Source organism: Pseudonaja textilis, chromosome 7 (genome assembly GCF_049901715.1).
Source record: "Pseudonaja textilis isolate UNSWEBS1 chromosome 7, rPseTex1.2, whole genome shotgun sequence".
Lineage (NCBI taxonomy): Eukaryota > Metazoa > Chordata > Lepidosauria > Squamata > Elapidae > Pseudonaja > Pseudonaja textilis.
In genome coordinates, this window is record NC_141996.1 from 50065963 (window position 1) to 50210141 (window position 144179).

The window sequence follows — 144179 nt, forward strand, 5'->3', positions numbered from 1 at the left end:
TTCAGGGATGCCAAGGGGTGGAGCAGCTAGTTTTCCTTCTTGAACATCATCTCTGGAGCACTGGACCTCACATTTGAGAAGGAGAACCAGCGAGTGCACCAAACAGCCTCCCTCTACAGTGAAGGCCACATGGTGCCATCGCAGAAGTGGGCACCATTTTGAAGCTGCTGCAATTATTTATTTATTTATTTATTTTATTTTTATGTATTATTTAGTTGTTATTTTTATTTTTTTATTTGTCAATTGCTTACAAGATAATAGGTATAAGTAAAAACATAGTTATGAATACATGGATACATATAAGAAAAATAAAAAAATATATAAAAGAAACAATAGGACAGGGACGGTAGGCACGTTGGTGGGCTTATGCACACCGGTGGGCTTATGCACACCCCCTTTAACTGTGTCTGCTCCAAAGTGGTGCCCTCTTTTGGAACAGCACCATGTGGCCTCGATTGTATAAGGAGGCTGAAGGATGAAGTGGCTGGCTCTCCTTCTAGAACACAATCTTCAAAGTCCCTTGACCACCTTATACAACTTTGGATTCTCATCTTGTACACAACAGATCAGAATACTTTTAGTTAAATGCTTTACTGTTGAAATAAGTTATTTTCTTCATTAAGATAAAAATATTACCTGAAATATGCAAGATATTATATTCAATAAACACCCATACAGATATCCTCAACTAAATTCCAACTTAAAGTCATAACTTCAATTAAAACTTATTAATCATACTTTGGTTGATTGTATTTTCTTTAAAAAAAAATTCCATGTAACTCATAACCTTGAGACAAGAAAGCAATTGGAAGGGTTTTCTTTTCTTTAGCTTCTAAAGGAAGTGCCAAGTTTCTTAATTTGCTATAAACTTCCTCATTCCAACACCCCTCCCTCCCAAATCTACTGCAGTACACACTGTACTTATCGGTGTACAAAGAAGAATGAGCAAGTCATGTCTTTGAAAAAAACAGGGACACGTTCTGTGTCTCTATCTGTGTGCATGACATGTGCTTTCATGATTTAATTTTTAATACTGTACACATAAAAACTACTGAAATTTTTTGATCAGCTAGCCATTGACTTCAAGAGGGTCTGACTCTCAGTGGTGTGACAGCAAATGACTTTTTCTTCTTACAGGACTAAACATAACAGAATAGTGATGGTGAGAAAAATAACCTGATTTTGTTACCTAGGGAGTCATTATTAATATTTCTGGTTCAAATTGCCTGATAAACAGACTGATTTACAACAATTCAGTACATAATACTGTATTTGGGTTAGCCAAATGCATGGCTTATTATGGGATGAAGCAGAATACAGCATTTCCAGGATTTCTTTGATTTCTGCACTGTCTTCTATCATTTTACACTTGCTTCTGCTGATGGATTTCAGATTCTAATAAACAAGAGATAAGGTTGAACTCTGCACATTCTTTAAGTCAGCAGTTGTTAAAAGTCACCTTAGTGAATCATGAGAGATTAAATTAAATTAATTTGCAAGGAGAAAGGCAAGGGAAGGCTCAGTCTGGTGTTTTGCAGTGGGTTGATTGAGGGCTTAAAATGAAGAGGAAAATGACAAAACGTTTCTTGAGTTTGCTGCTGTTGTTTTTCTGCTTCCCTTTCAACGGGGAGCAGAAAAACCACCAAACACTCCCATTTGGGGAATGTGAGATGAGAACCCTTCATAAGTGAAATGGAAATACTTATCACAAAATGAAACCATACACAGTATCAACTACACTGTAGCTGAGCAGTTATAAATAATCTCCTATTTCTCACATTGCTGATATTGTGAGAACACAGACTATCAGAGCTAATTTTGTTACCACAAAATCCTCAAATGGATCTTTTCTTGGCAACAGAAAGCACTCAGAAGTCTGGATCAATAACACATTCTCACTATAGTTACTGGGCTATTTCTTATCCTTATGCAACAGTAATTCAACATACACTCAGTATGCAAAAGATAAAGAGAACATCAAGGGGATTTGGAATCCTTTATGGGGGATTTTTAAAAATATGCAAATAACTGTATTTTTCCTAAGATTGAGGAGCTAAAGGTGCTCTGTTGCATGCAATAATTAGAATTTTAGTTTGATCGTATGCTTATATGCATAACACATGATGTGTCATGCAAAGTAATCTTACAATATTACTTTGCATATATTTTTGAAATTCAGTGAATTACCTTAGTGATGGCTAACCTTTTCAGCACTGAGTGCCCAAAGCGTGTGTGTGCATCCCCAAAATGCAATATGCGTGCATCCCCACGCATGTGTGTACACTGTGCATGCATGTGCACCGTGCATGGGCCATGCCCCATGCAAGCGTACGCCCTGCCCCTGCGCATGAGTGCACATTCCCGCATGCATGAGTGTGCCCCCCATGCATGCACCCTACCCCGTATAGGCACCCCACCCCTGCACATGTGAGGCAAAGACCCAAAGGCCAGCTGGCTGATTGGAGGTGGCGCGAAAGCACGGCAAAGCTGAGCTGAGGCAACGGCTCGTGTTCCCACAGAGAAGGCTCTGCGTGCCACCTCTGGCACGTGTGCCATAGGTTCGTTATTATGGACCTAAGGCAATAAAATAGATTATGATGCATGTCACTCAGTTTCTTATCAGGCTGATATCAGCACTTTTTTGCTTTTCAAAATATTTTTGTCTTCATTCTCTACTTATCCTTCTTCTTTCATCTCCGTAGTCTTTTGTCCCCTATTTACATGTTTTTTTCCAGTCCTCAAAATGCCGGAGGCTTGATTCTCTGAAATGCTGAAATCCTCTTCATCATAACTCAGTATTTATAGAACTATGAACTGCAATACTGTGGCTCACAAGACAAACAAGAGATTAATAGAGAGCACTTTAAAAGTGGATAGCTAACAAGTGATTGCAACGCATCCAAATATATTTGGCTGTTTTGTTTATGCCTTTTTAATTAAGAAAAATATAAACATCCACTTGAACAAGTGTAGAGCAGACACACTGGTCTATGTATATAGCAGTTGTGAGATTCAATTTTTTTTACTACCGGTTCTGTGGGCGTGGCTTGGTGGGCATGGCAGGGGAAGGTTACTGCAAAATCCCCATTCCCTCCCCCCACTAACCTGCTTTCCAGCTCTGTTCTCCTGTGCAGGGCAACAAAAGAAGAACCAGCCGATCAACTGGGACTTGGGAGGCAGAGAATAGATGGGGGCGGGGCCAGTCAGAGGTGGTATTTGCCGGTTCTCCGAACTACCCAAAATTTCTGCTACCGGTTCTCCAGAACTGGTCAGAACCTGCTGAATACCTCTGATGTACAGGTAGTCCTTGACTTGCTAGAGTTTGTTTAGTGACCATTCAAAGTTACAATGGCACTGAAAAAAAGGATTGATGACTGTTTTTCATAGTTACCTTTTCCAGGATCCCCATGTTCATGTGATCAAAATTCAGGCGCTTGGCAACTGGTTCATATTTATGACCATTGCTATGTCCCAAGATCATGTGATCACTTTTTGCAACCTTCTGACAAGCAAAGCCAATGGGGAAGCCAGATTCACTTAACAACCAGGTTACTAACATTTACTGCAGTGGACCACTTAACAACCGAGGCAAGCAAGGTTGTAAAATGGGGCAAAATTCACTTAACAGATATCTCAACAGAAATTTTGGGCTCAATCGTGGTCATGCATTGAGGACTGCATTTTCTCATACATATAGGACAATATAAGGAATGTGCTTCATCCATATCCAGTGGAGCTGACCAGTGCCACTATTATTCACTTAATTCAAGAAAAATAATGCAGGAGAAATATGACATTGGTTAGGACAAGCAAAATATTCCCCTCCTTAAAATACCTTTTAAGTTGATTGAATCATTAGTGAGGAAATAGTTACGTACAATGAAAGGATTTGACAATGGAAGAATGAGATGGCAAAATTAACAGCTTTTATTAGAGAAAAGACATTAAATTAATGCTGACTTGGAAACCCCCTTTGGACTTTTTGTGTGAAACAGAAATGAAAGTTATGATGTAAACTTAAGAGTATGAAGTTCATATAAATTTATACTTATATCTGAAAGAAAACAGGAAGTCATTTTTTTTCTTTTTTTTCTGTAATTTTGGCATTGTTCTTTTACTCTTTACTTTTTTCTATCTTCAGAAGTTTTTCTTAGTTTTTATATCTACTAAAGTTTTAATAAATATATCTTTAAAATTAATCTTTAAGGATTTAAAACACTATGAAAATTATGAAGAGCTATTGAAGGAAAGTTAATAATCAAATTATTTTCCTTCAGTGACTTCATAAATTTTACAATTTAAAGAAATCGGTTGTGTCCTAGATGTTATACTTTCAGGGAGAATAAAAACCAGTTTTCATAAACAGAGGACAAAATACAACGTATTTAAAAGTTTTCAAACAGGATGGTGTAATGGATTGCTGCACTGAGCAGAAAGTTGAACTGGCTGGTTACCTCCAACACAGACACAGTATTCAATTATTAGCTTCATTTGATTCAAAAATATTGTATTTATAAATAGACAATAAAATGTTTTTCAACAGGACTGCTATTAAAAGTGAACATTGGAAATGAAAAAAAAAATCTCCTTCCAATTCTACTATTGCCTCTAAAAGATAAATTCTCTGTGATTTTTTTAAATATTTCAGTGCTGTTTTTACAGCTACTTAATCTGCAAAGTAATTTATACTTACAACAGATTGCAGGCTGAACATGAGCAGAAACTGTACCATTCAAACAAGGCACAGTGCAGTCAGGTTCTTCTACTTACACTATTAAAGGATTTTATCATCCCAACTGGATTGTCTGATATTCCTTATAGTTTACACTAACGTGATGTTCTAAACCAGTATTGGTTAAGATTTTCTGGAACCTAATATTTTTTCCTGCATACAGTTTGAGTTTATCTCAGTTCCTTCTAAGCTAAGCCATGCTAACTGGAATATTTTTATTTAGAATGCAAAAATGTAAGGAGAGGGACAACTTTATTGTTTGCAATAATAGTTTTTAATACGTTAGCCATGTCAGTAATATTTTTAAAAATATGAACTTTTGAACAACAATCTTAACAATGTAGATTTACTGAATGCAAGGCAACCAACATTATAAATAAATACAAATCTAATATTTTATTTAGTTTTAAGGAGTTAATGTGCATTGATATTACTAATGTAACTTGCTGTGTCTGTGTATCTTAAAATTATTTTTGCTTGCAAAAATAGCTTTATCTTGGTCTCCACTTAATATCCTTGACACCATGAAAATGTCTTTTCAGGGCATGACTATCAGCCCATTCAGAATCTAAAAATGAATCATCATCATTTTCTTCCAATTTCTGAAAAACATGAAAAGAAAATGAGTTATATATTGCAAATAAAATGTAACTATCTTGTTTCCAATAGAGTAACACAGCAACTCCTGATACCTTGAGTTCTTCTTGCCTTCTGTGATAAAAAAGAATCATCTGTTTATGTTCTTCACTACTTATGACAGGCTCACGCGCTGGAGCTCCTTGCCCTTTCTGGGAACAATAACAGAAGTTAATCTATTTCAACCTGCCTTAATCAGACAATGGAATACCTATTGTTATGATGAATAAAATGTCATGAGACAGAGACATTAGTCCCTCTACAAGCAGGAATAGGCAACATACAATTCCAGATTGCAATGTCACTAGGGTGGATGATGAAGAATTGTAGAGGCTGTAATTCAGCCACACACGGAGTGAATCGGGGTTCTTTTACTTTACAAAGGATAGTTTCTCTGTACTGGAACAGAGGGACGGGTTGCCCTAATGTTTTTAGTGCAGAGGTATGATGATCCTACAATCATTTTTATAGCAATAAATGAGGTCTGCCTTGCTTTTGAACATCATACTTACCTGTGTGAAGTTAAAAAATGTAAAATACAATAACATCTCAAACATAATAAATGCGGCAAAATGTTGCTTTGGCTGAGTGTAAACCTATATAAAAACTCTCACTTTACTCTTATGTCACAAATACTTACTTTTTGTATTTTGATAATAATTTTTGTTTTCTCATTTTTCCCAACATAGTCAGAAAGCTGGTTTGTTCTTTTCAGTTCCTTTGCTGCCCACCACAGCTGGGCCTCTGGTTCTTCAACAATCTCAAGGGCAGCCTGTAACAAACTGAGCTTTACAATAGGCAGGATCTAAGGGAACACGAGCAGATGGCTGCTCACAATATACTTCCTTCCTTGTACTGCTCTTCATAGCCTTTAAATCTGCTCTGAATGGTTAAAGGATTCCTTAGAACATTGTTGAGATCTATATAAGGGACCTCAAAAAGAGAAATGCTCATCTACTATTCAATTACTAAAAATCGCCAGTAACTAAAATGGAGTTTATTAACACAGATCAGAACTTACAAAGTTTCTGTTTGCAGAGTGCTGGGAATAACAGTGAAGTTATTTAAACTTATCAGTTAATTAACTCTTAGTGAAAGAAATATGAGGACTTAAAAATGCACAGTGATGAGAGGGTCGCATCATCAGTTTTTTCAATAAAATCTCCAGCTTTAATCTTTGATTTCCAAGTCTAATACCTAACTCTTTTTAAGATATATTTTTTTCAACAGTTACAGTTAACAAGCGGAAGTAACAGAATTTACTTTCTTGCAATGATGAAATATCAAGGGAAAATGTCTTTTTTAAGTGTAAATATATATCACTATGTAAAATTTTTATATATTGTACAGCAGTATAATAATGAACAAATTACATTTTCCAAACATCTCTCTAGGAAGAACAATATTTTTAAAAAATAAAAACCAGAAAATCAAAACTAACACTTACTTGAGTTCCTGACAGATCTTCTTTATTTTCAAACTCCATTCTAATTGGGTCATATGGAGGGAGGCCCATTGGATACACAATCATTACAGCTCCTCGGAGCTGGTCGAGTGCATCTTTTACCATACTGGTAGTAACGCATACATTGGCTTCCACTTGTTTCTGCAATACAGAGATAAATAATAAATAATAAAGATAATAAAGAGTAGCTTTTTCTCTGGTAATATCACACTACTAACGAGAGCATACAAAACATTTGCTAGACCAATATTTGAATACAGCCCATCAGTCTGGAACCCACATTATGTATCTGATATTAACACAGTTGAGAAAGTCCAGAAATATTTCACAAGAAGAGTTCTCAACTCCTCTACTCGTTGTAGAATACCTTATGCCACCAGACTTGAAATTCTAGACCTAGAAAACCTTGAATTACGCCGTCTTCGGTCTGATCTAAGTATGGTATATAAAATCATACATTGCAATGTCCTACCTGCAAATGAATACTTCAGCTTCAATCGTAACAATACAAGAGCACACAATGGATACAAACTCAAGGTTAATCGCACCAAACTTTGATTGCGGGAAATACGACTTCAGCAACAGAGTGGTCAATGTCTGGAATACTCTACCTGACTCTGTGGTTTCTTCCCCAAACCCCAAAAACTTTAACCTTAGACTGTCTACTATTGACCTCACCCCTTTCCTAAGAGGTCTGTAGGGGGCGTGCATAAGTGCACCAACGTGCCTACCGTCCCTGTCCTATTATTTCTTTTATTTTTCTTATATGTACCCATTTCATGTATTCATAACTATGTATATACTTATACCTATTACCTTGTAAGCAATTGACAAATCAAAATAAATAAATAAAAATAAAATAGAAACAACTTAAACAAAAAAGAAGGTTCTTGGGGTCTTAGTGGACAACCACTTAAATATGAGCCAGCCGTGTGCCATAGCTGCCAAAAAAAAGTACACACAGTTCTAGGCTGCATTAGCAGAAGGACAGAAGTGTCACATGAAGTGTTAATACCACTTTATAATGCCTTGGTAAGGCCACACTTGGAATACTGCATCCAGTTTTGGTCGCTACAATGTAAGAAAGATGTTGAGACTCTGGAAAGAGCGCAGAAAAGTGCGACAAAGATGATTAGGGGATTGGAGGCTAAAACATATAAAGAACGGGAATTGGGCAGGGATGACAGGATAGCAGTGTTCCAATATTTAAGGGGCTGCCACAAAGAAGAGGGAGTCAAGCTATTCTCCAAAGCACCTGAGGGCAGGACAAGAAGCAATGGATGGAAACTAATCAAGGAGAGAACCTAGAACTAAGGAGAAATTTCCTAACAGTTAGAACAGCTTGTCAGTGGAACAGCTTGTCTCTAGAAGTTGTGAATGCTCCAACACCGGAAGTTTTAAAGAAGAGACTGGACAGCATTTGTCTGAAATGGTACAGGATTCCTGCCTTAGCAGGGGGTTGGACTAGAACACTTCTGAGGTCCCTTCCAACTGTTATTGTGTTATTCTGTAAAATGAATAAACTAATACACTATCGAAGAAAGAATTCTTCCTCTGAAATCTACAATGAGACAGCACAGTGTGAGATAAAGCCAAATAACAAAAAATATTGTTCCCATTTTTAGAATAACATTTCTCTGTCTATTGCTATTATCTACTACCAATTTATCATCTATTCAGAATTATTTATATTAAACATTTTTGTTAAAGCGTGGATCACCTATTGTGTACCTGTGCATCTGATTTTTCCTATCTAAGTGTTGAACATTACATTTATCACTGTGTAATATTCACTGAATAGCACTCAGTTTTCAAGAATTTCAAGTTTCTTTTGAACTATGAACCTGTCTTTCAAATGTTAGCTTCATGAAGCAGCTTATTCCTGAATTGTTGGAACTCGGAAAAGCTGAAAAAACATGTCCATTGTGATAGGTATTCAGGAGTAAAGAGTAGAACTGGATTGTCTTTTTGTTTTAGGTGGCTTTTAATTCTGGTTAATTTTTAAGTTTGAAGTGACAAATTTTAATGGGCGTTGAAGCATGTTCGGCTTTTTATTATTATGGGTTTTATTGTACTAAACTACTTAAGAGTTTACGTGATTATACAGTATCTACATTGTGCAATAGTCAAATAAATAAATAACAAGTCTGGTTCTTTAAAAAATATTTTATATCACATTAGGTATGAATCCAAAGATGTGGTTGTTTAATCAAGAAAATGCAATTAAATAAATACAAGTTTACTTCAATTAGTGGTTTGTTTTAGAATCAGACTTCCTGCTATTCTTTGAACAGCCTAAGAACAATTGTCTCTGATAGCCTAGAGATGCTGGCTCATAAATTATATTTCACCAATAATATTGTACGTTACCTTAGAAATCAGTGCCTTTGCTTCTTCTACAGTTGCCTTTAACACTTGTTTCATTTTCTCATTTGGAGCTTAAAAAATAAATATGCAGATGATAGTAAACAATATTATATAACTATGGAAGTAATATAATTACTATTTTGTATTGAAATGGCCTCTAAATTAAAAATCAGCTATTGTGATTAAAAATCAGATATTATCTTAAACTCTATCCAATATGAAAAAATCACAAAATCCAGTGATTTACAGATATTCACATTAGAAAACTTAAGCGTGTGGAATTGGCCCAAGTGAGCCAACAATAAAGCGTTTGATCAAGGATGTTAAACAGAAAAATTCATGTCTATTCAGGAATAAATCTCAGCAGGGATTAGATCTAATTTACCAAAAAAAAAAAAAAAAAAGAGCCACAGCATGATATTGGAGCCAGAGGTAACAAAGAATAAGGGTTAAACAAAGGAAAGAGAGCTTACACAGCAATAAAAAAATGCAAACAGTAGCAGGCTCTGTTGAGTAATTTAGCCCCATATAAACACTTCATTTGTCAATATACACTGCTCAAAAAAATAAAGGGAACACAAAAATAAGACATCCTAGATCTGAATGAAATAAATATTCTTATTAAATACTTTGTTCGTTACATAGTTGAATGTGCTGACAACAAAATCACACAAAAATTATCAATGGAAATCAAATTTAGCAACCCATGGAGGTCTGGATTTGGAGTTACACTCAAAATTAAAGTGGAAAAAAACACCACAGGCTGATCCAACTTTGATGTAATGTCCTTAAAGCAAGTCAAAATGAGTAGTGTGTGTGGCCTCCACATGCCTGTATGACCTCCCTACAACGCCTGGGCATGCTCCTGATGAGGTGGCGAATGGTCTCCTGAGGGATCTCCTCCCACACCTGGACTAAAGCATCCCCCAACTCCTGGACTGTCTGTGGTGCAACGTGGCGTTGGTGGATGGAGCGAGACATGATGCCCCAGAAGTGCTCAATTGGATTCAGGTCTGGGGAACAGGCGGGCCAGTCCATAGCATCAATGCCTTCATCTTGCAGGAACTGCTGATACACTCCAGCCACATGAGGTCTAGAATTGTCTTGCATTAGGAGGAACCCAGGGCCAACTGCACCAGCAAGGGGTCTGAGGATCTCATCTCAGTACCTAATGGCAGTCAGGCTACCTCTGGTGAGAACATGGAGGGCTGTGCGGCCCCTCTAAAGAAATGCCACCCCACACCATTACTGACCCACTGCCAAACCGGTCATGCTGGAGGATGTTGCAGGAAGCAGAATGTTCTCCACGCGTCTCCAGACCCTGTCACGTCTGTCACATGTGCTCAGTGTGAACCTGCTTTCATCTGTGAAGAGCACAGGGTGCCAATGGCGAATTTGCCAATCTTGGTGTTCTCTGGCAAATGCCAAAACATCCTGCACAGTGTTGGGCTGTAAGCACAACCCCCACCTGTGGACGTCGGGCCCTCATACCACCCTCATAGAGTCTGTTTCTGACCGTTTGAGCAGCCACATGCACATTTGTGGCCGCTGGAGGTCATTTTGCAGGGCTCTGGCAGTGCTCCTCCTGTCCCTCCTTGCACAAAGGTGGAGGTAGTGGTCCTGATGCTGGGTTGTTGCCCTCCTACGGCCTCCTCCACATCTCCTGATGTACTGGCCTGTCTCCTGGTAGCGCCTCCATGCTCTGGACACTACGCTGACAGACACAGCAAACCTTCTTGCCCCAGCTCCCATTGATGTGCCATCCTGGATGAGCTGCACTACCTGATCCACTTGTGTGGGTTGTAGACTCCTTCTCATGCTACCACTAGAGTGAAAGCACCGCCAGCATTCAAAAGTGACCAAACCATCAGCCAGAAAGCATAGGAACTGAGAAGTGGTCTGTGGTCACCACCTGAAGAACCACTCCTTTATTGGGGATGTCTTGCTAACTGCCTATGCTTTCCACCTGTTGTCCATTCCATTTGCACAACAGCATGTGAAATTGATTGTCAATCAGTGTTGCTACCTAAGTGGACAGTTTGATTTCACAGAAGTGTGACTGACTTGGAGTTACATTGTGTTTTTTTAAGTGTTCCCTTTATTTATTTTTTTGAGCAGTGTATATAGCTTATTAAAGAAATACATGTGCAGTGGGATATATTTAATAGAAAAAGCAATGTAATGCCACCTTACCTAGCACAGCACAGATCTTAGAAGCTTTGTAGAAGGATGGTACCAAAATAAGACACATATATAAGCCTCAGATGGCAAGAGGGATGGAAAAGGGGAACAGACCAGTAGTAAGTATGCCAAGTAGTTTAATATTGTTATTAACAAGAATGTGAGCAAAGTCCCACATTCCTCTCTTTTCCACAGAGAAGCACCGACACAAAAGCACTGAGCCACTGACTGAATCTTTGCAAAGGAGAGCAGGGCTCTCCTTCAACAAAGGGAATCAGTTCGTTATTACCACTTTTTCTGAATTGCTAGGATGGGAGAAATAGGAGGAAGATGGCAAATGACAGGTGAGGGATGAGAGGGATACATACAACAACTGTACCTTGGAATCTTATGGTTTGCCTACCTGATTAAAATATCGGCCCCAGGATTAATGGAAATGGGAAAAGCAGAATGAAATACTAAAAATGGTGCAATATATTAAGTCAATAAAATCATGAAAATGCTCTCTGGAATAATTGGGTTTTAATTATTTAATATCTTCCCAAAAAGCCAGTAGGGAGGGGGCAAGTTGATCTCTAAAAGGAAGCCATTCCAAAGCAACCACTTTGCTAGAGAGAAGCAGTGCCACCAAGCTCCAGCTCCTCTCACCTTCGAAGTATGGAATCATTAGCAGCGGTTTCCTGTAAGATCTAAAACAGGGATCACCAACCTTTCGGACCTCAGGGACCACTAAATTCATAATTTTCAATCCCGCAGACAACTAATACGATCTGCCTAATGATCGGTTGGGCGGGCGTTGCTAGGTGATCATGTGACTGTGTGGGCGTGGCCAACTCGCTGTCACTCACACTGAGGGGCACCTCTCCAGCCTCTGCTCAGCTCTCCCCTCCCAGTCACTTTTCACCTACCCACCCGGGCTCCTTAGGGCCCCAACAGGAAGCAGTTGTTGGAGCTAAGCAGTCTCCGCGAGAAAAGAGTTGCCAAAACAGCTGGCTCAGTTTAAATTGGATCTGACAGAGAAGGAGGCTCAGCAGAAGCACCACACTGAGGACTATGAGCATAGACTTTCCAAGCAGAGGGAAGACCTGTGGGAGTGCAAGGCCAGGCACCGGTGCCTGGAGCTCAGTGGGCTAAGATGGGCAGCCAGTTCCAGGCCATGATGCAGTCCCACTGGAAGAAGGCCCTCCGGCTCTTTGCCAATCTTTGCCTTTCCCTCTAGCCTTCGCCCAAAGCCCTGCACCAGGAGGCTGAAGCAGATCCTAAGTTGGAATTTCTGCCCCCCTCTGCCCCGCACAAAAAGATCCCGAAGAGGGAGACTCTCTGCAGCAACACAAACGTTCATTGTATGTATCCGGACCAGGAGGCCTAGTTTGAGGACGCCTGATTTAGTGCAATATAAAAAATGCAAGTAATTTTTCTGTGGACCACCAACACTTTCTCATGGATCTACAATGGTGCATGGACCACCAGTTGGTGGCCACTGATCTAAAAGGTACTGGGAGAAGATTGCCCTGAAGATACTCAGATGAAAGGATTTAATGTTTAAATCCTTTCAGAACCTTGAATTGCATTCTGAAATATAGCACCAAAAGTCTAAAGAGCATTTTTCCTTTCTTTGCAATACTGAATTTTAGAAACATGTTTTAAGTTGTGCTGCTGGCTGAACTTGCTTGCACACAGGGCATATAATGTTATCTAGCATTGATATTTATTAATCAAAATTTGAAAGTATACAATATGCCAATATTTTTTTATAAAATTTGGCAAGCTATTTTTATATGCAAAAAGTTATCTACTCATATATATATTTATTTACCATGACCATTTCTTCGTCCAATGTCATCTTTTTTAAATGTGCTTCCACCACTGGGAATACATTTTTTTGCCCATTCATCTGTCAGTTTCAGCTCTTCAATTTGTTCATCTGTCAGACCTTGCATGTTAGGAGGTAAGAAAATACCGTGTTCTGCCAGCGATTCCATTTCTTTCAAAAGAACAAAGAGTGGGACATGGAGATGTTATATAAAATGTCCTTTAACCATTGTTATTGTTAAAATAAAGTACAGCAGTATAACAAATTCTGCAATCTATTTAATATTATTAGAATATATTACAAATTTCTCAGAGGTCATACTTAAAAAAGATTATAATCCGTTCCTATTTGAATATATTGTAAATATTGCTGAAATATATATTTAGAAAAAGATAGCAGTTAATAACAGACTGAAAGAAAGCACAAAATGTACCACAACAGTAATCCATGAAGAGAAATTTTAGAAAAATGTACAACCAGCAGAATTGGTTGAGTTGTTTCCAATATTCAGAAAGTTCATCGGTGACATGAACTTAGTGTGTTGGCTATAAAGAGTAAGCAAAAAGAAGATTCAGAATAGCCCAGAGTTGCGAATTAATACAATAAATTATTTGTATTAAATTATAATAAATATGATAATAATTATATTACTTATTATTTATTACATTTATTATTTATTATGTTCACATTATAACTATCGTATATAATATATATTATTTAATAAATTATTATTAAATTATTTGTTATATGTTTACCTAAGAAATTTAAGTAATAGGACAAAATAATAAATTGACATATTTAATACCTGCACAAAGACGATGAACTTTGAGTCTTCCATTATAGATTTTGGCTACTTCCTTTGTTAAGTCTTCAATGGAAACCCTACCTGTTGTTTCTAGAAGAAACTGGCTCTCATCTCCATGCTTCACGTGGAGCAGAACCATTTCTGTTAAAGCAGAAACACAAGTGCATGGTAGATATTATGAATTTATTCTAGCCTTGGCAGCCTGAAATTTAGACCCATGGCAGAGAATCATCTTAGTGGCGCAGTGGTTAGAGTGCAGTACTACAAGCTACTCCTACTGCAATTTGGCAGATCAAATCCCACCAGGCTCAAGGTTGACTCAGCTTCCATCCTTCTGAGGTGGGTAAAATGAGGACCCAGATTGTTGGGGGCAATATGCTGACTCTGTAAACTACTTTGAGAGGGCTGTAAAGCACTACAAAGCGGTATATAAGTCTAAGTGTTATTGCTATGTTTCCCCTTAGGCGTGGTGTGATTCTATTTGGTTAAATACAGCAACAATATGTAAATTTTGTTGAAAACAAATCTTCTATTATTTATAACCCAGTACTCATTTATATAAGAATAAATATAAAAAAGTCAAAATTTAAAAAAAACAAAGCAAAAAGCAACATATAAACAATACAGAATCAAGGCTGGTGACAATATACATTAATATTACAAAACAGGCTCATTTTCCATTCTGGCCCAATATGTGGGGGAAGGGGGCTTAATCCAAAAGGTATATGCAGCAACAGTGAGGGCACATCTCTTAGATCCCATTAGATGGCATTGCTTTAGAAATGGGACCTTAAGCATACCCACCTCGGGTGATGGGAACAAACAACTGAGAAAAAGGCAGACCTGCAAATAACCCCATCCTATGTCACAGCACTCAGAAGCCAAAAGACTTTACACAGGCAAAATCTGATCCAAAGTTACCATCCTCCACCCATGTCAGGCAACACCTAAGACCTCAGTGCAACTTTGCAGAACTTCAGACATAAGTCCACATTCCCATCAGGTCCTTATGACACAACAGGTTCTGATCCAACAAATTCTTTATCCATGCAAGAGAATAGCAGGATCATGTTATCGTTGCACCTAGACAAAAATCATATCTGGTGTATGACTCCTCATATGTCTTCAATAACCTAGGTCAGGTCTGTTTCTGCCACGGTAGCCGTGAAGTCCCAAGCTGTTTCTGACTCTCTGCCTAGAGAAGGAAGATTGAAGCCCAACAAAATGGGAAGCCTTGGAAACTACACTGCCAACCTGGAAACATCATCCAGCGGCTTGGCTAGAAAAGCAATCACGTGGCAATTGCATTTAATCCCAGAACACAATTCACCAATAGGATTTCACATCCAATTATCTGTGGAACAACACTCATGAATGTCAAAAGGTCTCCTAAATGACAAAATCTACCTCCTGCCTCTGTGCTGGGGTTGTAGCTAATGCCAGATACAAAACCCAGTTGGGCACTAAAGTAGAATTTGGGGCTAATTGTTAGAGAAACCCCAATTTTATTTATTAAACAACCTTTACAGTAGAATTAACAACATAATAGATCTTTTTAATTGCTGGAAAAAGTGAAGTGGAGCCTGGAATTCTTAGCTGTGCTTAAAGTAACAAGGTGCTAACAAGATAAGTGAAAGTATTAACTGCAAGAATGTGAGTTAGTTTTTGGATGTATATACGTATATTTAAGATATATATGAAGCATAAAAAATATACTTAACCAAAGGCTTCTGTTTTTCAGGTAGAAAAAAGTTATCTCACTGATCTTCCCACACTAAATATTAAAATACACATTAACCGACCCAATCAACAGCAGTAATTTTGTCAAAGTATAATAATAATAACCAATAATGTGGGTAACATATTATAAGTAGAAAACAGCCAATCCAAGAGACAATCTACAGGGTGGAGGTTCTGTAACCTCCACCCTATTTATGCTTTGTTCAATAAAATCATCCTGCTTTAATATAATGGTATCCTAGCCTCACCTTTAAAGAGAGACTTCTTTTGGAGGGATTTTCTACTAGAACATTTCTGAGAGGGTTACCCCTCACCCCAATTCTGTTCCAAACCAGATCTTGGTAATACATACAAGGCAGGCCTTTTCATCCCTGATTAAATCATGGACGAGTGAAGTTTTATTACAGAGAATGTGGCACTGAGAAGCAACAGTTGAGTACCAGGGCCTCCTTGGCTTTGATCACTGGGCAATGGGCAACTGTAATACGACAGTGGCACTAAATACTGATGTATTCTCTGAAAATGGCAGCCCCAAGTTCCTACCATATCTCCCTTTCCCATCACCACCAAGATGTCATTGCCTGTCCACAGCAGGATCCCTGCCTCCCAGAATACAACTTTGATAGCCCTGAACCTTGCAGCAGGTTTTGATAGCAACAATTGGTGCAATGTAAGTTAGAAGGTGTAGCATAACAGTTCTTCTTGGCACTGTCTTATAAGGTTAACTGTTTTTCATTCCATGGTGAGTTCTCTGTGTGGTACTGTAAAATTCTGCATTATTATCCAGAGTTTCCAAGATCTACATAAAAGTACAGAAGTTGTATCAAGACATATACCTTTACAGATTATAATCAATAAAGAATATTTTTAGCGCAGGATTAAAATGTGGGGTCCTTGGTGCTCTCTGTGTTGGATTGTTTTCTTACAAAGATTTCATTAGCCAAACTAGGTAATATTATCAGTACTGATGATGTTACCTAGTTTGGGTAATGAAATCTCTATAGGAAAACAACCCAGTTCAAAGAGCACCAAGGACCCCCACCCCCATTATAATCAACTCTCTCTCAAACAACCATTGCCTGATCTCAAACAGGTGATTGAGCATTTTCTCATTGAGAAAATAGTTTTGATTGAGTTCAGCATCAACAGACTTAGGGGCAGTTACAGTTAAAGTGATCCTCAGGGTAGACCAAGTGATAATAGTCAGCAAGAGTTCTTTCTAAATTGGTGCCCTTGCTGAAATACTTAGGTAAAAAGTGAACTTGTTTTCAGTTTTCAGTATTGATACTGAGGATTGAGGACAGTATCTGACACTACTTTTAAAGGCAGTTTAGAAATTCAAGAGGTGTAGAATGTGGGCATTATTTGTGATCTGCAAATCATCACGAGATATCTACAGACTAAAACTATATTAAACAATACAAAAATTAATGATATAACTAGAAACTGGACAAAGGTTTTTTTTTTTAAAAAAAACTAAAATAGAACTGTTGTCATTGAAGTCTAGCTCACAAATGTATGAATCCTTTGCTCCCCAGCACCTAGTGCTTTCCACACAATAGCACTGAAAATTTAGCATATGAATATTGTTACAGAATTATTTGATAGTACAAAGTTGTAAAATCTATTTCCGATTCTGCAATGTAGGACATTCAGTGGCTTGTTCATTACCCTGGAATTTCAAGCTCCTCTATTAACCATGGCCTCAAACCCACTACCAGCTTCTGGTTCATAAATGATTTATCTGGATTTATCAAACGCATCTGCCACAACAGTTGAGGAAATAAGTAAAAGCGAAAGATAAAGAGCCCGAGAAAGGGCGAAGAATGTACTGTAGTCGGTATCCATGGCAACCAACAGACGCAGTGGCTTCCCGAACAACGGAACCTTCTCGATCACCCCAACAGCCTCTAAGATGGAAACATTTCTCACCTGGATCGGTCAACCTATAACTAGGCCTGCAGACCGAACTTCCCCTCTAGCCCACCAGAAACGCGGCGATAGCGGGACTCGCAGATCCCTGCCCGCTGCGCCAAAGGCTACCCTTGACCCAGGAAGCTTTCGTCCTGAAAGCCAACCATAGAGAGGAGCTCGGCGAAGAACCGCAACTTCCCCGTCACTCCAAGACACGGCCTCTAAAAGGGACGGAGCGCTTTTCATTGGCTGTTTAGGGTTGCTGTAGAAACACGCTTTGCAGAAGAATCGGGAAACGCGCGAGCTTCCGGAAGCTTTTTGACCCGCGGATTGGAGTCGCTGGCGGCGGCAACGGCAACGGCAACGGCAACCTATCCAGGGGCCTCTGCGTTTGTATTACGATCTTCTGAGCAGGCTTTTGCCTGAGGCTGAAAGCAGGTTAACTGCATTGTATAGCCTCAAAAAGGATCGCAGCTACTCTGTTTTCTTCCCTACTGTCCTTGTGGGAGTCCTACATTATTATTATTACACTGTGGTAAGATGGGCGGCCAATAATTTAATAAAGAAATATTAAATTTATTGGCTGCGTATCTCGCCCCAGGGTAATCTAGGAGAGTCGCCAACCATAAAAAAAATGGAATAAAACATTTAAACAAAGCGAAAGTAAAATAGAATAAAAAAAATACAAGGAAAACATCTTTCAATCAGGGGTCCCTCGTTACCTCAACCCCGAGCTACACATATTCTCCTTTATTGGTACATCTCAGTGAATCAGAATAAAGCTGGAAGGGACCTTGGAGGTCTTCTAGTCCAACCCCCTGCTCAAGCAGATCTATATCATTTCAGAGAAGTGACTGTCCAGTCTCTTCTTAAAAACCTCCAGTGATGAAGCACCTGTAACTTTTGAAGGCAAGCTGTTGCATTTGTCCTCACTGTTGGGAAGTTTCTCCTTAATTTCAGGTTGCTTCTCACCTTAATTTGTTGCCATTGTTTCTTGTCTTGCCTTTGTAAAAAACACCACCAGATGGGCTTGTGGGGAGCAGAGAAAGGAGGGAGAGTCTGCTGTCAGTCTAGCAAACCACCTCCAGAGCAGAACATCCACATTGGGAAGGCCAATTTGCAGGGCCAGGTTTTTAGGCTCTTACTGAAGGATAGGATGTTGGGGGCAGAACTTACCCTGTAGGCCAGTGAAATGCAGTGTAATACCTCACAGTTTTATATTACTTGCCATTTTGCATGATTTGGAAGTCTAGGTTGTACTACTTTGTAGCTTTGTTTGCCTACAGATATTTTTAAAGGTATTTTTCTTGCTATCAGTGTTTTTTATAGCCAACATGGCTACCTTGGCATTTTTGCCCTACTGCATTAAATTGTGGTAGTAAGAGCTTTCCTCCTCCCTAGGTCCTGCTGTGTTGCTTCATGGCAGGGGAAGAAATTTCTGGGAGGGATGAGGGAAGATTGTTGGGGGATGTACTGTCATGTAAGGCATAGAAGTAATCCCAACTCCAAAGCAAAAGCAAGCGACAATTATATTTTCACCACAATAAAGATGGTATAAATGGATGATCACTTTAGTGGCGGCAATAAAGGCATCGTTTCATACGATGCAGGGAAAGGTGATGGTATACTATTCCTGTATTTTACCACATGGAAAGGTGCTGTAAAGATTGGCAATGTAGTGATGGGCTCCTCAGGTCACATGGACATAACACCTTATTGAGGAACAGCTGAGGATCTCATGTTGTTTACAATATGGGTGTATTAAAACCTTTGAAGTGACTAGTTGACAATATTGCCATGCAGGACAAGAAAACTGGAAGCTGCAAACACAGATCTGGACCCATTATGCAAAGGCCCAGCTCTCTTGAGAAGTCCATAATGCTAGGAAAGATATTAGGATGGAGAAAAATATATTAGGATGGACAATTGGTAGCAGGCTGTATGGACTAAATTACAGTAGTAATGTATACACTACTCTTGGGAGACTTGAACGATCATGAAGGGAACAGATTGTCTTGGAGAAAATCCATGTGGTTAGTTAAGAGTTGACACTACTTTGATGGCAATTTCCAGTTGTAATTAAGCAAAACTATATAGCCCCATTTCAATCTAAGGCCCTAGATGGCTCAAGAACCAACAGTAGAATGAGGATTATCACAAAAAGATTATTGCAGACATTCCATGTCTTTTCCTTTTTTCCAGGTCTATTTTTCCAGGTTACAACTGTTAGGGCATAGAAACTGAGGCAGAATTAAGATGGAAGTAAGAACCAAGTAGAATGGTCAGACCAGATAAATATTCTGCAAAAGTTTTCATCAATCTTATTGCTTCACGAAGTTTGTTGGCTCCTGATGTCCCAGGCCTTTATATAAAGATTACCTCTGATGATCTTAGATCAGAAAGACAACTGAAAATTTTAAGTCCACAAGGGTAAAGCCAAATTTTGACAGCATCAATAATGGAGATATATTCCTAACATTGGGAAAATTTATTTCATAAAGTAACATGTTTCACAGTATATGTATATGCAGTATTGTAAACCATCAATATTAATATTGTAATGGAGATAAGCAATTATTGTGTACTATAAGCAATAACTTATACATTAACAAAGCAATTTGCACAGGAAAACACTTAAAAGAAAATAGATAGGATTTTAGACTGTTGTAATTTTGACTCTCTAATATTGATTTCCTTTAACAGTACACATTATAATAAACTACTCATCCTATGCTCATACGTGCTTTGTTGCAATTTTTGTGGTACTTTGCTGCCAGATTTTATAATCCATTGAAGATGCTGAGGCCTATATTTGAAATTTAATAGAACTATATTATATAAACTATAAATTAATTAAATATTCAAACAAGGACCACATATAAAAGAACTGTAATTGCACTACCGAGAATACAGTTGTGTTGCTAACATTATAATACCAATGCAGAACACATGTTAATACATTATGGAACCAGAAAATTATAGTTGTTCTGCTGTTTCAAAATGTACAATTTTAAAAGCACAATATAGAAGTCACTGTATTTAATAACTGTACTTTAATGAGTAGAAGTGTTATATGAGATGATTTATATAAATACATTGGAACAGTATTAGAGAAATTGAAATGATGGTTTATTTTTACTGCTCCATGGAATGAGGTGCTGCACTCAGATACCACAGAAGGAAAATATTTTGTAAACAGAGCATACTATAACAGTCTGCAAATACAGCAAAAGGAACAGACATATTTAGCATGGCCCTTCTCAAGAAAGATTTTCATAAATTTTAAAAAAAACAAGCAATATAAATAGATGTAATAATATGATTAAGAAAGACTATCTTGCTTAACAGTAGTATAGAACAGACATATATTTCCTTCATGACATGAAAATACGACTTTTAAGTGCCATCTGTTGCAAAAATTTTGGAGGCAGACAATTGCGAGTTTACAAAGCATTATGTAAGGGAGTATGGCATCACCTATAATATTGATGTTTGTCTGTGGAAAGTGATATATTTAACTTGTCAGAATAGTACACAAACCATTGTTTTGTTCATTCATACCATATTTGAGACACATTACTTCTATATATTGTAAAGGAGAAAGCTGGGAAAGTTGAAATATATGGACCATCTATCCAATTACTTCTTTACACAGATCTTCCTATCAAAATGAATATAAATTTTCCTTCAACTTAGAAAGCAACATTCATATTAGAATAGGAAGCTATATAATGAGAATAAGGTCAGGAGGAGAATAACAATAAACTGCAAAAAATTTTCTCATGTCTGCAAAACAAAGCATGTGCAATAATAGGAAAAATATATTACTATATATTGTTTAAAATTATTTCAATTGTTGAGGGAATTAACTTCTACAAATCTTCATAAACCTCTATTATTTATTTCCTGACATTAATATTACACAATTGGCATCTTAAATTTTGACAGTTCTTTGGTGAATACTTACGTATAAATATACCAGTTATCAGATTCTGGAAGTGGTTCTAGTTCTAACAGAAGGGCATTTAAAATTGTATTTAAATTCTTATATAAGAATGTTCAAGAAACAATTGTTTAAAACTCTTATGTGTGATATTCAGAGAAACCAATGCATGCTTGTTGCTCTTGAAAGACAAACTTAATGTTATACTTTCCTATGAACTAAAGTGGGATTGAAACAAGTGTAACTTTTCCTTGCATTGTGTCCATTAAAGGAACAGAATAAGATCACTACTTGGATTAATTCTGTGCGTGATTCCCCACCCTGCCACCTTTGTGTAGTGACCTAAGAATTAATGTTCAGTGCACCTGATTAAAGTATTGCACATACAAAATTAAATCAATGCCCAGTTCTATTAGATAATTTTTAACTAATACTTTCTACCCAGTTTAAATAATTATATCTTAAATAATTTATCTTTCCATAAAATCTTGTGTCGGTAATGTTTTAGGTGCTAAACAAATTAAAGGATCTGTGGTCAAGTTGCTGTTGGTAGATCTGGATGGTATTGGGGGTGCAGGAGGGGGTCTTGCTGGCAATAGATGAAAAGGTCCAGAACTTTTGCTATGACCACTGTAAACAGTAAAGTCTGAGTCAGTGATATTTTGTTCAGTGCCCAGTGAAAAAGAAGTTGCTTGCAGGGAAGAAGCTCTTTTTAAATCAGTGGGATTGGCTAATGGTTTCAGGGTTAATACTAAATCGTCCTCTTCAAATGTTACCCAACCTTTTTGTTTTCCATTGTTAGATATAGAAGATGTATTCTGCAAACTGAAATCATCTTCAAATGTGTCAACATAAAATGCAGCTTTGCCTTTCTGACGAATAAGAGGCTTTAGAGATGGAAAAGGATTAGAAGTGGGTCCTTCTGCTGAACAATGTGAAGTTGCTCCAAATTCTTGAGATGCAGTTCTAAATGGATTTCCAGTTGTAATATTTTTTTCATTAAAAAGATTTGTGCTGGTAGCAAATGGATTCAGAGAATTGGACATGTATACCTCAGATTTACTGTGTGCTAGTGTATGTGGAGTACCTATGTTCCTGAAATTAAAATTGTCTGTTGCAGAAGGCAGGTTTGTCAGCTTCTTTTGACTTAAAGATACAATTGGTGACATTTGAACTGACTGAATTTTAGATTCAGAAAATAACTGAAAGGACAGATCGTCAAAAGGATCATTGTTTAGTTGTGTTTCAAGCTGAACAGCGTGAATTCCATTTGTTCTAATCTGAAAAATAAATATAACGTTCAATATATGACTTGTCTGATAAAAGATCCATTGATCATGAAAGAAGCAGTGGATTTGAACATCTGCCTTTTGTCATTTGCTTTATACTTGAAAAATATTCCTAAGTTTCTTTCTATACAATTTTTTTTCCATTATTTTCACTGCATTATCCCTGTCAGACTATATACACAAGTGGATTTACTATATACACAGCCATACTATATACTTACATATATGAAAGAAAAATTACAGTAAGTTTTAAGATTGCAACATAATGTTTGGATTAAAAGCACTGCATGGTATAAAGAATTGAAACATTAAACTAATAAAAATTCCTGTGTGGAAAAAAGTTAATATAAAATATTTTTCATAATGAAATCTTAGTAATTAAGTCTCAAACCTTCTCATTTTTAAGTATAGGTTATGTTAATTTGAAAAGAGTAATGGGATTCCATTCATACTTGATAAACAGGCCAAAAGAGAAAATATTTTCTCTATCATTTATCTGTTAGAAGTACGTCCCATGAATTTCAACAGAATTAAAGCTCAGTGAGAAAGGAAATCATATACAAGCTCCCAGTCCTATCCAACATTTCACTCATACAATGTCTGTCTTTAGTGAGCTCAGACAATTGCCTTAAGGTGACTCAAGCCAATGGCCAAGCTCACCATCCTAGCACAGGGAACGTAAGGTGCCCTGCTCAAGTACAGGAAATGAATTTAAGCTTAAAGATAAGTTGTTTTAATCTTTTAGACACATTCTACATGTTCCTTTTAATATTAAAAATCTATTATGTAAAACTAAACAGTAAGTATAATAATTGGACACAATGTAAAACCATCAAAGGTTATGACTTGAAATATTACATTCTAATATTGAGATTACATTTAGCAAATCTTGACTTGAAAATTCACTATACTTAAAAATCAATGATCAATATATAACACTGAAACTCAACTGCAGAATAAATAGAAATAAAACAGTTTAGCAGCAATTAACATGTTCTGTTTATGGACTAGGTTATTACCAAAACCAAAAATAGTAGATTATTACATTTTAAATTATGCTTATTGCATTTATCTCAGATGCAAAGAAACATTTGTTTTTTAAAAAATATATAAGATTAACTTCATTTTAAAATTAAACTAGATAGATTATATGTTAAAAGTAACTTTTTTTAAGTATAGGATAAGAGAAGTTTGACTTAACCAAAAAGAAAATTTGAAAAAAAATAAAACCAATATTTCTCATTCTGTAATGTTGTCTCAGGCTACTTGTGTTGATCAGTGTTAAATAGTTTCAGACAGCGAGAGAATCAAGCACCCTCAGTTGCAAGAGTTCTCAAAATGTGAGTAAGGTCCACCTGAAGAATTGCAAATAAGACTTCAAGACTTATCATTTTATTAAATAAGCTGCTAAACTGTTCTGCTCCTTTTTACCATGGCAATAGCAAGAAGCTGTACATCCCCCTCTCTCTTGTCAATTAATGTGTCAGGGACAAAAATAAGGCAATTTTTGATAAATGTTAAGGCTCTCTAGTATGCTGACATACTACTTCCATTCTCTCCACTTTCAAAGAATAATTAGTACAAATGGGTATATTGAAACACGCATAACACAATTTGAAAACTCTTGCCCTATAGGGCATAGCATGTCAAGTTAAGTAAGTTGCCTTATATGTCAATAGCATGATGGATATTTGTGTATTCATACAGGCAGATGATTTCAGTGCAAGCACAGATGTATGAACACAGCCGTTCATACATCTTTTATGCTAGAACTTATGGAGAAAATAGAATGGATGAAAAAAATGTAAGACCAGTAAAGAATCAGGTACCTTTTACCCTGAAGGTTGATCCTGCTTGTGAAAAGGAGACAGATATCAAAAGAAAACATTAGAAAGAAATCCAAGGTAACATGCTTCTAAGAGACTCTATTACATTGGCCACATTAAGGGGAACTATAAATCAGGTACAACTTGGTACATGCAGACATCTTTTTCCTGCACTAACCTGAGTACCTCAGAACAAACCACATTTCTCTGTGGCCCTGGTTTACAAAGAAGACTGCTAGTTGCAAGAAGTGGTGTGGATATGGGGATTTTTATGGCTTTTTCTGGACAAAAATGGGTATATTCCTGCCCTTGGTCAAACTTTTTTATATTCCAATGAAAAGTTGGGCAGGATTTGGATGATGGATGAATTCTCTTGAAATATAATTGGATAAAGGACAAAAGTCACTTAGATCAAATACCGATTATATTGTACATTATGGAATTGCCAAATTATGGAAATTCTAAAGCTTCACAATTTTTCTACTGTTCTATTTAATAAAGGTATTAATTTCCTCATTTGCTTCATAGATCACAATAGTATACTGCATGTACAATTGCTAACATACATCAACATTAGGACAGGTTAAAATCTATCAAATTAAGAGTTTCTTAAAAATAGATTTTAAGTTATAAGCTACATTTCTGAAAGTTATTTTACTTTTAAAACAGCAAAGGTAAATGGGACGTACAATTTTCAGATTTGTGATTATTTCTTATAGCAGACGAAAAACTATTTTTCCATCTGGCTGATCTTTCACTGTAATATATTGAAATTGAATTTATTTGTCTACGTTTTTAAGTCTTAATTAGTTTTTTCCTCTTTATTTTGGTATTCTGTTGTTGCAAATTTTATTCTGTATTAATTTTAATATTCGCATTTTCTGCCTTTTGGAAGTTACAATATTTTTCTGCAAACTGTTCAGGGAACAAAACAAAACCTCTTCAGGAAATAAAACTCTGGCACAGATTTTGATTATGATGAAGATAAACCTAAATAATGTCCAATGTATTGAATCCAAGATAATTCTAAACATAATTTGTTAATCCCCTCACTTGAATTATGCCTATGCTTCCTAGTGACAGAGATTAGGAAGTGATAGAACAGTTCAGCCTTAATTTGGACTTGAATAATTTAAGCGTATATCGGCAATTTACGAGTTGTTCAGCTTTCTACACTAAATATTTTTGAGTGGAACAGTACAGAAGTAGCAGTAGATAAAATGCACCCGAAACAAAATGTTTAAAAAATATTCTGTACATACTTGCTTCTGTGATGGAATGTTGTCAGAAGGCAAACTTTGGGATGATTTGCTGCGGGGGGGAGGCTGTGGTGGTGCCTCCAGGTTTGATGGAGAAGCTGTTTGAGACGTTGCTGTCATAGGTATAAGTGGCTCCTGCATCTTCACAACAGAAGTGGGTTGAATAGGAACTGTTCCTTGTGGTTTAAGTGGTTCAGGAAGTAAAGGTGACCCTATAAATACATTCAATTATTTTCCTAGTTTCAATACCAAAAATGATTTTAATAATGATAGTGATAATAGTAGTAATGCCAAATCCAGTCTGAACAACGGGTTGACTTACAAAAAGACCATAATGTTTTTTTAATCTACTGGTTAGTGAGACAGATACACTTGATCAACCTAAGAACAAGAAATTGCTATTCCCTGAGCACTATTTTAGAAGAAAATAGAACCTTAAAAATAAATAATTAAATAAATGCACACTTTTCTTAGCCTTCTTAACTCTATAATTCAATTGCACACTCATTACAGTGTGCAACTGATATCTAGGTTGCACTTTAACAGGCAATTTCTTTGCAATACAGGAGAAAGATACTTTCTAGCAGTTGTATGCCATTCTGTCTCAAAACTTGATTTAAATAGTGTGAAGCTCTACAAGAAGTTGAAATCTTATTTAACACTGTACATATGCATTATAAATAACTCCAATTGTTTTATAATTTGCATTACTACTGCAATCAGTTTGAATCAGCCACAGTGCATTTTCCTTGAAACCTCCAAATACAAAGAAGCTGAACATTAATAATAGGTACTGGTTTTACCTACAGTTATCTCAATGTTTTGTTACATTCATATTAAAATGGACTTTTATTTGTTTGCACTGAAAAAGTAAATGTTAAATTGCTTTTTATAAATATTTTGAAATTTTGAAAAAATAGTGATATTTAAAGGAGACTGAGTTGGAAATACAATGACCTATGAATTTCCCATATTTCTTAAATGTTATATAAATATACCACTATTCAAAAAAAGCTACACCACAAATCCTGGATTCTAGAATTGTTTCGCATAATGCAGTAGTTATTTTAGATTTGAATGCATTAAAAATAATTGGGAATTTCTTTTTCCAAATCATTAAGACTGTTCATTTATTAAAAGCACTGTTCATTTATTAAAAGCACTTAAAAGCAAATTTTTTATAGACAAGAAAAGCAGAACATGCTTTGCAATCTTTATATTATTTATTAATAAAATGTACATGGTGGCCCAACTCACTGAGAATCTTGCCTTATAGTTGACCTAAGTACTCACTTACTTTAAAAATAAAAAGTGGGTATTTAGGAATTATGTTTCATCCAAGGGATAGCATCTATATTCTCTTGAATGCACTTATAACACTCCTTTATGTAGAAGAATTACATTAAAAAAGAAAAATGCATAATATACTCACCCATTTTACCTGTTGTTAATTCTGGTGGCTTAGGGTGGAGTTCAGGCATATGCTTTCCTATAGAAGGACGCACATGACTTTGTGGCGCACTAATAACTCCAGCTCGGGGAGGAACAATCTGAAATGGAAGTATAGACTTTTAAGCACTACTATAATTGGAATTGGTTTGTTTCAAAGTAGGCTGGCAACTTAAGCCAGTTGTCCCTAGGCTAGGGTCCTGCAGAATCATTGGGCTTCAGTTCTGTTGTCTTTCAGATGGTTTTTAGATGTCCCATTCATGTGGAGGCTGTCAAGTTAGAGAAGGCTGCTTCACCTATTTCTTGATATCCTAGCAATTAATAAAAGTTTTACATTCTTCAATGTAAAAATAAGCGCATATATTGATCTTGGACATCTACAAAGGAGTATCTATTGATCTGTACAACCCTTAAAAGTAATAAAGCCAAGGAGAAAGAGCTAGCCTATGGTAACCTGTAAGGTGTGTGCGATGTTTGTATTCCTGTCCGAGGAGGACTCCAATGTATACCTGTATCAAATGCAAACTGATCAGATTACTGGAGAAGAAAATTGAGTCTACAAACATCTAACCACTCTGAGATTTATCTGTGGAAATGAGAAATTCTGGAAAATTTGTCTACAAACTGAACATACCAAGGAAGAAACAACTACTAAGAAAAATGGAGCCTTAGAAGAGAAAGGAGGCAGCATGTCACTCAGAAGACAAAACGCCTGAGGGGACTATGCTTGCCACTGGAGTTTAACATTCACTTTCTTACCCTCCCTCTGGAAGAAGCATGCAGATATCTGGAGAAGAATCTTCATCGACAGTTACAGTAACAGGAAGAAAAGTAGCTCAGCCTGTCACAGAGAAGAGTCTGCTAGGTATCCAGAAGAGGAAAAGGCATGTGTTGGTGACTTCGCAGAGAAACAGAATCAGCAATCTGCAGACCAGATAACCTATCAAACTGCTTCCCAGGTACAAAGATCAAAGACGTGACAGAGGCTTACCCAACTAATTGAATTCATTGATTATTATTCCTTTCTCCTCGTTCACGTTGGGACGAATGATACAACAAAAAAGAGCCTGGAAAAAAAAAATCAAGGGAGGTAGGAAGGCAAAAGAGGAGCACAGGTGATGTCAATATCCAATGAGAGAATGGAGGATTTCAGAGGTAAACCACTGGCTCAAAGAATAGTGCTGCCTGGACTATGGTTTACCTACTTATAGGTAGGGGTCCAGGCAAGAGACAGGGTGCACCTCACAAAGACTGGGAAGCGTGGGCTTAAATACATCTTGCTTGAGTCATCTGAAAGGCTTTAAACTGAATCTGGAGGCCAAGTTCTAGGACCAAACCCGAAGTATAAATACCAAGACAACAAATCTGACAATAAGGAAGGAAGTGGTGATGAGAAAATTACACTCGGGTACAAAATAGGAGATGCAGCTAGCAAATGCAAGGTCAGACATAAAGGGCTGTACACTAATAATAAAAATATAGGGTACAAACAGGGAGAACCTGATTACAGCATACTGCTAGAAAAAATTAATTTGTTCAAAACAGATGCAACAAAAAAGGAGTTGCACTGTGTGTAAAGAATACTACACTTCTACAGAAATATACAACACTAAGGATGAAGGTCTTCTTGAAAGTATTTGGGTGAATACTACAGGGAAAAAAAGTAACAGCAGTATAGGTGTATATCCAACCAAGGCCACCCAATCAACCAGAGGAAATAGGGGCACCTTTTGGAAGTAAGTAAGCTGAAGTGTGCAGGAAACACACTGCTGCAGCAATGGGGGATTTTACCCTGATATCAACCGGGAAACAACTTTGCAGCAAGTGGCAGATGGAATAGGTACCTAACATACATAGTTGAGAACTTTATCATCCAAAAGATGGGGGAGAGAACTACAGGATCAGCTACGCTGGACTTACTAATAGGGATGAAATGACTGAGGGAATGGAGATGACCACGTCATGCTAGGATTCACCATAATGCAGGCAAGGATAATTGAACAAAGTCAGACTCATGTTCTAGATTTTAAGAGAGCTAACTTCAACAAACTAGGAGGATGAACAGGGAGAATTCCATGGATAGAAATTCTGGAGGGAAAAACAGTTCAGGATGCTTGGGAAATTCTGAGAAATGAAGTAAAAAAGACCCAATCAGAAACAATACTACAGAGAAGAAAAACAAGACATCTAAGGAGCTTGGCATGGTTGTACAAAGAGCTCTCTGACAAACTGAGGAACAAAAAGGACAAATATAAAAATGTAAAGAGGGGCTTAATAACTGCAACAGAATACCAGCAATTTAGCAAATTCTTGCTGGAGGAGTTCTTATGATATTTTGACTGTTTGTTGTTTTAATTTCCCCATTTTAAGAACCTCTGTCCCAGGCCATACAACCCAATTATATTTCCCTCCCTAATATTTCCAACTTTGGTATTCCAAAGCAGCACATCTTGCTTACACGTTTTGTCAATTTTAAATTGAACTCCTCAACCCTCTTCTTCAGTATCAGAGATTAAAACGAAGTTGGATAATCAAAGGATTATCAATAAAGTCTAATTGATACCATTCAGTCATGGACTGCATGGTAGTCCAGTAATGTTCTTGCTCTATCCTGCCTAATCATGAAAGCAACACCATTCCTTCTTTGTTTTCCATGTAGTAAACGATTTGGGAAGTAAACAATATGATTTTCGGACTGAAGGTGTCCAGTTCCAGTCCATCTTAATTTGCTGAGAGCTTAAATGTATCCAGTTAATTCACTAATTAGGAACTAACTCATGTCAGAAATACAACCATGTTTGTTGTTGACATATCCTATGTGAGGGTACATATGTTTATATTTATAAAATGGTGAAATGATCGATGACAGGGAGCTAGGTCTTCACCGTTCTATAGACTTTCACTGCATGCATTTTTCAACCCCAGCCCATATCTGAGGATGGACATGAGCCATGCAACAAGAAAAATGATTGAGATAATAGACTCGGGATTTCTTTTGGTAATATGCAGCTTTTAATATTAAAATTAGTCACACCTTTATCCATGGTAATGATTATCGTGATATCCTGAGATTTAGCTATATGGAATCAAACTGAAAACTTAGAATATTTAAGTTCTTCATTAAAATACACACCAGGGATCTTCTGGCTAGTATCACTAGAAAATATTTTTAAAAAATGTTACACAACTAAATGTTATTCTATTCTTAGTTTTACCAGAAAATATATATCCTTACCGGTCTACATGTACTGGGTCCAGATGTTCCTGTGTTTATTTGTCCAGTGGGAGGCAGAGACTGATTATAAGCTAAAGAAAGGGGAGGTGTCATTAGATTATATTTCTAAATTCAGATTCTCTATAGTTAGTAAATATCTAATATTGATTTATAGCATCTATTATCTTTGTGAAGTAGGGGTTTTCTGAGCTTTCAGATATGAAAGGATACCCCCCCTCCAAATTTGTCGTGCATATTAGTTACTGAAACTACACACTGAATACTAATGATTCTTGCAGTACTAGAAAATTACAATTGTATACTGTAATCTTTATAACTTCGTTCTAATAATCAGATATTGACATAGCATCTATATCCTTTATTAGTATTTGAAACTGGATCAGCATACCCACAAATATATGGTCCTATTTAGGGATCTGGGATACTTTATAAAAAGCATTAAATTTCACCTTTGTAATTCATATCTTTTTCAGAATGATTTATCTAGCAAGAATTTTTGTCTACTGTCAAACCACTTCCTCATTAACTAGCTTGTTAAGGGCACAGATAAGAATATTAACAATGAATTATTATTGAAATGGATAAGCTGCTCAGTTACAAAAATCTCTAAATAGCTAGCAACAAGTTTCCATTTGGTAAGAATATTTCAAAAATTAACATTAAATTTATGAAATATAAAGAGAAGTTTAAATGTTCACTTCATATATGAAATTTAGAGATTAAATATTTACATATTCAGTTTAAACATTCAGTGTGACATTAAGAATAAGAGTTACCTTCTTCTCTCCTAGCTACAACAGGGCTGGGAGGAGCACCAAAACCTTATCAGAGGAAAGCAGAAAAGTACTATATAACATGTAAGCAGCATACTTTATTAAGAAAAGGGCAAAAATAAAGAGAACTGCAATTCTTTTTTAGTACAATGATTAATAAATGTTTTAATACAATATTTGCATTATATATTATTGCAATGTTTAGTAAGAAAAATAAAAGCTGACATATCACTTAGATAACACAAATAGCTGCAAACATCTGCAATTTACTGCTGCCATAGCCTTTGGGAGGGAATGGTCATCCCCACTACTAGGGGTAACAAATGTGTGTTCTTTGCCCTAGAAGGGCTCAACTGTCTGAGGCCACTAAGTACTTAGGCAAGTGTGGACCAGAGTAGTTGGGACCCTGGAGAGGTGGGATAGGTTGTAGTGTTATGCATGTGTGTATGTGTAGGCAGGAACATCAGGATGGTGATAGGAATACAGGATCCAGAGTTTGCAAGTGGTCTTGCTGTCTGATAGCAACACATTCAAACTTTAGTCCCTGGGTATCAGAACCCTGAGCTCTGCTGTTGTTTTGAATGTCAGACCGGTTAGTGATAAGTCTACCTTCATCAGTAATCTTATAATACATGAAAGCGCCAACCTCACGTCTAACCAAATTCTGGATGGGCCTGAAATAGGGTATCCCTCTACCAGAATTATGCCAGCTGGGTTTCGGTTTATGGTAATACATCAGCTGAGATTCTAATGGAGGTGGGTGGAGAGGCAGGTTATCTCTGTTTTGCAGATTTGAGGTTCTCTGATTAAAATTGGGCACTAGGGAACAGTTGGGATTGTTTCTTGTACTGTCCTTCATGGTGCTCAGAATCATCCTTGTCTGAGTTGTTGGATTCCATTGCCTGACTGGCAGTAGAATCTCTGAGGTTGTTGGTACTTCGATATTTCAATTAGCCAGATCAGATAAAGCAGGCATACTCCAGGCCCTTCCCTTTAATGTTGCTATCTGGTGAGACCTAGAAAGCATGCCCCTTTATGATGGGCCGTCCTCTAGAACACCCTTCCTCTTTAAGTCTCTGTTTTAACCTTCTGGAAAGCTGTAAATAGCTGTAAAAAGTTGGCTCTTTTGCAACTATTTTGTGAAACTTTTTTGCATTTGTTTTATTGTATCCTTATTTATTGATTGATTTTATGTTATTCTTTACTTTGTGAGCTATCCAGCCAACTAAAATCAGCACTAAATTCACTAAATAAGTAAAGAAAACATCTGCATCTGCTAAACCATATTTAAATAATCATTACCTCCAGGTTCTTTTCTAGCAAGTGCAGGACTCTTACTCCCTTTGGAGTAAGAGATAAAGGCAGCAGTAAAAAAAAGATTAATTGAAAAAAAGGATTAGAAAGAAATTAAGAATCATAGTAAACAAATGTATTATCATACATTATATGAGAGCTTCAGGTTCATATTATGAAGTGACAATAATTATAATAGAGCACTCCTGTATATACATAATCCAAAGCAGCTAGCTTACAGCTAAGAAGTCTTGCTAAAACTTCTATTATGTTAAAATAATAATGTGATTACAAAGAGAATTTAGGATGGAACAAAATGTGGCGATCCAATCTGAGTCAGTCACTGGGAAATGTGGAGAATATTAATTATAATTGGATTTGAATCAATAGAAACCATGGCTGTAACTGTTTCAAATAAAGCATGGTTAACACTATATCATCTGAATTGATAGGATATGGGTAAAACATTAAGTAATAACAGAAGCAATCCCAAAGTCTTTCTGAAACTGCATCAGAAGGGTAGAAGGGTATATAAGCTGGAAAATGTTTTTCCCATGTCAAACCAAAGTCAAAAGACCTGTAGCCTTCTAGCTGTTAATGAATATCATAACCACAAGCCAGCATATCCAATAATCGGTTATGAATGGAACACCAATAGCTGGAAGACTACATATTTCAAGCACTATGCTGAATTATGATTCAACATATCTAAATGTGATGGATAATAAACTTATTAAACATATGTTATCTAAAAGTAACAGAAAAATCTTATGATCACTGTTTTCATGTTTTATTCAGTTACCTGATGGAGGAGGCGGCCTTTGTGGTGGAGCAGGGCGAGCAGGAGGCACTCCTGGTCGAGGTGGAGGTGGGCGTTTTGGTTCCAAGCCTTGAGTAGACTCTTTTAGTTGAGTTATAGGTTGAAAATCTGCTGGTAAACGTAAAAATAATATAAAGGGATAGTTCAAACAGCAAATAATGCTATCACTATGTTGGTGTGTGGATTACTGAAAGCAGTTCAAGGATTATACTTAATACAATCTCACATTTTTGAGATGTTTGGAGAGCAGAAACTAGAAGAGGCTAATATATGTATATGTGTGCACGCACACGCACACGCACACACACACCCTAATCACAGAACTAAACTGGCACTAACAAAAGTAAATATGTTAAGGTGCTTTGGAAGAGTCCCTCAATAAAGATCAGGCTGGCTCCCTCCTTGCTGGTTTTCTGGAAAACTGAATTCCTTTTGAAGCGAGAGTCTTTTTTATGTTTACACCTGAGGCCATCTTGTTTCCTAGTTGCTTTGTGTATTTTTCTTTTCCTTTCATATTTTGTTTTTTATGTTTTTGTATCGGGCTTTATGTACATTGAATATGAAAAGTCTACGCACCCATGTTAAAATACCAGGTTTTGAGATGTAAAAAAATTAGATAACTTCTGAATTTTTTCACCTTTATTTTAACATATAAGCTATACAATTCAATTGAAAAACAAACTGAAATCTTGTAGAGGGCAAAAAAAAAAAGTACAATAACATGGTTGTATAAATGTGCACACTCAAACTAATATTTGTTGAAACACCTTTTTGATTTTATGACAGCATTCAGTCTTCGAGGTAGGAGCCTAACAGCATGGTACATCTTGCCATCTTGCCCTAAGCAAGGGCAATCAGAATGCAAGGGAATTTCCTGTGCACAGCCCTCTTCAGGTAATCCCACAGATTTTCAATTGGATTCAGGCCTGGGCTCCAAAACTTTGAGCCGTAGTGGAGCAGGGTTAGAATGCAGTACTGCAGGCTACTTCTGCTGATTGCTGGCTGCCTGCAGTTTGGCAGTTCAATTCTGACCGGCTCAATGTTGACTCAGCCTTTCATCCTTCCGGGGTCAGTAAAATGAGGACCCAGATTGTTTGGGGCAATATACTGGACTCTGTAAACTGCTTAGAGAAGGTTGTGAAGCACTGTGAAGTGGTATATAAATCTAAGTACTATTGTTATCTTCTTCTGGTGAAGTCATTCTTTTGTTCATTTGAAAGTTTGCTTTAGATCACTGTCGTGTTGAAAGGTGAAATTCCTCTTCATCTTCAGAATTTTAGTAAAGACCTGAAGATTTTGTGCCAAAATCGACTGATATTTGGAACTGTTCTTAATTCTCTTACTGTTGACTATAGCCCTAATTCTTGCTGAAGAAAAGCAGCTCCAAAGGATAATGCTATATCACTTTTCACTGTGGTTATGATGAACTTTTGCGGATGCACGGTATTGTTTTTGTGCCAAAGATATTTTTGGCATTATGGCCCAAAGGTTCAAACTTGGTCTCATCAGACCATAACACGTTTTCCTACATGGTTTTGTCAGACTTGATGTAGGTTTTGCAAAATGTAACTGGGTTTATATGTTTTCTTTGTAAGAAAAGGCTTCCGTCTTGCCATTCGAGTCCACAGCTCAGACAAATGAAGAATATGGGAGATTATTGTCACTTGTAGTACACAACCAGGACTACCCAGAAATTCCTGCAGCTCCTTTAATGTTGTAGGTTTCTTGCAGCCTCTTGGACCAATTTTCATCTTGTTTTTTTTTTTTAGCAATTTTGGAGGAACATTCAGCTCTTTGGTAATGTCATTGTCGTGCCATATTCTCTTTACTTGTTGATGACTTTCTTCACTGTGTTCCATGCTATATCCAATGCCTTGAATTGGAGGGGGGGGGTACCTTTCTCCTGACTGATGCCTTCCAATAATGAGATCCCTTTGATGTTTTACAAGCTATTTGGAGACCATGACTTTGCTGTGAGATGCAACTGTGTAAATGTCAGGAAAATCCTACTAGAACACCTGAAGTTTATATGGGCTTGATCAGAGTCATTTTAATTGATGGCAGGTACATATTGACTACTATTTAACAACAGTTTGTATGTGATATATTAATTCTGAACACAGTTACATCCTTCTTATAAGAGGGTGTCCACCTTATGCAACTGTGTTATTATACATTTTTTATTTTATTTTCCCCCTAAAAGAATTCAGTTTGAATTGTACAACTTCTATATTATATTAAAGCAGGACATTTTTTGATGTTATTTATCTTGATCAGATTTTTTTTTACATCTCAAAAAACTGGCATTTTAACAGTGGTGTGTAGACTTTTTATATCCACTATAGTTATGGATAGTGTCTTTGATTGTGACAGAGTAGAAGTTTAATATCTACCTTGAGAAGACACTGGAGGTCCAGGAGTCTTATTAGGTGTCCTGCTTGGCCTTGATGGAAGAGTTGGAGGCAGACCCTCTGATGGAGTAGGGGACTGGCAGGGGCTTGAACGAGGGGAAGAGGCAGGTGAGGCTCCAAGACTAGAGCCTGAAGCTAGCTGTAGATGTTGTGGGAGAATTTCTTCTACTTCAGTACTATAATCGTCAACATCACCTTGAAATGAAAAAAAAATATTCCTATAAATTGTACCACAATTTTTCTATTATGCAGAAATATTACACTTTAATATACAGTCTCAAAGTTTAAAATGTGAATGCACTCAGATTTCATTTATTTTAATGTCATATAGTGCAATATAATTAATTTTAATTTGCTCATTTAGGTACCTCTCAACTCCAAACTGATAAAATAAATATTAACAGTTATATAAAGATAAAAATAAACAAACAAGAACTTGTGATGGATCTAACTAAGCTAACACTCATACAATTTGACAGGGACCCCAATCACCCTAATCCAAGGCCCTGGACAACAGCCAGATCTCTTAAGTTTTTGGGAGCACTAGCACAGTGGAAATCATATAGATATTAGCACACTTATTGCTAATTAGATTACTGGAACCCTGGCATCTTGACGATAAACAGGAGCTTAACTATTTTATATTCTTCAGTATTCTATTTGAAATTTAGGTACACTCTAACATCTCATTCTGGTAAATATGTGCCAAATAAAGGTAATAATTTCATATAAATTGTTATTGCTAACTTGGTCCCATACAGAATCAATAAGGTAAATTTAGAAAAGATTTTGTTAATAGACATTCATAAACTAAATATAGTTATGTGGTATGAACAGATGAGAAAAGTTTTTATTCTTATCCTAAAATTCAATAGATTCAACTGTGATGTGTTGTATATTTGTAACACTGCTGTAAGATAGCATCCACTGAACAAAATCAATCTTGAATCTGGCAAACCTTCCATATCATAGTCTGCAGTAACTTCGGCATCTTCACAAAGCAAAGTAGAACTTGTTGATGAAGGCAGACCAACATTAACTCTCTCCAAACTAATTTCGTCTTCTAAGTTCTTAATCCAATAAGGGTTTTTTAGAGAAATGTTAGCAGTTTTCCCAAGAACCTGAATTTCAATCAGAAAGAATAATTCACATAATTTCTTTAAAAATCAAATCAAAACAACTCCCCCAAACAAAAAGTTATTTATACGGTAATTAAAGAGAAAAGAACAAACATGATCATTTGAAAAATTAACCTAGAAATAGGAACATCTGCAAAAGTGTACCAAACAATATTGTGACCCAGATGATATTCTGCCCCTTTTTGTTTATGTCATGACATCCCTCACAAGGAGTAGAGTTTTATATGACACAATACACATAGTCCTTGACTTACAACCACAATTGAGCCTAAAATTTTTGTTGCTAAGTAAGACAGTTGTTAAGTGAGTTTTGCCCCATTTTACAACCTTTCCTACCATAGTTGTTAAGTGAATCATTTAAGTTGTTAGCAACTGTCGGAATTGTTTGAAGTAAGTATAATAATCTTGGCAATATGTTCTTTTTTATTGTAGCTATCTGTGATGGCCCAGAGTATAACACAGACATAACAAAATCCAAAACGTAAATAAATGTCCTTTAATGCCTCCAATTTGTCCCCACTGTGCAATAATACTCAGTTGGAGATAAAACATACTCAAAAATACTCTTCAAAAGAAAGCAATGCAGTCCAAATTTAATGAGCAGATAGGAGGTGAAATAAAAAATCAAACTACAATGACGAAATCTCCACAATGGAACAAGAGAAGTATTTACCAAATTCAAGGAGGCACAGTCTGTTGGAAGGACACCAACCAAGATAACTTCAGACCAAAATAAAACACGTTTTATTTCCAGTGTTTGCCAGTACGCAGGTCCAAACTCTTATTCAGTTCTCACACCTGCAGCCCATGAAGAGGATCAAGGCCCTCTCCACCCGAGAAGACCACGTCTCTCCCTTATCCTCTCCTCCCTGCGTGCCCTAGGATGGATAGGGGATGGGCCTGGGTCCTCCTCTGACTGCTCAGCCAGCCTCTGCCCTTCCCCAGCCTCCTCCACCACCTCTGGAGCCACATTTCCACTCCCTGTCAGCTGTTCCTCCTCTCCCTCAGAGTCAGTCTCCACCAGGGGCATGACACTCCTATCAACCAGTGATAGTTGCAGATTTTCCCATTTCTCCAGATCTATTTTAATTTGTTGCATCAATTTATAAAAATTATCTTCCTTTATAGTTATACATCTTGCTGTTAAATTAATCCCTAAGTATTGTACTTTCTTTGTAATCTGAATATCTATTCTCTTCATTGATTCTTTTTTCTGCATTTCTGTAAGATTTTTAACTAATATCTTAATTTTCTCTTTATTTTCAATCCTGCCATTTTGCCATATTCCTCAATTTTTTTATTAGCTTAGGCAAATGCCTATAACTTATAATTTTCTTTTTTTTATTTCCAAACCTTTTATCTCTATATCTTGTCTAATATTTCTATTTAGCATCTCCAGTGTCAGTATAAATAATAGGGAAGACAAGGGAACATCCTTGTCTTGTACCTTCTTAAATAGCAACCTTCTCTGTCATGTCTCCATTTACCATCTCTTTTGCTGTTTGCTTATATCGCCTTAAACATATTAATAAATCTCTCCCCGTATCTTTCAACTGTGCTAACATAAATTGCCAGTTCAAATTGTCAAATGCATTCTGCGCATCTAGGAAGATCAATGCCATTTGCTTCCCTGGATGTGCTTTGTTGTACTCCAACGTGTTTAAAATTATTCTCATATTGTCTTTAATTTTGTTTCTTAGGCAAAAATCCATTTTCGTCTGGATGTACAAATTGATTTTAAAATATTTTAAGTCTTTCTGCAATTATTGAAGCATATATTTTATAATCCGCATTCAATAAGGATATTGGCCTGTAGTTTTTTAGCTGTTATAAGTCTGAATCCTACTTTGTTATGAGCATAATATATGCTTCTGTACATGAGTTTGGTACTTTTGCTTCTAACAATACTTCATTAAACACTTCCAACATTGGTTTACTTAAAATATTTCCCAAACCTTTGTAAAGTTCTGCTGGTAGTCCATTTGGACCTGGTGTTTTCCCATTTTTTTGTCTCTTAATTGCTTCTATTAATTCCATCATTGTTATATGTTCATCTAACATGGCTTTTACTGTTTCAGATATTTCAGTTCTGCTTTTTAAAAATAGTTTTGTCTTCTGAGACTATCTCTTGGTCATATAATTTTGAATCACTTTCTTTTTGTCCTCATTTTGATGATAAAGATTTCCTTCTTCATCCATTAATTGATGTACCAGGCTTTTTTTCTTTCTCCTTTTTCAATTTGTATGTCAGCCATCTTCCTGGTTTATTTGCATTTTCAAATACATTTGTCAACTCATAAAATATTTCTATGGTCTTTGAGAATTGTCAACAGAAAGTGAGGGGGGAAAGGGTTTTGAAAGAGTAATGTGGTAGCTTGGAAATTGAAAGTGCATTCCATAAATAGTTTTCAAAGATAGTAACTAGGTGACTGAAGTTTCTGCTGTGCACAATTCTAACTGGAGAACATGTTTGATGACTCCTGGCTATGAATGTGTCTCATTAGAGAATATGAATTATAATACACCCAGGGGGTGGGGGAAAACCAGGGTCAAGGGTGACAATGAATTATGTGTCTCAGAGTCGGCTACACCCAGGCAGTGCCGGGCATGTTAACTCCCAATAACTTCTTTTGAAGTTTTGGAAGTTTGGCTCGAGACTCATGATTTAATTGGGGTAACTACCAGAATCCTGACAGCTAACCATCTCTGCATAATTCATCATCATTACTGGGACACCTGATGCCCGGCCTTTAGCATTTCTAATTTTTTGTGCTAATTCTTCTTTATCTATTATATTTAACTTGTTTTTTATTAATTCCATTTGACTTTTTAAGCTCTTTTTTGGTGGTTGTTTTTGTAGTTCTGTCTCTAAACTCTTATATTCTTCTTCTAATGTCTTTTGCTTTTGTTTCTTCCTCTTGTTTTTCTTTCCCATATAAGTTATGACTAAACCTTTAATATATGCCTGGGCTGTATCCCTACATTTTGTAGTGAGGCCTCTTCTTTTCTATTCTCTTTGAAGAAAAAGTCTAATTCTTTTTCCATGAATTGAATAAAATCCTTATCGTTTAATATTAATTGATTCAACATCCATCTTAGTTTTCTTTTTTGTCCTTTCCATATAACTTTTATTGGATTGTGGTCTGCCCAATTACCTGTTTCTATATTCATTGGCTTTCAATTTGGCTGACATCCATATCATATCTATCCTTGACTAAGACATATGCCTATTTGAATAGAATGAGTATTGATTTTCCTTAGGATGTATCTCTTGCCATGCATCTTGGATGCCTAGTTCTTCAGCCATTAAAAAAAATAACTTTGATAATGTTTTCCTTTTTTATTCACTTTCCTGGTTTTAAAATCTAGTTGCGCATCTACAGCTGCACTGAGGTTTCCCACTACACAAATATTTTCGTACTCCAATTCTACTATTTTCTTATGTAGTTTATTATAAAAGTCCTCTTGTTTACTGTTTGGTGAATAAATTGCTACCAGGAGTATCTGTTTATGATTCATTGTTATCTCCACTATCAAAATCCTCCATTCTTCATCTATAAATATTTGCTTAGCATTTATTGTTAGTGTCCAAATTTTGATCATGTGATGGTCTGCTGGAATGGTCCTAAGTGTGAAAAATGATCCTAAGTTACTTTTTTACTTTTTGCTGTTGTAACTTCATTCAGTAAGCAAAAGGTTGTAAGTTGAGGACTACCGTTATACTGTTCATTTTGCTGAGGTTGATATAATTTGCTAGCTGCAAAACACAATGGTTATATATGCAAACATACGTGGAAACAATTAGAGAAAATTTTAGAAATAACCACTTCATGTTGCTTCATCATTCCCATGTGTCCTAATATATCACTGACTCAGGAAGAAATTGTACATTAAAGTACAGTCCACTCAAAATCAAGTCTCAAATTTCACAAATTATGCAAGAATGATTTATCAAATATCTATACCTAATGATTAGAGAATACTAAAATAAATCACAATACCATACAGTCTGCTTACACCAGTATTATTTATAGGTGTATAAATAGAAATAGAAATGATTGTTACCTCAATGCCATTCAGATCCAGAACATTTAAAGCAGAGCTGCCTTCCAAAAATGTCACCCACATTTTATCTTCTACAAATCTGTAAAGTGTAACAAAATTTAAACATGAATGACACAACATACTGAAGAAGACTACTCATCTATATGTTGTCTCTGTAGTTTGTTTTTCAAGTATATCTACTTTAGCCAAACTGACTAGCATAATACATGATACCTGAAACAAAATGTAGATGCAGAAATACCTACAAAACCTCCTGAAAAATAATAAAAATGTTTATTAAAAAATATTAAAGAGAATCCTCTTGCCATTCCAATTTGGAACTGAACCCTGAATACATAGCCATAATTCTTACGACAATATTATATATTTAACATTTAGCCCAGCTGACATACAACACTAAGCCATAAAATTGCTTCAAAATGTTTTGGCATAGGAAATGTTGTCCAAATATGTTAAAAAATATTTACGAACTTTGATAAGTTACAGTAAAACACTGCCAAGCAAAAGTGCCAACATTGTTCAGTCTATTACTCCCATACCATTTGGATTGTTTCAGTGCTTATCATACAATATTATATCACTTCTCATAAATATCCAATCCCAGGTATCCTTATATTTAAAAGCAATGCACAGAAACAAAGGTATTTTCTGTTGTAAGCATGGGCAGTATAAAAAGGCCTGAAACAAATGAATATATATAAGAAACTCTAAAATGCATACCTTCCATTTGTATTTTATATGTCTATTACTGAAAATTTATAAGTAGTCCTTGACTTTCAACCACAATTCAGCCCAAAGTATATGTTGCTAAGTGAGACACTTGTGAAATGAATTATGTCCCATTTTACAATCTTTCTTGCTACAGTTGTTAAGTGAATCACTGTAAATGTTAAGTTAGTCACATGGTTGTTAAGTGAATCTGGCTTCCCCATTGACTTTGCTTGTCAGAAGGTTGTAAAATGGACATGTCACTTTTTTTGTAACTTCGAATGGTCACTAAATGAACTGTTGTAAGTCGAAGACTACCTGTAACTGTATTATCAATAGTGTTATAGAAAAGTCTATGCTGGGAAGCTTCTCTGAAAATTGGAATAATTTTGCCTTTTGTCCTACCATAATCTTCCCAAAATATTGTAGACAACATAAAGATTTATCATTTTAGCTTACTCTAAACAAAAGATTTTGAACATTTCAAGAAAGAATTGCAGTATATACATCTGAATTTGTTCTAACCTTATAAGTATAACTTCACCATAAGTTGCAAATTTTTGAAGAAGTTCATCAATCAAATTATCATCAAAATAGTTATCTTCTAATGATGATCCTTTAATGGAAATCATTATAGTGCCATCAGGAGGTCCCTGAACTCCAATTACTTCCTTGAAAACTTTGTGTCGCTCTTCTGCATCAACTTCAAAAATATCTATATCAATCAATGCAACAACAGGCCTGAAAATATATAAATAAAAGTCATAAATTAATCCAAAGCTATGGATCATATTGGAAAAGTTTTTCAAAGGATAAGAAGCTATTATGAAAGGGTAAGTTCAAACCTATGGTCAGATGTTTTTAATTCTGCCCGTCCGTAATATAGAAGACTTCCTGGATTCCATGTGTAAAGAAGTTTATTTTCATCGTCAAAATTGGAGTTCAAAAGATCCATGTCTTCCGCTAAAAAGAAAAAGTGATATTTTCTAGAGATCTCAGATATAGGACTATAGACGGAAAAGGAAATCAGTCTGAAATTCTCACTTCATACATTCTAAATATAATCTACAAGCATATACATTAAAATACTTCAAGCAGTGAATTGGAATTTCACTTCAGAGCTTTTTCCACAATACTGTATTATTAGAAAGAAACTTTTAGAATATATTTAATGCATTTCTAGTATTAAAATGTTTGTGTTTTCCACAAAACACACCAAACCAAAAACCAAAAGTATCCATGAATCAGATATAATTATTTTTTATAATTCTAATGCTTCTCATTTTTTTACAGAATGTTTACAGAACTAAATCTTATCAGACTACTTTGTATTGGCAATATTAAATTTCATTATCTGACCTGATCGGTCAAAAGGCCATTTTCGTCTTCTCCACAGTATCCGATCTGTCCAAGCTGGTGTACGACATTTTTCACTGGTATCATAGTCATCCGAAAATAAATCGTATTTATATGTTGGAGCAAAAGCTACTTTTCCCTCAACAAAGCCTCTAAATATCTGTAGGAAGGAAACTAGAGCATTAGGAAAACTTTAATATTATACAAGTATCATACAAAGCTACAAAGCATAACTTATCCTTGCAATATAAAATTTATTTATGAAATTCTGAATATAAGTGGTATTAACTCCTTGGCCGATACTGCTAGATTAGGTAGAATTTAGAAAAAAATTCTGTTTACAAAAGAAAAGAAAAAATCAAAACATAAATGCTACAGACTGCACAAATGACATACATATTTGAAAAAGTGACAAAAAATAATTATTAAAAAGTCAAGATACGTTTATGAATGTTGATGTTGGGAATTTTTTTATTCTTATGATCTCTGTGTCTTCAAAGATGAAAAATGGTTGCATTTTACAATACTCAATACAATAATGTAGATTCCACATTATCGGACGCCTGAATACTGAAACACATTTAACTAGTCTTACTAATTTAAAATACTAGTCTCTGTCAGTGTTAAGGTTGGCAGAAGTTTAAAATAGGCTATCCTTACCAAAGAATATATATTCAGGATCAGCTGAAGTTTCCAACAAAATACTCTGAAGAAGAAATACATATAATTCATGTGCATGGCCTAGTATTGAGGTTGTATGTATGATGAATGATCCCATAGCAACTTTTTCTTTACATCATAATGGCTAATCTGACTGAATTTATACAATGTTACCTCTACTACACCACTTCAAAGAAAGCCAGTATATCAAAAAGAGGTGTGCCTGCTTTTTGCCCAAAGAATTTGCAGACTGAAAACTAAAGAGAAATTAGAATATTTAATTTATTTATCTGGTTGTTACCTATAAAGGGCTACACAGCATAGGACCTGGTTATTTGAGGGTCCACCCGTCTCCTATAGTAATATCTACCTACCTGATTCAATCTTCCAGAGTTGGTGCATTTGGGGTCCCTTCAATTAAAACAACAATTTATTAGGACCGTTGGAAGAATACATTCTCTGTATTCCCATTGTCTACCCACTGGAAATGAGGTTCCTCCTGAGATCTGGATGGCCCCATTCTACTGTTGTGTAGAATAGCCAAGAAGACCCTTGGCTTGACCCTTTACCAAGGCCTTTGAGAAGGAGGAGTGAGATGCCTTGCTAAATTTCATCTAGTTTCTTGTGCTTATTATCTTTATCTTTATTGATTTTACAGCATTTTATTGTTGATTGTTGTGAACTATTCAGAGTTACTGGAAATTGTATTAGCTAGCATACAATTTTAATAAATTATTATTACCCAAAATATGCTATTTGTGTATCAAGCAGAATAATGACAGTGGAGATTGATGATTTTTTAAAAAAATACACACAATAGAAATGATATTTTTTATTTTTTTCATTATTTATTATTATTTGTAGACATTTATTAATTTTATTACTCCTATTATCTCTTAATTGATCACTAAAAATGAAATGGAACTAAAACTAAAGAGAAAATTATTTCATGGTATATATTAGGGAGCATCGCTTGAATTTTTACTTCCATGCTTTTATTCTCGTCAGCCAAAAGAGAAATCCACAAATGTTCCAAGTCAATGTGCTATTCTCTTTTTCTCAGTGGCTTCCATAACACTTTTTATGCTTTATTATGTACAGTATATCTCTATCTGTACTGCATATTTGGGCTGCATAATCATAATCAAACTATAACTGGCCATTTTTGACCATCTTATTTGGATTCGGCTTCCATTGGCTGAAGTAAAGCAATCACTAAGCATCAAAAAAGCAAGATCTGAGTGGAACAAATGCATTCAAATGATACTTAATTTGCCAACATCACATGTACAAGGTATGCAAATTGGTTATGACTGGAGCTTATAAGATCTCTGGCAGATAAAAAAAGAAATGTAAAATTAATTAATATCAAAAACAAGAGACTCCTGGTGACCCAATAGCAATGAAAAATAAAAACCTGTAATCTTTTCAAGTTGTGCAAAATCAAAGGAAGCAGTGCTAATGTTTTCTTTGCTTAAGTGCAATAAAAAGGTTCTAGAGCAGTGGTTCCCAAACTTTTTCAGTCTACCACCCCCTTGGTGCTACAAACTCATCCTCGGTGCCCCCCACCCAAGGGTGGGATGCAAATTTCTATGGGTGTGGCCTAATTTGAAGGTGTGGCTTGCTGGTCATGTGACTGGATGGGTGTGGCTTGCTGGCTAGGCATGGCTTGCTGGTCACATGACAGGGTAGGTGTGATTTGGTGGTCATGTGACTGGGTGGGCATGGCCAGGTGATTTGGCAAACCAAAAACAAGTGGTCCTCACCTAATGGCCGGTTGTTTAGCAAGTGTTCTAATTTATGACTGGCCTCCCCAGAGATACTTGACCCGTTTTTGGAGTTTTGACAGCCATGCACACACATACATACACACACACTCCCTGCTAACCCTGCTGGAGCAGGTCATTGCACTAGAATCGGCAAAGCATCTCTGATTAGATTCTAGCAGTGAATAAAATCTAAGCAGAGATGCTTTGCCGATTCTTGTTGATTTGTTTTATATGTGTCTCATTTTATGTTGCTGAATTGCATTGACACGTATGTCCCTTCTTGTGCACAACCCAGAAGCTTTTGTGATTCTTTGCAGCAAAAATTACCGACCTCTGGCTTTGCTCTGCTTTTCAAACATGCCAACACTGCTGCGTTCTAGGTGCCGGCCCCATAGGTCCACCCCATTGAGCCCACTGCATTGGAGGGACCTGCCCAAGCAAGTCAAGTCAATGGGGTGAGCCTGAGAGAGGGAAAGAGAGAGAAAGGAAAGAGAGAGAGAGAGAGAAGGAAGAAAAAGAGAAAAGGGAAAGAAAGAAAAAGGGACAAATAAAGAGGGGTGGTGGTGGAAGGAAGGGACAGAAAGAAAAAGAAATAAAGGAGGGAGGGAGGGAAGGAGGAGAAAGATAATGAAATATCTATTCTAGTCCAATCACCTGCTCCAGCAGGGTTAGAAGGGTTTGTGTGTGTGTGTGTGTGTGTGTGTGTGTGTGTGTGTTCTCGTAATTTACCAGTACATTTTGGTTTTGCCTTCTTCAGAATTGGCACTGTAATACATTGGGAAAAAGTAAGTTTTAGGGTGGAGATCTGGTCCAATGGATCCTATTTAAAGCCTCAACAAAATGTGGGAGTTTCCTGATAGTCTTGACCATGTTTTGTCCACAAAACCCTTAATAGAAACCAAAGATGTTTCAATGTGCTGGCAAAGATGTTTCAATATGGAAAAGGGCCTCAGTCTAAACTAGGCCTCATTTCAATCAGATGCATCAGGACTCTCCCTCTCTCTCTCCCTCTCTCTCTCTCTCTCCTAGGTAGGTAGATTGGTAGATAGGCAGGCAGGCAGGCAGACCTTTTGGATGAATGTATGGATAGGTAGGTAGATAGGTAAGTAGATTGGTAGATAAGTAGATAGGTAGGTAGGTAGATCTATACTGGTAGATAGGTAGGTAGGTAGACAGAAAGACAGGTAGGCAGGCAGGGAGGGAGGGAGGGAGGGAGGCAGGCAGGCAGACATTTTGGATGGATGGATGGATAGATAGATAGATAAATAGATCTATATTGGTAGATAGATAAGTAGGTAGGTAGGCAGGTAGGTAGACAAAAAGGCAGGCAGGCAGACAGGCAGACCTTTTGTATGTATGTATGTATGTATGTATGTATGTATGTATGTATGTATGTATAGACAAACAGACAGACAGACAGAAAGAATGGGACAGCGGTGGTACTTTGAGAAAGTAGAGCAAATCCAGAGTGGGAATTGAAGTCCACACAAGTTGCTAAGATTGAGAAACACGGGCTGAATATATCAACCCAGCCATTCTAGTTTATAGAGTTTAGCATGCTGTTTGATTCCGGCTTAGTCAATGAATAAACCATGGCTAAGATCTTCCTGCTCCTTAATGCAGCTGCCCCTCTGCCCCTTCTGCAGCCCCCTCCAGCTGCCCCTCTGCTCCTTCTCCAGCCCACTTTGGCATCCAATTTTGCAATGCCAACCTCCCCGGGGCAGCGATGCAGCCGACCTCACACTCTTTGCTTCAACCCAAGGTCCACTTCCATCGGGCCAAGCAAGGGGAGGTACCCTGCACACGCTCAGAGATCCCAACTTCAGTGAAGCATTCTGCCCATCTTCATGCTCCACCCGGGAGGAAGGCATGCAGAAGCAGACCAGACCAGAGGAAGCGGAGGGAACGAGGCTTGGAAACTAAGCAAGCAAGCGCAGGGCTCGGTTGGAAGAACCTGGCTGCAGAGGGAGGCTAGGTTCTAGGTCCGGGATGGCCATATAGAGCCGAACTGAACCGAGCCATGCGCCTTGGAGAGCCACAGCTGCACCCAACTGCATCCTGCGTGCAAGCCTGGCTGGCTGGAGAAGTGGAGGCCGGGCAGGCACTGCGCGCTCCCTTGTTCTTCTCCAGGGAAGGGGGCCCTAACACCGGACCACCCACCCCTTCCACTGTGCGCCTTGGGAGGGTTTTGCTTTCGGGCCTTCTGGCGCACCTCCACCACTTCCACTGGAGAGGGCAGCCTGCAAGCTAAGGCACCCTCCCACCTCTCCCCCCATACTTGGCAAGGCTCACCGCGCACCGGTTCCACATTTGAGGCGCCGGCTACAGAGCGATGAAACAGTCAATGGGCTGTGTGGCTAGCAGTCAGTGAGCCTGCGGAACCGGCACCTTGAACGCCCCCCTGCCACATCTTAGCGCCCCCTGCCGGCCCCCTTGCCTCTTACCATCCCCCTAAGGCATCCCCCCCCAAGGGGTGGTACCGCCCACTTTGGGAGCCACTGTTCTAGAGCCTCAAATGAACTGAAAACCTCCTATTTGCAAACAGAAACTTATTACTCTGGGGCACAAAATAACTGTGATACGACCCATCGGACTAGTAATACTTCTAAAAAGCCAGATAACTAACAAGCTTTTGATACTGAAGATGTTAACTTAGGCAACACTCAACAGTTAGCAGCAGAGGAAAACCATATATCTTTAAAGGAAATGTGCAATGTTACCTGCCCTGCATTTTTCTGATTAACAAGTTGATCTCCTGCAATAAGAGCATCCCAATTCTGCTGCCGAATTAGTTCTTTTACTTCCTCATTAGGAAGATCTATACGATAATTAAAATCACCGCACCAAAATACATAGTCATGTGAAAACAGCATTCTGCCCTGAAACACAAGAATAATTTGGGTACAACACATATTTATTATTAAGTTACAGTGCAGGTTATCCTTGACATACAACTGTTAATTTAGTGACCTTAAAGTTACAACAGCACTGAAAAAAGTGACATATGACCAATTTTCACTCTTACGATCACTGAAGCATCCCCATAGTCATGTGATCAAAATTCAGGCGCTTACAACTGACTTATATTTATGATGGTTGCAGTGTCCTGAGGTCATGTGATCATCTTTTTTACCTTCTCACAGGCCAAGTCAACGTGGTAGCCTGATTCGCATAAGAACCATGTTACTAACTGAACAACTGCAGCAATTCACTTAACAAGAAAGGTTATAAATTGGGACAAAATTCACTTAACTGTCACGCTTAGCAACAGAAATTTTAGGCTCAATTGTGATCATAAGTTGAGGACTACCTATATATGCAATACTTGCATTCACAATCTTTTGTCAGTCTCCATTTGAAAGAAGAGATATTTGGCTAATTTCACTTTTACATTATCATGTTACTACCTCATCCATTTCACTATATATTTCAGACACTTTTTTATTTATCTGCAACTGACAGCAACTAGAATACATGTACAGAGTGTTTCTTCTGCCTCTACAATCCTTTATCAATCAAAGTTTATCACAGCACATAACTACAAGACCTCAGAAGACAATCATAATTATTTTCAATGAACTGATTTAGATGTTTATTCTATTTATCTTATTTAGCCTGGCCCTACAAGTCCAATTACAAGGCTAATTTATATTTACTTCCTGTTAGATTGGCACTTGTATATTACAACTATTCTTCTAAATGTTTGAGAGGTCAAAAATGGATATTTTTTCTCATTTGTAATAGTCACATGATAAATTTATAGCTCTTTTCACACAAAGTCTTTGGGGAGATAAGTACCATCACTAACCAAAGAACTGAATATTCTCCAGAAACAAGTTTACTGCATTTACGTATTTATGGGACCAAATCATAAACTTAAAAATAAAAAAACTTAGTGCAACATCAGAAAACTCTAGGTAACATAACCATTGAGTTGCAGATTAATAAGACCTATTACATTGGGGAAAAAGCCGCATACGAAGTAAATTAATGAGACATCAAAGACAGGAACCACATCAAGAGACAGGAACCACATCAGGAACCCACTTGGATGGGTTTTATGATTTATCTCAATAGCAAAAAAAGACGAAATCCTTGTTTTGCCAGTTGGGTTGGGGTCCTGAGGGGGTTTGCTGACTGCTGGAGGTGGCTGACAGAGTGAGATGATTTCATCTTCATGCCAGCTGTTTCCTTGATTTTAGTTATGTATGTAGCTTTTGAAATTTTAATTGTTTTATATATATCTTTTTTATTATCTGTAAGTTGTACAGTTTCCTTATAGGGGAGAGGGCCAGCATATAAATTAACAAAGTAGTCATAAATAATCTTTTATGCTTCATATATATGACAATTTTTAAATGCACAGTACCTGCTCTTTTATCCTCATTGCAGATCGCTTTTATTTCCACATTCCTCCCTTTTTTCTGCATAGATTTATGTTAATGTTGTCACTTGATATTGTTCATTAAAAACTACCGTGTTTCTCATATAATAAGGCCGGGTCTTATTTTTTTTTTGAGCCCTGAAAAAATGGCTAGGCCATCTTTTCGGGGGTGACTTAATTCCCCCCCTTGCATCTTCGGGCGGGCGGGGAGCCATGGCTTGGATGTTGACCTTGGCATTGGTGGGGCACTTCATATCGGGGGCAACGCAGGCAGCACCATATCCGGGTGTGCAACAAAAGTACTTCCTAACGGCAAGCCCCCCCCAACATGTCCCCCCACCATGCCCCCCATTTCGCATGTTTTAATATAGGCCTTAATTTAGGGGGAGGGGCTTAATTTCATTTCATGCCTATAAAACATGCTGGGACTTCCTATTGGGGGAGGCCATATTGTTGGAGAAACAGAGTAATAAAATTAAATTTTATTTTTACTTCCAAAATATTTGATAGATCATGGAAAGTAAGTGCAGTTATTAATAGAAATAAGTTATTGATAATTATTTATTAAATGTTGATCATTCTTCTATTGAAATATACATAAAAATACAGATGAAAATCAAATCTTAGTCTCTGGTTATAGTATGTTTACACAAATCTGTTCGTGTAACATTTATTGGGGTGGGGTTTCTTGAAATTCGGTATTTATTAGAATCTTTTCAGACAATATCAGAGTTAGGAAATTTAATTTCATCTTACCATTGGGAAGCTCAGTTTGCGACATATTTCTACAAAATCTTCATTTCTCTCTTTGACTTGTGACTGCCCTGCAGCAAAGTGACTGCATACAAAGCAAAGACTGGATGTATGAAACAACATTCGAATAGCTACAGCACCCTTATTACCAGTAGCTCCTCCCATACCAGTCTTTACAGTGTCTACTGCAACATCCCTACAATGAAAATTAAACCAAATTCAATTAGATAGTCAAAAGATGTAATTTTCATTTTTTGTTCAAGTTTTCAAAACATTTAAGTCTTATCACTTGCAAATAATTTTAACTGTCTTAGATGATCAGATTCTATCATCACTGAGTACATTCAATGGTCCAGTCCAATGATATTCGCACGATAGTACAGTATTTAACCAAGAATATTTATTCTTATATCAGTTTCAAACTGAATTTTTGGATTCATGCTGGGTGGGAACATTTTGAAACCACATTACCAAATAATCTCTGAATAGAAAATATTATGGAAAACATTTTTTTCCCATTTCGAAATGAGCCTTTCCCCTCAGAATAGCATGTGCATAGAAATAGAACAATAGAAAAGCAGTGAGGTCGAGGAAATCAAATTATATCAAATTCTCTCTCTCTCTCTCTCTCTTTCTAGAGAGCTTTCTATGGTGTATTTTATAGCAGGAAAAATATTCCCAAGCATATACTAAATAAAATATATATCAACGTTTTTTCTCTTTATCGGTTACTTTTGTAAGTATAATCACATAAAATTTGATTATTGAAATTAGGATAGGAATATTCATTATCTGTGGTTATATCTGTAAGCGTGTTTCATGAAGGTTTTAATATGTAGCTGAAATACATGCATCAATCAGAGGGATAATATGACCTAAAATGGTGGGTTTTAACCTGTCAGAACATTTACCTGATAAAAGGGGCATGTTGAGGTCTGATGAATACAAAGAGGCACACACCCACCAATTGTTCTGAAGCCAAGAGAACATATTTGCAATCTCTTGAGATCGTCTTCTGCAGCTCAGCAGCCCATAACTTCTGATTAGTTGTACTGCCAGTATAGACAAAATAATATTTTAGTTTTTATAGGATCTGTACATTAATTTTTTTCTGAAAATAAAAGTTAAGTTCTTTTAAAAAAACTAAAATTGAGAAGTAGGAACTTGTAGCAATACAGGTAATCTGCGAATTACAACAGTTTGTTTAGTGACCATTCAAAGTTACAATGGCTCTGAAGTGATTTACAACAGTTTTTTTCACATTTACGATCACTGCAGCATCTCCATGGTCATGTGATTCAAAAATCATGTCTGGCAATTGATTTATATTTATGATGGTTGTAATGTCCAGGAGTCGTGTGATCATTTTTGGTGTCATGTGATCATCTCTTTTTAAAAATAATTTTTTTAATTGATTTTACAATTAAAACAAACCAACAACACATACATAAATGAAAGAGAGAAAAAGAAAATAGAAAGAAAAAAATAGAAAACAATTAAAAACATTCTTATCTTCCATAGTTTGTAAGACCTCTTTTTTATCCTTATTTTATGTCATATACACACACCTAATCCTTACATATATCTGTATATCACTACTATGGATCTATCCTATCCTCTTTTGCCTTTTAGTGTGAAGTCTATCTTTGGTCTATCCATTTGTACCAGCAGTTCCAGCTGTTGTAGTATATTGAAGTGTCTTTATTTTTTAATGCCAAAGTTAATTTGTCCATTTCTGCACAACTTGAAATTTTTTGAATCATCATCTCCTCTGATGGAACATGAGGCTGCTTCCAACATTGTGCAAAAGCCAATCTGGCCGCTGTCAAAATGTGTATTATTATATATTTCACTTTGATATTTGTTTATCAAAGATCCCTAACAGAAAGGACTCTGGTTTGAATTCGATCTTGTCATTTCTTCCAGCCAATTTCTAATTTTCTGCCAATATTTTAGAGCTTCTGTACAGGACCACCACATATGGAAAAAAGTTTCCTCTCTTTTTTTGCATTTCCAGCAATTCGGACTCATATTGGGGTGCATCTTCGCTAATCTCGAAGGAGGAAGGTGCCATCTATAAAACATTTTATAGGCATTTTCTTTGTATGCTACCGATTTTGTAATTTTATTACTTCTACCCCAGATCTTTTCCCATTCTGTTATGGTGATGCTACGTCCTATATTACTACTCCAGGCTCTGTTCCCTTTTACAATTTCTTCTTCTAATTCTACTTCTAATAAATAATTATAAAATTTTGTTATTTTTTTTTGCCTAATCCTAATAAAATTTTATCTAATTGCTAGAGTTTATTGTTAATTCCAAATTCTTTCTTGTCCTGTTTATATCTACTTTGAATTTGAAGATATGCCCACTGATCATTTTTTCATGTAATCATCTCTTATGACCTTCTGATAAGCCAGATCTGGGGAAGGCAGGTTCACTTAACAACTGTGTTACTAACTTAACAATTGCAGTGATTCACTTAACAACTGTGGCAAGAAAGATTGTAAACTGGGGTAAAATTCACATAACAACTGTTTCACATAGCGACAGAAATTTGGGGCTAATTGTGATTGGTAGTTGAGGATTATTCACCCCCCAAAAAAACACATGGAACACACAATAATGCCTGTTAGTAGCTCTCTACAAAATACATAGACTTAATTGTTTCCATAATTAGGATGTGGTGTTGAAACTGATGTAAACAGACATTTCACTTATTTTACCAGTACACATCATTGATCCTGGTATCCTTCTCTAGACCAACAATGGGGGTTGGAGGTGGGCAGTACAGGGCTGTGCTGGTTCTCTCCTCCTTCCTCTTTCCTCTGAGGTAGATTTCAATCAGTGTTAACAGTGGGGAAGAGATCCAGCCTACAATTCCTGACCTGGGAGGTACTGCAGGAATTAGTTGTCTCTCCCATGTTGAACATTTACATGAGGCCATTGGGTGAGGTCACCTGATAGTTTGAGGTGAAGTGTCACTTGCATGCTGAGAATATCTAGCTATATATACATCTCCACCTTAGGCTATGTGAATGATGCCATGGACCCCTTAGGCTACGTGAATGATGCCATGAAAGGTCTAGGGGTCTGGAGGAGATGCAGCAGGCTTCTGCTCAACCCAAGCAAATCAAAGTAGATTTGGGTGTTTGGATCTTTTATTGCTAGGAATTTTCTATTTTTGGTTCTGGATGGAGTAGCAGTACCTCAGATAGACTTGGTACAAGATTTGGGGGTACTCTTGGAATCACAGGTCTTGCTGAAGGAGCAGGTTGCAGCCATAGTTAGGAGGGCCTTTGCATACCTTTGAGTTTTGCACCAGTTACTTCCTGTTTGGACTACTACAATGTGTTGTAGTGAAACTGCCCTTGAAAAGCATTTGGAAACTTTAACTGGTGCAGAATGCAGGAGCATGAGTACTTAATGGCACCAGTTATTTGGTGCATATAATATCACTACTTCATTGGTGGTCAGCATGTTTTCTGGTGCAATTCAAGCTGCTAGTTGTCATCATTAAAAGATCTCTTTGACTTGGGACCAGGTTACTTGAGGGACTGCCTCTCCTCAGTTGTTTGTTCCTGTACCATCAAGATAGCATGCTTTGGGTCTTGCTAGCTGAAGAATGCTTGTTGGTAGGGACAAAGATTTTTTTCCATAGTGATCACTCTATAGAACATTCTCCCTCCGGAAACTAGGATGGTCCCAACATTGCTGACTGTTTGTAAGGCACTAAAGATCTTGTTCTTGGGCCCAAGTGTATGAAATGTGTGTAATCTCCTGGCTGCACTACCTCTGTTGACTATATGGTGTTTTCCTCTACTGCTATATATATTTAATCTTTGTATTTATTTTTTTATATTTGAGGGGTCCTTGGTGCTCTCTGAGCTTGCTTGTTTGCTTGCAGATGTAGTTAGGGTAATCCCTAACTAGGTAACATCATCAATCCTAGAAAGGAGTGTTGTTTACTATATTCTAGTGACTTGCTTGTCTGTGTGGGTGCGGGCGTATTTTTATATTTATTATGTCATTGCTTTTATTCTACTTGTTCCTGTTCACTGCCCAGAGTAATTTACTGAAATAGGCAGCTTTACAAAATGATTAAATAAGCAAATAAATAAATAAGAAAAAAGTGGAGTGCTATCTTTCAGTCAGTTCCGACTTTTGACTAGTTTTCTTGGCAAGATTTCAGAAGTGTCTTGCTACTGTTTTCTTCTCAGGGCTGAGACAGAGGGACTGGCCCAAAGTTACCCAGCAGGCTTTGTGCCTAAGGTAGGACCGGATCTCTCAGTCTCCCAGTTACTAGCTGTGGCTTAACCGCTACCCCAAACTGGCTCTCAATAAGAAAGCATACCCATGGTGAATTCGTATTTGTTCCTTGTGCATCAGCTGTGTAAACACCATTTGTTTAAAAAGCAACTTGTGACAGCTTTCAGGCAAGCATTCATAGCAACTGTCCAGGCTTTTTATAAGAAAAAGCTGCAGAATATTGACAGCAAGGATTCAGAATAGGCAAGTTGTGTATCAGGGACAAATATAAGCATTTGATTTTAGGTTCTGAGTTACTAAACATTATTTCATTTTTGAAAGTACTGGTATCTTACACTTTGGCAGTCTGTTTAATTCAATATTTATAAAGCAGTGGCACCTACCTTGCACTCACGATGTTTCCTGCATTTAGCTCTACCATTTCTTCAAACCCTATAGCAAAGATGTCAATAGATTTGCTCTTTCGATCTGAAATTCAAGAGTGAAAATTATGACAACTGCTTTAAAGAATAAAGATGCAAAGTGAATAAAAATCAAAATAAACCCAGTAATAATAATACAGCAAGGATTACCTTGGAATTCACTGACGCAAGCTATCTTTGGTGCATCCAAAAGCCAGTCAGTCAGAGTCTGATTTCTAAAGGCAATGCTTCGAAATTGCTTCCCACCATTGACATTCCATGTTCCAACACAAATTCGAATTTTTTTGGGCTTTGAATATTTGTAAAAGTTCTCACACATGCTCTTCAGTATTTTTGCTGATGCTACAAAACAGTGTTTACACAAAAATATTTTATTTTGTAAGTACATTTTCAAATCTCCAAGTCAGCAAGCCAAAAGCATTAAGCTTGAAAAATAAATCAACAAAAAAGCAAGTACCTTCTCAATTAAGGCTTTATCAAGTTTTCAAATGGTAGTTCTACATAAATAATGGCTCAGAGAACTGAATTCTGAAGCATGTTTTAAAGTCACATTTAGCCATGTTTAAAAATCTCCATTATATTAAATATCTGTGGCATGTTGCTTAACTTTTTTGAAACTAGTAGACTCACCATTTATTCTATAGAACAAGTTTGTTACAGATTATGATTTATTGTGATTGTGTTTGGTTTTCCCCCAGTGCTTTCTAAGAGCCACCAGATGCATTTGTTTTTAGTATGTTTTTTAATTGTCTGCCCAATGCTAACAAGAGGAATTAAATTCACATTTGATTCTCTTCTTAATAGCAGACAGAATCTTAAAATAAAGTCTAAATTAAACAGTGATGGCCATTTGAAATTTAAACCTCAACAGGTATTTTTTTATCTTGCTTTCAGCAAGTACCACAAGGTCAGCTACTTTAAGCAACTAATGCAGGGGTCTTCAAACTTGACAGCTTTAAGACTTGTGGACTTCAACTCCCAGAATTCCTCCTCTAGGCATGTTAGCTCAGGAATTCTAGGAGTTGGAAGTCCACAAGTCTTAAACTTGCCAAGTTTGAAGATGCTTGAACTAATGCTTCAACACGTCGTGCATTTTCTTGGTCTTAAAGATGAGCAATAGGATGCTTTCACCACTTCAGTTCATAAGACAAGTGTACCATCTTGGTTGGAGATAAGCATGACAAAAGAGTCATAGAATCCAAATTTATGTATTTCAAAATCTGAAGTATAGCACCAAAAATTTCTCTAACTTGTCTTTCAAAGTGTTAATTGAAAAATATTTCCCAGGACAACCAAGTCTCATGACATTGTTGCTAAGAATAAAGTCATTCTTTAAACTAAGGACTGTCAATACCATTTTTCTTATGGCAAAGTTTATACTCTATCCACTCTACTTGTCTTTTCCTAGTGACAATGTTAATATGATTAAGAATAAAAATAAGATGGACTTAAGACCGAATATATCTGAAACTAACAGGCAGGAAACAGTTCCTGGAATAATAGATCAAACTTCATAAGAGTGCATACTCTGCATGCATTTCAAGGAAACAAAAATATCTGAAAATAATTTAACATTGATTATTATTCCATATATTGATAATTATGGGTGCTATACTCTACCTGATTGCAAAGTTTGCTCTGAAACTATGGATGCAATGAGAAAGGAAAGAAAATAAATTAAATTAAACGAACAGTTAGATGTTACCAAGTTATATTGGAAGATTTCCAGGATATCTTACACTGAATGTTAATAATTTAGAAAAAAATTACTATACAAAAGCAATTTCCTAATCTTCTGCAGAGTATTGCATATAATATAGCCATCTATATAATGGTGCATAACTCAAAAACAGCTGAAAATTTAATTAACTAAACTCTGAAACTATTGTTCAGACTTCCAGAACCAGAATCTAAGACATTTATACTTTGAAGTACAAGTATAATGTTATGTACAGGGAGTGACAAACAGTAGTTAGATTTGATGAAAATGTGGGATTTTTTCTTGAATTAGTACAGTCTATTCATATATACATTTGAGATATAATAAACATGAGATTCCTCCATTTTCTAAGGTTCTCAAAAATAATCTAACCAAAGCATAGCCAAGTGTTTAAAGAAAGGAGACTGTTGTTATAGAACACTTTGAATTTTCTTAAGGCACACAGAATATAATTGTTCAACAATTATGAACAGAAAAAAATGCTACTGTTTTTATACAGTAGTATGAATTTGTGTACTGAAACAACACAGTGCATGGATTATAAAGTAATTCTCATACTTCTATAAAATGTTTGCAAGAAGAACATATTTTGGTTTTGTCTTTTTTTTCTTTTACACAATGCTCTTGCAAATAGAATACTTTATTTCTTTAGATTTTGGTACCGCCCTGCTCTAAATTGACTCTAGGCAGCTAATCTTCCACATGCAGAAGTGAAACCTTGGATGTAATCAGTTTTATTAGCAGACATACATATTAAGAATCTAGAAACACATACCACGTAAACTGCCGGTGGTCAAGAGAGCCCGTGCTTTGTCTGCTAAATCACTATTTAGGGTATTGCCCAGCAACAAAACATCAATAGCTTCCTGCTTTGAACTATCAAAAAAATTATTTTGAATTGTTCTAGTCACGGAACGTGCACCATCCTTCAGCTTTCCGGCCTGGTAGGAAGGAAAATGTATAAATATTTTATAAGCTATTTATACAAGTTTGGCAAACATACACAATGTGGTTCTAAATCCATTTACAGTCTTCTATTAAATAAATTAGTTTTCATGAAGTATTAAATTCAATTATTACAAATTTGCAAATCAATAAGTTTTATGCTGGGATAGGATCAAAGACAAACATAAAATCCTTAGACATATAAACCAAAACATTATTTAAATGGGTGTGACAAAAAGTTATATAGAGTGGTCATGAACATCTTGCATTTATAAAAAGTAAAATACCCTTCTATCACAAAGCCATTCATTTAGCATATGCTGTAGAAACTATTCTTAAGTGCTTCAGTTGCAATTGGTTGTTTTCAGACTTTTTCTTAGTAGAATTCTGCTTGCATTGGAGAAGAGACGCAGGCAGTAGTATTCCAAATTCTTTTTCCCCACATGGTGAGGTTATATCTTCTTGTATTTCATCTCTTTTTTAGATCTACCTCACTTGTGTGAATTTGCTCCCCTCACTTCTGAGAGAATGCTGCCTATTCTCTCAAGCTGTCTTTCACTCTTGCCCTTTTGCTGAGCTGAATAGAGCTGATATCAGATTGCCTAAAGCTAAAGTGTGATACATGCTACATGTTGTTAGAAGTAGTGTTGTTTGACGGTATGGGCTCTCTGCAGAAGAAATAAATCTGTTCTAGCAGAATAGATACCTTTAGTTCCCCAATGGCACTGTTGTTATAAAGTAAATTTATAACAGGAAATTAGAATAAGTAGGAGAAGGAATTTAGGATATATTTAACTGCAAGATGGGGTACAGATACATCAAAAATTGAAATGATTGTTACATTGCATAAAAGAAAATCCATCTGCCATATATAATACTTGGGAGAGGAGGTGGATAAAGTCCCACAGTTAAAGGAATTCCAGAAGTGATTCCGCATCCCATATAAAAATATTGTTTTTGAACAGTACTGGAATAGGACATGGGTAAATAATATGTTTCAGTTTGAGCCTATAAAATTATCACTGAACTACGGTTGAAAGTGACAATTGTGAGTTCTGAACTATCATGGATGCCTTATTAGAGTTACAGCTAAATTTATAGGACAGAGAATTGATTTTTTAAAAAATGCAAATCTGTAGGACTGCTTTGGTTATGGCTCTGATAGAAAAGCTTTGTTGAACTGAGCACAGTGATGTAAGATGATATAAAAATGAGAATTTACATGGAAAAGAATGGAGAACTGAACTGTTTAGCATAAAGTCCAAAAAAAGGAAGCATGGGTTACTTCCTCCTTAGAGCTAACACACATTTGAAAATCAATTGCAATAAATAAAGAATATTCTGTGGGGGCATGTATAATTCATATTGTTACAAGTAACACAGAATGTGGACATTGTAAACTGCATCAGACAAATGTATATTCATGGATGTATTTTAATTCTATCCTTAAAATGTGGTGGCATGGTTTAGTGTGTGTTGATAATCGGATCTCAATTAGACACAAGCCCAAACATTAACACGTTACCTACAGACACAAGCACAAACTTTAACACATTAGCTATAGACACAAGCACAAACATTAACACATTACCCGAAGAAACATTCTGACAATTATTGTGTGAAAAGTTATTGTTAGGAACTCAAAACAAATTTAATGCTGTTTGGGGAAATCTGTATAATATCATTAGTAGTTAATTTATAATGTGTTAAGTTATTGAGAAAGTAAAGATCAGTGTTCCACATGCTACATATTTTTGAAATTTCAATGTAAGGTAGAATGATATGTGATGAATAGGGAATGGCTTATTTAATAGATATCTCAGTACCATCTGAAGAAATACTATTTAAAAAAAATTAAATTGATATACAGATGTTTTCAAAAGATTGGGTAAATTTTAGAAGGCATCATATAGCACTCATAACCCTACTTTGACCAAAGAAAAAGGATGGAAAACAATGGAAAACAAATAGCAAAACTGCACAAGTTACTGACAATACACTGCTGATACATTCAAATGTTTGCAACTCAAAAATAAATATGTATGTACAGCACATTTATCTGTCTACGTCCCCCCCCCCTCTCTCTCTGTGTGAATGTTTAAATCATAATTAAAAATTTAGAAAAAAGGGAGAATCCTTTCTTTAACAATTGATTTGCTCCATGGGCAGCATAATGTGCTGCAGCTTTTTAATTTCATTTTTCACTGTTCCTAGCTACCATAGCTAATGGAAAAAGACTGCGACAATTGTGATCCAACAAAAATATATTTATTTTAGAAATGGAAGGCATGAGGTTGCCTACCCTGTAAACAGGATAAAATAACATCTTCCAATTCCCAACATTTATTTTTCAAAATACTCTATACTTCACAACTGAATACTTCCTGAAATGGATGAAAAAATATCTTCTAGATATTTTGGCATTTTTCAGGGTCACTGTTAAATAAAGTGTAAGTTACAAAAGTATAGTCATTGTAATATTCCAACCTAATTTATTACTGACAGGAATCTTAGCTGTGAGGTATTTGCCCACACATAGTCAATATAAAATGTCCTACAGAGCATTGTATTGCTTCATTTATCTCAACTTTTTTTTCCAAATAAGTTTTTGATTGCTTTATTTTTATGTTTTTTTAATATGGTATAATACCATTTGTAACCAGCCCTTGGGGTGGGGGCAGAAATTGTTGGAAGCAAAGTTTCTTGAACTAAAAATATTTATATAGCATTAATTCTATGCTAACTTTTGAGGTTTGAAATAACTATATTTAAAAATCCAACACTGGCCTTTAAACAAAAACAATGTATCCCAAAGGGAAAGCTACACTTTTAAAAAGTAAACAAGAGTTCATATCAAATCTTACCATTTTGGTTCTTTAAGTTTGGTGTACATAAATATTTTTCAACACAGTACAGAACATTTGATAATATTCAAGAATTACACTCACCAATTACATATCAGGCAATAGAAATGAACCGAGAGAAAAGGAAAAGAAAGATTAGTCAAGATGTTAAAACTACAGTAGAAGATGAAAGAATATTTCAAGTTTTAACTTGAAAAACTTAATCTTCATAGTATTATTACAGAAATTCATGCAATGAAAATGTAACAGAATATGTTATTTTTCTCAGTTTAATCACTATGTAAGCTTCTGACAAGTCATAGGCAAAATACATAGAAATCCATAAGTAAAAATATATCTACTAATTTAGTTTTCATAGATAACATACAGGCAATTCAGGCAAAGACAAATATGAAACTTTTGGCTTGATTATTCTAATTATATAGTACCACTTACAGCTTGCTTTAATAAAACAAATATCTAATGTGGTTAGTCATGCACATTGCTGAGCTAAATCTGTAAGATCATCTGCAAAATGTAGTAAAAAACATGGGAAAAGATAAATATTAGTTTTTATAACAGTCATTTGTATGATTTTTAAGTGATAAAGATAGACTATAGAAAAATGATTAAAAGAGGTTGAAATTGTGAAATATCCTAACTCAAGGATAAATGCAACACTTTACTGGGATTACAATATATAGTAGTCCAAAATACAGGAAAGATCCATAGAGTTAAGATACCAACAAATAACAATAGTGAATTTACTATTAAAGTATTACCTTTGCTTTTCCTTCAAGAGCTCCAGTTCCAGCATATATTTTACTGACCGAGTCACCATTAACAGACCACATTGACCGAAAAACTTCCTGGAATCGAGTAACCAGCTGAGGTTTTTCAGCTAAGCCTAAAACTTCTAATTGTTTTGTTAGCATCTAAAATGAAGTAATAAAAAAGTTGATTTAAACAATATCAACCCATTTAATTAAAAAGAAAAGCTTTTGGGCAACCTTATCAAATTGTTATTTAATCAGTTTCTAAAATTTATAGAATATATTCTAACTGTAGATTATATAATTGTTATTATAATTAAAAATTAGCAATAACAGGAAGATATACATAGTGAGTTGAGCAAAAGCTTAGGTTCTTGTCCTACAAAAAATTACGTTTTTCATTTTTCCTGCCTTATTTATGTAGGCAGAAGGAACTCAGGCCAATTTAGTATAGTGGTTAAGACTCCAAAAGGTGGAAGCTCATTGGATGGGAGCTTCAAGGAGGAATTTCCTGACAATAAAAATGATTAATCCATGGAACAACTTGCCCCCTGGAGTTGTGAGTGCACCATCGCTAGAGATCTTCAAGAAAAGATTGCACGACCATTTGTCCGGGATGGTATAAAGACTTCTGACTTGGGCAAGGCGCTAGACTAGAAGACCACTAAGGTCCTTTCCAGCCCTATGACTCTATGATTAGAAACCAGGAAACAGACTTCTAGTCCTGCCTTAGACACAAAGCCAGATGGATGACTTTGGGACAGTCTCTCACTCTTAGCCCTAGCTCTATATTATAAAAACCATTCAAATGTATGGTGAGGATGGAAAACATGATGCAGATTCTATCATATTAGATACACTGCTCAAAAAAATAAAGGGAACACTTTACAACAACACAATGTAACTCCAAGTCAATCACACTTCTGTGAAATCAAACTGTCCACTTAGGTAGCAACACTGATTGACAATCAATTTCACATGCTGTTGTGCAAATGGCATAAACAACAGGTGGAAAGCATAGGCAGGTAGCAATATATCCCCAATAAAGGAGTGGTTCTGCAGGTGGTGACCACAGACCACTTCTCAGTTCCTATGCTTTCTGGCTGATGGTTTGGTCACTTTTGAATGCTGTCAGTGCTTTCACTCTAGTGGTAGCATGAGACGGAGTCTACAACTCACACAAGTGGCTCAGGTGGTACAGCTCATCCAGGATGGCACATCAATGCGAGCTGTGGCAAGGAGGTTTGCTGTATCTGTCAGAGTAGTGTCCAGAGCATGGAGGCACTACCAGGAGACAGGCCAGTACCTCAGGAGACATGGAGGAAGCCGTAACAACGCAGCATCAGGACCGCTACCTCCGCCTTTGTGCAAGGAGGGACAGGAAGAGCACTGCCAGAGCTTTAAAAAATGACCTCCAGCGGGCCACAAATGTGCATGTGGCTGCTCAAACTGTCAGAAACAGACTCCATGAGGGTGTTATGAGGGCCCGACATCCACAGGTGGGGGTTGTGCTTACAGCCCAACACCGTGTAGGATGTTTGGCATTTGCCAGAGCACACCAAGATTGGCAAATTCACCACTGGCGCCCTGTGCTCTTCACAGATGAAAGCAGGTTCACACTGAGCACATGTGACAGATGTGACAGGGTCTGGAGACACTGTGGAGAACATTCTGCTGCCTGCAACATCCTCCAACATAACCGGTTTGGCAGTGGGTCAGTAATGGTGTGGGGTGGCATTTCTTTAGGGGGCCGCACAGACTGCCATTAGGTACCGAGATGAGATCCTCAGACCCCTTGTGAGACCATATGCTGGCGTGGTTGGCCCTGGGTTCCTCCTAATGCACAATGCTAGACCTCATGTGGCTGGAGTGTGTCAGCAGTTCCTGCAATACGAAGGCATTGATGCTATGGACTGGCCCGCCCGTTCTCCAGACCTGAATCCAACTGAGCACATCTGGGACATCTATGTCTCGCTTCATCCACCAACACCACGTTGCACCACAGACTATCCAGGAGTTGGGGGATGCTTTTGTCCAGGTGTGGGAGGAGATCCCTCAGGAGACCATCCGCCACCTCATCAGGAGCATGCCCAGGCATTGTAGGGAGGTCATAAAGGCACGTGGAAGTCACACACTCTACTGAGCCTCATTTTGACTTGTTTTAAGGACATTACATCAAAGTTGGATCAGCTTGTAGTGTTTTTTTCCACTTTAATTTTGAGTGTAACTCCAAATCCAGACCTCCATGGTGCTAAATTTGATTTCCATTGATAATTTTTGTGTGATTTTGTTGTCAGCACATTCCACTATGTAATGAACAAAGTATTTAATAAGAATATTTCATTCATTCAGATCTAGGATGTCTTATTTTTGTGTTCCCTTTATTTTTTTTGAGCAGTATATTTTTCATTTCTTGATTTCTTGTTTATCACAAACTATAATTTGGAATCTGAAAATTATTTCAGAACACTGTCAGAATCAGAAATTAGGTTTGACATGGATTTTAAAATCTCATTTGCAAATGCCAGTTAGGATGTGGGACATAAGAAATAACTATGCATACCAAGAGATGGATAAAACGGAGAACAATTGGCAAAGCAGCCATGTGCCTGCTTAATAATTCAAAAAGAATGTATTTCTGTGTATTCCAAACCATGTTTTGAGATTAATATTATCATGAAGAATTGGGATTATCTGCAAATAGAAACCTGGATACAGTATACTTTTAAAAACCTGCTGAGATTCCATGACAATGATGAAGATGCCAATGGATATGTTTTATAGTATGTATATGGATGCAGAAGGGAGCCAAATAAATGAGTGGAAAAGTTAACCTCAATATATATTTTGATTAAAATATGTAGTTACATCTAGTTGTCCACTGAAAGCCTAATCCTATCTTCTACTGCTCAAACTTAGCGGGACTCTTCATGGTGTGTCCCCCATGATATAGCAAACAATATATTCATACTCCAAAAGTTGAAATATTTTAATTAATGTTTTAATATTGCTATATATGCTTTTTTAAAAGCATGTTCAAAATAATATTTTTCATGGACATAGTTCTTTCTCTAATCAGAATTCTTTCATGTTTCAAGATATTTTCTTAACAGATAGCTATTAAGAGATTAACAAAAAAATAAGCTTGTGAACAATGTATTCAGGGAGATTTTTATACTGTGCATTAGTTGTTGATATTTTCAGCCTCTGATTGTAGGTGTTTAGTTCCTAAAATGTCAATATTAGGAAGGTTTGTAGCAGGAACTTTTTTTTTAGTTAACTTTTGCTTTCAATAAAGTAATTGTATAAATTTGTATAGATCTATTAACTCCCTGAAATGGAAACTTAACTCTACAAGGAAAAATAAAGATCTGGAAACCTGTATTGTTATGATCTGCTCAATAATAAGACTAATTTATTAAATTTGTATATCATGATTTATTCTCTTACAAAAATGAAAATTAAAATGGAAAAATAATTCATCCTTTTATAAGTCAATTTAATATTTAAGTTATATCATTCAATGAATATTAATTTCAATGTTTTCCCCCAAACTATAATTGTGGAATACAGTTAGGTTCTTACCTCTAAGCCAATGAATGCCTGCACACTATTTGTTCTATCTAGACAATCCAAACAGTTTGTTCTTATAGTGCCGCTCTGTGATCTGCACCAAATACAAGAAGAATATTAAATAATCTCCATACAAACCACAAAACTCTCCCACAAAATGTTAGTCTGGACACCAAAGATAAAGTGTTACTTCACACACATTTGTGCAAAACTGACAAGCCACACATATATGTGCAAAACTTTCACCATTTATACCTGCTGTAATGGAAAAATACAAACACGGGATAAACTGCATTATTAGGACAAAAACAAAATATAATTATTTGCAAATCAACAGAAGTGAAATAACCAAACCTTTTAACTTCTTTTCCATCAAAATAAAAAAATCCACATTCAAAGAATTTCTGGATCTGTGGCTTAAGAACACCATGCAGCTTTTCTGCTTTTCCACCTTTCACCATTTGATGATAGTCAAAATTTACCATTTTGATGTCATTAGCATGTTCAGATGCCTTCAAGTGGCTCTATTGAGATGGCAGAAGACAGACTAGTCAGTATCTGAAACCAGTAGACAGATGACAGTGAAATCTGGTATGACTTCAATAGTTATAAAGATACGATGCTGCCAACAGCTGTTATTTTAACTGTTTGCTTTCTTACTAATAGTTGCAAATGAACATTTTAATACATTCTAGATCAGGGGTGTCAAACTCGCGACCCACAGGCTGGATGCATCATGTACTGGCCACGCCTACCCCCATTTCAGCGAAGGGGGAAGTCATGATATGTCATGTGATAATGTGACGATGCGAGTTTGACACCCCTGTTCTAGATAAAATACCATGCTTCCATTAAAATTAATGTAAGATACTTTCTGAAAATCAAGATGCTTTAGTGGGATTACTGACATATTACTACTGATAGTCCATATTTCATTTATTAAGACCTGAATTTCTTCTATAAAATCAACATTAATTCATTGCCATGATCTTAAAAATAATTTTAGGTTATTAATAACATGTTTTCATAAATTAATACTGGACTAATTTTAACTGGCTTATACTTTTAAGATTCATTTAAAGTATTTTTTAAATTACAAAAGACAATCTTATTGATATCAGAGACATTTTTTTTCCAAATGTTACACGGAAGTGAGTTGAAAAGAAATCCAATTGTTCTATCTTTATGAATGCAAAGGTTTGATAACTGTAGAACTTTTTCAATATTGCCAGAATGGCAAATTTACTAACGGTTACAATATTCTTACCTGAAAAGCTTTGCTAAGCATATGCTCCCCTTCTTTTGAACCAAGAAGATTCACAATTATCTGCTTACCATATATATATTTAAGAGTATGAAAATGCCTGCCAAGTAAAAAAAGGTCTGTTATATCTGAGAATGATAAAAATCTAGCAACTTTAAACATTTGAGTGGAAGATGCTCTTATTCTTTAGCTACTATCAAACAGACAATTGAAGCTTTTTCCATTTCCAACGCTTGCCTTGTGCATGAAATTTATATGGAAATGGTACAAAAGAATTGTAATCTTTAAGGGAAAGCCAAGCAAAGCTTATAACAAAGTTTACTTTTGACATGGATTTATTACTCAGCAAAAAAACAAAATATGACTACTGTTAAACAATTAAGATCCTGACATAAATTATCTGTTACAAAATGTTAAATCAGAATTCAACAATGCATATGTTAATCTTTCATTTCAATTCCACTGAGATTAAACACATATTAATTGTGAAAATTTATATTAGAATCAGAAATAAATTCATTCTTGAAAAAAGAATTTTACCTGTCAAAGGCTGGTGCATTTGCTTCAAATCCTCTTGACATTCTGACACGATGAGATCCAACCTGAAACAGAAAAGTGATTTAATTACTTTATCCTTGGATTCAATTTCTTCTTTCACAAAAATATTTAGATTCAGCAAATTTTATTTTTAAACTACTCAAATTTCTATCCATTTTCACTGGAATCAAGTCCATCCACCTTGCTGCAATTGACCTTCATGAGCTATCCAAAATATGATCGTTTGAAGCTAGATAATTTGTGTCTTCAGTGAGAATTCTGAATTTGTTCTATGATTTATTTTCTTGGCTTTTCATGGAATTCTCAGCAGTCTTCTCCAATTCCAAAGTTGTGCACTAATCTCAAATGGAGAAGTGGTACCCCACTCAAATCCAAAAACCTTCAAACTTGGGGGGCGGGGGGGGGGGAATGAGCAACCATAGCCACTCAGTTTTGTCAGGACTGAGATTTCTAATCTTCTTGATTTTCCAATATTTGAGATTCTTGTAAGAAGTTCCCCAACTCAGTGCTCAAAAACATTTGAAGAGGAAAGCTCTTTTAAAATCACTTGAGGTACAAATAAGCAGGATAGAAACAATTCTGATGTCTTCATAAACAATAAATCTAACAATTTAAACAATTGTGTTTTCCACAGTCTCCAAACAGAGATTAATTTCTTCTAGAATGTATTGGCTACCTGCCCTCTAAATAGCTTATTCTATTAATATAGGAAACACAATGGAAAAGTGATACCCTTCATACCTGTAAGCCAGGTTGCTCCCAAAATAATGGAACAGATCCACGAATTTGTATAAAAGAAGACACACATTCATCTAGAAATATCACCTGTTGGACATATATTTATTGTATTAATTTGTCTTAAAACAAATAACAAGGCAGGGTTTTTCTTTTGTTTTTTACACATTTTTCCACAGTTCTGCATATTTAAATTTTAACACTGAGAAAGTGCATTCTATGGATTAAAATGAAATTAACATTGAACTGTTACTTAAAATGCAGATAATCATTATCCTTCAGGCTCCTCTGCTAGGTTATGACAATTTCTCCCATGTGCAGTGCTTGGTGCTCTATGGGCTTGGTTGTTTTCATTACCCAAAGCTTAAAAGAAACAAAAACACCAGAACACCACCTTGCCACTAATCAACACCCAGATAAGCAGGGATTAACACCAAGATTAACACTAGACAAATAAACAGTAAATAGTATTCTAATAAAGTAACTACTAACAAGAACTACCAGAGAGAAAACATCCTCCTCACCAACAGTAACAGGGCAAGCTGCTGTGTATTAAACAGAGAGCAAATTCCACTTACCTAGTTGGATAATAAAATGTCCGCAAAAAACAACCAAGCTCAGAGTGTACCAAGTACCACAATTCAACCCTGAGCTTCTTTGTTTACTTATTAGAAAAATTGCTATAGTGCCAAATTCTGTGCAACGTGTTCAATAAATCTTACTTCCTAATATATGCATTGAGAATTTTTGCTTTAAAGGGCAAATTTATACAGAAATGTAAAAATAAAACTTTTTGTTTCTAAGCCCTATAATTTCAAATCCATACTATGACAAAATCCGTGTAATGTGTGTCTTGTGGGTGTAGTTTAGCTGCTACCACCTATAGAAAAACTCTCAATTTACATACTCTTAATTAAATTAATGAACAGTTAAACCCTTATCATACCTGCTCTGTTTCAACAAAATTGGCTACATGGCCATCATCATTTGTTCCTCGAACATTAAATCTGGTCCCAGCTCTCTCACAGCTTAGTCGAGAAATAATGCAAGCCTTTGCTTGTTTGTGAGCTGCATAAATAGTTCTAATCTCCACTCCTCCACACATGAGTCGTAATAACCAGTCATCACACTTCACTCCATAATGTTTCAGATGCAAATGCAATGATTGATTCCTATCAGAAAATTAAGGATCATAATTTAATCCAGAAATTAAATGTGGTAACAAATAATTATAATATGTGTATTTGGAAAAATAGGAGGAAAGTATAAAAATTATTCAGACTTTAAAATGTACATTTGAATGGAATGTAAAACATTTCAAATATTTCTACATTAAACAATATTTTAAAAATTAGACTTAATAAATTATATTCAATGAATTTCAGTTTACTTTTATTGGGAATTTCAAATGACAACTTAAGGAGAAAGCCTAAATGAAAATAGATGGAATTTCCCATTTAATGCTTATTACTTGAGAATATTTTTTCCAATCAATTACAGCCTTGTTTCTCCAGATTAACACTGATTATATTGAATAAGGTTATTTCCATGTGAATATACAAATAATTGGAGAATGTTTCAACAATAAAGTGATAACAAAACACTGTACATTTAAAACAGAGAAGTTTTAAAGACTGTGGAGTGCTTTAAACTGTTTTCTGTAATTTTGGGGGGAAATGTTTACAACCCATTTCTAAACTTAGATTTGTGTTTTTCTCCATAGATGGAAACTAAGTATTCAGAAAATTTCTTCAACAATCACTGCAATATCTGTTTTTTTTAAATAATATATTGCTTTAAGAGAAAAATGGCATTAAAAAATAGTTAATGTAAAAATCATGAGACATTTCATAACACAGTTACATAAATTAATATAATGGAAAGAACTTTTAAAACAAAACTCACCAGAAAAACCTATTATCAGTGCTTTCTTCTTGCATGTTACGATGAGCATTTAGACTAAGATCTAAACTGACTCCAGTAGAAGACCAAGCAAAATAAAAGTTTCCTGAATTCAATACTTTGCGCACTTCAGAGACACGTTCCTCATCTGAAGGATCAGTTCTTAGTGATATCAAATCAGTGGATGTAACACGAAAAACTTCAGAATCTTGAATTTTTCCAACAGACATGCATCCTGTGACAAGTACTAAATAATGCAGTAACGTGTCTCCTGTAATAAATATAGTAACTGATTACTATTCTTCAAGAAAAAATAATTTTCAACATGTTTTACTGTTTCAACACAGAACTGAATTATTTTAAAAGAATTACTCAGTACATAAAATTATCAGTAATTGCTTTTCAACTTATTCAATAATATCTTGGTGTATAAACAAAATTACTTAAGTTCTCTAAAAAGTGAATATACTAACCTACAGAAAAAAATCACAATCAATCTGAAATTCTAATCACCATTATTTTTCTGAAATGAAAACATAGGCAGACAATTTTCTAAATAAAAAATAGAAGGTACTTACCAAGGTTTAACCTTAATACACCTAGGAGTCCATATGCGTCCATTACCTTGGAGTACATATTCTTGATTGCCTCTTTCTCTGCACATGCTGTTTAGATAAATGTTCAAAATTTACCAAAAAGTTGGTTTACAAATTCATTCTAAAGTTCTTCATTTTAATTAGAAGTATTTACAATTCAGAATAAGCAACTGGATTTGTATAACTGACAATACAATTGAATAATTAAGAAAATAGATAAATGTATATGCTTCAGAATAGAGCTGTCAAATGGTTTTGCATAACTGTCAAGATTTTGCAAGAACCAGAGGGCTTCCTTTAGAAACTATTGATAGCCTTCAACTTACAATCATTCGCTCAACAACTGTTACGAGGGTGCTGAACCAGTCCTAAAAGCTACAGCCATTGCAAGCCCTTGGTAATTTATGACTGCAAAAGCATTTCAACTTTCCCCACCAATCTCCCCCATTTATGCTCCTTTGGCCCTTGCAATTCTAGCTGACCTTCATTGTCTTCTTCCTGCTTCCTGCTAAAACCAAGTGTGGCTGATCTAGTCCTTTGAGAGGCTACTGTGGGCTGCACAATTCTCTTCCCAGGATCATGCACGTTTCCTTGTACCAGCTGGAGAAGATGGCCTCCTGTGGCCAGCAGCTGCCTTGCAAAGGGTCAGGGCAGGCACATCTTATCAGCAGTGGGAGCAACAAAGCAGTGAAGATCAGCTGGGCAGGGGCTATGCTACTGGACTGCAGCTTGTGCTAAGTTACTGGAGCTTCTTGGGGAACTTGGGGCTTCCCAGGATGTTGCAATTTCACCCCATGCTGTTGGAGCTTCCATAAAGGCTGTGGCTTGGCATCATACTGCTAGGCCAGACTGCAGCAGCTTCAGCTTCATGCTATGTTCAGCTCAGGGGCCTTTTACTAGGCCTCTTGACAAGAATTGTGGGAACTTTTTTTAAAACCCTCCATCAGAACACACCAACTTCTGATACGCAACGATCTTTCATTATAACAATTCTAAGCAAATTTTAATTTCTCAGCAATTCTCTGGACTAGTTGTTTCCACATCTTCCAGTCATGTATGAATTCTTTCGGTTGTTTTATGCTCTTGTTGATGTCAGTTTGATGGTATTTAGCCCCATGGGGTTTTTTTTTGGGGGAGAAATGGGACATTTCCTTTTACTGTTGACCATTCCAAGCATAATTGTCTTTTTCTAGTGAAATGGTTGCTTGATATGGTCAAAATAAGGTGAAATTTTGAGATTTTATCTTTCAGAGATATGTCTGGTTTTACATAGCCAGTAATCGCTTATCACTTTTGCCATTCAAGGCAAGACCCGTTTCCAACACCACAGTCTGAATTACTGAATATTCCTCCTAGATGTCTATTTTTTTTCATTGCAATTTTCACAACTGCAGATAAGTTTTGGGAAACACAAGAGTGAGGACTAATATGCATGTAGTAGCTAGGCTGGTGTCCTACCTTTTCTGTATTTGATTCATGCTCATCCTTGCTGTGTGACTCTGTGATTTGATGCTTCATTTCTGGGCTGTATTCACTGCTTTGATCAAAGGAAAGGGAATTGATGCATGCATTTGATCTCTTCACTGTCATTTGTTACTTTGACATTTCCATTCTTTGCAGTGGTCATGTTGGACTTAAATCCAGAGACAAGTTGGTGAGAGCCAGTCAAGTCCAATTCTTTATTTGCTTACAACCAGTGGACAGAATCTTGCCAAATTATAGCTGTAACTTTCTAAGCTATTAGAATATATCCTGAAAAGATTCTAGGGTATGGTTACCCGAATCTCTTCCACTCTCCCAGCTTGGGACTACACTGTCTCTTGATCCATGTCTCTGTCTGAGGAAGTTCTGATGCTGCAAGTGCACATTCCATCACAGATCATGAGTTTGGTCTTTTTGAAAAGGGCAAATTTCTTGTCTTCTTCTTTAGTCCTTTTCATCAGATATTTCAGGCCTCCTTAATTTCTGAGAATTGTGTCATCAGCATGTTGAATATTGTTGATGAACCTTCCTTCAGTCTTCACACTGATTTTTTATTTTTCAAGTTCCAACTTCTTCATGATCACTTCAGCACATAGGTAGAACAAGAAAGGTGAAAAAATGCAACCTTGCCACACTCCTTTTTCTAGTTTGAAAAATTACCTTCAGATGGGCAGTTAATAAATTTCACAAATAAATACAATTTTGAACTAACCAGTGTCTCTGTGTTGTTTGCATATTGACCTCCTGATTTGTGTATAGTGACTGCACCAATGTGATGAAATGGGTTGGCACCCTCTGATCTTCTAGGTTTATGCATAGCTTATGATGACTAACACAATCAAAAGTTTTCTTGTAATCAATAAAATTTATGTAGATGCACTTTTTGATATTCTTGAGAATTTTCCATGATCAGCATGGATTTGCAATATGTCACAAGTGCATAACTGAATACAGTTTGAACACCTGATAATTCACTTTCAATGGTTAGAACTAGACTTTGTTGTATGATCTTAAGGAGAATTTTGTTAGCATGAGGGATGGGGGAAATTATCTGCTAATTGGAGCAATCCTAGGAATTCCCCTTTTCTGGCAATGGAATGAACACCAATTGTTTCCAATCCTGTGGCCATGTGTTTGTTTCTGGCACAAAGCTCTGATGTGATGGATGATATCAGCAATTCTGTGGGGATGGTTATCAACACATGGGGTCTTTGTTGTTTTGACAGTTGGCTCACTGCCCACATTTATCCCTGAAAGTTCTATTTCTGCTTCCCTTTTGTCATCAACTTGAGGAACCTGGCCATTTTGTTACTGCTATATAGTTCTTCTGTATTATCCCATCATCTGTCTCCCTATTGGTTAGAAAGTTCTTTTCTTTGGTTGTTTTTGATGATGCTTCTATGAGCAGTAAATAGTGCCCAAATCCTTTTGACTTGCACAACCTCTTTCCTGATGTATTTCTCTTCCTTCATGCATTTCTCTTCTGGCTGCTTGTAATACTGGTCCCAGTACATTGTTTTTTCTTGCTGGTCCTTAGAAATAAACATTCAATTTCCTTGCTTCTTCTTGTTTGTCCACTGCTTTGGCTGCTTTTCTTCACTTGGCCATTCTGGTTTTATTGGAGATCCACCTATGCTTCACTTTTTCCTTGGCTTCTTGCATGGTTATATGCTCACCTGCTGTTTTAATGATGGGCAGTTATTATATTTTTTGCTATAGTTTATTTGGCATCTTCTCAGACACATCCAGCAGCTCAAACCTATTTCTTTTTTTACCTCAATTGCACACATAGAGATGATTTTGGTGATGTTAAACTTCTTCAGTGATGCTGTATTTTTGATGTCAAGTAATTTGACTCCGATCTTAGCCACCAACAGTTCATGAGCTGAACCACAATCAGCACCTGGGAACATTTTAACGGTGAGGACTGAATTGGACCGGTGATGGCTGCAGAGGACACAGTTGATCTGATCATGGTGCAATTTATTTTGTGAAGTCCAAATGTATAAGCACACCTGTACTATTTGAACCAGGTATTCATAATTCAAAATCAATTTCCATGGAAAAATAGAACCAATGAATTCCACCAGTTTTTTCAATGCTGGCACAGAAACCCTCTATTTCAAGTTCCATAGCATCAATCATTGTGGCACGGACTGGACAACTATGATTTTGAGGGGTTTGGCACAAATTTGGAGGATCAAAATGTGACGATTAACTATTGGAAATTTTCCACTGCTTGGTTAAGTTTCTTGCTTGTAATAATGCCGCTTCATTCATTTTTCTGGGTGTCATATCCCAGTAATATATAGTGAATTCCCCATACTGGAAATAGCCAATGTCTATCCAATGTAGATCACTGATGCTTAAGAGGTCAAGGCCATCTCCTGTTTGATGATTTACCCCGACTCATTCCTCAGACATTCTACATTGCTATCGGATGTGCCATTGTACAGCGCAGCTCCTTGCTTTTATCAGTGCCTGCATCAATAGCTGGGATTCCTGCTGGATTTATCCCAGGCACATTATTAATGCTTTGACTACACACTGCAGATCCTTGCTCTTCTCTCTTAGCTTGTTGCATACCGTCTGGTCTCGGGATCCTTCCATTTGGTACCATTTCTGATTAATTTGAAAGCCTTTCCATAAAATTTTCTTGGCAAGATTTTTACAAGGTAGGTCACCAGGTTTTATCTCAACCATCCCCATTTATCCAGGGTTGACATTGGCAAGCAAATATTAGATACGTTTATCTAGTAAGTTTAAAACAAACATTCCAATTTAGAGTTGCCAACCACTTTAGCAGCTACTGCAGAAACAGAAGTTAATGTTGCAACATCTAACAATGCATCAACATTGTATCCCAGACAAGTTAGAAACAGCTTCATATTTCTTTATACCACATCAAATAGATAGGAATAAAGCTTTTATCTTTCTCCTCAAAAAGAAAAAGATGATTTTTATTAAAAGGGAGATTCATTAATGCAGCTTATTTATAAAAATCAGAAAGTAATTTATCTCGTATGCTTTTGAATTTGAATTGGGCCAGTGTAACCGCCAAGTATGGAAATTAGAATCCAAGCAATATTTGTATTTGTTTGTAGATTCAGGCCTTTCACAAAATCATCAGCACAACTGGAAAGATAGGATGAGGCAGGCCAGTAGAGAGGATGATTTGAAATTTACCCCTCTAGCATTCTCAACTGCATTAATTTTGTTTGTTGTGAGGAGAAGTAATCATAGATTGGGTATGGAGTATGTGTGCTAATGTTTGATCCCCAACTGCAAGCCATTTGAATGCACTAGTTATAAACTATTCTGTCAAAAAAAAAAACCCACCACCAACCCATAGCATTATTATTAGCCATACTGGCTAGTCTATCAGGAATTATGTTTCAGTCATATCTGGTAGACTACAAGTAGCACAATGTCCAAATATTAATTAATCATTAATTCAGTAATTCTATTCATCCATCCATCCATCATCAATCTATCCTAATAATATATGCCAACCTGAAAATTGCAATGTAAAAGACTAAAAAGAAAAAGATTAGAAATCATTGGACAGATGAAGTTTAGCCAAACACAAATGGTGACTCAACACCATTTGTTCTGTTTCAATCTATTGCACATATTATCAGCAATCTGCTTATATCTGCAGTGATCATCAACTTACAGAGAACAGCCACAGCTCCAGATTCAAACATGAGACATTCTTCCTTGTTTCTGGCTTCTACAATTACACTGAATGGCGGTGGGTCCAGTTTATGATAAATACGATAGCCTTTACTGAATGCCATTTTTCCTTTATGAAAGACAGAACTGTACAGCAAAGTCAAAAAAGAAAGCAGAAGATTTTTTAAAATAGAGATATCCCTAATTAAACTATCTTAAATTATTTCAACTGACATAACATTCTGATTTTATACACATGTAATTGTCATTATACTCACCCAATTAATGCAAGATATAATATTACAAGAAGATTTACCTCAGAAACTGATCTAAAGTAATTAATAAATATAACCATTGTTTTTTAATATTATGTTAATCAAGCATTTATCTACCCTAATTATTACTTTCAGCTCAGATTACTATTACATGTTTTTATGCCTTCTTTAAAAACTACACAGGAACTTTGAACTGACTGTTCCAATACAATTGAAATTTTTTTGAGGATAGGCTATTTGCTTCCACTGCTATTCATCCTTTAAGCATCCAAAACATACTTTTAATAAGCTCCTTCAGATATTGCTTTTTAAACATCCGAAAGGAGTGTTCTCATACTATTATAGTCTTATATATTTCTATAGTTAGAATTTTAAAAGCTATCAGCACTTGATAAAAATGTGATATTTTTCATAATATTCTTTCATAAGAAGTGTCACATGTATGCACATTAAAATACCAAAATATTTTAAAGCAAATTAATGGTTTCACTATGTGTAAAAATGTATATCTGTTAAAGCACATTTCACATAAAATACATCCTGATGCACCTAAGCAAAACAGGGAGAGAATAAATTTTATTCTGTGATGCGTTCCAGGTTAAGGCTCACATCCAAATCTGTAGGGAACTGAAATATCACAAGATGCAAAGAAACATCCCTTTTTATAGAAAATTAAAATATTTGTATAGATACAGAAAAACATTATAAAAGACAAGCGAAATAAATGAAAAGCTGTTTATAGTTTGGTCAACTAATGATAGACATTCCAATTCTCACTGGCATACTAGTATTACAAGTGCTAGAACCTGCTAATGCAGTTAGCAAGTTGGTTAACTTCTTTATATGTTCTACTTCCATAATATCATAAACAGGGAAACCAGAGAAAGCATGTTAGTAAATGTACCAGCAAGCTTCTCTATTCTTTTATTCACATTTTAAATATATAATAGATCCCTCTATACCACTTCAGTTGCCCAACTCTAAGCAGCTTACAAGCAATAACATATAACTGCAAATCTGTTAGAAGCATTTCCACAGCCATTACAATTAGAAATAGAACAGTAATTATCATTTGTGGCTTAGTAACTAAAAATTGAAAAAAGTAACATTTACTTTAACTTGCATCCTATCACATCCAAAAGTAAAGATGAGAGGTGCCTATTTTTAAAAGTGATGCATTTGCAAATAATCATTCTAATTACCACTGAGCATTCCACGCTCATTTAGGATTTAGCTTGAGCTGGAATAATCTGACTCAGCTTCACAACACAGAAATTAATTTGTCATCTGCTAAAGGAGAGTAATCAAATTCCAAGAAAATATGTAGAATGGAATATAAATCAGATCACTAGCAACAACATAACAGGTAATTTGTACGTAGAGATAAATCACTGTTACAAACTAGAAGTAAATTAAATATCATCTCTTATATGAAAGACTGAAACTATTATCTGGTATATTCCACTTCTTGCTTATACACAGAAAAATGTATGTTTTTAAATATATAAAAACATCTATTTAGGAAAAGATATAGCAGAATAGAAAGCAATGGTTCTGTTATGAAGTAGCATTTTAGTATCCCATTTATTCCCTCTTGAGAGGTGCAGTATTTTTTTCCGAAAGAAAACTGATTTCACGAACAAGAGAAAACTGACTCCTTACTAATGGCAGCAGTTAAGGGAAGCACAAGATATATTTTTTTTTAAAAAATGCAATAGTTCCAGGAAAAAAACTACACTTTTTAACATTAATAGAGGCAGCACAAAAAAATTTTCCCAATCAATATGCAATGACAGTTCTCTTTCCGTCTCTACTACCCACCCCCTTCCAGGTTCTCTATGCTGGGTAGCCGCACTGAAGAGGGCTTAGCTCACTAAATATCCCCGCCCCCCCTGCACCGCTATCTTTGCATTTCCGCATGAAAGACTTAGGAAAGCAGAAGCTATTTGGTCAGCTGGATTAAAGCAAAGCAACTGCAAGAGGTCTCCGGTATCCATCTTAGAACAGGCTATATACTGCGACCACCAGACTTCCCTCGTTGGACTGTTAGGTTGGTTGTGAGAGGCTGCAAGAAGGTACCAACCTTACCAAAGCAATACCAATTAAAAGCCCCAAGCAAAAGAAAATAATAAAAACAAAGAAGCCGCCAAGTCAACCCCCCTCCCCTTGACAGGCTGACACAGAGATATGGGGGTGTCACCGCGGTTCATAAAGCCTCCATCTTGTGCGAGGACACCACTTCCCTTCACACCTCTACAGATCCGTCACTCCGGAAAAGATGGAGCCCGTTCTTTAGGACAGTTAAGGCTCTTCAAAAAACGAGGGTCGAGAATCCCAAACAGGTCAAGTCAACCCCTTCGTTCAATGTTCCTTACCGCCTCCGACTGAGCTTCTCGGTGCCGCTGTCTGAGGCACCTGCCTCATTTCCTCTGTTACTGACCCATCACTTCCGCATTATACCGCCTCTCGCCGGAAGTGGTGGGAGGGAGTCTGGGGAGAGCGGAGCAACAAAACGCTGCTCTCCGCAAGGGGTTGGGAGGCAGGCGTTGCTGGGCCTCGCTTGCCTTCCCTCTGTTTCAGGTGTCTCTCCTTCCCCTCTTAGTACTTCAGAATGCGGTAGTTGGCGCCAATAGTGGACAATTTTAATAAGCAATAAACTTAACAAACTATACAATAATTAAAGTGGCCATTTCATTTGTCAAATCACACACACTTCTGAGTTCACGCATATTGCTCTTCTTATATGCGAAGTGACCGATCTCTTTGCTCTGGCAACCAAAACCATTAAAAAACACCTGATCAGTTAGTACCAATAAATATTTCTAGCTGAGGGTTGACATGAGGGTCCTTCTTGCAGACGTTTCATTACCTAAACTAGGTAACATCAATGGTAGTCTTTAGAGTTTAAGGAGTCTGCTTTGCATTTTGATTTTTCTTTCCCCAGCATGTCTCTGGGACTTGCCATAATCGTGGTTGTGGTCAGTCTCTCCATGTGCCCTGACATGGTAGGTCTGTTCCAAATGTTCTTTGAGGTTAGCGTGCAGATATTTGTTTAATCTGAGGTATGCATCTGTGATCATGAGCTGTATCAATTTTGCCTACTTTCTTGGACTATTTTCCTATCTAGCAATGATGCTGTTACCGAGTTGAGTAATGAGACATATGCAAGAAAACAAGCAAGCTCAGGGAGCACCAAGGATCCCTTCGATCAGTTAGTTTTGCTACCGCAAATTCTTTCTTTGTAGGTAAACCCAACTTCGGTTTTCAAATGTGCCTTCATTGTAGAATATTGTCTCATTTGTAATTTTGAATGGTAAAGTAAAAACGTTTACCAATTTGTGTGGTTTTCCTTTTAAAGGCAATTGAAATACTTGAAAAGATTTTAAGTGTATTTAATCTCCACCCAAGCTATATTACCAACGAACTTGAGCTTTAGACATTGGTTTTATTTAGACTCTGGTTTTATTGTATTGCGAACAGTTGCTGGGGTGCATCCACAGTTTCGTTGTACTTGTACAATGACAATAGTTCTTATCTTATCTTATTGACCGGTTTATAGTGTTAACTTCAGCAGACTAAATCCACCATCAATGAGATGGTCCAGTTTACACAGGTCTACTTAGAAATTTCAATGGGAGGTAAGTAGACATCATTCCAGGGAGTCAAAGACAGTTATTTAAAAAAAATGCTAGACTTCTTGTATGTAATATTTTGAACTGACAATACTTCTATCTGAAACACACTAGTGTTACTTTAATACTTGTTTCAGCTTTTACTTTAAAATGTTTGGTAACTGACATTCAGACAAAAATAAATTTTCCGGAATGCTCAACTCTTTGGAAGTTGTGACAATCAGGCATGTTATTTTAAAAGAATCAGTATTTTACTGTATTTCACATAAACTTCCAGGTAATTAGTATTGCTACCATTCTTTGCTCTGTTTTTGGATATTTCTCAATATATTATTTCTTAAAATGTTTATTAATTTATATAACTGCCTCAGAATGTGAGCTTCTATATATTTACATATTTAAGAACTGAAATGAGAAAAAGGATGGCAAAAAGTATGCAGACTTTGAAGAGTATATAGCAGGATTAATTTATGCACATGCTATCACTGAATTATCCAATTTTTTCCAACTACATTAATTAGAACTGTAAAGATCATTTTTTGATGTAAAAAGCCAAGTAATAACCTTTAAAAGCAGACTTTTGAGTTCTATAAACTTGCTTTTCGTAGCACCCTGCACTATGTATTCACAACATTGTGTGCCTTAAGAAATTTAGTACTGCATGTTATTTGGAGATGTGGAATATTTTTCATAAGTCATTAAAACATTCTTAAAACATTGACTGCTGCAAAGTTCCTTATCTCTGGAAATATTTTTATCAGGGCGAGACTAGAGTATTTACTTATTTCAGTAGAGTTTTTAAACTCTGTATTATAATTATATTGGTATTATTGTCATAATCTTTAAGGAAGTTAATTGATTACCTGATAAACTACTGCTTTATAGAAATTGTACTAATCTCATATAGAGGTTCAAATATATTGCTACATTTTAAATAATTCAAAAATGCACATACTGCATTGAGAAAGGAGTTACAAACATTTGAAAAGTTTCAATTATTCTTTGTTTTAGTGACTTTGAATTATTTATAGATCTACTTATTTCAGCTAGGATCAGATGAATATTCACATATATCCAATTTAAGCAAATAAATTGTTGGGTTTTTAGATTAATAACTTGTTTTAAAATTTTTAGTTTTGTTGAGGTTTGAGGCCTATACCGGAAGTGACAAAATGGGCCTATTATTCATCCTGCAAAGCCTGAGGCGGCTTTTTTCAAGCCTCTGGGAGGCTGAAAAAGGCCTCAAATCAGCTGCAAAATCAGCTGAGGTGCATGCAGGTAAGCGGGTGATGGATGGCTTGCATGTGCATGCACAGGGGGCATGGGGGGATGCGCACATTGCCTTCTGGGTGCTGGCACACGAGTGCATGTAAGCGCGCACACAATTTTTGGCACAGGAGCTCAAAAAGTTTAGCTGCCACTGTCCTAGCTAATGCTAATATTATTTTTCAGAAATAGCAATCCATGTTACTAAAAAATGTGAAAAAATGAATTTTTAATATAGTGGCATGAAAATTTATTGTAGGGCAAACTCTAAAAATGATGGCAAAATATAATTGTAATTTATCTTAAGGAATTCATAAGAGTAATTTAATTTTGTGATTTATCAAAAAAAACCATATATATATATATATATATATAATATATAATATAATTATATATATAATATAGGATGTGTATGTAATATATAGGATATTATGTGAATGAATGATAAACATTTTTAATATTGTCTGCTAAAAGGCACAAGATTAATCAGCATTATTCTTAATTGCTGTTTCCCTCGTGACAAAAATCTTTTTGTAGCTTCATAGTTAAGCCTCTGCTTGCATTACATCTTTTCAGATCTAGTTTATAAGCTCTTTATATCATTTACCTCCTAAATTTCAATGTTAGTCTTAGCTTGTGAACTGTTAAATTTTAGTAAAATTATCTATTACTATATTCAATTTTACATCATGTATCCTATTTCTTCCTTTTTTTATCATAACCTAATTTTGTTATGTAACTGCATATAGACTTGTAGTCAGATGACTTCTGATAGCATTGTACAATGGAAACGGGACAGAAATATTGTATTATCAGCTCTTATGGTATGTTTGCCCGCCAGCAGCAAAACTCTGTTGCTGAATAACATTGGAGACATTGTGGGCGTTGTAAAGAAACTTGCTAAAAGTTGTCCTTTCCATTCAATGTTCTATGCTTAGTGAAGAGATATTGTTAATATGTACAACAACCCAACATAAATCATGCCAAGAATTTATCAATAGATTGTATTATCATAGTCCCAGATATATTAATTCTATTTAGTCACATAAAAATATGGAAAGTCTTCTTCCTTACCTTTCCTCTCTGAAAAAGAGAAGAAAATCATTGCAAATTGCCCACAATTCTACTGATGTGTGCCGCCAATATGGTGATATTAATTGCAATTTCTTGGTGTTACTATGTAAGTGTAAAGGCTTGACATCATTTGGGGATACGATTGAAAATAATCATGGCAAGGAATTCAGAAATTGTTTAGTGTCCAAAGGCAAACTGTACATTTAATATTTTCTTTCCATCACACAACAAGATCATGATAAAGTACGATGGTTTGGTAGTCCATTTCTTTTTTCAGGTACAAAGGACTACATATCAAGGTAAGATCAAGGAAGATATCTACAGTGACAACGTTCTTCTCAATTCAAACTAAACTTAGGAGCAAGCCATGACAACCAAAAGTTTAATCTTTAAACAATCCAAGTAACTTTGGAAAATTCAGTGAATGATCACAGGATATAAAATCCTACGGACACTGTGGAAATTTAAATTGTTATGAGAAAATGCATTCCAAAGAATTAGGGAAAAAAAATGCAATTTAGGAATGTTGCTCTTAAAACAAGAATCTAACTTACATGGCACATATAATTTCACCTGAAATATAATTTATTTGGGAAACTGAAACTGTGACTGCAGGGTTTTTTTAATCTAAAATTTAAGAACATTACTTTATGATCAATATGTATATTTTTAACGATATTATTTGAGAAGCTTGTTTACTCTCACAAGGCCATACATATTATGTAGTTGTGACCAATTTCAGCAAACAAAAATTTACTTCAAAAGGTATCATTTCAAACACGTAACCACGGTGGTATAAATATCTGAAATCATCCATTCATTTTATCATAAAGAATTTCTTTCCTACTCTGAAATTAATTGAATAGATGGCCATCATGGGATATAAAAGTTTTTGTAAACAAAATGCATGTGAAAAATCTTGGCTTTCACTTTTCATCAACACTATTACACACGATGTATTTAAGAATGCACTTTGTCTTAAAAACAACCTTCTACAATATAAGAAAACTTTACATTTGTACAAAATTACAATTCAGGAATGATTTTATATTATAGAATTAATTGACACAATTTTATTTCCCATCACTTAAGTTCTTTAACTCTTTTACATTATGATCATTTGCTACTGTAAAAGCATGGTCCAGTGCTCGAATACTTGATAGAAGTTTTATTATCTGTTTTATATGTTCCCTACAAAGAGAAAGAACAAAAAATTCAGATTGTTAAAAAAAACATGCAAAGTATAGATGTATCTACAGTATTTGGCAAATATGCAATACAAGTATATCAAATAAATCATGTAACAGTACTTAAGATGCTCACAAAGCTTCATCCCTACAATGTCCATGGAGTGCAGTTTAGAATATCCCCCCAACAACAATTTGTTCCAAAAATTCTAAAGTATGTTTAGAGTTTTAAACATGCTTAATTGTTGACTCTAGAAAAAGGATACAGCTTTGCTAACAGGAGATGCATCAGTAGTACCACAGCCCATCAAACAAATGTCAATCAAATAGAGAACACCTTTGACACTGTTTTTTTCATGCTCTACATCAGGGGTGTCAAACTCACGTATCATGGCGGCATCACATGACATATTAGGACTTTTTTCCCCTCGCTAAACTGGGCGTGGCCAGCATGTGACGCATCTGGCCCCTGGGCCGGGAGTTTGACAGCCTTGCTCTCCGTGAAATTGCTTTGAAGACCACCCAGAAATCATACTTGGTCAAAAATAGGCATTCAGTTTTTTGACTGCCACATGATCACATTATACCCATCTTGCAAGGCTTTGTATTATCAGTTGCTTTTCAGGTGCAATTCAAAGCAAAAATGGTCGTCTCATAAATTCCTATATTGCTTGGTGTTCATATACTAGCAGGCCACCTACTGTATCCTGAGTCAACTGTCAGGATAGCCCTCCCACCAAAACTGTTAGTGGTGCCACAATTCTATCAGCTGACAGGACTGAAGCTAAGCACTGCCCCTTCTTTATGGCATCAATACTCTGGAACAATCTTCACATGTAAACTAGACTGGTTTCCTTGGTAACAGTTTTCATAAGTTGGTGAAAGTCAAACCATTCTGAAGAGCTTTGGGGGAAGGATTGTTGCCATGAGTTAAGAGCATAATATAAAATCAACAAAGTAGTTGTTGATACAGGTACTTTGATTTTGCTGAATGCTTTATTATGTTCTTGGAATGTTTTGTACTCTGGTTTTACTACATGCTGTTATTTTGTATGTAAATTTACTGAGTCTGATAAGAATTGGTGATACAAGAATAAATAATATAAATATGGTTCTTGGAGATTTTGTTTTCTTTGCCCATTTTGGACTATATGACAATGAAATCGGAGAAGTACATCCCATGTTGCTGGTAGCTGCAAGGTTCAGTAACATTGATTATGTCTAGAGAAGTGGGACTTGGAGATGCTACACTTGCCTGTATGTGATACAATGTTCCTAGAAAGAAGACTATTCTTCAATCCTTTGGTCTACAATAAATATCTATATGAAATTCTAAGAAGTACTGGAGATCTAGGTTTGAATCAATTTCTTATGATGCCCAACTTTCTCTCCAATGACACCAAGGTGTTCTTAAAACTCCTGCACCATTGCCTGGATGGAATAAGAGCCTGGAACTATGCCTATTTGGCCAAAGTAGTTGCTGCCTTAATTACATTATATTGAGTTAGAAGCTGCAAATTATAGCACTTCCAACCATTATTGAAATAACTTTATTTGTTTCAATATAATTAAACATTTTTAATATTTAATGTTTAATTAAACAACACATGCGTACCTGCCCTTTGTGCCCCAAATAGTGTACACTTGAGGATCTCATGGCAGTGCTACAGAACACAATGTTGCTAGTTTCTAGGCAACTTCTGTTTAATTTGTACATATTTTAATCTTGTATTTTATATTTTAAATTTTATGTCATATACTGTAGTATGCCTTATTTTAATTGGGATGCTTCTTTTTTTTTTTTTAATAAATTTTTATTATTTTTTTAACATAAAAAACACAACAACAAAACATAAAAGTATCAGCTCCCCCATATTTTTGTACACACAGTAAGTCGGTTGGTCCATCGGTTTTGTGCATTCACCTCATAGTCACAATTACAGTTACTTTATATAATACTCTTATCAATACAAATTTATAAATCCTAATATCGCTATTAAAGAAAAAAAAAAATTTGACTAAACTTTTATTCGGTCATGCCTTTATGAGATAACTATATTTTAAATATTTTATTCTAAAACAAATCTTATAATCATACCAATTCTATCCCAAATATGAAAAAGAAAGAAACAAAGAAAACTATTATATAGATATAGTATCAAAAACCAATAAAAGGAAAGGGAAAATAAAGTCATTATTATTCCTTATTATCTAACTTTTATATTTTAATATTTCATCATTCAACCATTGATAGAAAAGATCCCAAACTAAATAAAATTGTTTATCTTCTTGCTCTCTAATTTCAAAAGTCAATCTACTCATCTCAGCACATTCCAAAATTTTCTTTACAACTTCTTCTTGCAATGGAATTTTCTCATTTTTCCAATTTTTTGCAAATACAATCCTAGCAGCAGTCAATACATTTACAATCAAATATTTCAACTCTTTACTATAAGTATCTGGTAATATTCCCAATAGAAAAAACTCCGGTTTCAAGTCTATATGCTTCTTTGTCATTTTTTCCAGCCACATGTGGATTTTAGTCCAATATTTTCTAGCGGGATGCTTCTTTACATAAACATTTTAAACACTATTGTTGCTTATACAGAATGACTCCAATCACCAAAACATTATTTAAAATAGAGTACCTTGAATTTCTTTTCTCTACATCAGAGCTTCCAATGCTATTTCTGTATATTGTATCAGCAAGGTGAACAAGATATCTACAGAGATTTTCTAGATGAGATACTGTCTTATTTCCTTTAAGATTAGTGAACCATTGTTTCGGGAAGCAGTTAATTACCTAGAAAAAAATAATTTAAAAATAAAATTAAAAATACAGAATAATCCTGTATAGAAAATATAATAAGCTCAAAATAATATCTGGTTCTTTGTACAGTATACAAGGCAAGATTTTCAAAAATATGACCATCTATAATGTTTGATATTTATCTGTAGCAATATCTGCCATCTTATTTTAAAATGAGATTATTTGTTAACTTCAGTGTTCACCTCACATTATTTAATTAAATCTTTGATATATAGGGAACAGGAAGAAAACATTAATTGTACGCTGATTTCCATGTAATTAGCAGTATAATAAAACATTACATTAGAGGGTTGGAGAAGAATAACTGACCATTTAACTGCAGGCAATATATAACACCCTATTTCAGCACTGCAAAATTGCACCACTGAAATTTTACAGTGAAGTGCCATTTTCAACTACAAAATTTTTGATTCTTTCTCAAAATAAGAGTAGAAACTGAAGCAAAATATTCCACTTTCCACTCTTAAATACCTCTGCTTCCCTCTCAGTATTTCTAAAACTATGGAGCTGAAATTTGACTATTTTGATACTGAATTTTGTCAATGTCAACTTAGGTCATTTGGAGAGGTTTTTCAAAGAAAAAAATGCTTGCAACAGATAGTGTGTGTGTGTGTGTGTGTGTGTGTGTGTGTGTTTATGAGAGAGAGAGAAAGAGAGAACTCTATTTTTTTTTTCCTCCGGTATCACATCTGATTTTCCAGCTGCTTTAGAGAACAAACTACTACTCAGAAGGTTGTCCATCCATGGTTCAGCATTTAGCAAAAGCTGGTCTCTGTTATATGCATGTGTTAACAATTCCATAAACTTAGCAGGGAAATACAGATTATCAACTGTCAGAGACCAGACATCTGCCATAGATATTTCTATTTATTACTAGTGTACCAGACCTTAGTGTAAGTCATTTGGTAACTAAACTTGGATAAACAGCAGAGTATGAATGTGAAGTCATAATATGTTAATTTTAATTTTTGTACTATTAACAGTAGTAAAAAAAGGGAAGAGGAGTCCCTCGGATTTTATTATGTTAGTCATTGTTGACTATAGAAGGCGATGCTCATCTCCTTTTCAAGGCCTTTGAGTCTGCTCTGTCCAAAAACAATTCTGCAATCATGTGACCAGCATGATGTCACAGAGTGCCATTACCTTCCCACCAAAGTGGTATCTATTTATCTACTAGCATTTTTATGCTTTCAAACTTTTTAGCATTTTGAAAGCATGCAAATGCCAGTAGATAAATAGGTATCACTTCCTGTTGGCAGAAGCTAGGAAAAGTAACAGGAGCTCACCCCGTCACATGACACTCAAGTTTCAAACCTTGGCTGCTGGCTTTCCAGCAAGTCCAGCTTCTTAATCACTGAGCCACTACACTGCCCATTAATAGTAGTGCTAAAATAGAAATGGAAATTCAAGCAATGTTGTTGTTGTAAAATAGAAGTTTACTCCTTTTTTTGTTTTGTTTTGTCTCTTTTCTAGTGATAGAAAATAGGATATACTGGGCTCACTGTTGTATTTTAATCTGAACATCAAGTGTGGGATCTTTGTTCTTTGTGTACGCGCTAACACATCAGAGCCGGAGCAAGGAACAAGGACAAATTGTTGCCATTTCTTAACCAGAACTGTAGCAAACTTAAACTTTGCAGCCTTGTATGCTTTATGTGAATGATCAGTGCATGTTGTGTGATGTAATGCGTTTGTGATAGGACCTTAACAAAAATTGCTACGTTAACAAAGATTGCTTCTAATAAAAGAGGGTTTCAGAGTTTGCTCTGGGCTCTCATCCCGGGACAACCTTGTGTTGTGTCTTTTTTCCATGAGAGACCACCACAATCAAGGTCTGGGCTAATTGATGAAGATGAATGTCATGGTTACATGTATATTTGAACATATTCAGATCCCTGCTACTGTAGCTATTAAAATACACTGCCTCTGAATATATGGGCAACGGACTCAAAAAGGAATTTTAAAAAATGAAGTGAAATTTAAAACAGATTTACTTACATTTTGAGCTTTCTTAATGCTATCATCTCCATACTCAGAATTCTGGAAAGCCATAAGAATGTATCTATTTAGCAAACCATCTATTGATAATTCTTGTAATGTTTTGTTGGAGAATATTCCATACCACTGCAGAAAGTTTCCCAATAGCTATAGAAATAGAAAAATTTAACATAAATAGCAAAGCAATAGAGCCGTATCAATATTTGTAATTAACACAAACATTTTAAATGAAATATTTCTTGTAGAACGTATGAAAGCAAACAACCAAAATCAGAATGTTCTCAGAGCTGTTTACTGTCTAAAAAGAGAGCAATGTGGTACAATTCAACTGACTATGTCCCATTAAAAAAAAAATTCTTCCAGCAACAACCCATTTCTGTTAAATGATCACCTATAAAACATGAAATATTATCAATATCTGCTAGCAAAACAGAGTTAATAAATTTGGTCAGTCATAAAATTATATAGGCTGGTTAAATCAGTAATTTATTCCTATTAAGAAATACGATTAACTGATTTCCAGAATTAAAAGGTTAAAAAAATTGTATAAATTGATAAATAAGGAGCTGCTGGGTTTCAGGAAATTCATTATGTACGAGTAGTTACAAATATCTTCTACTTTGTAAAAGTGACTCACTATTATTTTTGGTTATATTTGGCATATTTTGAATGTGAATATTTTTATATTTAGTTTTTCAAGTTTCAGGTATAGAATGTCATTTCCAAATCCATCTTCTTTGGCTATGCAATATTTTCAAACTCTATATAACATTGATTCAATGCTCTTTTCACCATGTGATGGGAAAATGCAATTCAGAAAGCTTTGGTCATATGCATAGCTTTACAGAATCACACCTTTTTGGTACAATTCACACTACAGATTAGCTAAATTTCATAGTCATACAACATCTCAAGGGTAATGGGGCTCCAATCCACTTCACTCCAAAACCAAGGAAATCAACTCATCCATTTGAGAAAAAATCAGTTGGACTAGTTTTATTTCTTTGTTAATTTACCTTAACTGAAGACCAAAACTGGCGCTGAAAAAACAAGTAAGGACCAGAGTTCTTGTTCTCTAAAACACTGAAATACAAAAGCAATAAGCATAGAATAGTTGTCAACATGTTACATTGTTACAAAGGTAAATGTTTCTGAAATAGAATAAACAAACTAGACAGTTTACCTTTTGGGATAAAGTGGCATGAACACATCATCATCTAGTGTTCGCCTCATTCTAAGTAAGAGGGCTTTGAGTAATGTCTGAAAGTTAATTTAAATTGTGTTAAAACAGTATTTTTATAATGCATTTTAGTCCAAACTAGACCAAGTATTTTTTCCACGCTAGCTGTACATTATTCTAATTAAGAATCTACTTCATTTTAACAGTATTTTCTATTAAGATTGTTCATGGAAATTCTTTCAGCAACAAGTTACTAGAAGTAATTAGTAAAGATCTCATCTAAGACTGGCACTAATTCTCACTACAAGTAATCCTCAGCATATGACCATTTGTTTAACAACTCTTCCAAGTTACAACAGTGCTGAAAAAAGTGACTTATAACCAATCCTCACACATACAACGGTCTCATCGTTCTCACAGTCAGGATTAAAATTTGGTTGCTTGGCAACTGGCACATATTAAAACAGTTGCAGTGTTCCAGGGTCATGCGATCACCATTTGGGACCTTGCCAGGAGGCTTCCAAGAAGCAAAGTCAATGAGGGAAGCCAGAATAACTTAATGACCATGTAAGTCCTTTAACAACTACAGCAAAAAGGTACATTTGGATGCAACTTACTCAAATCTGGGGGGAAAAATATATCCCACTTTTCATTGCACTTCCTCTTTCTAATTTTTCAACGAACACCCTACACAGGTTTTATTAAGAGAGACTGACCCCAATTACCCAGTGAGTTTTCATATGTGGCTATGCACTAGAACCTGATTTTTCCTAAAACCTGAGTTTTTTCACTCCTAATTCAGTATCTTAAGCACTACATCATATATATCCCAGTTTTTTGTTCTGGATCTCAAGACAACATATAGAGAAATTGCAATCTATTTTCTTTGCATGGATGTTAGATTCAAACCACAAAGTTACTCTGTTCTTTTTTCCTTTTTATGTGAAGTAAGAACATATGTGAATTTAGGTCTTTGAAGATACAGCAACATCATGAAAATTATAATTCAATACTAATAATTGAAGCAATATATAGAAAGTCATGAATCCAAAAAAGTTAAGCAATTTTTTGTCACCTGTGTATTTTTGTTTTCTGCATGTACTACTGTAGGATATCCATTAATTAGTTTCTGGGTAATAGCAATCATCCTGGATGTTTGGGTTGTAGAAAAGGGGTCCCATACATTTTCAGCCAGCACTAACAAAGAAGAAAAAAATAGTACTTCTCAAAATTCAATTAAATTGTATTTTGAAAAATAAAATATTTTAATTAAATACTACAGAGTACCTGTTAATTTTGGTAAAACCACTCTTTCAACAATAGTAGGCAACAGTGAAACATCAGCATCATCTTTTTCCTGATCATATTCTTCACATCCATAAAATAGCAGGGATTCAAACCATAGCATGCTTTCAAAATCTTGACATTTGTCCTATTAAAAATAAATGCTGCATGTGTAAAATGTGTTTTAGCTTGAGATGTATAAAGTAATGCATTCACCAATGTACATCTTTTGGCTGTGGGCTTCACTCTCAGGATGTCTTGAATGTCAGCACATCAAATTTTGTTGGTAGACTATTATTTGTTCATAGAAATAAGACACCTGTGTTTTTTATGAAACCACAATCTTACTTTCCTCATCACCAGCCTTCTTGTCTGAGCTACTGATGTTGTAATTTAGCACTATCTAGAAGGCCAGAAGTCTTCCACACACACCCCTTTTCTGAACTATTTTGCTAATATATCTAAATAAGAAACAGCAGAAGCTACCAATCTTGCCTTATATATACTTGTTATACCTCATACAATGTTGACATTTACCAAGTAATTAAATCACTAAAATGATACTTTAAAAATGGCACATCAGCGTTAAAGCAGAAATATATACTATAGGCCCAATCTAATGCTCAAGAGAAACTAATTGTCAATTAAGTATCATTTCATATGATTATAACATTAATTTATACTTAACATTCTACCTTGTTACAGACTAAATACACTTTTAACTTGCTTGTACCTCCAAAGGATTCCAGGTAAGTAACTGAAGTCTTATTAAAGGATTTAACAGCTTGGGTAAGCAAAGGCCAATATAAGCATCCTTATATGAAGACAAATACTTAGAACGCCAGGCTTCAAATTGTGACTTAATATAATCAATGGAGGAAAAGTTTTCTAATACATCCTCAAAAACTTTGCTTGACTCCTTCAAAATGCGATCTAGGATATAAAGTTATAAAAATTATTTTAGAAAGAGTTCATCAAAATATATTAATGATTTCAAACTCATGAAGCATTCCATATTTTTGTTTTGCATTGTTTGCATGATTGCTTTTGTTTTGGCATTATCTATGTTTTAATTGGAAATTGACCATATGGTCAGCTCTATAAATTGAACTAATCCTCATCATCAATCAACAAGTAAGGAAAATGTACAAAAGATTCTTATCAATTTGAATGCTTTATTCTAGCTTCTCTATATTTATTTAATTATATTTGGGGGGGGGTTCCTAGCTGGTTTTAAACAAATATTTAACCTGCCTGCTTAAATTTGTGAACAGATCTTGTGATTTGTTTTGTATGGGTGATTACTTGTCAAACAATTATGATATAATGATCTGAAAGATTATCTCAAGGAAGCAAGGTTCTAACTAACTTCTCTAAGCAAATATATTTTTAACAAACTACCATATTTTTCGAACTATAAGACACACTCCCCCCCCAAAAAAAGTGGGTGGAAATGTCTGTGCGTCTTATGGAGCGAATATGGGCCCGTTTTTGGCATCCCGAACCCTCCCTGCGTCCTGTTTTTGGCCAGCCCGACAACAGGGAGGGAAAAACCAGAATCCACAGAGGCAAAAAACAGCCCCGTTTTTGGCCTACAGAGTGCTTTTGGATGCCGCAGAAGCAAAAACAGGGCCCGCAAAGGCCTCTGGAGGCCAGAAATGGGCATGGTTTTGGCCTGCAGAGTACTTCTGGACGCCGGGGAGGACAAAAATGGGACGCATGGAGGAAAAAAACTATTTTTTTTCTTGTTTTCCTCCTCTAAATTTAGATGCGTCTTATAGTCTGAAAAATCTGGTACATTTCCTATTTTTAATATGTAACAAATTCCAAAGAAGGCCTACAGGTATCCTGTCATTACTTTTCTTACAGTCACTCACAAAAATCTGCACTTAATTATGAGCATGAAGAGAAGAAAGTAAGTCTGGTTTTTGCTACTGCCAAAAAGAACGAGTACTATTAGCTCCCTGCAATTATCACTTATGAAAGAAAATAAAAGCATATCCTACACTATCCTATATTTCAACAAGTCAAGGATAGTTACTACCTTAACCCAAAGCTAAAGTAATAATAGTAAACTAGAATTTAACTTTTTTTCCTACAGACCTTATATTAAACCATGACATTAATCTGCTCAAAAGTTTTCTACAAAACTGTGTTTCAGAAGTTAACATTTCTATCATTAAGATCAATCGTCTAACCTCGTTCCATGTTGAAGTTTGTTGTGTCTGTTGAGGTTTCTTCATCATCACTAGAAAGACCCTCAAGGTGATCAGCCATTTTCCCAGACTGCTCTCTGGCAAGTCTACGACGAGCTCTGATACAAAGAATAAATGAATGGTTGCTAAATTGAAGTAACTTCCTAGTAACAAAGGATGCATAATACTGTATGGACAAATATGCCTTACCCTTTTCATCTGAAGCAGAAATAAACTTAACCCATCCACTATAAAGTGAAATGGAATATACAACCTTCAGCCAAAGCTTTGTAGCCACCAAATCAGATTTTTAAAGCTATTCTCAATGGAAATTTAATTAAAAATAAATTTTGACGTGATTCTGTCTAATTCTTTATTCTAGTATTCTGAAGTGTGCTCTAGGATATCAATCAAAGGCTCACAAAAAGATTATGTGTTCCTGTTATGCAGTGATAAACCTTGAATATTTTATTATTTCCCCCTTTTCTTTTAGTCTGAGACTGTTCATATACTAACCTGTAATTTTCCATCCCTAGGAATTAGTTCACTACTATTCTGCGCATGATCCAAACAGCACTCCAACTAAAAGACTACTGACATATAATTTTGATTGTGCATTTATCTCTCATTTTGCAAATTCAAAAGGAAAAATACTTTTTAAAGAAAATTACCATTTGGAATATTTTCACATCAACATGTATTATATACTATAACGGAGAAGAATCTGCAGCCATTCCTATCTTTTAAAACTTCTATGCTGTCTGGAGGTGATGGTAGTTGGTCAAGGACAATGGGAAGTATCATCCTCCAGATACCACTAAAATGTAAGAATCACCCTTTAAAACCTCTGTAATGCTTTTACTACCTTCTAGCTTCCCTTTCTGCAGTCCGTCTTTTTACATGTTCTTGGTAAAGGGTTCTATCTCGCCCAAAAGAATCAAGGTTTGGTGCCATCAATGCTTTATCTGTAAGAGTACAAACACTGAAATTAGGATTGCATCTTTTGTAAGGAAAAGTAATATTTGTGTGTGTGTGTGTGTGTGTGTGTGTGTGTGTGTGTGTGTGTTGCAGTTTCATAGATGTTTAACAAATGTTAACATACATGCATTCATCTATTAAATTTGATTATACTACTTCTTACCCTATTCTTGTATAGAACCAATGATCTCATGAATTTCATTTTTGAATGGATACTAAAAATATTGGACTTTCTTCAATATTATCAGTAAAATTTTAAATCTTTTATCACACCATTTAGAACTTCTAAATGGTGAACAGAATATTTAACAATACTTTTTTAGTGTTTGTATTTTTAAATAGTGTTCAACGTTTTCATAAAGAATAGATTTTTCCATATCCTGCTGAATACTATTGATGAGAAACAGGAATTAATACATTTTCAGTTGAAGTTAAGACAATTAGAATTGAAACAGAATACAACTTGATATCTGATGTTTGCCATCTGTGAAAGTAATAAAATGTCTGAAATGTGGGAGGATTCTTGAAGGAATATAGTTTACCCAACAAACATAGTCTTCTACCAATGAAAGCATGAGATTTCATAGGAGAGGTTACGTTCATTTTTAATGGAAATTTTGCAGCATTTATTTTATAAATTAGTGCAAGAAAAATTGTGTAATATGAATTTATTTAAAACAAAACAGGTTAGCACTAATGTTTAAAATAGGAAGATATGACAAACTGTACCTTTTGTGTTTGTTTTAAAGCATCAGAAACCAGTATTACTGAAACGAAAACTGCTAGCAGAATAGCCTTAATCATTTTCAGGTTCAGATAACTTTCTGTGAAATACTTTCAGGGAGTAGTAAGATGGTATATTGTCACATAAGTTACTAATTTGTAAATAATTTTTCCTATTTTTAGCCACGGCAAGAAAGTCTGGGAAAAGTACTTTAAAAGTATGAGCTAGATTTCTTTAATCTGATTTTCTTTTATCAGATTTAAACCAAGACATACTTTGACATTTCACTTTATATTATAACTGAACTATGTAAACAAGGTTGTTTAATGAATAATAAAAACCTTCAAGATGGACTGACTTGAATGGCTTGAAAACTCCGAAGATTCATCTTTAATATCATCTTGTCGTCTTTGGACAAGGCGGGAGGCGCGCTGTTTGTACAGCTGGTGCATTGCTGTTTCAAGTTCGTTAATCAGGAGCACCTGTAAAAATATAATACTTCGTAATAAAAATATTTTCAAGTATTTAATTGTATGGGATGCCACACTATTCCAAAGTGTACTGCTGCACTTTCAGTTTCCTATTAATTTTTAATTACTGAATATTTAATAGTAAAGAACAAAACTAAAGCTCCCTAACTAGAAGCAAACTATCAAGCCTGTACAAAAATCATACAGAAAAGTTATAAAGCTACCACACAATTTCATTAGCTTGCCCTCAATATCTGCCACATTGGAACAATGGTTAATTTGGACAAGTCTGAAAGAAAGAAAAAACACTGTTTCCAAAGCTTCTTTCTAGAAACATGGACAGATTTTTTTCAGATGACTAAGTAGATTGTAAACCACAATAAAATGCACGTCTCTTAGAGGCTTTTTCATGATTTTAAAACTAAAACCATTTTAGAAGCCTGTTGGGATTTCCAAATACTCTGAAATGTCTCCTATCAGTTTCCTACCCGGATTTAGTTTTCCTATCAGGTTTCACTACCTCAATTTGAGCAACATGATCTATCAATTCTGTCACTTCCCTGGTCTTTTCTCACAATACACCATGCCTAGAGAGATATAGCTGCGCATAGCTGATTTTCAAAAAGTTAAACAGGGATGGGTCTAGTTAGTACTTGGATGGGAGACCAACATGATATCCTAAAGATTGTAGATGACACTGGGAAATAATAAAAGAATTCCCAGGAGAAAGAAAAGGCAAAGCTCTAGTGTTCCCCAAAAATGCATGGATGTTTACCAACAGCTTTCAGGTACTACTGAAGGAAGTTTACTTAAAAGTTGACATGACTACATACCTGGATTTGAATATACTTATTTGAAAGTTATTTCTTTTAGTGAAATTTATTTGGAAACAGATATTTCTATGTACGTCACTATTGGTATGAAAAAAAAAGTGTCAATATATTGAAATGAGCTTTCAATAATAGAACTTAAAAATAAAAGGAGAGATAGGAAAAAATATGAGTTTCTTAGTTTTTTGAAAATTTGCCAACGATGCTGAGAAAATTAGAATTTATTTCTGTAGGTTTTTATAGGGAAATAATACTCTCTTCAATTTCCATACACCAACATTTAAAATTTTATAAGCCCATCTGTTGTTATTTGAATCTATTCTGTTTCTTCTCTTCTACCAATTTAACCCAACCAATATTTTCAAATGGTTACATCAATGTTAAATGATACATTAGTAACACTGTTTATATAATATAGAATTCAATACCAGGATTCTGAAAGTTAATTAAGCTATTAACACACAAGGATTCTGTTATAAGAGAAAGTAACAGACAACATTTTACTCAAAAAAATGGGTAAAATATGAATTTGAAAACAGAAAATTTCTTACTCTGACAAGGAACTTTTTTTAATTAGTGAACGTTTTTTAACAAAAAAATAGAAATATATGTTGTGAACCAGTGAAAATATTTTTAAGAAACCTGAATAAGTGCAAAACCTTGAAAAAGCACTTACAATTACAATCAATCAAAAAGTATCTACCAAATCTAGTGTTCACCCTAAATCCAGGATTTCATTGTTGCTGTAATACTATTTTAGTATTAGTAGTCTATTCTTATCTATGTTGCCACAAGAAATTGAAATATGATCTACTAAAACAGGTTATCAAAAAATCCAAATCACATGGATATACTTTATATTTTCACAAACGTTGTCCTTGCTGATTTGGTGTGAATAAAATTCAAAAATAATTTAATATTTTTTTCCTAGCCTCTCAATTTGAATTTTGTCAATCCAAATAAGAAAAAAATGAAAGAAACATGCAGAGGGCACAAAAAAAAGAGAGCAGCACAACTGATGCATAACCCACTATAGTTCTACCTACAAAAATTCTTTTTTAGAAAAAACTCTGTCCCGCATGCACCTCACAATCTATAATACACAACAGTGTTGTGATGTATAAAGAATTTATCTAAGAAAGGTATAACTGAAACAGTCTAAATCATACGTATTTTTCAGGACCAGTGTAAATTCTACTGGTAACTACAATAAGTTTGTTTAGCAGATGCTCCTATTGAAGATAGTTTTACTATGCACATGGTCTCCTTTCTTATTTTCTGGAAAGATTTGAACATTAAATTACAGCAAAATAATTCTTTCAAAAATCCATAATTTAGATTAATAATTGTAAAAGTAATATAATATAAATCTGGATGTGGGCAAAATTAAATAATCCTACTAATTCTCCCCTTGGGGAAAAATAAGTGTTTATAATATACCATAATTATATACAAGTTCAAACAAAAACATCAATATATACTGAGTATCTGGTAAGGAAAAAAAAACAGATCTGCCTGTTCAAATTTTCTTTGCTTTGTTTTTATTTTGGCTCCTGCTGTATGAATGGTTTTACTTTCTAAAACAATCTTATAAATTATATTAGATGTGCATCTATTTTTCGTTAACAGAGTATTTGTCTTCTTTCTTTCTTTCTTTCTCAACTTCCCAAAAGTCTTCTCCAAAAGTTTTCAAGATGTTTTCTAACAGCAAATACATGTGAGTTCAGAACAGAAATAAGAAAAGAGAAATCATGGAAATTCGGGGGGGGGGGGGGGGAGGAGGAGAACGACCTCCTATTTTTGGACTAAAGAGAAATGATTTGCAAATTGTATGCTTAATAAGCACTGCTTATGTCAAAGCCATGTTTTTATTTTGTTAAAGTGGTATTTACTCTCTGTTATTGTTAAGCTTGTTGTAATTTAAATATTTCATTGATATACTTCCCCCTAAGTATGAATATTAGACTGAACTGTCCATGCACATAACCAACATATTAAATTTCAACAGAAAAAAATATATTTAATACACAGAGATAAAAATTAAGAAATTCTTACTTATTTTGATTGTGTATTATTGGAATAAAAAAATGTTTATATTTAACAGCTTAAACAGTATGCTGCAGTAACACATAATCAAATTACAGCAATATTCAGTTTAAACTAAGTATAAAGAAATCTTCCAATAGCAGTTACATATTCAGCTAGCAATTGCACAAGTATTTAGTAGTGCAAGCATTTCCAGTAAGGAACTGTGAAAATATCTGTGAAGTAACTTACACAAAGAAAATTAAAGTATTAGATTTGACACACAAAGATGAAAAATAATTTTCCATTTTGTATTAGAAAAGAACTGAAACAATATATACTAAAGTATAATATATATTATACTTTTTGTATAATAAAAAAGATGAGATTTTCAGTAGCTAGTCCTTGATTCATGACTATAATGGAATCTGCCCATTACAAACTGATATGACAGCTGTTAAATGAATGTGACTGCCTCATTTACAACTCCATCCCTGCTCTCCCTAATGCAATTGTTAAAACAAATGTGTGGGTCATTAAGCAGTCCATGGGGTGCCTCAGAAGCCCCAAGGAGGCCTTGGGACACCTACTCCAAGCTCTGTCTCGGGCCTCTAAAGCTATTCCCATCTGGGTACCCCGTGAGGTACCCAGTGTTCTGCTTCCTGACCCTTGGGGTCCCTTTAAGCCTTGGACTTCCCATCTTCTTGGGCCTCACACCCTATGTTATCCATCACATATTTACCTCTCGAAGATCTCTGGATCTCAGAATAGGGAAGAAGGGCAGGTCATTCCATTGCTAATCCATAAAATGCAACCCCAGAAGGGGCCATTTTCTGAGCAGCCACAATTCAATGCAGCTGCTCGGCAAATGAGGTCTGCTTCCAGGTTTGTCCTGCATAGCCCAGCAACAGAACTGCTTGCTATACTTTCCTAACATGAGCTCTGCAATGTTCCAGCAACAGAGCAGCCTGTCCTCCTTCCCTAACCCGGGCTCTGGAATCCTTTGAAAGGTGAACAAGAGAGTGTGAGGCCCCGTTGGGTGGAAAGCAAATCCCAGGTCTGTGGCATCCAGTGTGGGAGCTGAAGGGGAGATAAGACAGGGGAGCACTACAGCATTCCTGCGATCGGTTATAAAGGTGAACAACTGTGGGGATACTTAAGTGGCCATAAATTTGGAACTGAGTTATAACTAGCTTTTGGGGCAGTCCCCCATACCTTTGACCATTTGTAAGTCAAGGACTACCTATATAGCTACTTATTCCATCACGTGAATGTCTGTTTGTGTGTACAATATATATTATACACTTTATAGTGCACATGATATTAGATAGCGCTCTGCATAGAAAGTTTAAAGTTTTAGTCAGGTTCCAATTATCTCCATAGCAGGACTTCTTCAAAAATAATTTTAATTTGGGTTTTGGGTTTTTAAGCTTACAGTGCAAACCTAGAAGTAAATGGTATGTAATAGGACTTACAGAGTGTGCAAATAGTTGTGAACTTTGACAATTAGGCATCCTTCAATGACCACAACATCAATTAAACAGTGTGTGTGTGTGTGTGTGTGTGTGTGTGTGTTTGTATACACACACATAAGTTTTGGAAGTGTGGAATAGTATTTGACAGGCTTGAGAACAAGAGGCACAGAATAATTGTATATTTTACAATCTGTAACTCTCCCTGGAAATCAATATGTGAAATCAGCATGAAACTGAAGTTGGGCTGGTTTCAATGTTAACCTAATTCTAATTGCAAATAATTGGTGCATACACCATTTATTTGGATCCAGTGTTTTCCTGTAATTACCTTGTAATGCCTCAAAAACTGCAAAATGTAATTTGAAAAGTATTGGAGCATAATCGTGAATCACAATGATTTTCTGGAAGAAGGTATTTTCTAAGAATTATAAAGCTCGCATCAAAAGTTCTATTTCAAGAACTATTCCAAAAGTTAACTTACTATGCTTTTTTTACCATCTTTAAAGCCAAATCTTCAAACATGTGCTTTCACTGGCATGTATAAGACAACATGTTTGAGCACAGAGTAAACTTCGTTACTGAAAAAGATGGGATATATTTTGCATTCTTACCTTTTCACTGAAACACTCAAGCAAGTCTTGGACATACCCTCGCATTTCTTGCAGAAATTTATACCGTTCACCAATACCCCCAGAAGACCCTTCTAATCTTTCAATTATCTTGATAGAATCATCACGGTTTTGCTGATGCCTCTCGTGTTGTTCTTGATTCGCTTTGTGAAATTCTTTCAGTGACTCCAATCTAAAGGTCAAGAACACACATGTTTATATCCAAAAACAGTTACAGTATATGCACATTGGGTTTTGTTTTGTTTTTGGTACAGCAAGAAACAATCCTAACAATAACACAGTTTGCTTTCAGGAGACAAAACACATTCCTTATTTTCTATTACAAATTTGTTTTTGTTTTTTTGCTTATGTAGGTTGCTATAATCACAACTTTTTATATGAAGAATCTTCTAGGATCTTCAAGATTATTATTTTTTTTATAATTTATCTTGCTGTGATTGCATTTTTCTTTTTAATTAACTTTTATGATTTATTCTATTTTATTTTTAAAAAATAAAACAAGACCCCACAAATGAGTAATTAATTATGGGAAGAGCTTTCTGACACAGGAAAACTATAGTTTCGTGATAGAATATAACATATCTCCTATTTTACAGTTATTGTTCAAAGATGCTTTGTCCAAAGGCAACAGCTTGTTGGATGGGAAGCAAAATGTCTTCAAGAAAAAGAAAAAAAAAGTCCGGTTGCCTTTTGAAAAAACAACTTTGGGACAATCATGACCTGGATGACTGAGAACCTCCACAGGCATTCAAGACATTTGTGTTCTATCTCCACTCAGCAAATATCCTTCATATTTACTACTTTGCCGTCACCTATGCTCAGTAATGATGGATGCAACCCAGTGATTTTTGACAGTGATTTTCTCTCAGCTCATGGTTTAAATGCTCAGATAAACTACATGGTTTAAATAAAGACAGAATATTTTTTTGGCTACTTCTATTGCTTTCTCATATGGTGTCTTACCTACAGGAGTATCACTTTGGCATAGTACTCAGGACCCTTAATTCCTGATGGTCTCAGTAGAAATTAGAGAAGCATACAAAAATCATGAAAGGCAATTTCTTGGAGATTAACATCAAGTTTGCAAATAGCCAACCTTTCTTTCATTCATTCATTCATTCATATATATATATATATATATATATTTCTCTTAAGTTTTCGCAGGTACTTACATGTATGGCATTCAGCTTTGTTTGGGTATTTTCCCACGTCATTGTAGTTGTGCTTTTAAAGTTGTAGCAATGTTTCGGCAGAATCTCATCTGCCATCATCAGGCTTCTGTATAGTGTTCTCACAGATGAAACGTTGCTACAACTTTAAAAGCACAACTACAATGACGTGGGAAAATACCCGAACAAAGCTGAATGATATATATGATATGATATATATATTTACTAATTGTGTTCATTTTTAAACTATAACAAGGGACTTGTTATACTGTATATTCATAAGCATAAGCAAACATTTAGTGTACTATACAGTATTTTGAATTTCCAATTAAAATAATATAGAATTTAAAACTTTTTTATTTGCTTAAATTCTTATACAATCATTATATAGCAAGTTGAAAACATCAGATTTTTTTTTTCATTTTTCTTAGTTACAAAATTATTTTTCCAAAAACAGAAGATGTACCAGTCTTCAAAATGGTTCAAGCTTCATTTCCAGAAAAGTAATGCAAATAGCCTATTGAACAGTTTTTCTTACGTTTTACAATGCAGGATCCAGTCTGTGGGCTTCTGTTGATGAAACTCTGATCTGCCCCCCAGACTGAAACCTAGAGGACAGGTCTTACATTTTAATAAGTTGATCTGCCCTACCTGTCTTTAAACTGTTTCTTTACCAAATCAATAGTAACAGGAGCCATCTCATTACTGGGGGTTTTGAAAGATATTATGTTATCTGTTTTTTGAGACTTTGTCTCTGATCCATATGCAGCATATGTGTAAGGCATGCCATAAGATGAACCATAAGGCATTGTCTGGTAAGCATTCTGGTAGTAGAGATTATTCATTTCAGCAGGCTGACTTGCTTGAACCTACAGGAACGAAACATATGATATATACAGACATAAAAACTGGCATTCTGTAAACTCTATTACAAACCACGATTATTTGTCAAAAAACAACTTTAGTAGTTATTGTGAAAAATTACCAATCTAATTATGTTCCTTGAGTAAAGCACTACATATCAAAGAAAGCAACACCTAAAAACAATCAGTAGGAAGCAGAAAGCATAAAAATAGCAGCAACAACTTCAAAATTTCAGTTGTATATGTATTCTTTGTGAACAATTAGTTTACAGAGGTATCACTGTGATGAGGGTGAAGAATGCTGGACTACCTAAGTTTCCTGAAGTGAACTGCTATCACATGCACCATTTATGTTTCTTGCTGGTGTACTGGTATATAAGCAGCAGATGGCATTCACCAGTAGGCTAGTCTAGTCCACCAATTGCTGATTCCTAGAGAATTAGTACTGGACAGTAAACATTTAGCACAAAATATTAGAGTAAATTGATCTGTCTTAAGTTTTCATCCCTCTGCTACATATATTCATTCACAACTATCTCTTTGGCTTTGGCAAATAGCTTGGATCAGCTATTGCTAAAACTACTATCTGTTGCTCCAAATCTTAAGATATTTGAATACATGCCTGAGGTATATTAATGCCTTTCCTTATCTGTTCTTGCTCCCACCGGCTTAATTCTTCATCCTGTTCTCCAGCAATCAGAGCTTCATCATCACTTCCCTCAATACCTAAACACAAAGGTAAATATAATACAGACTTGTACAACTATGAGAATTAAATATTGAAAGCTTTATTGCCTCTGTGATTCTTTTACAAGGAGAAATATCAAGAATGGTCTGGTGTCTAGAGATGCTTCTAGACATCTACTCAGGGCATATCTGGCTTCCTGCTTCATCTGAATTATTTTTTAAAATACCTCATATAAACTTTGAAATAAAAATGGTAGGCAGATGCAGTTCTTTTGTTTCAAAGTATGCATAACTATCTAAGAAGGGCAAGAGTAAACAGGGACAAGAAGAGAAATAAGGAAAGGTGATAGGCTGCATTTTGGTAAATCTGTCCTTTATTACTAGTTCTCTCTCATCTATTAATTGTTATGTTAACAAGTCCCCACAAGTAGCCAGACTCTAAAAAGTCCAAAGATATTTATCAAAAATCTTGAGGATTTCTGTTTTAGAACTTCTACTCATATTCTACACTGTGCAGAACACTGACTTAAATCTTTCTGAATTCTATATGAAATAACCTGATGAAACAGAATTCAGCTAACCACCAGAATTCTAATTTTTCCAATACCATAATGCACATTTTAACATTTAAGTAGACAAAAACAATAAATTTTATAAGAGTTTTAAATCACAATTTAATGCTCAAGTATAAAGAAATTATAGTGATTTTAAAATTAGTCATAGAATCCAGGAAGACTAACCAGGAAGACTGTCCATCCTTGACAACCTATGTTTCACTATTAGCCTACATCGTCATTAATATATACCCCATGCTTCAATTCAATCAATTTTCTGACCTGTCTTGCTCAGGATGCCCCAGTAGTTACTTCAGGTTATACAGAGTCATATTTTACAACCAGTACATCAAGTTATTGAAATTGAGTTATTAATTGTAAATTCATTGATGACAGGATCCAAAGAGGGGTGTGTGTGTGTGTGTGTGTGTGTGTGTGTGTGTGTGTGTGTGTGTGTGTATACAGTGGAACCTTCAATTGCAACTGCAATCCATTCTAGGACTATGGTTGCAACCGGAAGCATGACCGTCTGTGCATGCATGGACAAAAAAAAATTGGTGTAGAAGAGGAAATTGCCGCGGTAATTTTCAGGTTTGCTTGGTTGCCATCGAAGAACTGTTCGCGACCAGAAGCAAAACTGTTCTGAAAAATTCTGGTTCTCATCTAATTTGGTCACAAACAGAAGTGTTCGCAACCCAAGGTTCCACTGTATATGTATGTGTGTGTGTGTGTGTGTGTGTGTGTGTGTGTGTAATCAGCAAGGTAATTCTGCAAATCGATAAGATGCTTGTCTTTTAGTCTACTGAACACCTGGGATTCCATATAATAAACCATCACCATTAGTGTCTTCTAAGACCTACCATTCAAATTCAGGAGAAGTAACTATTCAAAGGAAAAGTTTAAAACTTCCCTAATTGGCCAGTTCTTTGAGAGTGGTCTACAGATAATCCAATTTCATCCTAGTCACTAGAAAAACTTAATTTCGTATCTGGATCTAACAGGTTGACAGGTGAACAGTGCAGGAGGAAGCCATATCACAAACCATGATTAGAAAACAGAAGACTAAAATCAAACCTTAAATAGTTTGATTCCGATGTATTGTCAAATATGATCTGCTGTTAAGGCTGGAAATTTCAATCAATTTTTGGTGACCCAGCTTGATCAAATCACCAAGTATGAAATAATCCATTCAGAAATAGATTAAAGCTTTTGGAAAATAGCTCAGAAGAGTAAGAATGTTTCCTCTGTCTACCTGTATAAGTTAGCACCCTATTTGATTTTTATGTCAAATGTTTTACATAGTCACAGCAAATATTTGAAATGTAATTTCATTTATCTTTTTTTCTCTTCTTAAAAGTTTACCTATTTCCTCTGCAATCTTTTGTCTCTGGGATTTCTCTTTCACTGAAAAAACTATTCTTCGCTTCTCATCATCATCCTCATCATCACTGGCATCGTTTTCATCTTCTCTCACAAGACGCCCTTTACCAGGATCATTATCAAGGGGAAGAAAGTCACCAAGTTCACGAGCCATTTGGCGCTTTTTCCTAGCAGCATGAATAAAAGCAGCATCTGGAATTTCTCCTGAGGGGGAAAAGAGTTAAGTTTTAAGTTAGCAGTTACATTTGGGGTCTACTTGTTACACTGCAACTCTAACTGAAAATCTGCATCAGAAAAACAGGCAAGTCAGTATAATTTTTCTATCAACATGACTGGCATCAAATGCCAGTCAGCTTGTCCCCTCCCATTGCTTTCTGCCTCAGCAGTCATTCCCTCATTTTCTTTCAACAGAGAACTAATACACTATTTGCAATTCTGTGGATATGTAAAGATCTAAAATTATTTTAATATTGCAGAATAAACAGTCATAAAAAAGATAACATATCAGATCTGAAAATAGAAAATTTAGTATCAAACAAAAGGTTTAAGGAAATAATTTTGAACACATTGAATAGAAACAAAAATTTCGGCTGCCTTATGACTCACTACATTGTTCCTCCTGGGAATAAATTGTTTGGTATTCATAGTTTCTGATATTCAATGTGCCTCCCAGAACCAATTAATGATGAATACCGAGGTACCACTGTATACAGAATTACAACTAAATATATCCAAAGTAAGAAATAAAATATTTAGCTTTTTAAATTAGTCAAAATGGACAAAACCACAGAAAAACATACCAACAGAACTAGAAACACTGATTTTCTGGAAACAAGGATCTCTTCTAAAAGTACCCTATTAAGGTAGTCTGTATTGATTTACATTATTTTTACCTGTCAAGCAAGGAAGAATTATTCAACCCCTGAAAAATATGAAGGGAAATGGGCTAACCTGGACGAAGAACATTTAGAGATGACAAGGCAGTGGAAAATGCTCCTGCAGCTTTTGCTTTTTCTTCTTCCTTCTCACTTTCAACTTCCATTTCTTCTTCTCCTTGTTCACTATTTGCAGCCCCATCTTCCTGAACTGTATCTTTAAAAAGTCCTAGTTTGTCTGCAATTTGTTCATCTGTAAAACAAATCTATTCAGTACTTCAAAACTCCTTATGGAAAAGTTATTTATACATACTACATTTACACATTTCACTTTATTACAGTGAAGCATTAAATTCAATTCATTAAAACAACATACATTGCATATATGTGTTCACTAAAATATGTTTTTACAGAAGTGAAATAATTGTCAAACATATTTCAATTCCCCTGAAAATTTGTTTGGGCCTTCATGAACCAAGGTAACCAAAAATTTCACCTACTCCCCATTGTAGAATCAGACTTCTGCCTTATTATCTGTTGCAGAAAAGTTAGGGCAAGAGATTCAGTTGATTTTGACAGATGGGATGCAACAGGAATTAATTAGTAGAAATATCTTTGACTGTGCCCAATTAAGAGGCAATACAGTCTGCTTTATAATTTATTCAAAGTGTTCTCTCTTTTATAATTTATTTCCCAACCCTCCAAGTTGAGGACAGCAAATGGGAGATTTCCAATGCACAGCAGAACATGGATCCAACCCATAAGCAATTTTATTTTGTGAATGGGTGTGCATTATATTTTCAAATTATATACATTAAAAATAGAAAAGAAATCCTAGAGTCCCTGAAAATAATACTACAGCTGATGACATATTATTTATCTTTTCTATTGCTATTCCTCCATAATAGTGTATTATTATTTAAAAGAATGCTATATTATAAAGATTACAAAAAAGATTCTGTTTATCATATTTAGCCTCAAATCTATTCCGATGGTGAAAAAAACTGTATAGCTGCTGTTTACAGATATTTGAAGCCATGTTACCATATATAAATTAGGCATAAGTCTTTGGATGATACATTCTTAGTATTCTTAATAAGGGTTTATCAAAGGAACTAATATGTCAAGATGTCATTAAATTGAATAGTCCTAAAATTTGGAATGCATCAACCAATGAACAATGGCTCTATTGTGAGTGGATTACAAGAAAAAGACATGTTCTCAGAAAGACACTGAATTTCAAAGATTGGTTTAAAGAAATGTGTACACTTAGCACTTGAATTGGCTCTTTACTGATGCAATGGAAAAAACCCAGACACTATGATCCCATGTGGTCAATACCTACTTGGTTAAACAATTTAAACATTGAACTGTAAGAGTTTTAAAGTTTGTAAAACTTTATTTTAAATGTTCAAAATATGTTTTTTCTGTATTTTGGAATTCTAAATTTTATTTGTTGTCTCTTTTAAGAAGAAACATCATTCTTTAAAAATATTGCCAGTACGTCATGAACATATTCCTGTCTTTCCTGTCTTGTAAAGTTCAAAGTCCCATGAGACAACAAATATCTATATGGTATCCTAACATGAATAGAGAAACAACACAAGATAACAAAGATTTCAATCTGTTACAATTCTATTTTGGGAGTAATTTTTAAAAATGATGTGATTAGCTTTTCTGCAAGCTCATTGGCTCTTACCACCGAATATCGATTATCAGCCCAGTTATTCTTGGAGCACTGAGGTCAAAAAGCAAGGGAGCCAAAAACTAATACTAAATTACAATTGTTTCCATGGTCAGAATACCAGAACATTGCAGCAGTTTATAGAAGAACTGCTGAGAACACAGTCAATTCAGAAAGTTCAAAGCACAAAGCAAAATATATATATATTTTTGCCTCATGCAACTTATATAACTAAGATTACCATCTGCTGAAGAATTTGTTTCTGGTTTTGTCTTTGATTTTTCAAGATCTTCTTTATATTCTTTCTTGAGCAGCTTTACTATCTTTTTGCTGTAACTTGATTTCTTCACTTTAAAAACTTCTGTTTCTTTGATAAAACAAAAAATAATAAAATAGTTAAATTTGAAGCAGAATAACTACTAATAATTTTAACAAACAGAAATTCTGAAGCCACAACTACTAACGCAAGCCTGAAGATGTCCTGATTCTGGCCGAATGCAGAATGCCAGATTTCTCCGAGCAAACTGTGAGGTTTCAAGTGAATTGCCAAACCTTCCACTAGGGATGTGGAAAATTCACTAATTTAGGTACAGAACATTCAAGAGTGCACAGACCGGCATTTTTCAGAAAAAATACACTGAACCACTGAGGCGTTTCAGACATATTCTATGCAAAGCAGCCTTTTTCAGGGCTAAACCATCCTTAGGACACAACTGAATAGACCCCTTTCATTTTTAAAACTTTATTTCGAAACATCAAATTATCCGAAAACAACATGGTCTGGTTAGAGATTGGGCATGATTAAGTGGGAAACGAAACTCTCAACACTTTTACAAGCTGTTCCATTTCCAGAAGAACAAATATCACATATATACGTACTAGTTACTTTTCACTCTGCTGTATGCAGAATGCAATCTTCCCCATCCATCTCACGTGCAGCAAAAGGCAGTGCCTTTATTCTAATGTAGAAAGGTGTTGGGAGAAATCACATTTTTATTCTTTCAGCTAGAAAAGACAATCTCCTATTTTACTTGGAACACAAGGAGCCCTTCTAGCCATCATATGAGAGAAACACTGGAAGAAAGGCTCCTTTTCTTCCTTAATAAAGTCAGGGACGTGTGAAGCCAAAGAAAATTCTAAACTAATTAATCCATTTTATGAGAAGAATAAACTTGCTTCTATTTGTGTAATTCATAAAACATGGATTCATTAGCTACTCTCATTTGCTAAACTCAAGAAAGAAAGGTACTTCCTTGTCTTAAATCAATTTATCTTAAACTGCTTTAGGTTGTAAATTACTAGAGACTGTAAGCTGCTCTTGGTAGTCTCTCTCCCAGTTTAGCAACTGAGATGAGACGTAAATATGGGAAAGCATAAGAGGTGAAGGAGAATGAAGGTGTTGAAGAAAAAGAATTAATTCTCCCAAGATTGCTAGTCAATAGGTGAATAATAAAATTAGACAGTACTTATAAAGCTATAAAATAATATCTGGAAAGTCATTTTCATGACTCTTCACAAGAAACTTTTGCAATTGAAAAATTTACTAACAATTGCTTTGACTCTTGTTGCTTAGTACAACCCACAAAAATTATATAGTTTTAAAAATGTAGTACTTAAATGATTATTTTGGACATTTACAATGTAGAAATACGATTCTTAAAATGGATTCCACAAGTGAGGTATCAAAAAAGTTAAGTTTTTCAGTTCCTACTTCCCTAACCTAAAGAGATAAAAAAATGTAGAGAACACAGTTTTCAGGATATATCAGGTTACGGACAGGTGATACAGAAACATCAGATCTAACAGAACATTATTGAGGAAAGCCTAGAAACATGAGAGTATATAAGCCAGGACAATAAATCCATTAAGGACTACCAGAAATAATGTATCTTTTTTTAACTGACTTTATATTCCTTTTAACAATCTTGATCCTTAGGCCCTTCAAATAATGGCTTAGAACTTTATTTTTCTTTTTTCCTTTATCCCTTCTCACAAAATTCTTCAAAGCTTAATAAGCCTCTTTTGTGAATCCAATATAGGAAAATTACACAGGTCACTCTCTTGGTTTATTTTTATCTCTTTTAATTATTAAGACATAAGTCGGTTTCTTTTGTATGTCCAATGTAACATATTTTTCGGTAGCATGCTTGCAGCCTGTTATTTTTAAATCCAGTTTCAGACCAGTCTCAATCTTGTCAGTTACAACTTGTTCCTCTTCCATTAATTACACCTTAAACATTCTGTCTATAAAGGTAGGCACTCTTAAAAGTAACTTCTGGGTCCGCTGTTCAAAAATATCTTCAATACGTCCAATTTAAAATATTTTGCTTTATTTTGTATTTTTGAGGCCAGAGACACTACAGCAAAATCTGATCAAGTTCAACCCTACATTTGCATACACCTAATGGAATTTGCCAAACTAAACTGCCTTGCCAAACCACAACCAACTAACCCGAAAGAAATCCCTAGCCTGGGAGACAATCTACAAAACTTAAACATTTCCACGTTTGATATATAGTGTGCTGTTTTCTAAATGGGGATGCTTCCAAATAATGTAAGCTTGGGAAAAAGACCAAAATAAATATAAGGAAATATAAATATGTATCAAATAAGTATAAGGTAAAAGTCAAGAGTAGACGTGGATTGTTTGGAAAAGTCTAATGGGCCACAATTGAGACCAACATTTTTGTCCTTCAGTAAAACATTTGTTAAGTGAGTTTTGCCCCATTTTGTGACATTTCTTGCCATTGTTGTTGAGTGAATCACTAAAGTCAGTGGCCCCCAACCTTTTTTGTGCCACGGCCCGGTACTGGCATCACAAAATGATCCGTGGCACGGTACCGGCATCAGCACGCATGACAAGGCAAGGCGAGCCAAGCAACTGGCCAGCCAGCTGTCCCCCACTTCTCCCCGCCACCTTCAACTCCTCCTTTGTACCTTTGTCGATGGGCTTCGCTTCGGGACGGCTTCAGGATGGTCGCTCGGCTCGACTTGCCTTGGGTGCTGAAAGAATCCTTGCGCCTTAGTTTCGTTCGAAGCCCCCCCCTCGATGAAACCAAGGCACGAGGATTCCTTCAGGAGCCAAACGCCGCTTTCCAACCAGAAAAGCTCACCCAGAAGCACTTTCTCATTGAAACAAGATGGCGGCGCCCAGCAAACCGGCGGCCCGGTAGGAAATGTTCCACGGACCGGTACTGGTCCGCGGCCCAGTGGTTGGAGACCCCTGACTAAAGTCGTTAATTTAGCAACACGGTTAAGTGAATTTATCTTCATTGCTGGTCAGAAGGTCACAAAAGGTGATCCCATGGCCCTGGGATGCTGAGACCATTGCAAATATGAGTCAACTGCCAAGTACCTGAATGTTGATGACATGCAATGGTCTCTGAGCGTGAAAACGGTCATAAGTCACTTTTTTTAGTGCCGTTGTATAAACGAACGGTTGTAAGTCGAGGACTACCTGTACCTCTGAATAACGAGCTCGTCGAGCTTGAACGTGACCAGCATATAAGCGCTTGTTTGCCGGGTGCAGGGCGAGGGAGAAAAAAAAACCGACGCACCAGGCCCGGAGGACAAAAGAAAAAGAGCTCCTGCAAAAGAAGCCGGCTCGACGCGTGCTTACCCTCTTCCTCATCCTGGAAGCTGAGCAGGTTGCGGCTTCCGCGGGGCATCCCAGGCGGGGCTCCCGATTCTTTGCCCCTTTTCCGCTCCTTCGGCTTAGAAACCGCAGGCACGTGCCCGTTGTTTCCCAATGGCAGCTGCTGCGAAGGCGGCGGCGGCGGCGGGAGAGGGACAAGCGCAATCGGGGGTTGCGGCGGCTGCAGTTCCGGGCCCGGCAAATTGGGGCCTCCCCGGCCCATCACCTCAGCACTGCTAAAAGCGAAGCCTCCGCCGGAGGAGGGGGCGGAGGAGGAGGAGGGGGAGACCAGAGGGACGCAACCGATCGGAAGAGGCAGCAGCGGGGGCTTAGGGGCTGGTAGCTCAGGTTCTGCAGCAGGCCCATCACCTCCTGGCGGCGGCGGCGGCGGCAGCAGCTGCGACGGTAACGCTTCATCTCGCTCTTCGTCGTCGTCCTCAGACTCGTTCCGCTTCCGCACATTCACGCGCCGTGCCTTGCGGAACATTCTTCTTCAACAAACCGCCGCCGTTGCGGGAAGGTTTGAAGAAGAATCGGGGGCGGCGGGGGGGGGGGAAGACAAGCGCGAAAACACCAAGTACCGCAACGGCACCGAGAGCGCGCACGCTACGAGTCACTCCACGCTCCCTCCCCGTTGCTGCAGCAAGAGCAGCGTCACAGCCTACGAGTCGTCATAGCGCCCTCTACCGTACACCGCCACATTTGACAATTTTTCTCTTTGATGTCATGGGCAGAGGCAGAAATATCAGACAGGGCTCTGCAGTCGAGTTCGCCTTGTTGACTAGAGCGCCTCGTTAGACCATAGATTGAGGCAAGAGTCACCGCCGAGAGGGTAATTGGAGAAGTCGGCCATTTTGGGACTGGAAAAAAAAGACGTAGGGGAGGAAAGGGGAGGAAGGCCTGTGACGTGAATGGCCCCTTGGTAACGGGTGTGGAAGGGCGGGAAAGTCACCAGTGTATAGAAATGTCCGAAGGGTGGCGAAGTTGCCGTTGTGATCGATCGATTAGTCTTATACTAATAACGAAATGAAAAATAAAATAGAATATTCTTTATTGGCCCAAATGTGATTGGGCACCCAAGGAATTTATCTCCGGTAGATAAGCAACAAAGTGATTGACAATTCATACATAAATCATAAGATACAATCACAAGACCTAAGATACAACCAACAAATGATAGTGAAAAGATACTAATAGGAGTAGGTAATAGGAAAGGTTGGGGAAAAACAAAACTCGGGAGATTTTCGAAATATCGTTTGGTTTAATAAGCTAAATAACATACAATATATTTCCGGGCAAACAGCAAGGGATTTTACAAATTACTGGGAACAAAATACACTAAAATCTTGGCTTAATGGACTTGTTAGAGCTGATAAAATTTGGTTTTGACTTCATTGTCATTTAACTGAGTAATGTTCATTAAATCGATGGCATATTTGGTATATCAAGTTTTTGCTGCAACAATTGCCATACACATCAATTTTGTAATGCAGATGGTGTAAGGTCAAATTTAATGAAATCTCTTTGCAACAATAGGTTATATTAAAATTTTATAATATACTATTGGTTTGGTGGGGAGTTACCTTTGAATCAGTTGTCCCAACCAGACATCCCACTCAGTTGTCTCAGCCCTATGGAGATTGAGAATTGAGAAGATGGATGAGTACAAGGAAAAATGATTGTGTTGTTTTGATATCCCAAAATGAATGAGAATTGTAATGTGCTGTATCCTTAAGAAAAAAAATCCACTTATTTCTACTACATGATTTATGCATACATCATGAGAAACTAATGAATATAATAGAAAAATATGTATGACACAATAAGGAGAAACAATATCATGTGCATAGCTATTATCTAATTGCATGCTGGTAAGGCCATGAATCATTGTTTTAAGTTACACCTGGCATGCTAGCAAAAGAAAACAAAAAAGAAGATAAAGAATAGTCACAGTCCTATCTGATTAAAGATAAAACTCTCAATAGAATAATTTACAGATCCATTACAATATGCTCTGGTGCTTTTCTATGAAAAACAAGTTTGTCTCATTATTTATTGTATCATGTTACCCAATATTAAATGCAGTGAGGAATACAGTTTGTTGTACAGTTCGTTTTTAAAACAAATAAATTGCTGTTTCTCATTCATATTATAGCTTTTTCACTTCTTTAATAATACTTGGAACCCTGCTTTTTTATTACTAGGGGGCAGCAGACTCTTAGTTGCTGATTATTCTGCTATTTGACCTTAACAGAGTAGCATAATATAAGAGATTTAGCAATCAGATAAGATTTTTATGCAGTATAAATAAAATCTTTGAGAAACAATTTCATACGGGATTCATCAAGTGGGAGGACAGGAGATCGGAGGTGAAGAAGTCTGGTGCAGGCTTCGAACACCTTTTCTGGCGTCAGGAGCGATCCCCAGGGATACATGAACCCGGAGAGGTTCGTGTCAACGTGGAGATCCTCGAGCTGCAGAGGGGAAGGCAACTCCCCAACAGTGAAGAGGAAGCTCCCGAGCTCGGCGCTAAAGAGTAAGCTGTCATTTTATGGCGGCTTCCAATCGGTCTGCCACTTGAGTGAATAAGCAAAGCAGTGACAGCCTGCGAGATCCAGTAAGAGGAACAGAGAAACGGTTTATATCTTGGATTCTTTGAAGTCTGAAGGGAGTAGAATGACAGAAGAATGATAGCATAAATTCTTCTCTCCTGGTTGTGATAAGCACCTCTTGGAAGTCGGGCGGAGAGCGGCCAGAAAAGCAATTGGGGAAGCTTTGGGGAAAGAGAGAGATTGCTAAAACCTGGAGATTGGAGATCCGGAACTGGTCTGAGCACAACATGACTATTACTATTACATCTACTTAATATTGGGAGAAGATAAATTGAGCATTATATTGGACTTTGGAAGATTTGTATGTGGATTTAAAAGTTGGAAAGCAAAGAAAGAAGCAGCAGCAAGAGGAAGAAGCCAGAGGCGAACAGAACGCTAGTAAAGACGGTTTTGGGACTGCAGATTAGTCAGCACTTTTCACCATTTGCTGATTGGAAGGCTGAAAAGAAACCTAGCTGGAAGATGGAACTTTAGCTCACCCAATTTGCTCTCTTTATTACGTGGTACTACTTAAGTTTACTAAGTTGGCACTATTTTCTCTTTAAGATGACTTCCTTGTGGTTGTTTGTTTGTTGATTTTCTGAAGCTGTGGTAATCTCTCTTCTACCCCTTCTCTTATTATCTTGCCCTTGCCTCCCTATTGTATCTCCTAAACACTTTACATAATTTTACTTACTGGGGGGAAGAGGAGGATACACTATTATCAAAGAGTTAAGAGTTTACTGTTGTAAGTATTAATAGTAAAAGGGATAAACTTTGTTGATATAACCTATTTATAAATTATTTAGACTACTTACGACATTTAAGATTAATTCCTTAAAGTGTTAATTGATGTACTATTGTTGACCAATTTTCTTATTACATTGACTAGAATATTGTTGCAGATCTCTATTTATGATATAGGGGAAAAGACTGTGGAGTGAGATATAAAATTGAAATACGTGAATAGTCTTTCAAGTACAGAACCCAAATACTGAATGGTGATTTGGGATAATATATTTAATATTGTGCATCAACAAAAACAAATACTTAGAGAGATGACATCCACAACAACTATGGCCTTAAAAACAGGAAAGAAGGCTATCCCGACCCTATCGACTACGTTGACAGCCACCCCACCAACATCTCAAAAACTATCGAGGAGTCTTTAATAGGGGAAAAGCAGCCCAATGTCCCCAATATTAATATACAAACTTCCATATTAGCCTTGCAGGAAGCTATATCTAAAATGCAAGAAATGATGATTAATAATCACAAGGAAACTAGAGCAGATATAAGTGAATTGAAAGATGAGATGGGGAAAATGAAGGCTGAAATGAAAGCGGATATAGCGAAGGTGGAGGGTAAGATAGGGTCTCTACAGCAGGCCATGGAGAGAAACGAAGTGAAAATAAAGATATAGAGAGTAGAACAACACGCATGGAGTCTAACTTTGAAAGGATGGATGAGGAATTTAAAAATGTACTTAGAGAAACGGAAGACTCTCTGATCCACCTCGAGATGGACAAAGCAATGGCGTATTTAAGATTCCAGAATGTGGCGGAAGCCAAAAATGAAGAATTGGAACATTTGATGGCAGAAATATTGGCTGAATGGCTAGGAAAGGAAAAAGATGATCTAATTAAAGAGTTTGATGAGGTATATAGGGTTAGCACAAGCTACGCCAGGCGTAACAACTGTCCAAGAGAAATTCATATCCGCTTCTCTAGGAGATGTCTGAGGATTTAATTTTGAAAATGTCTAGGAGGAAACAATATCATATAAGGGCAGAGAAATTAGGATTTTAAAACAAATTCCAAAGAAAGTGAGGATGATAAGACAAGATTATAAATTTTTAGCTAATGATTTAAATAAAGAAGGAATCCATTTTAAATGGTTAATCCCGGAAGGATGTTAATTACATGGAAAGAGAGGAAAATCAAAATAGAATCGATAGAACAGGCCCAAGTTTTTCATCAACAGCTCACAGATAAGAATAGTCAACCCACCAAAGAAGAACCTAAAACAAGACCACAGGAGGTCCGATATTATCACAGAACCCAAAAGGAACGACTTTCTTCAATTTCAAGAAGTGATAATCCACAACATGGGAGAGAAGAGCAAATCCCACAACAACAACAACAAGAGAACCGAATCATTACTAGGCAAAAATCTAAGCAGAAGTAGATAAATGGTGGAGGGGAAGAAGTTGCTCTCCATCAATATAAACGGATTAAATTCATTATTAAAAAGAAAAAGGATATTCTCAAAACTTATTCAACATAACGCAGATATAATATGTCTTCAAGAGACACATATTTCGAAGAATGACGAAAGATATCTAATTTGTCCAAAATTAGGTAAACTTTTTACAGCACCGGCCGACCAACACAAGAAAAAGGGAATTGCAATTTATGTAAAACAAGATGTAAAGGCAGAACTAATCTGGTCGGATCCCGAAGGAAGAACTCTGGTTATACAAGTTTGGATAAACCACATCACATTTTTACTTGTAGCAATCTATGCCCCAAATGATGACCAGGGGAAATTTTTAAACACCTTCACCAAAAAATAGTAGGCTTTGAAAAAAGAAACATTTGCTTGATTGGCGATTTTAACTCCATTGCAGACTACCAGAAAGACCATAGTAATATGGGGAAAAACAAGAAGGGGAAAAGGAACTCTCTGCAGCATGTAAGGAAATGTTGAGAGAGTTAAATTTAAAAGATCTATGGAGGGAACGGAATCTTGAAGGAAAACAATTTACATATTATTCTAACCCACATAAGACTTGGACCAGAATAGATATGGCTTGGATGGATTTGGACTTGGCTAATGAAATAAAAAGAAATCAAAATTCTACCGAATGAATGGGCTGATCATAACCCAATACAGCTAATTTGGAGGGATAGGAGACGAATAAAAAAAAGATGGACACTAAATAACCAAATTGTAAACGAAGAAGAGTATATTAATAAACTGAAAGAGGAGCTAAATTATTTTCTAAAAGATAATAATAATGAAACAACTTCAAAACAGAACATTTGGGATACTATGAAAGCAATTATAAGAGGCACAACAATTTCCTATAATGCTATGAGAAACAAGAGAATTTATGCCCAACAAAAGCAGCGTTACAACAACAAATCCAAGACTTAGAAACACAATTACAAAAACCCCTAAGACCCAAGGACTACAAAATCAGTTAATACTAGCCAAACATAAGCTGAATTTAATTGAACAAGATAAATTAGAAGTTAGCTTGAGAAGGTCCAAACAAAATTATTTTGAACACGCCAATAAACCAGGAAGATGGCTATCTTATAAACTTAAAAAGAAAAAGAAAAGAGATTGATACACCAATTAATAGATGAGAAAGGCATCCCACAACATGAGATTGAGAAGAAAAAGGATATTATATTAAACTATTTCCAAAGATTATATAAAAAAGAAGAAATCAATGAGGATAAAATAAGAACTTATCTGGAGAATACGAATGATAAAACAATAGGGGAAGGAGACAAAGAATTACTAAATAAGGATATTACATGGTCTGAGTTAAAATCTGCAATGGAAAATCAATGTAATAATAAATCCCCTGGTCCAGATGGGATTCAGTAGAATTATATAAAGCCACATTAGATTTAGTAGGGCCTCTGATGCTGGAAGTGTTTAATGAAGTACTTCGGCTGCCAAAATGCCAGACTCATGGAGGAGGCGTTGATTGCGTTAATTCGAAGGAGGATGTGGATGCCAGATATATCAACAATTATAGACCAATCTCACTTTTAAATGCCGATTATAAATTATTTACCTCAATTATTGCGAATAGAGTAAAACAAGTTTTAAATTTATACATTCATGAAGACCAAAATGGTTTCCTTCCATTCCGCCAAATTAAAAACAATTTAAGAACCGTTATTGACGTCTTAGAATATTATGAAGCTCATCCAGAGAAACAATTTACACTCTTGTTTCTAGATGCGGAGAAAGCATTCGATAACTTACATTGGCACTTCTTAATACAAAAAATCTATAACATGAATCTGGGCACTAAATTCGAGAATATTATCACAACAATTTACAATACCCAACAAGCCAATATACTAATTAATGGTGAACAAACAGGCCCACTAAGCATTGAAAAGGGCATTAGACAGGGTTGCCCTCTCTCACCCCTCTTATTTATATTTGCTTTAGAATCATTGTTAACGCGGATAAGACAAAATCCTGAAATTCAAGGGGTTAGGGTCAAGGCAGAGGAATATAAATTACAGGCGTTTGCAGATGATATGGTTTTCTTCCTAGAGGATCCCATGGAGAAGGGACATAATCTAATAAAAGAACTAGAACAATATGGTTCAGTAGCAGGACTAAAGATCAACAGAAATAAGACGAAATTACTGACTAAAAATCTAACAGAGAACCAGAGGAAAGAATTAGAAAAAACCATGGGGATACAGGCAACAAAAAGGTCAAATATTTAGGCATATGGTTAACACCACATAGTAAATCACTCAAAGAGAATAATTATGATAAACTGTTACAGCAAATTAAGAAAGATCTAGAATCTTGAATAAGTTGCAGCTTTCTTTACTGGGCAGGATTGCCACAATCAAAATGAACATTTTACCAAAACTCCTTTACTTATTCCAGACAATCCCAATAAAATTATCAAAAATTTTTTTGATGATATAAATAAGGTAACTCTTAAATTTATTTGGCAAGGGAAAAAAGCTAGAATCAGTATTAAGGCCTTACAAGATGCAAAAAGTAGAGGTGGGCTAGCGCTTCCAAACTGGGAATTATATTATTGGGCAGCCAACTTACTATGGTTAAAAGACTGGGTCAATTTACGTGAATAAAAGAACTCTAGCCTTGGAAGGGCACGACCTTCAGAGAGGATGGCACGCATTTCTATGGGATGTGGGAAAACTAAACAGGCGTACTTTCATAGACATCTTATTAGAGATTCACTATTAACTAATTGGAAAAAATATGTAAAAACATTATTTAAAAATTCCGATTTGGCTTTCAACAATGGAGGCAATGGTTCATCCCAACAATTTGGATATAACAAAAATGACTAAATATAAAGATTTATTAGATCCTTTAGGAAACTAAGAACTCGACAGGACTTACAGGAACAGGGATTTAAAATTGATCAGTGGTTATATATACAAATCCATAGTAGATACAAACAAGATATCAAAGAGTTTGGAATTTATAGCAAATTACAACACTTAGATAAAATCTTATTAGGATCAAATAAAAAGAATATTTCTAAATTTTATAAATATTTATTGGAGGTAGAATTAGAGCAAGAGATAGTGAAAGGGAACATGATAATGTGGAGTAGGAATATTGGAAGAAGCATTACATTAACAGAATGGGAAAAGATCTGGAATAGAATCATTAAGATTACGAAATCTGCGGCGTACAAAAGAAAATATGTATAAAATGTTATATAGATGGCACTTACCCCTTCGAGGTTAGCGAAAATGAACCCAAACTCTAGTCCAAAATGTTGGAAATGTAAAAACATAGAGGGAACCTACTTTCATATGTGGTGGACCTGTAAAGAAGCCCAGAAATACTGGCAAAAAATTAGAAAATGGCTGGAGGAGATAACCAAAGATCAAATTGAATACAAACCAGAGTTCTTCCTACTAGGGATCTCTGATAAACATTTTCCTAAAAAGACGAAATACATAATAATTCATATTCTAACTGCGCCAGATTAGCATTTGCCCAGTGCTGGAAATCATCCCGTTTACCTACAGATCAATTGGTCATTCAGAAAATATGTGACTCATGCAGAAATGGACAATTTAACCATAGCTCTTAAAAATAAAGAGTCTTCAGCATTTGATAATAATTGGAATGCATGGTATAATTGGTTATATCAGAGATAAACGGTTTAATGAGCATAAATAAGCATAAATATCCATAAATAGCGATAAGATGTGTATATTTAAAGTAAGGTAGGAGAATTGGATCTTGTAGACTGTCAAAAAAGAATATTTGTCTGGTTTTAACGTATTTTCTTTTTTTCTTCCGTCTCTTTGTTTTTTTGTTTTTGTTTTTCTCTCTTTATACTTCTTCTTCTCCTTTTCGGTCGCAAGACCGAGCGTTTTTTTTTTTTTTCCTCTCTCTTTCTCTTCTTTCTTTCTTCTTTTTTCTCTCTGTTTCTTATGTAATGTTGTTATGTTATTTTTTTAATTGTAAATTCAATAAAATTTATATGAAAGAGAAACAATTTCATACAATGTAGTTAAATCCCACAAGCAACCCAAGAAAAATCAATGGATATTATTAAAATGTTTAAATAATGGATATTATTAAAACATTTAGAATGGCAATTGAAAATATAATGAAACTGTATGATAAAATGAATTCAATTTTTAACAAATAGTTAAACACAAGACACAAGAATAGGAAGAATTATTGACTTAATAAGTCAATTATTGACTTATTAATTCAATAATTATTGAATTATTGACTCTAAAATATACGCCAAATGATAACTTAAAGGAAAATTGGTACCAAATATTTTCAAATAATATACAACTCTCAATAGTACCTGAGAGACAGATCATACTACAACAAATGCTTGAAATGCTATGAAATAGAAGGAACTCTTTATTACATGCGCTGGACATGTAAAATAATCCCAAACAACTAGAAAGATATACAGAGTACAATGCAGAAAATTTTGGAATTTAAATTTGTAATGAAATTACCTTTTTTTTACTAGGTATAACCTCAGAAAAAAATCAGCAAGAAACAATGAGATACATGGTTACAGCAACAAAAATAAATTTTGCATAACATTGGAAGAAAAATATAGTAATGACAATATCTGATTGGGAATATTTTTATCGATTGGGAGCTTAAATTTTGAAAATATGCTGCAAAACTAATATACATACACAATAGAGGTTTAATCAAATTTAAGCAAGAATGGTTTCCATATATACAATACAGCACACAGGATGTCAAATAGAAACGCAGTATGGCTACTAATATGTACAATATTATAAATTAGCATATCTACAAAAAGTGAATAGCAATAGCACTTAGACTTATATATACCGCTTCACAGTGCTTTACAGCCCTCTCTAAACTGTTTACAGAGTCAGCATATTGCCCCCACTGATCAGGGTCCTCATTTTACCAACCTCAGAAGGATGGAACGCTGAGTCAAGCTTGAGCTGGTGGGAATTGAACTGATGAATAGTTAGAAACCTAATAGCTTTTTTTCTATTTTCCTTTAAAAAAAAATTAAAGGTTTTTTCATTCCTGTTAAATTGGTATCACTTATCTACAGTATTTTTCTTTACTTTTTTCTATACACAGACATACCCAAAGACATATACATACAGTATGTAGCAATCATACAATGGAAATTTCAGTACTAAGTAATCAGCTCAAAACTGAAACTTTCATTGTACAATAAATACTTTGATGTAATCAGCCATTTTTTCCTAATATCCTAAGTTTTTTATGAAGACAAAAATATGCGTATAATATTGATTTTTATTTCTAATAGTCTTTAAGTTTTTAAACAATCTGTCAATTTTATTAATACTGTACAAATATTATATCAAATATCAGGATTAACAACAATATAATGTGGGGGGAAGAGAAGAATGTATGGATAAAATAATCCATGGGAATAATTGGAAATTTGATCATTCACTTTTTACTGTGTTTAGGATTGTAAAAAATATCTCAACGAATATTACTAAGTTAGTGGAATTAAAAGAAAATTCTTAAATCATACAATTGGAAGAAACCTTGATGTTTAGTTTTGTTGTTTTTAAAATATTTCCTTTTTGCGAGATTGATATTTCTAATGTCCTCAATCATTCATGTAACATATTAACAAATCCCTTTACATACAGTACAGTTAATAAATCTGTCAAATATGACACACATGTACACTTAATCATGGTAATACAATTCACCTGTTCATGTTATACACAAACGTTGAATTTTTACCTATGCATATCACTAAAGTAAGTACACTATATCACATAAAGTGAGTTTAAGGCATCCCATCTTTAAAAGTTTGGCAGGGTATGGAATACTTCTTTGGTGTTTATTTATTTTTCAAATTTATGTAGGTGTCCATTTCGCAAAAGAAGTGACTCTGGGCAGTGTACAACAAAGTTAAAAAACAATCATTCACAATTGATGATGATTAAAAACATTAAACCTTTTTCTAATAACATTGCACATTTTTATTTGTTTACATTATTATTGTGGTATAAAATGCAATTTCTAGTGTTCAGTTCATTGCATATCTAAATCATAATTCAAAATTTATGCTTAATTCTAAAATAGGATTGTTTTCTCTGTGCTTCTATCTGTAATCAATACAATAATATTTGAATGTAATGCATTAAGACAGAATAACAGAGTTGGAAGGGACCTCGGAGGTCTTCTACTTCAATCCACCACTCAATACAATTTTAGCAAATGGCTATCCAATCTCTTTTTAAAAGCCTCAGTGATGGAGCACCCACAACTTCTGAAGGCAAGCCATTCCACTGCTTTATTGTTCTCTATCAGAAAATTTCTCCTTATGTTTAGGTTGTTTCTTTCCTTGATTAGGTTTCCATCCATTGCTTTTTGTCTTTCCTTCTGGTGCTTTGGAAAATAGGTTGACCCTCTCTTCTTTGTGGCAGCCCCTCAAATATTGGAACACTGGTATCGTGTCACTCATAGTCCTTCTTTTCACTAGACTACCCAGATACTCCAACTGTTTATATTTTAGCCTCCAGCCCCCTAAATCATCTTGTTCTTCTTCTCTGCACTCTTTCCAGAGTCTCAACCGGACACTCTTTTTATATTGTGGTGACCAAAATTAGATGCAGCATTCCAAGTGTGGTCTTACCAAAGCCTTATATAGCAGTACTAATGTTTCATATGATCTTGATTCTATCTGTCTATTAATGTAATCTAGGATTGCACTGGCTTTTTTGGTGGCTACCACATACTGCTGGCTCATATTTAAGTGATTATCCACTATGATTCCAATTCCCTCAATAGCAGGGATGTCAAACTCATGTCACGGCAGCATCATGTGATGTATCAGGACTTTTTTCCCCTTCACTAACCCGGGCATGGATGTGGCCAGCGCATCTGGCCCATGGCCCGGGAATTTGACAACCTGCTGTATAGTTTCTGCTGTTGAGTCAACGACATAGATCCTAATCCATTAGTTCTTGACATTTTTCTGGGAAATATAAGTTATGAACGCCATAGGAGATTATGCTGGATTTCTGGAAACACAGAGAGCAACTTGCCCCACTGTATATCAAAGGGGGCTGTGTGGAGGGGGTTTCCTCTTTTAAATTCTTGAGAGTGCTTATTAGTCAAGACCTCACCTGGAAATACAACTCATCCCCGGTGGTTTGGAAGGCTCAACAGAGACTTCATTTCCTTAGAGTCCTGCAGAAAAATCAGGTGGAAGAACAGCTGGTGACCTTTTTCTATCGGTCTACAATAGAAGGTGTCCTCACATGCTGTATAACAGTATGGTACGCTGGTTCAACAGCTGCGGACAGGAAAGCACTACGGAGTGATAAATTTGGCACAAGAAACCATTGGTTGCCCCCTAACATCACTGGACAACATCACCAAGTCTCACTGTTTCAGCAGAGTAAGGAAAATACTTAGGGATGATTCACATCCCGGTCAGTGTCTTTTCTCATTTTTACCATCGGGCAGAAGACACAGAATTATAGCCAGCCAGACAAATAGGTTTAAAAACAGCTTTTATCCATGGGCTGTGAGACTCCTAAATACAGCTACAATCACTCCATGCATACATGGAAACATATGACTGGTTTCTCCCTAATTACTTGTATAAGGACCATTTTCTGTAAAGTGTACAATGAAACCTGCTGAAATTTTGAAATCTAGACTTTAAAAAAACATTTTAGGGATATTATTCTTTAATTTAAAGGATTTGTTAGATCAGGGTAATTATCTTTAGATGGTTTCCTTTTAGTCTTGCCTGATTTATCAAAGGTGTTTTCCAGAATTAGAATAATCTTTCCAGGACTGGGATACTTGCTAGGAATTACTATCAAATATATTGTATATTGTGTGTGTGTATACACATACTTGAATTTATTTTCTGGCCAGTATAAAAATAGAGTGCCAATTTTGTGATTAAAGGCATCAGGCTAGAAATTGGAACTGTATGAATTCTAATCTGACCTTGGACACAAAGGATCCCAACAGTCACCAAGGCTGGGTGACTTTGGGTCAGTCACTCTTTCAGTCCTAGGAAGAAGGCAATGGCAAATCACTTCCAAAATTTTGCCTAGAAAACTATAGGGACTTGTTCAGAGTAACTGCCAGACATCAACATCAACTCCCAAGGTACACATACAAAGTATCAGAAATGCTACATTTCTCAGAAGAATTTAAATATTATCCCCCATATGCCTATATGGAACAAATTAGCCAACATTTTTTGTATAACATGGATTGAACAATTATTGTTTATCAGAGTTAAAGGCTTGGTTCTGGGATTGAATTAAGCTAGAATATTCTATAGCATTCTGTAAATTATATTGAAATAGGAGCTATTAGGACTAAAGTTTATTCATCTCCCTGTTGTTGTTGTTCTTGTTGTTGTTATTTGTAATATAAAGAGCAACAGAAGTTTACTTTCTACAATATCTCAGGATGCCCAATTTATAATGTTTACATTATAGAAATGGCCAAGAGTTGTGTGTTAATAAATGAATGTTACGATACAACTTTTGTTACTTGGAATAAAAAAATTGTCCAAATATGGAAACTGGTTTGAAGTGTTAGAAATATTTTCTACACTGTATGCTTTCAATGGGCCACTGTCATTGAAAAGAGATGTGTCCAAAACAGCAACATGAGTAATCATGCTTTTGTCTTTGTATGGCATCAACTTGTTTTGGGCTCCATTGTCACAACTAGTAGAGATTGTTAAACTTTGCTGTTTTAATTGGCCATTATTCTCGCTTCTTATCTGTAATTTTTGTAATCCCCAAATGGTCAAATATTTTGTTGTCAAAGGAATAGTGCCACAAAGTGAGAGTTTTAGATTGTGCACTGATGTAACATTTAACAGGATTCTCAACATATTAGTTTCAGTGAACCAAATTACCAAATTATTATAGTAGGTTTTGTCTGCTGTGTAGGGCAAAACAGTCATACAGTTACAAATTAGATTTGCTAAGCTATAATCACAGTCATTAATACTATCAGGGCACATGCATTTTCGAATTGTATTTTCTTTGGTAAAAAAAAGTGTATTATTTTTTTCACTGCACACAGAACTATCAACACAGAAGCTTAACAGACCAATCAAAAAAACATTATTCCTGTGGGCTGAAAAAGCCATAATTCTTATGGAGCTAATAGCTCTAGGACCCTCACTTACTTAAATCAGTGGAGGGGACATTTCATTCAGAAAACAGGTTTTGCCCCAAAGATTTCTATAACATCTTTTTATAAGTGGGGGCACAATAAAATGGTTGAGAGTTGGGATCAATAATTCTTGGAAAATATTCTACCTCTTTACAGCACAGAAATGGATTAAACCCAGGCTGAAATTCTTCTTTCCTTTTTGGAATTTTCTCATTTTTTGGTTTCTGCTTCCATTGGGACTGTTTCTAGTCTCATTTCTTGTTTTGTAAATTTGAGGGAAAGAATGATCTAATTCATAAGATCTTTGAAGGGATAAAAAATGTTGGATATGTCCAAGTATGAATGCAAAACTGTATTCCTTCCTCATAGGTTTCAGTATAACTCTCTTGCAGGCTTAAACATAATAATCAGATGAAAGATGTGCCTGGAACCAATTTTCCAGAACTTTCCTTGAGGTTCAGCTTGATGCATATTTGTTTGCCTGGTAATGCTCAGAGATGTACAGAGACTTTCTTTTATAGTGAAACATGTCTTACATAAGCATCAAGGACATATGCGGCCACTTCAGCGGACCTGAAAAACAAATAAGCGTTGTTTATTTATTATACTAATATTTCTATGCTACTCCATTCCAGATTGGCAGGATGTAAGAAAAGATAACGCATTAAAAACAGTAGAAGAAAAAAAAATTACAGTTAGTAAAGATGTAATCTTCAAAGGGTCTGCGTAAGATAACTTCAGAGCAAGGGACAGTGAACGCTGCTGTGGGCATCAGTTTTGCATCAATAGCATGGTAGTTGCACTGATTTTCTCACAGGCTGGTGACTTGCGGAATTCTCCAGCCCATTTCAGTTGCATTAGAAAACAGAAAAAGCCTTCCAGGAAAAAAAAAAAAAGACAAGTTATCTACACTGCAGTTTTTAAAAAATAAAGTAGTAACCCACATCCAGCCATTTCCTAAAATAAAACAGTATCAACATTCTGTTACCTTATTTTCAATGTATTCTTGGAAAAGTTATGTGACTGAAAAATTTGTGACTGAATTAAGACAGCAGTGACATCCCTGATCTATAGTTTTTGATTGAAATATTTGGAATTGTGTTTTTCCTCTGCAGTCAGATTTCTAGTAATCAGAACTTGTTCCTATTACAATTATTTTTCAAAGAGGGTAATCTTCCACTTATGGATGACTGCTGATCCAAAAACTTTCATGAGATAGACGCTCGTTGTTTATGCAGGCAGATTTTGCAGCTCTTTTGTACACTTTGTATAGATAATTTAAAGGGGAGTTGAGATTGAAGGTCACCATCTTCAGTCTCATTCCAAACAAGCAGCATCCCATACATTTCCAATTTTCTGCTGATCAAAGTACCATACTTACAGGAAAAAATACCCATTTACAAGCTGGCTTCTATGAATAGGACTTATATTCTAAATCTGCAAGTATTCAAACTCTGTTTACCAAAAAAAATTACATTTTCTGTTCACACAGCAAATATTCTAAATTGAGAAAGACAATTTGGTGGCTATATGCCCCCAAATGTCCTCAGGAGTCTTTACTGATGCCCTGCATGTTCCCTACTTAACCTGACATGCCTTAAGTTACAGAATACTGGGACTCATTACTCCTGAGAGAATGAAATTTGAGAAAGTTGTGGCAATTTCACTACCGCTTGGTTGCTGCTGCTTCAGTGCTGTCAGGCCGCTGCTGTAGTCATGTGGTCTTCAACATTCTGTGACAATTTTCCAGCCACTCGTGCAATCCTTCACTTTCCCAGCTACCTGTCTTCTGGCAATGGAAAGGGAGGAAAGAAAAGGATGGAATAGGAAAAAGGAAGGAAGGAACAGAGGAACAGGGAAGAAGGAACACCTGTGCACTCTACCTGGTCCATGCTGTCACCCGTGTGCCTTGTCCAATATGAGCAGAACATCATGCGCACCCCATTTAGCTTCCGTTTCTTGTACTGCCCTCTTGAGATTTCCCCAGCCTGTGTAGCAGAAGTGGTATTCAGTAAGTTCTGACCGATTCTGGAGAACCGATAGCTGAAATTTTGAGTAGTTTGGAGAACCAGCAAATGCCACCTCTGACTGGTGAGTTTACAATATCCTTCCCCTGCCATGCCCACCAAGCCACGCCCACAGAACTGGTAGTAAAAAAAAAAATTGAATCCCACCCCTGCTGTGCAGCACTTCCTCAATCCATATCTTCCCTCCTGTGCACCTTCCATGATCTACAATTCTACATGGCACCTTTCCCGACTTGCATTCCATTTATGCTGTCCTGAAGCCAGTCAGCACTTCTCACACACTCCTGCAACCTTCCCCATGCACCCTTCCTAGCTACACTGACCTCTAGCACTCCTCTATGACCCGCAGGGGAAGAATAAAATGTTTTTGATTCATTTAAAAGTATTCTCTTCACTTTCTCTACACTATTGTCCACCTCTATATCATAGTGATAATGCTGTTTTTTAAAAACATTATGCAATCATAGCTATGCTTTTCAATATATATGCTTAAGTCATAGTTTAATTACACAATAGAGTTATTATGCTTAAAAACATTTAAAAATAACATTCTTTTAAAAATTAGATAAGATATATAGGAAAAAAAATAAGCCTCATATTTAGTTCCCGGAATTAGTTTTCTTTTAAATAAACTTACAAATGCCAATGGGTGATCACATTGCCAATGTTTGTTTTATCCAAGCATTTGGTATCATAGCAGCCTGTCACTCCTACGAAATATTTGTGCTGATACTGGAAGACTTTCAAGCTGAGATTGAGTAAGTTAGATATTCAAAGTTAAAACATTTAATATAAAATGCCAGGAACTGAAAGGCATGTTGCAAATGTGGCAACTTAAGTGTTGTACATTGAAGTGGAATACATAACAAGGTGTCCTTCAATAGGCCATAAAATATATTTTTATAACACAAGTTTTAAAAATGTTTTGGTGTAGGGTTGATTGCTGATGCCAACAAATATAAATCTTAAATATTCATTTCAGAAGATCAGTGAAATAAAAATTTAAATTAGTAGGTATAGAGTTTCTGTGTGTTGAAAAATACTGCAACTGAACTGACCTTTTCACAATTTAATTATATTAAATACCATTTATATCAAAATACAGTAACTGTATTCAAATATAATCCCAAATTTTGGCGTATTCCATGAATTGAGCTCTGCTATTCTCATGAATAGCAGCTATTCTCATAGGAACCTCATCAAAGTTTGAAATCCCACATTTGGGTTCTTTGTATATTTGTAACATAGGCCAACTTAATTTGGGCAAGAAACAGAGCATCCTTAGTAATTTGTCAAGTCATTTAGCTGCAGACAAAGAAAACCTCCTTTCCTGTTCCCTCCCCCCCTCCCAAATCTGGTAGCTATAAGTATTTGTAGCTGTGGCTTAAACGAGCATAACCGATTTTCATCAATATAACTTCACTGCGGCATGTAAGAAAAAGTTTTGAAAGGTCAAAATCAGCACTCTGAATCTGGTTGGAAATTCCATCTGTTCTGCAGTCAATTGGAATATATTTCAGTTTTACTTTGCTTTTTCTTTTATGTTGTTGGAAGAATTTATTTACCAGTTTTCAAGTAATTCAAGAGAAGCAATATTAAAAATGTTTTAAAACTGGAATATGGTATCAATAATTCTTACATAATTTATTTTATTTCATTGTGATACTTGTGTCCATTCAATCATACCATAGAAAACAATCTATGTATTGCATAATATATCTGCCTTTTATCATGTATTCAGGGCACAGTTAACAGGGTACCAACTTTATTTTTACTCTTATTATCTTAATACATTAGATAGACAGAAAAAAATAACACAACCCTACTTAAAGCTTATGTTGTTGAAAGCAGTCCAAATTAATCCATGATAGGTTTTACTGAGTTCAAAGGGACTTTCTTCCAGATAAATATTTTAGAAACTCTAGCTTTTACAATCAATTCAGTAATTTTTCAAATTTTTTATAAAATATTAATTTTAATTACAGTAATTTCCGAGCCAAATAACTGCATAGAATAGCATCTTTGACTATATTACATAGAGCTGGAAGCTGTATAAGTGAAACAATCCACAATCCTACTATTTTATTAGGGGGATCCTCTTTTACACCTGTGATTCTACAAACCGGGATGGGATTTTCTAAACAAGGTGAGATATGATATGGCAGGTTCCTCAAGGATAAAACGAGACACATTAGAACCTCAGATAACTAGTTTGGTACGCAGCAGCCTGTGACTGATCTCAGCTGAACAGAGGAAAGTTGTCTCGGGCTAAATCTGTAGAAGACTGCTAAGGAAGTTAATGGAAAAATGTCTCCCATTTACTCTTCTTCCAGCAGCCTTTGTCCATATCCCTCAGCACTTCAAAAAGCTTTTTTGGTGGGGAGGGCAGTTGACTGCAGGATAGCGGTGATGGGATACAGGTTTTTGTTTCTATAAATCATCTTAAGCAACCATATATACATCCTACAGCAGTACTTCTGGACTGCTATTTATTTTACAAGGCTTTACATATGGAAGTGAAAGAAGCCTCTTCTTGTTCAGAAGACTTTATAAATCTTTTCATAGTAAAGCAGCACAAAACTCAAGATTTAGAATTACATTTCTACCGACAACAACAGTTTCTGGTTTACTGTGATGCAATGCTGCTGAGGTGGAACTGCTTATTTCTTAACACAAGCCAGTTGTCTCCTCTCTTTTTGAAATAACCAATGTTCACTTTTTGGGAATATAAAGAGTACTTACATTTGCAGCTTGTGAGAAGTTTCAATGTATGTTTCTTCTCTTTGTAGCTCTTGTTTTCTGTTGATTTCCCTTCCTTTCTTTTGACAGCCTGGCTAATCAGCAAGAATAAATGGAATGTGCGGCCTTGCACTTGCTGTTCTTTTATGTTTTCTGGAAGCTAGCGGCAACCCTAGTTGCCATGACAACCAGAACCAATGCTGGAAGCCTTCATTAATAATTAAATAAACCACATACCTGGTTTATTAATCCTTTTTGCATTCCTGATTGGGTGCTTCATGCCATTATATTTTGTCTTGGAAATAAATTCTAACAAAACAACTATGCAGTTTTGAAATGAAGTCTTTGCATTTTCTTAGATATGTGTGTGTGTGTGTGTGTGTGTGTGTGTGTGTTAAGAGCAGCTTTTTCTTACCTGTTTTCTTTCAGACATATGCTAAAGATATAAAACAATAGTATAAATTGCCCATAGTATCATATTGATTGATACTATTTACTTGAAAAATATTCCTATATGTCTGGGTTGTGGACGCTTTCATAAACGTGTATACAGGATTTTTTGCTAACAAAACTATACAATCAGTTCAGATTTGTAATGCACATATGTTTGTGTCAAAAATAACTTTTAAAGGTGATTATTTATGTGTATGTGTGTAGAGGAAGATGTTACTATATAGTATTCTTGCGTTATAGCCATAGCTATTCAATTCTCTGGATCTTGTTCATGGTTTTTAAACTCACTTGCTTTAAGTCTTACTTCCACTGGGAACTTAAGGTCTGTGAATATAGGTTGGATCTAGCAGCATTTAAAATAGCTGGGGATGTTTTTCAATACCAGAGCTCCCCCTACTGATAAAAATGCTGATGATTTGAGTTGTTTTAGGAACAGATTGGATGGGAAGCCACTTGTTACTATTACCTGTTCCACCTACTTCAAACTAGCCATGTTTTCTTCTTGCAGAGAAGTATTGCTATTTTCAGCAAAAAGTCCCAGTTCTTTGCATTAGATTTTATGGGACTGGTACAGATGAGGAGTATGTATGTGTGAAAGGGAAAGGGAAGGAAATTGTATTTTTCCTCACTTACCCTATTAAGAGAAATTTCTCTAGTGGGTGATAAAACAAATGGAGCTTAATCAATCAGGAAATTTATGAAAAATAACAAAATACCTATCTGAGTCTCAAATGAGTATTGTTTAATGGTTGTGTTCACAAACACTTAATCAAACCATGCAGACTGTGCAGTCATATGAATGTTAAATGGGTTGATTATTATAAGAAGGGTATGCATGTATATGTGGCTTATTGTATTGTTCAAATTCCAATTCATTAATTAAAACTAAACGAAGCCAGACAATGGATTATTTCAGTAATGCCAAACAGTGCAAACTTACTGCAATGGGTTGTTGAGAACATTCAAGCTAAAAACAAATTTGAATGACAGTATTGAACATTCATGGCAGTCAACTCTATGATTATTTCTCCTTATACTGGAAGTGGTCCATTAAAAAAATAGGTCTGTCTTTCAAAAATTACATGTAATTGTCTTCCTGTTTAATCACTAGATTGGACAACCATTTGTCTGAAATGGTATAGGTTCTCCTGCTTGAGGAGGGGCTAGACTAGAAGGCCTCCAAGGTCCCTTCTAACTCTGTTTTATTCTATTCTATTCTTTTCTATTCTATTCTAGTCTAGTCTAGTCTAAAAAATTCACAGAAAAATGCTATTGCCTATTTTTTTTCTCCTATTTTGTAATATAAACTTTATATATTATGTAATAGATTGCATAATAGATTGCCCTGTTACCTGAGAATATATTTTAAAAAACAAACAGTAATATATTACAAAAGGGAACAAGAGAATTTCTGTAAAAAGATCAGCAAACAGATAACATGAGGGATAAATTGCAAAGAATTGTTAACTACAGAATTCATGAAAGCTTATCTTACACTGTTATCAAACAGAAGAACCCCTTAATAGCAGATTGAGGGAAGGGACACCTTTTTTTTTTTTTCCTGCAAAATATCTACCTGTTCAAATTCCCAGCTCTAGTCCCTCTCCCACTGAGTTTACTGTGTTATTCCAATACTTCTTAATATTTATTATGGCTAATTATATAATAATGCAGTAGTCTCTATATTCCCACTTCAGAGACATTTGCACCTTGTTGCTCATTATATATATAGAAATAAATTCCTAGGAAGATTAATTTATTGGTCCTAGAATAAATAATTCTTTCCCTTTTCCTTTAATATTTTGGATTTACAATTCCTTCAATTTATCTAACATGGAGGTGTTGATTAGGGAAGTATTTATTGTTTATCTCTAAAAGTATAGCATGCCAAAAAAATTAGACCAGCTCTACAGTAAATCACAGGCTGCTCCCCTCTGTACATAGATATGGTACTGAAATGCCAGTATAATAATTATAAAATTATTGTTCATTGGCAATAGGAAAACTGAAGGCATTATCAAAATAATATCTTTAGAGGGCACTATATAGCTTACTTTGGTTCCTTCAAAGTTTGGTAAGGCTGTTAAGGTAGTCTTGTTTCTAACACTCATACTTTCAAAAGAAAATATTGATAAAAATATACATTATTTTTTATATATCAGCATCATTTTCATCAGTATGTTTTTCATTCTTGGTTCAACAAGTACATTTGAATATTTATTCAAATCAACATTATATGGATCTTTTTGCTAAATTAGTTTTTTCTCCCTTCCTCTAGTTTGCTTATTTAATTACCATTTTGTATGTATGCATTTTTATTTTTATAACCACTATGGTATTTCTATTTTATTCATGTTGAAATTATTTATATTTCATTATACTGTATGATAAAAAAATTAAAAATGATGTTTAGTTGATTAATCTTAATGAATAGAATAAACAGATATGGATCCAGACATTTGTGTTAAGCAGATTAGGAATTTACAGTATATTTGTGGTGTATCTGCCACAAAGAAAACAGTAAATATTTCTTAAAATAATATTGACATGATCTCTGAATGAATGTCATAGTTTTTTATTAGAATGAAATACTTTGCCAAAAAAGCAATTACAATTTTAAAAAATTCAAAATATTTCTGTAAAAAATAATAATGGAATACTGTACATGGGAGCAGTATTATTTTCATAGCTCTCCTTTGATGACTATGACTTGACAGCAGAAAAATTAAAAAAAGCATCTTCCTAGAATTGCAAATTCAGCCTTCTGATTGTTCCATCTCAATGACACTAGTAAAGTAGATCTTATATGAAGCGCCCTGAAGTGGGATATCCTTGTAAGATTCATAAAAGAAGGGTGGATGTGTCAAATGGAATCAAGCTTAAAGAGGCTGAAGATTGTGGCTATTGTCTTCAGCTTCTGCTGCTAAATATGGGATTAAAGAGGATGCCACCTCCTGTCTCGTTGGGTCCATTCTGATTGTACATGTTTCAAAAATTGACAAGAATGGTTCTGTTTAAAGTCACAGCTGACATCACCAGCATCCTGAACAGCTTTAGAGGGCCACTGCAAAAGAGGCATTTTGTTCATTCTTAATTCATGCTCTGTCATAGCAGTTTTGAAAATCAGATTTTGTTGATATTTCTATTAGGAAAAATACTTCATTATCATCTTGTAATGTCATCTAAACTTACAATTTTTATGAAACATGCAACACAGTATTTTTTACATTATTAAGATTTTATATTTAGTAGAATCACATGGTGTATATTATTCTTTCTCAGCATGGTATCTTTCCAAATGCACGTAACACTTGTGCAATGGATTAGATAAAATAAATGGCAGTGTTCCATTCTTATTTTCCATTATTAGTATACACAAATCAAATAAGTAAATATACATTTTAAAGTATAATTTGTTAATTGTTAATTATGAGTATTTTATCACATATAGTGAATGAAAGAAACAAATATTTTTTATTTCAAATAATTCTCTTTTAAAGCATTATTTTCCTCCTCACCCAGGATAAATTTGGCATTGGAAAATCCTATTGGAGATTAGGACTGAAGCATTTGAGCAAATTTTAAATCATTTTCTGGCAAAACACTTTTTATTATGATTATGTTATACAGTAAATGAACAATACAATTCTGCTAGTATTGCTCACTTTCCAGTTTATAAGAGAGTGACATTAAAATCTTTCTGTATGTACTCTCAAGTAAATCCTGGGGTTCAATTATAGTTATTCCCCAATAAATTTACTGTATTTAGAAGTACAGTTAGAACTCCACTTGAATATATAAAACTACACACAATCACTTTTTGCTAGAACATGAAAAGGACTTTTGAATAGATTTTGCTCAGTACTTTGAATTTCTAATTCAAATGAGTAAGTTTTGCATTTGCATAGGGCAATGTTTCATAGTGTCCTGCTTTGTCTGTTAAGCCACCAAAATAGATTTTTATTATGATGTATAATAGCACAACTGGGCTCATAAAGTATAGTACTGGAAGTCTTAAAATTCATATCTCAGAAGCCCTCTTGATCTACATATCATTGTTCATCTTTCTGCCTTGACAATCACTGTTACTACTTCTTATCTTCCAGGAGATTTCAACTGCTGTGTCCCTTTCCCACATCCTCCAGCTCCAGTCTGTGAGAGACATAGGGTTAGCACTGATGATGTTACCTAGTTTGGTAATGAAATATCTGCTAGAAACAACCAAGCTCCCAAAGTACTAAGGTCCCCGCAGTTCAACACTGAACTGTAAATAATCTCTTCCATCAGTAGACATAGAGTTTTTAAAATCGACATTACTTTTCTGTGGATCAAAAGATGAAACAATGAAATTTCTATAGTTTTTTATAGCAAGTATATCTTTCCTGGTCCCATATGTAGAGGTTCCCACCAATCATTTGGATTGATTAATCCCACAAAGGAACAATTCTTTTAAAGGAAATTAAACTATTATATGTGAAACTAGATTATAAACTACATGGAATGATTTTGGCAACCCACAAGATGGTGCTGGTCTACTATAATCACTGAGTTACATCTCTCTCTCTCTTTTTTTCCAAATTAGATGTCTGCTCACAAACTAATTTATAAAGGAGAAATAATTAGTCTGCATTATATGGAGTAACCTTTTTGTGCAGCATAAAAAGAACAAGCGATAGGAATGCTTAACATTATGTATGTATGTATGTATGTATGTATTTATTTACTGCTCAATCCCAAATATGTCAAGCCCAATGGGCAGCCAGACAGAAAAGTTCAAAGTTCAAACCTTAACTGTCAATGCACAACATGTGTACAATGAAATTGAATGACGCTCTATTGGTGCAGCCTACACAAAACACCAAATACATCTCACAAAACACAGAATACATCTCAATAATAAAAGACAAACCTAAACCCTAAACCCAAGTAAGAAATAGAACTAGGCGCACTTTTCCACATACATATATCTCTATCTCTATCTCTATCTCTATCTCTATCTATCTATCTATCTATCTATCTATCTATCTATCTATCTATCCATCCATCCATCCATCCATCCATCCATCTATGTATCTATCTATCTATCAAAGCGAAATACCACTCATGCATAATCAAAAAATCTCCTGAACTGTAAAGCCTACGAACTTGAAATTTGACATGTATGTTCCTCTTGGCTTCTAGGTGCTCACTAAGAAAGGATTTTTCAAAATGGCCATCAGAGCATTAGTATTTATTATTATTAGTGTTATTATTAACACGCTCTGATGCTAAGGAGTTGTACTCCCTCTCCCCACCTGAAAAGAAATCTGCTCCAAATGCAAAACACATGCAGTTTCAGTTTTAGTTTCACAGCAGCAACCATCTTTAGTACAAAACAGTTGAACTAAGCCATGCCCAAGCTCCTTGCTGTCTCCTTCTTGCTCACACAGAAAATACTGTTTCAGTTTCCAAACAGCCCTCAACTCTTTCAAACTCTGATAGGACGCTAGCCAGATGAATACTGATGGATGCTGGTAGGCAAAGGCACATTTCCCCCCTTATTTTCCTTCCCCAAAACTAAGCTTGATCACATAGTTTCAACACACACACACACACACACACCAGTATAGACATATTGCCCATTACACTGGCACTGTAAGTCTGTATATTAAATTTGGTTATGGTGTTGTGTTTCATTTAAAAGTCTAACAGCCCGTGGATAAAAGCTATTTTTCAGCCCATTTGTCCGGCTGACTATGCTTCTGTATCTCCTGCCTGATGACAGGAGAGTAAAGAAATGCTGTCCTGGGTGTGAATCATCTCTCAGGATTTTTCTCAGTCTGCTGAGACAGCGGGACCTGGCAATTTCATCCAGCGGGATTAGGGGACAGCCCATTATTTTTTGTGTGTTGTACTCATCACCCTCTGTAGTGCCTTCCTGTCCATGGCTGTTAAGCCAGCGTACCATACCATGACACAATATGTGAGAACGTACACTGATAGAAAGAAGTCATTAACCTTTGTTCCACCTGATTTTTGCGCAAGACCCTAAGGAAATGGAGTCTCTGTTGAGCCTCCCTAACCACTTGGAACATGTTATTTTTTTCAGGTGAGTCATGGCTGAAGTGCACTCCTAGGAATTTAAAAGAGGAAACTCTCTCCACAAGGCCCCCCTTGATATAAAGTGGGGCAGATTCCTCTCTCTGCTTCCGGAAGTCCAATACCATCTCTTTTGTCTTGCTGGTGTTTAGGTGCAAGTTGTCATCCAAGCACCATGTGGATAACTTCTGGACTTCTTCCCTGCATGCTGATTCATCCCCTCCTGTAATAAAGACCCAGCATGGTGGCATCATAGGGTAAAACGAATGCTATCACAATGTTATGTCATACTTTAAAATTGCTTCAGCCCCTTTTGCTTAGGCAACAGTTCCAGTATGTCTCCGTCAAGATAATCTTCCTTGTTTTCTGTAAGATGTCTCTGAGTGGCTTCTACTTTAAAATTTAATTTAAATAAAGAAAAATCAGAACAAACGAACACAATATACATCCCAAAAAGTTGAGGATGCAATTAATGAACCAGAGTCCTAGGGAAACTTCTAGGTATTCAGTGAATTTTGGGACATCATCAGGACAGAAGCCCTATAAATCTCTGGAAAGACACTGTTCCAAAGAGCAATGGGTACAAGGCATGGCTCACTTACCCATCCTGTTTGAATTAGCCTGAGAAGAGCCCAAGTACCAATTTGGGAGGACTACTAGTCCATCAGAGTTACCTATACCTATCACCAGGGGGTGGGATTCTACCGGTTCGGACTGGTTCTATAGAACCGGTTGTTATGATTATGTGCAGTTTGGAGAACCAGAAAATCATGCCCCTGGCTGGCCATGCTCCTCGCCGCCCACCCTCCCCTCCCCACCCAGGCAGTCCTTATCGTGCATGCGCAACATTGCACACATGCCCGACATCGCTGACTGTCCCACCCAGTCACTCCTTAAGGTATTTCTTTTTTCCCCTTCCCAATGATCAGCTGTTCCTATGATCAGCTGTGCCGGGATTCCCCTCACCCAAGAAGCTTCCCTGAGGCCCAGAAAGGCAAAAATGGAGGGGGATGCAGCAGTCCCCCTCACCCCCTCCATTTTTTGCCTTCCTGGGCCCCAAAGAAGCTTCCTGGGAGCAAAAACGGCCCCTCCAGGAGGCTTGCCTGAGGCTCAAAAGGCCCCCCAAAATGGGGGGGGGGTGCTGCAAAGAAGAAGAAGAAGAGGAAGAAGAAGAAGAAGAAGAAGAACAACAGGAGGAGGAGGAGCCAGCAGCTATGCCTACCCAGTTACATGGCCACGCCCACCTAGCCACACCCACAGAACTGGTTATTACAAAATTTGAATCCCACCTCTGCCTATCATCTTTTGTTGCTCTGCATCAAAAATAGTGTTTTTAATCTCTGCCAACACAGGTGTGCTGTGCCTCATTTCACTGTAGATGATCCCACTTTGCTACAATAGCCTAACAGAATGCTATTGATGGGCATGCCCCAGACCTTTTGTTCATTTGCCAGTGTTGTCTATAGCAATGTCATCAATCAGATAAAAAGATGGCCCTTTCAGTATTTTTTTTTAAACTGGTTCCACAGAAATTAGCTAAGATAAAATAGGGATAGGAGGCCAAGGATAGCTTGCAGCAGGGAAGAGAAATCTGTGAGAATGAGAGAGGGCAGGATCTTCTGTGTGGGTATATATATATATATATATATATATTTGCACTTGTCAAGGCAAGAACTGCTGGAAAGCAAGAATAGCAAATGAAGGACTTCCTGCAATTTCATGTAGATATTATTAAAACCTGAATATTCACCATACAGAAGCTTTCAAAGTTATACCTTCGATAATTGCACTCAAATGCTATTGACTCCCTTAAGTTTTCCTTCCTGTAAGGGCATATCAAAAATGCTCACGTGTTGAATGTGATAGTTATAGGAATTTGCCTCAAATGCCAAAATACTTCAGCTACATCTCATCTACGTTTTTGCTTAAGAGGAATTTGTTGCTCTTTCTCAAGCAAAAACTGCTTTGACACATCAGTAAGCCAAGCAGTTTCTCCCAAGCCTCCTAGCCTGCTCCCTTCAAGTTCAGAAGTTGCCACCTTGTGCTTCCTCTCAGGGCCAGTCCTGTCCTTAAACGTTGCTAATCTCTTCCATAAGCTCTTCCATTCCGATGATACGATGGGGATGAGACAGAAGGGGGGAAAGTATACCACTTTGCATACTAAGTCCTGGGGCCAGGTGGGAAAAAAGACTACTTGGTTTTAAAACTGAAAAAGCTGTGATATTTTATGCATTGCCACATATATCCCTTCGGCAGAACATGACTTGTCTCTTCCAATAAGGTTTTATAGGAAATGGTTACCTTCCTCTCACAGATTTGGAACATTTCCTCCTCCAGAGATGAAAGCTTTCTTCTTTCAGCAGGGGTTTAACAACTGTTTACAAAGCTTTATTTCTGTTTGGTCACAGAGATATAATTAACTCCCTGTTTGCTTTGCTGAGCTAAAAAGAAAAGAAAAAAGAAGTTCCAAGTGTCTCACTTCCAGTTCACAGGAGGAGCATTCATGTGGATATTTTCTCCACTGCTATCCAGATGACTATGGTTGGAATATGTTTTCCTTTTTGACAGTAATTAAAATAGACTGTACCTTACTTAATTTGGAGGTGGGAGAAACGTAAATTCATTTGATGTATTTCCTAGATAAGGATGAGTTGATGTCCTCAATTTGCCGGCTAACTACTTTTGAAGTAGATCCATATGTTTCTTTTAAATTCTTCTTTTAACGCTTAATTTGAGAAATCATGTGCCATTGTATTGGCAGGTCTCATAAGTGAGGAACAGTGAATCACAAGGCCTAGCCTGATGTTAACAGTAATCTCTTTAATTACTGCGGTTGAATACATACACAACAGGAAGTCCCAAGTATTTGGTGGGACTTGTATCCAATAGACATATTCCCTCCTGGGTTAAATATTCAAATACAAATGGATCACATTTTATAAGGATATGTGAAGTATGTTATTCTCACCCATTGTATCAACATTCACAAATGTCCAAATAATTTCTACATCTTTTTCTATTATCATAAAGATCATGAAATATCACTCACAATATAGCTGAGTTGTGCCAAAGCATTGTAAAGTGTGCTAAAAATAATGGAGGTTTTTGTACAAAAAAAAGTTATATGTTACTTTGGTATACAGCAGGTGCTGTATTGTTATGTAGTACTGTCTGATTTTAGCTATTGTTGATCTTGGAAAAGAATATATTTTCCAGAGTTTTCCAGAGAACTGCCTACTAGTTGTAATACTCTACAGTATGGAAAATCGGGCTCACCTGTCTATTGTGTCCTCTTTCTCACTTCAATGATATTTGCAATGATATATCTATACATATCTTTGTCTGTCTGTATATATTTGTTTCCTTAAATGTATTGGCCACCCAACTCCAGTGGTTTTTCAATGATGTGTGATGTCTGTACAACCATATATAAGAGACAGGAACTCCTGAGAGACAGTGCTTTCTTTCCTTCAGGATGCTACTTTTCTGTATGTAAGAATATTTACTAATTTGTAATTTAAAATTGTTTGACCTTGCTGCAGGATTGTTTGCTGGATAATTTTAACCTCTGAAAGTTGATGTCACAAAAGAGATCAGAAAGCATTTTCTTGCCACCCTCCACCATTGCCATCATCCACCATTAAAATAAATTATAAATTAATGTATGTTGAAGAGAACCATCATGATGAAGTCACCTGATGTGCCTGTGTGGTTGAATGGATATCACTGCCAGCTCTTACACATGGAGAGCAGATACATTGACACAGGCAGTCAATGAATAGCATAAGTGTCTCAAGAATCTGGATTTCAGATTGCTCCAAAATTGGATTAAGGAACTTGGGAAGACAAGCAAAAGACTAGCAAATCTACAAACACCAGCTAATTGTCAGACATGAAAATTCCTTAATCTCACAACACAGGGACAGAATGAACCACAATTTCAACTGGAAACTAATAGCATCTTAGTTCCCATTCAGACAAATCACCCATCAATGCACACATAGAGATAAACTACATTTACATACCATAAAAGAGACAATTAAAAAAACTTAGGAAAGAAACAAAAAGACTAGAACACATCCCCTCCACAGTAGCCAATTTTCAGAAGAGCAGGGATCAACATTAGATAAAAAGTCAGGCAGAATACAATGCTGTACTCTATCACGAAACCACCAAACACCAACTGGCAGAGCAAACTACTACATATAAACAGGGAGCAAATTCACATTCATGACACTGATGCTGTCACCTAGTTAGATAATGAAATGCCTGCAAACAAACAACCAATCTCAGAGAGTACCAAGAACTCCACAATAAATTTTGCATTACAGAGATAGTTGCTTATTGCAAACAGAATAATCCATAATAAGGTGTCCATGTGTATATCTTAACTTCAGTTGAGAAGAAGAGTAAATTTGTTGCAAGAGTCTAAGTCTTAAGTAAAGTTTCAATAGAAGAGAAAATATCCAATATATGTGGAATTAATGGTTTTATTGGATAGACACCAAGCAAACAATAAGCAGTAAATGATACCTTAATTAAAGAACTTCTAAGGAAAAAAAACACACACCACTAAAACTGGCAGGGCAAGCTACTGTATATAAACAGGGAACTAACTCCACACTCAGTAGCAAGCACTGATGATGTTACCAAGTTGGGTAATTAAACATCTGCATAAAAACAACCAAGCATAGAGAGCACCAAGGATTTCACTTAATCAAAGTGTTATGCTGGTACAATAACATTTAATAAGTAAAAGAATAATTATTCTGGTTTTGCTGGTGTTCATTATAATGCTGAAATGCATACGCAAAGTTACTTTCTTTATATCTTTTATACATTGCTGACTTGATTATTTCTATCTTGGAAACAATCCGCTCTGGCATCATTGACCCCAAGCAGCTAATTGTGCAATTATTTTTCAACTTTGGGGCTAAAGTGTTGCTTGTCCTTTATGCTTGATTTTTGAAACCTACCATTGAACTTCTAGTCACTGTATCTGAATTTTAAAAAAAACTTTGTATTGTTTATTCTCCCTCATTCTAATGAATTTTATATGGTTCCATGCAATTCAACTGTCTTCCATTTCAAATGCTAGTGGTTTTGCATCTTGAACACTTTTTGGGAAGCGCCTTGAGAGTTCTTCCATGTAAGGTGCCTTTTCTGTCCCTCAAAGTCAGGGTCAGCCTATAGACATAATTACATTGATAACAGCCAATTAGGGTATCAAAAGAGTAGCAAGAGAGGAGGTCCTGGAGAGGTATGAACTCCCCCCTTTGCCAACCCCTTAGCCTGATTTGTTAAATGTTCCCTGCAAGAATTAAAGTGCTAAGATAAATGCCTTGTTTATTTATAACAGAACTTTAGATTTTTTAATACTGTTTTTCCTCTAAGATTCTCTTAGCTAACAATCTATTCGACTCTAAGAGTGGGGTGGTTTGAATGAGAATTTAAACTTGGATCAAGTGTTCTATGCAATACAAACACACACACACATATATTTCTTAGAGAGAGTCAAGCTGCAATATCAGACATGAATGTAATTTATACCTATAATATGAATCACTACAATATTTCTTCCTATTTTTCATCCATGTATATTACTTGGTATTTTTGATGACTCAGATAACAGATAATCAGAGTTGGAAGGGACCTTGTAGGTCATCTAGTCCAACCCCCACTGCCCAAGCGGGAGACTCTACACCATTTCTGACAAATGGCAGTCCAATCTCTTCTTGAAGGTCTCAACTGATGGTGCTCCCAGAACTTCTGAGGGCAAGCTGTTCCATTGGTTGATTGTTCTCACTGTCAGACAGTTTCTCCTTGTTTCCAGGTTAAATCTCTCCCTGTTCAGTTTCCATCCATTATTCCTTGTCTGGCCTACAGGCACTTTAGAAAATAGCTTGACTCCTTCCTCCCTGTGTTAGCTATTCCTGCCAGCTTAGTATCATCTGCAAATTTGGTAAGTTCCCCTTCTGTTCCCTCATCTAAGTTGTTAATGAAGATATTGAAGAGTACTGGGCCTAAGACGGAACCTTGTGGCACCCCACTGCTTACTTCCCTCCATGTAGACTTAGACCCATTAAGGACTACTCATTGAGTATGGTTTGCCAGCCAGTTGTGAGTCCATCTAGTGGTGGTGCTATCTATTCCACTTTTGTCTAGCTTACTAAGAAGTAGGTTGTGGTCTACTTTGTCGAATGCCTTGCTGAAATCTAAATATATTATGTCCACAGTATTTTGCTGGTCTACTAATTTAGTCACTGTGTTGAAGAATGAAATAAGATTGGTTTGGCATGATCTGTTCTTAACAAACCCATGCTGACTGCTAGTTATTACTTTACTTGTTTCTAGATGTTGGCAGATCTGTTTTTTTATTATTTTTTATTATCTTATCTTTTTTATTATCTTCCCGGGTATTGATGTTAGGCTGATTGGTCAATAGTTTCCTGGGTCTGTTTTTTTTTCCTGTTTTGAAAATGGGAACCACATCAGCTCTTTTCCAGTCCTCTGGTAGTTCCCCGGTGCTCCAGGATTTTTGAAAGATATGGTGCAGTGGTTCTGAGATGACCTCTGCCAGCTCCTTTAAAACTCTGAGATGTAATCCATCAGGCCCCGGTGATTTGTTTTCATCAAGATTAGATAGGTGTTCTCTTACTATTTTTTTTGCTTATTTTAACTTTTATTTCTGGTCTGTCTTTTACAGTTATGTTTTTGGTGGGTTGAGCTATAGTTTCTTTTTGTGTGTAGACAGATGCAAAGAATGAGTTAAGCAGTTCTGCTTTCTGTACTTGTCCTTTTTTTATATCAATTTGCCAAAGAGATCTTTGTGCAGCCATGCTGGTTTTTTCTTCAATTTCTTGTTTTTCTTTCTCAGTGGTATTGTGCTGGTCTGAGCTTCTATGATCATACTTGTAAGAGTTTCCCAAGATTCTTGAGTTGTTTTCCCCTTTAGGATTTTCATCCATGGAATCTTTCCCAAGTTCTCTCTGAGTTTATTGAAATCAGCTCTTTTAAAATCCAAGACTCTGGTGTCATTATGTTCTGTTGCTTGTGTTTGTGTTATGTTGAATTCTAGTATGACATGGTCACTCTCACCCAAGGTTCCTGCAGTTTCAACTCCCTCTATCACTTCTTCTCTGTTTGGAAGAATTAAGTCCAGTATGGCTGTCTCTCTAGTTTCACCCTCTACCTTCTGGACAACAAAGTTGTCAGCTAGGTTGGTTAGGAACTTATTTGATTTCTCACTTGGTGCAGAATTAGTTTTCCAATTGATATCAGGATAATTGAAGTCTCCCATTACTATTGTTGTGTGTTTCTTGCATATGTTTGTTAGTTGGCTGGCAAAAAGGACATCTATTTTTTCTTCTTGATTTGGTGGTCTATAATATACACTTATGGCCATGTCATTCTTTTTTTCTTTTATATTGACCCATATGCATTCTAGGAGGTTTTCATCTTTGGTTTCATACATTTCTGTAGCAATATAGTGGTCCTTTATACTCAGTGCAACTCCACCTCCTGTTTTATGGGGTCTGTTTTTTGTTTTTTTGTTTTTTGAATAGTTGGTATCCTTCTACCAGTATGTTCCAATCATGGGTTTCATCCCACCAAGTTTCTGTTATTTCAACTATATCATATTTACCTTCATGTATTTGTAGTTCTAGTTCACCCTGTTTGTTCCCCAGACTTTGTGCATTTGTATATAGGCACTTGAGATCTTTATGTCTGACACTGTGTTTACTATCTACATAACCTGTGTTGTGCCTGACTGCCCCTACTTTCTTGCCACCTGTTTGATTAGTGCACATGGTATGGCACTCACTATTAAATGCTTGGTTTTGGTTGGCATCAAGGTTGATAATCTTACCTGCACAAACATCTATTTTGCATGCACTGGTATCCTTATTAGTTTTAGGTTGCTGGGGACAGAAATGTTCTGAATCCATTAATTCTCTGTCCCTGCTGTTCAGTTTAAATGTTTATCCCGGAAATCTGTGAATTTAATGCCAAGTAATTCAGTCCCTTTCTTTGATGGATGCAAACCATCTCTTTTGTACAGTTTTTCATTGGACCAGCTGCAGACATCATGACTAATAAAACCAAAGCCTTCCTTTTTACACCACTCCTTTAGCCACACATTAAATTCTGCTACACGCTGCCCTTTCCCTTTTTGTTCTTTGTATACTGGTAGAACCTCTGAAAAGATAAGCCTACAGCCCATATTACTAAGTTCATACCCCAAGCTCTGGAAGTCTTTCTGAACAGAAAGTACATCCTTCTGGGACAGATCATTTGTACAAAGATGTATAATAGCATCAACATCACAGTCCTTGCTGGCATTCTTGACTATCTTAAGAATACGCTTCTTGTCTCTGCTGGCAGTAGCACCTGGTAGATACCTGACCTCTTTCAAACCTCAG

At 35.8% G+C, this 144179-nt stretch overlaps 4 protein-coding genes across 21 annotated transcripts; all 4 read right to left on the bottom strand.

Moving 5' to 3' along the window:
* Positions 1-4983: 4983 nt before the first annotated feature.
* CFAP298 (cilia and flagella associated protein 298) lies at positions 4984-17791 on the bottom strand. Of its 2 annotated transcripts, XM_026700597.2 has the most exons (8): positions 17672-17791; positions 14000-14140; positions 13198-13365; positions 9204-9271; positions 6816-6974; positions 6009-6140; positions 5425-5520; positions 4984-5334 (listed from the first exon to the last, which is right to left on the bottom strand). In XM_026700597.2, exons 2-8 carry the CDS (start codon positions 14136-14138, stop codon positions 5224-5226), a joined length of 873 nt encoding a protein of 290 aa, XP_026556382.2. In that variant the 5' UTR covers positions 14139-14140; positions 17672-17791; the 3' UTR covers positions 4984-5223. The 2 variants fall into 2 exon arrangements, with proteins under 2 accessions (XP_026556382.2, XP_087793685.1); XM_087937559.1 differs by lacking the exon at positions 14000-14140.
* Positions 17792-20131: 2340 nt separating this feature from the next.
* Positions 20132-78289, bottom strand: SYNJ1 (synaptojanin 1). Of its 17 annotated transcripts, none has more exons than XM_087937574.1 (32): positions 78194-78261; positions 75545-75690; positions 70369-70455; positions 69794-70061; positions 68835-69060; positions 67895-67978; positions 67136-67197; positions 66599-66695; positions 65686-65855; positions 65344-65425; positions 61768-61920; positions 57973-58138; positions 57098-57121; positions 55628-55819; positions 55439-55523; positions 51697-51837; positions 50789-50981; positions 48369-48527; positions 43223-43379; positions 42709-42826; positions 42389-42604; positions 41156-41234; positions 36910-37072; positions 35934-36146; positions 33523-33651; positions 32730-32768; positions 31431-31475; positions 30655-30725; positions 27403-27520; positions 25974-26182; positions 24715-24735; positions 20688-22876 (listed from the first exon to the last, which is right to left on the bottom strand). In XM_087937574.1, exons 2-31 carry the CDS (start codon positions 75666-75668, stop codon positions 24718-24720), a joined length of 3888 nt encoding a protein of 1295 aa, XP_087793700.1. In that variant the 5' UTR covers positions 75669-75690; positions 78194-78261; the 3' UTR covers positions 20688-22876; positions 24715-24717. The 17 variants fall into 17 exon arrangements, with proteins under 17 accessions (XP_087793694.1, XP_087793688.1, XP_087793687.1 ...); XM_087937573.1 differs by having other exon boundaries at positions 24715-24738; XM_087937577.1 differs by having other exon boundaries at positions 20764-22876; positions 24715-24738; positions 57973-58129.
* A 3674-nt stretch (positions 78290-81963) lies between these two features.
* On the bottom strand, positions 81964-112582 carry PAXBP1 (PAX3 and PAX7 binding protein 1). Its single transcript, XM_026700588.2, has 18 exons — positions 110427-112582; positions 107049-107174; positions 105200-105376; positions 104231-104452; positions 102250-102353; positions 101416-101633; positions 99578-99767; positions 94525-94648; positions 93330-93429; positions 92468-92583; positions 91003-91202; positions 90273-90417; positions 90061-90182; positions 88989-89065; positions 88822-88888; positions 87806-87952; positions 85626-85780; positions 81964-82981 (listed from the first exon to the last, which is right to left on the bottom strand). The coding sequence occupies exons 1-18, from the start codon at positions 110926-110928 to the stop codon at positions 82864-82866; spliced, it is 2910 nt and encodes a 969-aa protein (XP_026556373.2). The 5' UTR covers positions 110929-112582; the 3' UTR covers positions 81964-82863.
* Positions 112583-123656: 11074 nt separating this feature from the next.
* EPCIP (exosomal polycystin 1 interacting protein) lies at positions 123657-124565 on the bottom strand. Its single transcript, XM_026700589.2, has one exon. It carries the CDS (start codon positions 124431-124433, stop codon positions 123789-123791), a length of 645 nt encoding a protein of 214 aa, XP_026556374.1. The 5' UTR covers positions 124434-124565; the 3' UTR covers positions 123657-123788.
* Positions 124566-144179: the final 19614 nt, after the last annotated feature.

Excerpts from the sequence above, each read along its gene's own strand:
- CFAP298 (XM_026700597.2), bottom strand. The coding sequence starts at position 14,138 with ATGGTTCTGCTCCACGTGAAGCATGGAGATGAGAGCCAGTTTCTTCTA. Across the intron at positions 9,272-13,197 it reads TGGACGAAGAAATGGTCATG|CTCCAAATGAGAAAATGAAA; the intron begins GTAAATAAATAT and ends TTATTTTTTAAG. Across the intron at positions 6,141-6,815 it reads AAGATCTGTCAGGAACTCAA|GCTGCCCTTGAGATTGTTGA; the intron begins GTAAGTGTTAGT and ends AGTTTGTTACAG.
- SYNJ1 (XM_087937568.1), bottom strand. The coding sequence starts at position 75,668 with ATGGCATTCAGTAAAGGCTATCGTATTTATCATAAACTGGACCCACCG. Across the intron at positions 55,524-55,627 it reads TTGCGTCAGTGAATTCCAAG|ATCGAAAGAGCAAATCTATT; the intron begins GTAATCCTTGCT and ends CTTGAATTTCAG. Across the intron at positions 41,235-42,388 it reads GGTGAAGTTATACTTATAAG|ATTTGTAGAAGATAAAATGT; the intron begins GTTAGAACAAAT and ends TACACTTTACAG.
- PAXBP1 (XM_026700588.2), bottom strand. The coding sequence starts at position 110,928 with ATGTTCCGCAAGGCACGGCGCGTGAATGTGCGGAAGCGGAACGAGTCT. Across the intron at positions 89,066-90,060 it reads CAGAAAACAAAAATACACAG|ACATTACTCAAAGCCCTCTT; the intron begins GTGACAAAAAAT and ends ATTAACTTTCAG. Across the intron at positions 82,982-85,625 it reads GTAGAGAAAAGAAATTCAAG|GGAACATATAAAACAGATAA; the intron begins GTACTCTATTTT and ends TTCTCTTTGTAG.
- EPCIP (XM_026700589.2), bottom strand. The coding sequence starts at position 124,433 with ATGGCTTTTTCAGCCCACAGGAATAATGTTTTTTTGATTGGTCTGTTA.